At 42.4% G+C, this 121820-nt stretch overlaps 6 protein-coding genes and 2 long non-coding RNA genes across 18 annotated transcripts; 2 read left to right on the forward strand and 6 right to left on the reverse strand.

The window, feature by feature from the left end:
* Window positions 1–12893: 12893 nt before the first annotated feature.
* On the reverse strand, window positions 12894–18259 carry ap5s1 (adaptor related protein complex 5 subunit sigma 1). The gene is made up of 3 exons (XM_046413691.1): window positions 17951–18259; window positions 16015–16306; window positions 12894–14745 (listed from the first exon to the last, which is right to left on the reverse strand). The coding sequence occupies exons 1-3, from the start codon at window positions 18130–18132 to the stop codon at window positions 14617–14619; spliced, it is 603 nt and encodes a 200-aa protein (XP_046269647.1). The 5' UTR covers window positions 18133–18259; the 3' UTR covers window positions 12894–14616.
* Window positions 18260–22716: 4457 nt separating this feature from the next.
* cdc25b (cell division cycle 25B) lies at window positions 22717–29816 on the reverse strand. Its single transcript, XM_046413346.1, has 15 exons — window positions 29260–29816; window positions 29005–29087; window positions 28725–28776; window positions 27435–27476; window positions 27212–27245; window positions 26724–26858; window positions 26221–26340; window positions 25996–26133; window positions 25778–25852; window positions 25479–25667; window positions 25118–25222; window positions 24974–25036; window positions 24791–24889; window positions 24450–24695; window positions 22717–23909 (listed from the first exon to the last, which is right to left on the reverse strand). Exons 1-15 carry the CDS (start codon window positions 29472–29474, stop codon window positions 23769–23771), a joined length of 1737 nt encoding a protein of 578 aa, XP_046269302.1. The 5' UTR covers window positions 29475–29816; the 3' UTR covers window positions 22717–23768.
* A 1187-nt stretch (window positions 29817–31003) lies between these two features.
* Window positions 31004–35014, reverse strand: LOC124072382. The gene is made up of 3 exons (XR_006845492.1): window positions 34936–35014; window positions 32584–32780; window positions 31004–32488 (listed from the first exon to the last, which is right to left on the reverse strand). It is a non-coding gene; the product is annotated as an uncharacterized LOC124072382 (long non-coding RNA).
* Window positions 35015–35040: 26 nt separating this feature from the next.
* Window positions 35041–40837, reverse strand: LOC124072383. Of its 4 annotated transcripts, none has more exons than XR_006845496.1 (6): window positions 39408–40837; window positions 38038–38548; window positions 35987–36957; window positions 35593–35626; window positions 35426–35499; window positions 35041–35258 (listed from the first exon to the last, which is right to left on the reverse strand). It is a non-coding gene; the product is annotated as an uncharacterized LOC124072383 (long non-coding RNA). The 4 variants fall into 4 exon arrangements; XR_006845495.1 differs by having other exon boundaries at window positions 38038–38106; window positions 38274–40837; XR_006845493.1 differs by having other exon boundaries at window positions 35987–36155; window positions 36765–36957; window positions 38038–40837.
* Window positions 40838–47512: 6675 nt separating this feature from the next.
* On the forward strand, window positions 47513–49324 carry noto (notochord homeobox). The gene is made up of 3 exons (XM_046412388.1): window positions 47513–48252; window positions 48361–48548; window positions 48660–49324. Exons 1-3 carry the CDS (start codon window positions 47862–47864, stop codon window positions 48864–48866), a joined length of 786 nt encoding a protein of 261 aa, XP_046268344.1. The 5' UTR covers window positions 47513–47861; the 3' UTR covers window positions 48867–49324.
* An 8167-nt stretch (window positions 49325–57491) lies between these two features.
* emx1 (empty spiracles homeobox 1) lies at window positions 57492–63166 on the forward strand. Its single transcript, XM_046412389.1, has 3 exons — window positions 57492–58380; window positions 60133–60317; window positions 62999–63166. The coding sequence occupies exons 1-3, from the start codon at window positions 58032–58034 to the stop codon at window positions 63164–63166; spliced, it is 702 nt and encodes a 233-aa protein (XP_046268345.1). The 5' UTR covers window positions 57492–58031.
* Window positions 60172–83968, reverse strand: sfxn5a (sideroflexin 5a). 4 transcript variants are annotated; one of them, XR_006845356.1, is made up of 18 exons: window positions 83787–83968; window positions 81705–81773; window positions 80745–80822; window positions 80329–80355; window positions 78960–79014; window positions 78555–78580; window positions 78297–78350; window positions 77758–77814; window positions 77599–77664; window positions 76435–76525; window positions 73244–73359; window positions 72974–73059; window positions 68754–68871; window positions 67240–67380; window positions 66085–66206; window positions 65270–65455; window positions 64633–64707; window positions 60172–60306 (listed from the first exon to the last, which is right to left on the reverse strand). XR_006845356.1 is itself a non-coding variant. In XM_046412386.1 (14 exons), exons 1-14 carry the CDS (start codon window positions 83832–83834, stop codon window positions 67303–67305), a joined length of 969 nt encoding a protein of 322 aa, XP_046268342.1. In that variant the 5' UTR covers window positions 83835–83968; the 3' UTR covers window positions 66230–67302. The 4 variants fall into 4 exon arrangements, 2 of the variants coding, with proteins under 2 accessions (XP_046268342.1, XP_046268343.1); XR_006845357.1 differs by lacking the exon at window positions 60172–60306 and adding an exon at window positions 63884–64015; XM_046412386.1 differs by lacking the exons at window positions 60172–60306; window positions 64633–64707; window positions 65270–65455; window positions 66085–66206 and having other exon boundaries at window positions 66230–67380.
* A 1122-nt stretch (window positions 83969–85090) lies between these two features.
* Window positions 85091–111634, reverse strand: rab11fip5a (RAB11 family interacting protein 5a (class I)). Of its 5 annotated transcripts, XM_046412341.1 has the most exons (7): window positions 110438–110574; window positions 107325–110270; window positions 98675–99186; window positions 96355–96952; window positions 91309–93732; window positions 89436–89592; window positions 85091–88243 (listed from the first exon to the last, which is right to left on the reverse strand). In XM_046412341.1, exons 3-7 carry the CDS (start codon window positions 99087–99089, stop codon window positions 87986–87988), a joined length of 3852 nt encoding a protein of 1283 aa, XP_046268297.1. In that variant the 5' UTR covers window positions 99090–99186; window positions 107325–110270; window positions 110438–110574; the 3' UTR covers window positions 85091–87985. The 5 variants fall into 5 exon arrangements, with proteins under 5 accessions (XP_046268297.1, XP_046268295.1, XP_046268296.1 ...); XM_046412339.1 differs by lacking the exon at window positions 107325–110270 and having other exon boundaries at window positions 110438–111634; XM_046412340.1 differs by lacking the exon at window positions 107325–110270 and having other exon boundaries at window positions 91309–93459; window positions 110438–111633.
* Window positions 111635–121820: the final 10186 nt, after the last annotated feature.

Consider the following 121820-nt stretch of genomic DNA (forward strand, 5'->3'; position numbering starts at 1 on the left):
CTGGAGTGCACTTTAATCCATCTGGTTTGGGCGATGACCCCATTTAACAGCCGCGAAATCCACGGAGGACATCACAGTCCGGTTTCTCTGCAGGGCCTCTTGGCCTCTGGGACTCAGCAGTCACTTCTCCGGGTTTAAACTGTCTCGTTTAAACGGTCTCGTCCGCGTCCTGACGACCACCTTCCTGTCCAGAATCAATCCGCTTCCCACCTGCGGGCAGCACGTGCCGTCCGAGCACACATCCGGGGCAGACGTTTTGCTTGACCTTTTATCAAACCTGTCGCACCTGCGGACGCAGCGGCCATAACAACAACAACAAACGAGCCCCGCGCGCTCGCCGCAGCCAATCAGCTTCGAGAAAACCGGCCGTCACTTCATCGCGATAATTAATCACCGCACATACATGGAGTAGGAGTTTAAAAAAAAAACCCTAAAAGATTAGTAATAACTGTATAAGATAATAAAATGTACCAATTAAATGGGTTAATAAACTAAATTGTGATTTATTTTTTATCACGGGTTGCTTTCTATCTGTCAATATTGAAGTCGCATAATCTTTAATCTTCACGCAAAAGTCTGTGTTTTAAATGCTCATCGAACATCTTCGTCTGTTAAACACCCTGAAGAAAGGAGAAAATTGTTTTCAGTCTCAAAGGGAAAGAAAATCCGATTTCCACAACAGTTTTACGACTTCCTGCTACACCTGATACAAATATTAATATCCTCATCCCATAATGTCTTCCACTGTGTCATAATTTTGCTTCCAATGAAAGATTTGGTTTCTGCTCTTGCGTTTCTGACTCTGCCTCATTTGCTTTTCATCCATTTTTGGCAAGTCGATCTATTGTTTCATTCCCAACACCTACATGAGCTTTTAACCTACCTGTGAAAACTGTACACCTAATAATCTGTATAAAGAGTGCAATATTTCAAATTATATCCTGTCTACATTTTGAAGATGTATGGCTGCCACAGCTGCATTTGAGTCAGAATTTGCGGGGGTTTAAGTTCTTGTGTTCGCTGTGGAGTGAATCATATCGCCATCGTCTGAGCTCAGTACAGTCTGCTGCTATGTGATCTTTCAGCTTTCAGTCCTGGAACATAAAGTGCACAATTTGTTTTACCTTTAGCAGGATTTTAAGAGCCATCAGTAAACATATGTGTATAACGTCCATGTCTCTGCACTCTCTCAAGTCCATGAGGTTGGCACGAATGGAAGATTTAAATGCAGAGAGGCAGTGCTGGTGTGTTTCTGCTCTGGCCTCATCTCTGCTAGTGAAGATGTCCAAAGGGTGGTTTTTCACCGACACACTCTGACCTGCAGCAGGGCTTCGCTCCTCAGTCGAGGTTAAAACCCAGAGGAGATGAGGGCTTTGGAGTCAGCTCTCTTCCTTTCTTGAAACACATTATTTTAGAATTGATCTGTTTTCCTCTCTTTCCTCTGACACTAGCATTTGATATGAGCAAATAAGGAAAGTCGTGGCGCCTCATTAGGGAGGTTGGGATGGAATATATCGCTGCTGCCCAACTTGCTGATTGAAGCTGATTAGACTGGCGAGTTTTACAGGAAAACGTTCGTATGGGAAGTCCCCGTGCAAACCAAAGCATTAAACTCCCTCCCTCGTTAAAGTCCCACTCCACCGATAGAGCTACACAACACCAAACTACAGCTCACTAAATCAGATAAATGTTGAAGTTTGTTCAGACAAAATATTAAATATCTAAACATCATGCTTTTCAACATTTTCTGGGTTGGCGTGGAAGGTTGCATTACATGTTCCTGTACGTCTCAAAGACTTATTTTCTCTTTAATCTTGACATTTGACTTTTTATCCATGTAATGAAATAATTCACTGACAAAAGGTTTTCAGTGAAAGATTAATCAAAGCTCCTGTTTTTGAAATGCTGAACAAGGAACACCAGGAACCGTCTCTTTTCTAATAAAACGGTTCTTGTCTAAACACACTGAAGTCGTTGGAAGCTGCACATGAGCGGAGTGAAACCAACTTGCTGTCAGTGTTTGGAAACGTTAAAACTGGTCAGTATCGTTGAAAATGCTTTTGAATTGAAACAATAAGAGCTCTCAGGAAATCGCCTTTAATGTGGCAATCACCCAACTGCCGTTTCCCTTTGAGAGAGTTTGACAAGACATCAAACTTCAGGCAGGTGCAGCTTTGAAACCTGCTATAATGAGCTGTAACAGTTGGAAAGCTGTGGACAGAAATTTTTCTCATTAGGCCTCAAAGTAAAGCGCAATGAGCTATTAAATATGACTGTCTGCAGCAGCCAGCAAAAGATCATTTGGGGCTGATGGATATGCAGCCTCCATTGTTAACACAAATTATCATCCAGCATCATGTTGGGGAAAACTAAAGCTTATCTGGCCATCAATCCAGACGTGTCATTCAGGTTCTCAAGTTTGCATGGGATCAGAAATATTAGTCTCCTTCCTGTGGGGGCTGCTGGTCTGCTCTCCGGGATCAGGACACTGATTATCATGGGGTAATGATGTGTAATTATTCTCTCAGCAGAACCATTTATATACTGGCCTGTTTTAGCAAATTAGAGACAGATCATTACAGGTGAAAGAGGTGCATTGCAGAGAGGACGGAGTTCTGTGATGCCTGAAACAGGATTGCGGGTAATGGTGATAAATCGGGACAGACACTGGGACAAAGGTCCTGGAACTGGGTTGGGGTGGGAGCAAGTAAATCAGAACCATGCAGGAGGTGAAGAATGTTTCACTCCTGAGTTACCTTTTGCTGAGGTCTCACCCCAGCCTGAGACCGAGACTGATCAAAGAAGAGCCCCTGTAAAACCTGAACAGGATGGGGAGTAAAAGTGATGGACTGGGACAAGACCGGGATGGGAAGGGGACAAATAAAACGGGACCAGCATGCAGCGTCATCTCCCTGCCAACGACAAAAGGAGGACTCCTGTAAAACCTGAAACTCAAGACCAGGACTAGAAAGAGAGAGCGAGAGAGATGAACTTTATTGATCCCACAGCTGGGAAATTCACTTGTCATGGCAGCTCACAAGAACAGTAAAGAGTGCAAAACAGTTTCAAAAATAAAAACAGCCATAAATGAATAGTTTTAAAATAAACCCTGTACAATACACTGCTACACAGGCTGTATACATATCAGCACGGAGGTGGAAGGTGATGACTGTGGGTAAGTATAGCACAGTTCTGTAAGCATAGGGAGGAAACGAGGACCAGACTGTTGAGTTGCACTGTCCAACAGCAGTGGGAACGAGGGACCTGTGGTAGTGCTCCTTCCTACACTGAGGTCTGTGACTAAGGTCATCACACTGCGATGTGATGGGAAAAAATGATTTGGCACCAGGCAGAAGAGAAAGAACTTTCTCCTCCTGCATCACACTCCAAAGGCCAACAGACCTAAACTGATTAAAGGAGGAGCCGAGTTCTCATTTGTGCCTGCGATGACATGTTGAGATTGTTATGCTTACGTGGTTATAAATATTTTTAGTGGAAAATCCCCAGAACTAAAGCAGCTGTTGTGTTGCCTGAAACTAAACCTGGAACAAGTGGGAGTAAATCAGCATGGACGAATGTTGAACGAGTAGTTTTGCCATATTATTAGCAGGATCAAACTGCGCAATTTCTGTAAACATGTGGCCGGTGATTCCTCAGTAAATAACATGAAGACGTTTGTTTTGGAAGGCAGACATTCACGCACCGTGCTCAGGTGTTTCCCATTGGTTGAATCGTGGTGGTTTGGGTTGAAAGGAGTATAACGGGGTCTCCAGAGATCCTGCCTGGGAGACATAACTCCATAACTCCTATAAACACCCCTGCATCCATTCACATGGTTGATTTGGAATCAACTGAACGCTGAATCACAAAGGCCTGGATTCTGGCCAGTGCATCATTCAAAGGTGCAACCCATAATGTGTTCAAATAAGGTTGCAGCTCTTTTCAAAGATATTTTCAAAGCAGTTATTATCACATGGGTGACAAAAATGCATCAGCCCGCACACAGGTAATTATTAAGTTGCCATTCCAAATGAACATGGCTTCTGCTGAGTATCCTCAAATAACCAGACATCATATTTGCGACAAAAGCAGAATAAATAATGTTTGAATACTTGAAACTTCCTCACCATGTAGCGCTTCAAAACGTTGCTCGTTGCTCTGATGAGAATTCCTATCACATGAAAAGCTGGGACAGAACCCTAATCCCCTTAAATGTATGCAGTCGTTGGGCGGCATAAAACATGACAGCTGTCAGCCAGCATATTGGAGGCTCTGGCTGTGAAAGGTAATGGCCAGTAAGGAGAAAATTGGACAGGTTTCTTTTAGAGTGGATTCAACCTGCCCAAGCTGACGCGGATGACACTGGGGGCTGCTCCTGAGTGACTGCAGCTTAGTGAGAGATGACGTGACGAGCACACAGTGCTTTCTGCTGCACATCCCTGGTGTCATGAGTGACCCACTTTCCCCCACTCTAATTGTGATTCCCTCTTTAAAACTGTATTAGTTTGCACAAAGGATGATTCACTGTTCATCTGCAGTCTGCAGTGGATCACACGCACTGCGAGGGGAATAAGTCTGTTATTGTCAAAACAAGTGGAGTGTGTTTATTATGCAGAAGACGAACAAAATACATATTTGCAATGTTATTCTATGCCACATGCACTCTCTGGGCTTACATATTTGTGTCTGCATGGGGCCAGATGCCACAAATAAATTGGCCCATAAGGGGACCAGCAGCCAATTTTGGAAAACACTTTAAGTTTTCTCCTTAAATATGATGCTTAAGGCATAATTTCTCCTCAGCAACACATCACCACTTGCATCCAAATTGCATACGTTCTTGTGATATACACTATATGGACAAAAGTATTGGGATACCTGACCATCACACCAACTGGGACTTTATTGACATCACATTTGATATACACAAAGACAGCTTTGTGGGCCAGTCAAGTTCTTCCACACCAAACTCATCCAACCATGTCTTTATGGAGCTTTGCTTCGTGCACTGGGGCACAGTCATGCTGGAATAGAAAAGGGCCTTCAACAAACTGTTGCCACAAAGTTGGAAGCATAGCATTGTCCAAAATGTCTTGATGTGCTGAAGCATTAAGATTTCCCTTCACTGGAAGTCAGGGGCTGAGCCCAAACCCTGAGAAACAGCCCCATACCACACCTGAATTCAGTAATAAAGAGGTGTGTCCCGATACATTTGCCTATATAGTGTATCTCCACTTTACAATTTGATTAGGATCTCCTGAATGAAACAGCTAATCAGTGCATGACTGCTGGCGGGATGCTGGGGTATGTCCTCCAAATTGAAGCTAAAAAGGGCTGTATTGTCTGGTATTCCAGTATAGACATGCGGATCGCTAGAGGATCCAGATCCTGAATATATTTTTCTAATGGCACACTGCCGAAGAGTACTGGACAAAACAATTGTGAGGACACAGAAAAGTTGCTATTATCAAGTATGAAGAGAATGTGGAAAAACCTCCAGGACATCCTATTATTAATGTGAGCGAATGCTTCACGGCCTTTCCAGCGTCCTAACTGCAGAACTGGTAAGTGGGTGGCAGAAAGAAAACCTCAGACACTTCCTGTTTTCCTGTTGGGCCTCTCTCGCAGGGGATTCTCCACAAATGAATAATACATCTTCTCCATTTAATTTGGAAAACAGCCGTAATGAGGCACTCTTGCACAGTGTTTCCCCACTCAGGGCTCTCACATGCCGTCAGCAATGTGTGGCTGAATGTGAAGCCGTTAATGGACTGTGGCGAACTGGCAACAGGGCAAAACCCGAAGACATGCAGAATATTCATATTTTGAGGGGTTGCAAATTGACTGATTTATTTAGGCAAATTAACTCGGAGCAGCAGCAGCCTGAAGATCTGGAAAGCGATCTTGAGAACCGAAGATTTCAGGCTTGAATCCAAGAAAAGGCGGTGAAATGGTTTGGTGTTTGTTTGTCTATTTGAGTGAGTACTCTGCCTCCACTCTGAGATTTATCACTAACTCTGGAGCTCTTTCGAGATTTTAGCCAGCTTCAGCACATTGCTCCGCTTTAACAGCACGTTTATTGTACACTCCACTCTCACCACTCTCATTAACGGTATTTTCAGCATTAGCAAAGCTTTAATAAATCGACTTCTCACCACCAGCCTACAACCAAACGGCAAAATGTCACAGCTAGCGATTAGCTCAGTTCAGTGGTTCAGATAGGCCTGGATTTGTGCTCATTAGCAGATTCTACCAGTTAGATAGGCAATCGACTTACCAGAGTTCTGTAGCCTTTGCTCCAAGCAAAGGCTACAGAACTCTGGTAAACTGTTTCCATGTTTACTGAAAATAGCTACATCTACTGATTAAGTAGAGCAAAACAAAACAAACCCTCCCTCGCAACAAGAAATCAGTCAACGCCAAGGATCCAGGTCCAGGATCAAGGTAACTTATTTGTCTTTGTGCATCACTGGGTTGCAGAACAAATGGAAAGTTTGCAGGCAGACATATACACAGGTAAGAATAGAATAGGATAAAGGATTCAAGGATTATTGTCATTGTCAGGAACTTTATTGTCATACCAGCTCACATTCACATGCTTACAGATGAAAGATGATGAAAGTGACATATTTTGTCATTGGAGGGAACTCACTCCAACGAAATTCGTGCTCTGCATTTAACCCACCCAAGTGACGTGCACACACACACAGCAAACCCGGGGCAGTGGGCGACCGCGTGCAGCGCCCGGGGAGCAGTGGGGGTTAGGTACCTTGCTCAAGGGTACCTCAACCATGGACACCGGTACGGGGAATCGAACCAGCGATCCACCGATTACGGGTCCGACACCCTAACCGCTGTACGAAATTAGGACTCAGGTCCCGGGAGCAATAAGTAGAATATAAAATATAAAAGTATGAGGTAAAAAGTTGAATAAAATAGAAATATAAGCTAAATAAAAATAGAATATAAAAAGAATATAAAGGGGGTCAGGGGTGTGTGTGTGTGTGTGTATGGGTATGGGGGGGTGGGGGGGACTACAGGACATGGCAAAATTCTAAAATAAAGTAATATATACATGTATTCAGACTTACACACATGAAATAATTCTGCACATTTTTTTTAATTGGCATCTGGGTGAATGAAAGCAGCAACAAAATGGTGATCATAAAATGTTCAGTGGCTTCACATTTAATTTTCCACGTCTGGGAAGCACAAACATCACAACACTGTCCATAAAGTCTGACAGAGTTTGAGCGTCAAACATCACTGATGCAACCACAGAGTCTGCCTTGTTGTGGACATCCAGAGACAAGCTGCTGTAAAGGTGTGTAAAGGTGTGGACAAAGTGGTCTCTGAGTTTCCATTGCTTGGCGAAGCCGGAAGAGACATTGTCCTGGAGCAGTCTTAAGTCTACACTGGACTGACATGACTCCCATCCTGGATCTCTTCCCTCTTCTGCTGGGATGGCTGAACAGTAAAAAAGGTCCCATGAACAGTAATTGTCCCAAAAATCCACTGCTTCAGTGGCAATAAGTGTATTTCTCTGCAAATACACGTGAACTGATGTGAACTGATGGAGACCAAACCAGAGCTAAAAGAGAGAAACTATTGAACCAACACAACCTGAAATGAATGTCTGCCGAATGTGTCAACAGGACATTTTTTTCACTGATATAAAAAAAGACATTGAAACTAAAACATAGGTTAGGGGTGTCTGTCAGTATCTTTGTGAGTCTGCTGCCCCTAGTGGCCAAAAACATATCAATGCGCCTTTAAAGAAAACCACATAGGATTTCTCGGCCGTGCATTATCTTGCTGTGTTACGGATGTTTCTGGGCGTCAGTGACACTGAAGAAAGATGGTGGGAAGTTTCGTCTCATTACCAGGTTGTCTGTATTTGATGAACTGGAAATGAGACGTTGGAAACGTTCTGAACACAGTAAAATGATAAGAAAATACAGAAACAGACACTGCCACAAACTTCTAATGGGATATGTGTATAATTAATGGCACAATCTTGTGTTTATAGGAAAATACTTCATGATTTACCTTTAACCCTGAATGGCTGCAAACTGCAACACCAGGTAGTCCTTATGCCTGTAAATCAGCATTTATTGTAAAGCTTATGACTGATGCTTGTGACATTGTGTGTCCACCACCCACTTTAATCTTACCTCATCCTCCTGCATGGTTTTGAATGATGCAAAGAGTGAGGAGCAGGGAAGAGAAGCGAGGGAGTGTTTGTGAGATGAAGGGGTATGACCCAATAAACCCTCCAGGCCCGAGTGAAATACAGTGGCACACAGTCTGACTGCAATTTCACCATAAAAGAGTCAGCCGATTCTCAGATGTAAATTTACTGCGGAGGTTGTAACATTTTACAGCTGGTACTCTGTACAGGATATGATCACATTTGCTCAGAGCTGTTAAGATTATGATCCTGGATGATGTGTTTCACAGCCAACAAGCCGTAACCTCAGTATAAGTACTTTAATCACTCTTAAAAATTGCAATTAATAACCAATTGCAAGCAGAAGGTTTCCTGCATCACGAAAACATGAGTGTGTCTTACTAATGAGCTGGTAGTTGAAGAGGGCACTGTGTTAGAAGTAGCCTGGCAGAGTATTTTGAGGCAGAAGCACATTAAAGTATCTGCCTGTGTGTCTTTAATTTAAATAAATTATGAAAAATGACAGGAGTGCAGAGGCAGATGGGATCCTGTTTGCCTTATAATCCCCTCTGAGTCGCTATCGGAGCAGCAGGAGCATGTGGCCTTTTTCAGTCTAGACTACTTTATCACTTAGCTTATTTAAAGATCAACAAATCAATTTGTGGAGGGGGGAAAAAACAAAAAGAACCGAAAAAGAAAGCAGAAAATCGAAGACATGAAAGCGCTTGTTCTCATTTCTTTTTCCGTGAAGTCGGTTTAGCCGCAGACGGCGCTGCCTTTTCATTGATAATGAGCAACAGCAGCAAACCTGCAGAGGAATCGCACTGCAGAGGGAGCTTAATTAAGAAATAATTGACTTATATTTTCAAATAATTGAGTCGTTTGAAGTGCTGTGATAGTCTTACACTGACAAGCTATACCTTTAGACAGCAGCCGGCTCATGCAGATTGGCTGAAAAGAGGAAAAAGGCTTTTTCAGGGAGCGGGGAACTAACAAGAAATAAATGGCTTGAAATTGGAAATCTAACGCGATTTGAGATGCTAAGAGAGAACATCTCTCTTCTGATGCTTGATAGACTGGAGGGAAAAGCCAATTCTGCCTGCGCATGTGTGTGTGTTTGTGTGTGTGTGTGTGTGTGTGTGTGTGTGTGCAAAAAGGGGGAGAACTCCAGGTGCAATCTGCAGAATTATGGCAAAGAGGTACGGATATTACATCCAAGCCATTCATTCAAGCTTAGCAATGTGAACGCCTACAAACTCTACTTGAAACACATAATCTCCCTCCTATACAGGCAGCAAAGAATGCAGAAATTTACAGATCATAATGATCTGTTGTGACACCTGAAATGAGTGGCGTTTTATCGCAGAGCGTTCCTCACTCTCCACTCCAATCAAAACCACACTTGGCTTCCGCCTGTGAGGAGAGTATTTGAAATTCTACAGATGTATGCATGAAAGGGAATAGCAATGATGCCTAATGTGTGTGAATGGGATCCGTGGCGTTCAGGTATTTCACGCCGCATGCCCTGACAGAGGCTAAAGTGAATAAGTCGTCAACTCGCATTGAAATTCATACTGTAGCCCTGGCTGGAGCTCAGCTCATTTTCTCCACAGTGCTCTCGCCATGAGCCATACAATAGGCAGGCAGACATCTAATGAGGCAGGAGAAAAAAAAAATATTAAGAGGAAATCCTTAAACTCTGGAGTTGGCATATTCAATGGCCACTCTGTAAACTCAATGAGAAAATCTTTTGTTGGAGCTTCAGGCCAGTGGGAGGGAGAGAACAAAACGCAGGGAGAGGAAACGATTGAGCGAGTGACTGAGATGAGCTGTGACAGTGTCAGCTTTGGTCTGCTCGGTCCACACGAATGACGGGTGAATGTGAGGGCAGCAAGGAGAATAAAGGCAGGAGGGGAGAGCAGAGGGAGCAGGAGGTGGTGGCCCAGCGGCTGGAGGAGACCGTTCACGGGCCTCGAGGGGTTTGGGCTCGGCTCCTGACTCCCAGCGGAGGGAAACCTCAAAGCTTCAGCATACCAACACATTTTGGACAATGCTATGCTTCCAACGTCGTGGCAACCGCACAGAGCCCTGACCTCAACCCCATCCAACACCTTTGGGATGAACTGGAACGGAGATTGTGAGCCAGGCCTTTTGGTCCAACATCAGTGTGTGACCTCACAAATGCTCTACTGCATGAATGGGCACAAATTCCCACAGAAACACTCCAACATGTTGTGGAAAGCCTTCACAGAAGAGTGGAAGCTGTTAGAGCTGCAAAGCTGTCTGTGTGTTTAGAAGGAGACATCATTAAACCTCCTGCTGGCGTGATGGTCAGTTGTCCCAATACTTTTGTCTATATAGTGTATCTCAGTGTGGAAAATCCGTGCAGGAAAACCTCTCTTCACTACTTCTTAGATTTCAGATGCTCTGCAAGAACCTTCCCTCTTGACTCAGTGAGTCAGCACACCAGTTCATGTCCACAGCAGCTGCCTCTGATCCACTCGCACTGCTGCCTCATGCAGTGTGACCCGTCTGGGTCCCCCTGAGGAACTCGGCCGGCTTCCCATCTGGTTGTTTGTTTCAGCTTTGGGCAGCTGAAAAACCACTTTGCAAAGTTGGTTAACAGTACAAGACTGTTTTTGCTAGGAGAATTTTCTGTACTTCAGCTAATGGCCTCCAATTTATTCTCTGTGTAAGTGCTATTGAAGTCTGAGAGAGTTCAGGTCTTCATTTCAACTGCGCATTAAAGCAGTTGATTTCGCAGACGAGTTTGTGCCTCGTGCTGATCAGGGAGAAATCACCTGCAGTGTTTGGCTGGAATAAAACACTCGCAGAGTTTTGGGCTGCAGTAGCACTTAGCTGAGAGTCTCTTGATAACCTTAACCCGTTTAATCTTTCACCTTTGACCCCAGAATGGCCCATTTTCAAAGCGAACACACCTAAACATGCTCTTTTTTTCATTTTCCAGGCCTGTGTGCAATTTTACTGAACAACTTTTCCCACCCGGCTGACTTCCCTTCTCCCTAATCCATTTATGTTTATTTGTACATTGTGATGTGTGACGTGTCCTTATTGATAATCCTGCCCACAAACCAGGCTGCGCTGTGATGAACCGCCATTAGACTTCACAATCACAGGGGATGAAAGCGAACGTACGCGAAATCTGCAGCAAATACTGTAATTTTAATCCCCACTTGACATTAACTCATGCATTTTATCAAACAGCTGTTTGCAGGCAAAGATCAACTTCCTTATGTCTGTGCATCAGTAATTAGGTGCAATTACAAACTGATTTCACACACATGAAAACAATCTCAGCGCTGTTTGTTTGATGTCTGGGAGCTCAGTTTAAATTGTTTCAAAGCAGCAGCAGCACTCCTGATTCTGTTGCCTGGTGGATTTCTGCTCTGGTGTCACTTGTTTGTCTCTGATTACCAGCAGCAAACACTGCAGCTCTCATCATGTCTGGCTACATACTGCCCCCTAGTGGAGAAGCCCTGGTTTGTCAGACCTGACGCTGCAATCTGTTGTGGGAGTTGAATACAGTGATGTGAGTGGAGCCAAGTGGCTGGACGTGCTGAGCTTAAAGAGCAGGCATAATGAAACCAAATGTTGCCTTTCAAAATAACAGTTAATAAGTACTGGAAGTAATTTATACAAACACTATACAGCATTTGGATTTTATGAGTCTGGATTTGATTGTTTGCTGCTTACCTGCTAAAAGAGCTCATTTTAATTAAAGTTTTGAAAATCAAAAATTCCCCCTCCAGGCATACAAGACAGCTAAAAATGTTCCGGTTTAAATCACAAATTGTGTCAGTCATAAACCCGGCCAAAACTTCTCAAACTACTCATTCTTCAGTCTATGAATATGCAAGTATTTTTTCATTTCAAAAGGTAAACCAGATGCTTAACAGCTGCTTAATTAACAAGACCACGCACAGTGGAAGCTTCACGTGTCCTGAAAACATTTTGCATACTGGACCGCGATTAGCGTCCAAACCGGTTGTGCCATGGAAACGTGTTGAACTCAGATTTAAGGTGAGCGCAGAAACACCTTCCTCCCTCGGCGGACGGACGTGGGAACAGCCTTCTAGTGTCAAACTGTGCACATACATCATTCTGCACAGTGAAGGTCAAACATCCAGCTGAAGCTGCGTTGAGCAAAACACATTTTCAATGGTGGGGCACTTAAAATGTTCAGTGAAACTTCAGGGCTGTGGGCTCATTGGGGTAAAAATGGAGCTGATTTTTACATCTCAAAATTAATATCAAAACTGGGCAAATGCTTAAAAAACAGTTATAACCACAACAACAAGTGCGAGCGTCTTGGAAATGCTGCCGTTACTCCCTGCACTACACGGCCATAAATAAACAGACACCGGAACATTAAATCCATATGTGAGTGGGGAACCCACAGATGTTAACCTGCAAAAGGGCAGGCTCACAGTCTGCAGGTGAGCTTTGTGAAAAGCTGCACGAACAGCAGCAGGTGACACTTTAACGTTCAGGTGAGCGATGTAACAGCAGGTGTGCAGAAAGAGGGCAACACCGCCATAATGAAAGGGTGGAGTCATGTTGTATGTACTTCAGCTGGATTTTAAATCTGACTGTACTGACGTTAGTCATGAAATCTTGTGGTTGCGCCCATCAAAATGTCATTTATGGCAGGTGCTGATGCATGCAAGGTGCATGAAAAAAGGCCCACACAGTGTTGGATCTCTTAAGTGCAATTTACAGACAATTTTTATTGGCTAATGCTCAAACTTCTTCCGTAGGACTGTAACAGGACTACAGGATCAGCTGGATCTTGTCCTGTATCTTAACTGTATATTCTGTTAATGTAAAGTTATTTGATTTGTATTATTTATTAATATTCTTTAAATATAAGCATGGACATAATGGTTACATTATTTATCCTGTTAAATCCAAAAAGAAAGAGAATTTAATGAAAAAAAAAAAAGTCCCACACGTATTTTGTGTGGGGTAAACAGTAAAAACAGGAGTGTCCACACAGTTTTGGCCACACAGTGTATAATAAATTACAGGCTTATCTTTCAGAAAACTGCATCTTAGTTTCATTTTTTTATAAATAAAATACTTCTCATTGGTGCTTCACTGAAACTCACAGGAGCAACAGCGCCCTCTGTTGGCCGCACACCGTTAATTACAGGTTTCCTGACTCACTTGTGTTTTCATTTCGCAGGTGTTTTTTCCAGCTGATGTTCAGTTTGTGTTGTTTCTTCCCCAGGAGATGAACACAACCTCTAAAACCTTCTTGTGTGTGTGTGTTTTTTTTTAATCATTTTTAATTTTCTATCCCCGATGCCTCGTTTTTGGAAAAATGCACCGTGTGCCCTTGATTGCAGGGTACACAACTTTCAAAGAATACGCCTTGGGTAAAGCTAAAATTAGTTTCATTTTTTTCCATACAGGGGAAAAAAGGAGAAGATCAAAGCAGTTGATGTTGGCATCCAGACAGATTTCTTTTCCCCTCATCCAAAATCACCGCTCTGCTTTTGGATTAGGTTGCCAGCACAAAAACTGGGGTTTAAGAGGCTTTTATGAGGCCAAGAGGAGGAGTGGGGGAGTCTGGCTCCGGGGGGGCTGAGGGGGGGCAATCAGAGGCACAACAGATGTTCACAAGATACAGGAATACATTTGTTATATGCTGTGCCTAAATGTTGTTGCTCTTGTTTCCGCGTCCTGCATGCCAACACCTCTGCATGTATTGCTTGTCACTTCCTGTCTTTTTTTCATTGTCCTAAATGCTTCAATAATCACGACATTTTCGGTTCAAAATGACACTAACAGAGTCTGACTGCAATCTGTCTTTGCTCCATTTCAGCTGCTTGTTACTATGAGATGAATCATACTTCGTGCTGCTCAAAAACACTGACAAAGAAAAAAAAGTCCCAACCCGGTGTCATCCTGCCATTCAACAGCGAAAGGTGCAGGCAATTAAGCACTTCGAGATTCGTTTACACTCCCAGAATTCTCAGGAATGAGGTCGAGTGCGATTCCTCGAGGTCACGGCGTGGCATTTGGAGTACGGTGAATCAGATAAGCAGCTGTCTTTGATGTTGACGAGCAGCTTTCTGCTGGCCTCTTCAGCTGCACTCTTTAATCTGCCACATTTTTCTTTCCACTCTTCAATTTGACAAACAGGATTTGAACTGAAGCCTCCCACACAGTAAACAGTCAACAGTGAGCTGCAAGTGGCTGAGGGAGATATTTACCACACTGTGTGTTTACCACCTCATGCAATCTGAAACAGCAGCTGTCACTAAGTTCGTCCTTCTTCCTCCGCCACAGAAATGCCACACAAGGTAAACAACACTCAGCCTGTTGTGGTGAAAGCTAGCAGTGATTGAGCCCAGAACTGGAAGTCGGGGAGTCACAGTGAGTGGACTGCACACAGCGGCCATACGTCAAGCTGCTCTGGTTCACTTGGCCATGTAAGCTGCCACTTCCTTCTCCAGACTCTGCGCGAAGCGGTGGTTGAGGAAGAGGAGCTGGCCGTGAGGAAGCAGGCGGCTGAGCAGACCATCCACACGGTGGCTCCTCAGCAGGACCTGGAGGGGAAATTGTTGTTAGTGCAGACATTTTAATTTAATCAGCGCTTAAGTTTCGCACTTAGAATCCGTATGGCCGCAACCTTGTTTCATATTGTTTGTCTTCTTCCGTAACCTTTAATGAGTCGTCACTGTTTGACTGCAGAGGTGAACTGCTGCACTGACTTGATTTCAGTCTAACGAGGTCTTTAGTTTTTTAGTTTTATTTGAATAAGGTAGCATTAAAGCTGCACCGTGTAAAAACTTTCATTATATAAAACTACACCCCTTTTATCTGCAAATAAAGATCTAAAATGACAGAAATCATCTTTGGGTTAAATTTATTCGACATGTTCCTTGAGTTTTTATTTTGGCTCATGTCCCATCTGCTAACATGGAGGGGGAGGGGTTTGAGAGCTGTACTGCAGCCGGCCACCAGGGGGCCATCCAGAGGTTTTGGCTTCACTTTTGAGGAGCTCTCACGTCGTCCATCTTTAGATACATTCCCAGGCAACATAAACAAATGTTCTGGTCCAGGAAAAAATAGTGCATTTGTTGTGGACTATTTCCAGCAGCGGATTAATGCACATTTTCTACGGCAGGACAGTGACTGAAAATAAACTACTGTCTTTCAGTGTGAGAGTGGAGCTCTGTGGCACAGAGGAACAACACGCTGCATATCAGGCTGTCACTGCACACAGAACACTTATTAGTAAGACACATTCATTGATTGTTTCAGTCTTTTATTGGGATTTGTGGAAAATCACCAGATTTATCCACTAAGACCAATGTAAACACTGGCTCCAAAATAGCAGCGGCGGAGCTAAACTCTCCAATTATCAAATCTTTCTTTCCTCTAATCCCTGCTTCACGAGCTGGCCAACAGCAAGTCCAAGGCAGCCAGAACTGCAACTTGTTAAAATTCAAGCACAAACACTGATTTACCAAAGGGCTGAGAGACAGCAGACTGACCTGATTCTCCACCCAAAACAGACAGACCACCCAGATGTTGTTCTAATGCACCTAAAAATGAACCACAAGCTTGGTTTCTCATGGCGTGTCAGCTAGTCGAACGCCTGTCAGATCTGTGAAATACCGCAAACAGGATAACGTGCAACTTAACAGCGTTTCCTCCGTCCAGATCACACCGGACCAAGATCTCGATCAAGACCTTATGTTAATCTAGTCCAGGTTTGACTCATTACGTGATTGTGTCTGATTGTGACTGTACAATACACACTGCAGGGGGGCCCCTTCATGAAAATAAAACCATGCCTGCTTGGTGCTCACCTCGCTGCCCGGCCCCAGCATGTGCAGGTGCTCCAGGCAGTGTCGGGTCAGGCTGCGCAGGGTCCCCTCAGCCAGCAGGAGGTTCTCGTGGGGCTCACAAACCAGCGTGAAGCCCAGACTCTGGACCCCCATCCACAGAGCGCTCATCTCCTCAGAGAAGGGGTCTCCAGCTCTCAGGCGTAACACTCCGCTGTCGGCCTCCTGCAGGGCCAGCGCCTCCTCACCGGGCACCATCTCCACCAGCAGCTGACCTGAAGCCTCCCGGGACAGGCAGACGGCGCTCCGGACCTGCCTGGTCACAGAGGATCGGAGGTTTATTGAAAAACAGAGAAACGGGCGGGTAACCTGCCATCACCACATTAACATCTTCATTCTAAACCAACACCAAGTCGGATTTGAGATCAAGGTGGCAACTAAACGTAGTGTTCATTATTAGTTAAGGGTTTTGTTGTGTGTTTACTAACGCAAACTCCCGTCTTGAACCTCAACCTTAACCTTAAGTCTAAAGTGCTATAAATGAATGCCTGAAAATGGGACATTTTTGTCTGGAGAAACAACAAACAAGAAAAAAGCTTTGCATTTCGAATGAAAAGAAGCTGAGGAAATGAAGCAAATACTATACATGAAAACATGTTTCTGAGACTGGGATGAAGCTTTGCTGCTCCGTTGCCTCCCTCTGACTTTGAACAGCATTTTAACATCAATAAATCCTCTCCACATTTGTTCGGAGGCATTAGAGGGCCTTTGACAGAATGTTTAGAAGGTCTTCTTTTTTACCCCTGCATGTTGGAGGGGAAAAACATTTTGTTTTGACAGAGACAACCAGTAGTTACAGGCTGTCATGTCTGAGAAAAGGAAACTACAGAAACACTCTGGGAAAAAAAAGACTTATTTACTGAAAACAAATGAGATGAATGCAAAGACTGACAGCCTCCACTGGCATTTATGATGACTTTTACATGGTGTGCTATCAGGAAATCAGCAGGGAGCACAGAGGAGAGCTGATGCATTACAGCAGCAAAACAGGAAGGGGGTGCTCTTCTTCTTCTTCTTCTTGGATGAACAGATTCTTGGTATCAAAATGACAAAGGCAAAAAAGCAGCAGGGGACAACAGTCGCATCCTTCTGACAAACGAAGTGCTGGGGTTTATGGTGGCGAGACAAAAGAACTCCTCCACATTAAAGTGGAAGGAGGATTATCAGACCTCATTCGGATCAGCAGCATCCAGGGGCGTGCCAAGAAGGGGGGCTTGGGGTGGGACTGGCCACGCCTCAAATCTGATTGGGCCAAGTTCCAACCAATTATCCTAAAGTATGATTGGCTGTCTGTCCAGTGAGAGGCGGAACCTTAGTTTGAACAACTATTTGATGAGTATATTTCTGCATTGTTTTCTTTTGTGTCCAGCCAACTTTTGAAGGTACAATTTGTATTTGAGGACTTAGAGAATAAAGTATGGAAAGTTCATATTATATTTGATTGGTCCCACTCCATTGTGTTGACTTTATCAGCACAATTTATGTTTTAAATGCAGTTACCGTAAGTCGCCTTAAATAAAAGCATCAACTAAATAAATGCACTGTAAAATAATAAAAATCAAGCAAACGGCTGTAAGAAACTGTACAACTGTGTATTGTTAGTACATAAAATATAAGAGAAATGGTAAATTGATGCTATTTTGACGCATGTACTTCATATATCAATATATGTAGCTTCATTTAAGACAAAGAATAGATAGATACAAAGATAAAAGATATTTACAGAGAATTTTATTGGACAAAGCCGGTGCCTAAACTGCACTGTTTAAACTGTAATTTTGTATTGTGTGTGCTTTAACTGACAGTAGAGGGACTGAATCTGATCAAACACAACATTTCCATCACTGCCCACAGTCTTCATTTCATTCAGCAGTTCTCCAGCCTCGTTAAAACGACTCACCTTGCTACCACTGCTATCTTCTCCTTCTGCAGAAGCCGTCTCTCCTCAGGGCTGAGCTCCTGGTGCTGGTCGGACGAAATGCTTTCATCTGGTCCAAAAACCCGGGAGTAAAGGGTCCGACTCTCCCCGGGACCGAGAGCACCGACCGGACAGACGGTGTGGATCAGGAAACATCGGACCATGTTGCCGTATGTGGACGAAAAGCACGAAAAAGCAACTTATTTTTCACCAACAGCGCTTACTTTGCATTGAAATGTTTCTACTGATTTCTCACTTCCGCGTTGGTCAGCTGACCGCTCTCGGCCGCCGTTGCTCTGCGTTGTTTCAACCACCAGATGGCGCTGGTGTATCTAATATAATACAACATTATATTATATTATATTATATTATATTATATTATATTATATTATATTATATTATATTATATTATATTATATTATATTATATTATATTATATTATATTATATTATATTATATTATATCAAATTTGTTGATGTTATGGCATTGATGTTAAGAGAAATGTGTTTTTAACCACACAAGAAATCTTTAAATCTTAGAAATTTGAATTGACCTCAACCAGTAAGAGCTTTGCAAAAGAAATATTTAGTCAGAAATATGTGAAAAATCAGTCTTTCCAGGATTCTTTCCAAAAGTGTTTGTTTTGTACAACCAGTAAATCGAAAACCCAGCAATGATTTCTTAGAAAGATTTCTTAGAAATTAGCATTTGAGAAGCCAGTGGATTTTCCCTGTAAAAAGTTACTGGATGAAAAAGAAATGCTGGGAGGAAAGCAGACTGAGGGGCAGAAGGAGGCTGCAGAGATGCTGAGTGAGATCAGAGATCAGAGTGTGTTGAGGTCTCAGCAGACAAACAGAGGCAGCTGTTAATTCAACAGCTGCTGCTGGTCACGCTTCTTTACTCTGAGAGAGCCTGCTGTGTGTGTGTGTGTGTGTGTGCAGAAGTAGTGCAGGGAAAAGAAAGAAAGAAAACATTCACCCAGCTTTGTTAGCATTCACTCCACTGTGCTGTTAACCTCCTAACCCTCTGCACAGACCTGCAGAGACTGAAACAGGCTGTGAGAAGACCTGAACATGTGCTGGATTCAGTTGTTTGGTGGATTTCGTAGCTTTTCCTGTACGCGAGTCATTGTTACAGCTGTGAGAGGCGGATGTGAGCAGTGACACTTAGGCACTGGGTCCAATGTCTGTTTCTGCAGCACCGTCTGACGCTCGCTGGTTTTAATTTAATCTACTTTACGGGACCATTTTTGCATTTTTGTTTTTTGATTGAACCCACATTTATGATATTGTCCCCTTCTGTCCATTGTGTAATCACTTTGAGGACAGCGTTTTGCTCATCAGCGCTTTTCTTTACGCCACTGAGATTCTAACACATTTTGCTTTCTGTGATCTGTTCCAGTTCGTACGCTGCATGAACACATCCTTAAGTGAAGAATGGTTGGTTGACATTAGTCGACTTAGTCAAGAATTGAGATTTGCCTTCTATTTCAAAAAGGTAAATTGTAACTGAATTGAAATGAGTACGACATTTCCTCATGTCTGCACGCTTCATATGAAGCTACAACCAGTTAGCTTAGCTCAACATTCAAAAACAAAAAACAGGCAGGACTAGCCTGGCTCTGTCCAAAGGTAACAACATCCTCCTACCAACAACTCTAAAGCTCACTAATTACATGTCATATCTTGTTACTGGTCCAGCAGTATCCAGATAACACAATGTGGTTTTCAGGTTTATTACCTTCAGACAGAGCCAGACTAACTAGTTGGCTTGGTTTACAGGTCTTTGTACTAAGTTAACCATATATATAGCTCCCCAAATGTCCATCTATTTCTCTAAGCCAGGACAGACCAACAGTGAAATGATGCATTTCATCTGAAAAGGTGTGGAGGCGAAGCACTGCAGCGCCCACACTGTGTGTAATTATTATCCCAGAGTGGTCATTACTCTTCAGTGATAAAGGAGAGAATGAGAGGGATCACTACAGGTAACAATTAGCCAAACTCAGCGTGAAAATTCATTATGAAAGTGAAGCCTGACATTTCACGGTCACATATGAAACAGTTGGTCACATGAAGGTTCACTGCGGCACCTTTATTGTACAGGATCAGATTTTCAATGCGAACGCAGCAAGCATGAAGGATGTGCAGCCTCTCGTGTCATGAATACCACAAAAAAGTCTGAGCAAGATTCAGTTCTTTTGAACTATGAGTCACAGTTCCCTATGAAGAACCAAACCAGCTGAATAAGGACAACAACAGGATGTACAAGCCAGTTAATTATATGAACCAATGGCAGTGAGACCCGCTTGTTTGAAATAAAGGAAGCTCAGGACAACATCTGAGAGGCCACTCTTTGTCTGTTTCGTTCTCAGCAGGGGGATATGAAAGCCTCCTTAACTTATGGTGAAATCACATCAGTGTGCTGAGGATGTGCAGAGAGCAGAACCAACAGCATGTTTCTCATCTTCGACAACATTCAGAAAGGAAGTTTACCTCACAAAACCTGAACCCCCACCCTTCCTTTGAAACCACAGTGTTTTGCTATGTTGCACCACCCTCGCCAGGTTGTTAGGACCTTGTTTTACAGGCTGCTTTGTCAGTTTACTGTCAATGTCAATGGGTCAGAGCAAACAGGGGCTTTAAAGGTGACACCCAGGCTGGAGCTCCGGGTGAGGGCACCTTTGATTGGCTCTGCAGCTTCCTGCAGGACCCCGAGGTGGAGTATGAAGACAGGACAGGCTGGGGTAAAGAGACGGAGATAGGAAGGGTGGAGTAGTTTGTAAGGTATCACTGCAGGGTGCTGGTGGGGTCACAGAGAAGGCAGCTCGTGCTGTTAATGATTCTGACATTATGTTTTTAAGCTTATAGGGAGCAGCCCTCCCTGTGCTAACAAACGTCTGTATGTCTACGAGTTGTGAGCAGATTTTTCCCTTTTTAAACTGGATTATTGGAGTATTTATACACCCAGTATATCATCAGAGTAAGCAGCAGTAATAGATTCTGAGGCAGACCAACAAGCATTAGCAAACTAGCATTTGGGTCAAGTTGTGCTCCTGGCTAACTGATAGCTAACTCTCCTTTTAACAGTTTTGGTTTCCAGTAAGGTCTAGAAATATCTGACTCTTTATCTGCTAAATACTCAGTCTTTTAGCAGTTCCAGTATCTCACTGAAAAAGACAAATCGAGCAACTCAGACAGCTCATGTTGTTGAACTTGTGGACCAAAGTTCCCTTTTTCTTTGTTGAATCTCCAGCTCCTAATTGGACCTGTCCAGTTGTAAAAACCTGGCTTGGTTCTCTTTCGGGTGGGATGGGGTGGGGGACTTGCTAAGAACTCATCTACATTTTAAAACCAAGAGCTTCAGTGGAAAACGAAGCTCGAGTCTTGAGTGGCTCTTGCAAGTGTTGCATTATGTATGGCTCATGCAAAGGTGTGAGGCCCTGTAAACCTCAGCAGCTGCCCAGTAAATCACCTCGGATGAATGGAGCAGAACCATTGACAAATACGTGTAAAGATCACTGAAACAAAAATGTGTTTTTCTGAATTTCTGAAACCCCCCCCCCCTCCCCCTTCTCTCCTATCCTGCCCACACTTATTCCCAGGGTTTAGGAAAGATTCAAAGCATTGAGCTAAAATTGCACAACAGACAACCAACAGACACTTGTGTCAGCTAGGAACTGTTGGCAGTAGCTCTTCAGTCTTCAGAGCTCAGTCGGTGCAGTGCAAACAAAGGCCCGCCTGCCCTCTCTTTCCCATACCAACACAGCCGCGGGGAAACTGCCTGATTTCAAACTTTGGTAAAGTGCCAGAAGGGAGGGAGTTGTGCTTTCACAACCTTTCTAAGAGACGGGTCACGTGTTTACAGCACATGGTGGCTCCGATTTTTTCTTTTTCCCTCCTGCAGCAGTGCTGTTGAACTCCTGTCGGGACACGTCAGGGGAAGGGCTGGCCACTCCCTCTGCATGCAGGAATGTGTGCATGTATGCCTGGGCACGTGCTGCAGCACAGGCCCCTCCCAAGGCTGGCTGGAGAGGGAGAATTTGAACAAACAGGAAACTGCTCTGTGCTCCCGCCACATGCGATGTGCTATTCTTAAAGTTCAAATGTGGAAAGTCTAGTTTGCTTTGACTGCACCCAGCACACCGAGGGCCTCTTGGCACCTGGATAACAACTCTGAATGAAACCTTGAGACGCCTTAAATCTGGAGCGTTGACTGATGTGTGAAGTTGAGCTGCAAAATATTATTATGTTATTATGATTATTTGCCTTTTTTTTCTTCAATTAATGTTTAGTCTTTAAAATGGAGTCATAAAACAGTGAAAAATGCCAAGGTGACAAACTTGCTTGTTCAAAGGGTTCAGACGCTCACCCAAACATACTGCAGTTACAGGAATATGAAACTGAGCAAAGAAGAAAACCCTCACAGGAGCCTGAACTACAAAATGTTGAGCATTTTTGCTTAAGATTATTAATATTGTTGGCAATTACCTTTGTTGCATAATTAATCATTTTGTCCATGATCAATCCCTCGCTCACTATTCCCTACGTAGCCAACGCTTCATGGTTTACTCAGGTGACTGGAGTCACATTTCGTTTCACTGTGGGAATGTTTCAGGACACTTAAGAGGGATGAAGTTCTGCACACCTAAACTGACAAAACACTCTCTGGTTTTACTCAGTCAGTCGTCCAGCCAACTCAGTGAACCCATTACTGGACCAGCACAGACTACATTCACTGCACAGACATGAACACACGTCAGCTCTTTATTTCAGCAGCTCCCCCACAAGCCTGTACCAAAATACTCAAACCACAACGTTCATTAGAAACTGACATCATTCTCTCTGCAGAGGGGAAGACATCTTTTTTTTCCTCTCTCTCTCTCTCTCAATAATAAAGAAATCAAAGCAAAAAAAAAAGGAAAATGTTTTTCTTAGAGCTTAAAAAAAAAAGAAGAAATCCTCACACACTTGCTGACCTGCAGCATTAGAAAAAAATCTCACTGCAAAGTTAACAGGTAGTTGGTTTGCTTTGGTATCTTCTGACTGAGGGGAAAAAAAAGTTACGATGTATTGCAACTGATCAGGAAAGAGGAAAAAAAAAGCTCTGCATCAATCAAGCTGTCATTAAAATATCCAATTTCATTCTGAAACACCCACAAAAAGGCATATTTTGAACAGATCAGAGTGTAAATGGGGTGAAGAACAATTCAATAAAACATAACAAATGGAAAGATCAGTATAAAAAAAAAGCACCTCACCATTTCAAGGTATTTAATTTAAGTGCTTAAATAAGGTGGGACATGAGAAAAGCAAAATTAAAAACAAGAAATATCCAGCGAGGAAACGTCAGTGTGGTTTGGTTGTACTATTGCAATCTGGCAGTGATTTATTCTGCTAATGCCAGCAATAATAATAATAATTAAAAAAAAAAAAAACAACTTAAAACTGGCAGTAGGTCCAAGTGGTTTTTAAAAAAACAAAAAACAAAACAAAAAAACCACACGATCACGTTGCTTCAGACCACCTTAACACAATCTGTTCACTGCACCTCAGCGACTCATTTAGATCGAGTGTTCACTTCACGTCTGTCAATTTGCATAAATAACCAACTTTGCTATAGTTGAATGAAACGTTTAGAGAATTCACAAAATCCCCGTCTGTCGGCTCAGTCCAAAAGGCATTTCCTCGTTGGTGGGGCGAGGCCTCGGGCTCTGAGAGGAGGGTGTGCTCAGTCTGCTCGGGGGGAGGGGGGGAGGCAGGTGTGTTTTTGAGGCAGTTTAGGAGGACGAGGGAGGCGCTCACAGCTTCTTCAGGCGGCTGTACATGTCTCTCTTGCTGCGCTCACCTGCCCAGGTACGACTCTTGAGGCGGAACTTCCTCAGGTCCTCCTTGAAGGCCTCGTGGTGCATCGGCCGGTAGGACTGAGGCTCGCACTGCGACTGCGCAGGAAGAGAACGAGACGAGACGAGGTCACAATACTGAGAGCATCAGAGACTCGAGACAAACTGCTCACTCAGCGTTTGGCGATGAAAGTGATGAAGACTATTTCATTTTTATTTGTCCGTTTTTATGAGTTGGTTAAAAAGTAAAATTCATAAATCATCACCACAAACAAGTGCAAAAGTGGATAATCCACTCCAAAAAAACTGCACACTTAGCACTGAGTATCAGTTAGTGTTGCAGGTCTGCAACCTCTTTTTCACAGCCTGTTAGACGTGTGTGTGTGTGTGTGTGTGTGTGTGGCGTCGCAGTATTGAACATCAGGTGTTTCCTGTACATAAAGTGAACTGCTGCACATTAAGTGGTGGGATCAGAAAAGTCTACATGAGTCCTCCCCAACGTCACAGCCAGGAAATGTAGTTCACAAGCTCAATACGATGATTCAGTCAAGATCTGTGAACCTGCTACCACACGTGGAGCTCGTTTAAGTCCAACACCTCATCAGTATCAGCTTGAGACGAATGCAACACAACACTAACCTGGAAATGATGAAAGAAGTCTTTGTATCCGCCCTTGAGGATGTAGAGTTCGGGGTAGTGGAGTTTGGGATACTCGTTCATGGCGCGGTCTCGCTCCCTGACGAAGCGGCACATTCGAGGGCCGCGCTCCGACGAGAACTCGCAGTGGAAGATGATGACGACGCGCTTGTCCGAGCAGGACGGGATGATGGGCGTTTTGAGGAGGAAATCCTCCACCTGATCCTCCTGGTGCAGGTTCAGAGCTCCCTAAAACGACACAGACGAAACCCAACACATAATTCATAAAGGAACTGAACCAAGATGAAGCCGTTTAAATAAAATACCGGGAGATTCTCGCTCACCTTGATGTGTCCGCCCTCAAACTCGTAGGGGTAGCGGCAGTCGATGACGATAACTTGCTCCACTAGAAGATTAAACTGGTCGGACACAGCTGCCACCATCTGAGAACCACACAGAACAGTTTATTATTGCATTTGGAAAACTGAATATCGGCTGCATTTGTTCCACTGTGCACCTCCACCCACCGTGTCTGAGGTAATGTATTTGAGGTCTTGGTGTTTGCCATCCACTGTGGGAAGCACAAAAGGCTACAGGAGAAGCAAAGAAACTGATTAGTGGAGTTATTTAAAACACAGCTGAGTTATTAGTGTAACAGGCGTCACCCTCACCTTGGTGAAGTCTCCTATTAGCTCATTAGAACCGCCCTCGCCGTCCAGCAGCTTCTCAATCTCTGTCTGGCAGAAGGACTTGGACCGATGGAGCAGGGAGCAGCCCTGGAGGAAAAGGAGGGGAGAACTTCAGGAGGCAGTCGAGGAGAAAACGAGGTGGCCGAAGACTGTTGGTAAAGCTGGTGCCGACAGCCAGTCAGCCTCAGTGGATGATTTCAAAGGAGAAACACTGAAACACTAAGGCTCGACTTCTGTTACACAAGACCAGCTAGTTTCTATGACAAAAGCTGAAATAAAATGAGAGGTATTTATGACCTCGTTTCCCACAGTCCTCTAAAAATCACATTAACTCTGGGCTCACCATTCTTGGCGATTCGGGATTTTGTTCCAGGGTGGTGACCTGCGTTCCTGCCAGACTGCGTCGCCTTTTCACCCTGACAGGCGTGGTTTCGTCCGCAGGGCAGTCGGGACGCTTGACAGAGGGACGCGACACCGGATTGGGCATGGAAGGGGAGCGAAACAGGCTCCGAGGCCGGCAGCGAATCACAGGCTGAGGGAGAGAAACACCAAACTCAGAAGTCCATTTGGATCTTGTGAACTTAAGAAACCGTGTCGGAGTAACATGGTTGGATGAATACCAGCCCCTCGATTCACACTTACCGAGTCTTCCCCGGTGCTGTCGACCAGCGGGGCAGTGAGCAAGCTGGCCATTCCGCTCGGCATCCCAGAGTCATTCTGTAAGTGACAAGGGAGTGTTGGTCGACAAATATCATGTAGATAGTCCTCTTTTCTTTTCACTAGTATCTACCATCTGTAATCAAATCCATTCAACTACTTTATCCTTTCCGTGGATGTAACAGCAAGCGGCAGGGCCTCACCTCCATGTTGTCATCCAGTACATCCAGGAAGCCGTCGTCTTCGTCGTCATTTAGAGGTGAAGTGAGGGAAGAGGGTCTCAGGAACATGGGACTGGAGTCGTAAAAGTCGAGCTGCTGGACCGGAGGAGGTGAAGAAAACTAGGCAGGGGAAAGGATGCGGAGTGTTAGCATCTTTCAGGAAGCAAGTCAACATGACGCCCACTGATCCTTCACATGCGCACGTACCATGAGGGCCGGCGCTGAGTTGGGACGGCAGGCAAACGCCTCCTTCGCCTGGCCGCCGTTGAAGGAGCGCACGCGACACCGTGACACCGGCTTGGTTGGCTTCTTGAATTCAAAGCCCTCCTGGAGAAGAGGTGTTTTAAGAGTGAATCAATGCCGAATACTTTAAAGAGGCCTTTAAATGCACCAAACTGTCCAAATAGTGTTCAAGAAAATAAAATCCTCTCTTAAGTTTTCCTGCAGCACTAATTCAATGGCTGGCAAAAATGATGTTTTTCCCACAGGCTTTCATCATCTGTTTGCAACCATAACCAACATTTTTCTAACAACAAGAGACAGACATAAAAGCCATTGTAAGCCAAATGATGCAATGCCTTTGCCATGGCAACAAATCAGCTGTCTGAGCATTACTGAAGTTCTGTGGTAGCTACAGGATCCAACCAGCCAAGAATCCAGATTCTGTTGTAGGTTTGTGTTCCAGCAAAGACATAAACTGCAGCACTGACCTCCGGCATGTTCTCCTTGTTGTCGCGTTCAGAGGAGGCATCGGTTGTTTGGGTTGGTTGTTGACCGAATATTCCATAGCGGTGAGAATCTGTTTCCTGTCTCTTCAGGGATGGACTGAAGCTCTGGAGCTGGACCTGGCAGGGAGAAGGGGATGAGTCAGCAGAGGCCCAGCAACAGGCTGTCCTGTGGCTACTTTACACCCAAGGACATTTAGAACTAATTAAATATGAAAATCTGTCCTCAGGACAAAATTGTGTCAGCCAAATACAGCAGCAGGTTTATTTTATTTTGAGGCTTAAAAGTCAGCTGAGATTCTTTCAAAAACTCAAATGTTGCTGTCATCCATTCTTCTCCTTTGGGTTTCATAATTTTATTATTATTATTTTTTTTTTTTTTAAAAAACACAAAACTAAACATAATTAAAATAAGACAAAATTGTTAACAAAAACTGTAAACAAAAAAAACATGACAAATCAAATCTGCTTACTGGCAATGAGTTGATTCTTCGAATTGGCATCTTTCTATAATTGATAGAAGGGGAACAAAAAAACAACTGCAGTCAATGCAAATCAAACGAACGGGCAGACAGGCTGTTTTAATTTGAGGACATTTTAGGGCTTTCTGGAGAGCAATATTCTTCAAATAAGGAGAAACAATAACAACCAAACACCAGTTAATGATTTTAGGTTATTGACTAGAGTGCAACTTACTGGCTGACAACTCGGCTTGACTGCTGAATGGCCTTTTCAAACCTACGACAGAAAACATGACAAATCATTCAAAAGCCGTAGGAAAGACTTATACAAACAGCTTCAAACACAGCTAGTCTTCAAATGCTTGTTTTGAAATGCTTACACTGTAAAATCAAAAATTGTTGACAATTTTCTGTTGATCAACTCATCCATTTCATTCCAAAAAAAGTAACATGCCTTTAGAGTAAAATCAGTTGGAAAAAAAATGGCTGAAAGGCGCTCACTGAAAGTCACAAAACACCAAAGACAAAGAACCTGCAGCGAGATTAACGGTTGGACTAGAGGAAGCTGGATGAATGCAGAGGCAAGAGATGGTCTTTACATTGGAGTAGTGCCCACCTGTATGCTAAATGAGTGGAGTGCTCAGTGTGGGTGGGGGTAGAAGGGTGGAGGGGCAGAAGAAGGGATGCAGAGATCAGCTAATCTACCATATGCCTGCTTGAGCCAACGCCGCCAACCCCTGTTCTGCAAGAGCCCTTTGTTTGTTGACGAGAGAGCGTGTCCCATTCAATGCAGACCACAGGAGTGTGGGGGGGGGGGGGGTGCCCTCATTTCAATAACCCTGATGCAGAAGAAACTCCAGCCCCCCTTTTCCCATTGAAATAACAGTGCATAGGCAGAGTGTGCCAAAACCCAGAGGGGGTGGGCTATCATTAAACCCAAGCGCGGGTAACATCCTCCCCCAGCCTGAAAAACTCCTAGCAACCAAGCAGCTGTAAAGGAGGTGAATGAGGTCTTGAGGACCAAATGCTGCTGTAAAGGAACTCGCACATCAGACTGTGGCAGATGTCTGCAGAGACTCGCCCAACTGAGAACTGAGAAAAGGGGCCACCCAAGATTAGCAAACCATGGGTATGCTGACAAACTGGTCATGATAACCACCCTTTGTGCTGATAGGAACTGATACAAACTAGTCTTAATGTTTTAACTTCTGGATCTTCTCCAAACTGTTAAAGATCACTTTTCACTGAGAAAATAAGTTGATTCCATAACATTCCATGTCTTTTTCACTTGATAACTTAACTTTCTTTAAGCCCTCATCAGTTAATCTTCTTAGCAAAATGAGTGAAGCTGCCATCCTAAAGCTAACGGAAGAAACAATAATCCCACAGATGAGAAATGTTGCCTGGTTCAGCTGAGCCCAAGCGCAGGGTGGAGGTGGTGGGGGAGGAGGCTGGGGGTAAGCAGAGGGGCACAGCTCACAGGCTGATTGATTAGAGCAGACGTGATGAGGACAGTGCAACTTACGTGTCCTCCATTTCAACAGCGTCAATGGGGCTCGGGGGATCCATGCCGAGGCCTGAAGGAAGAGAATTTTTTTTGTCAGAGATCAATAAGAGCATCAGGTGGTGCAGCACATGGTGGGAATGAGGCACCAACAACCAGCTGATTACCAAAGCCTTATTATCACATGACCACATCTGAAGTGAAGGTGCAGGACTATGAAATAGGACTCAATACAGGGCCCTCAGCAAACAATTCTAATAGCATCAGTTAGCACAGACAATAGCTGTTTAGTGGTGCTCACCAGCATCAGAGGAGACGTCAGATGCAAAGGAGGGAACCTTCTCAAGGGGTGCATGCTTTCTCCTTTTCGGGGTATCACATTGGCTGCGTGGAAAACGAATAAAGAGGACAATTAGAAATGTGGACGGCAAACAAGGCTTTGCATGCTAAAGAAAAAAAAGAGCTGGGACTCAATTAAGGTTTTGTTCATGAGGAAAACATCAGGTCCAATTAATTGATACAAGAAGTATTTGTAACATCAAACTCATAATAATACCTTCCGAGTACAGCTAAATTGTTCATGTCCAGGGTCAAATTGGTGACAGGAGACAACACGGTCGCGGGTCCAGGGGAGAACAGGTTCCTGCAGTGCGTGTTCTTTGTGCTCAGCTCGGGCAGAGAGAGCGAAGAAAACCCGAGGAGCTCACCGGGCCTCTTTTTCAAAACGATGTTCACAGGACTGGTGCTTCCACACACGTTAAACGACTCCATCTTTAGCGGTCCAATTTGTAGAAATCCCGCAGACGCTGTGGCTTTGTGGTAGAATTACTTTGCTTTTCGGGTCGGAACGTGAGAATTAGCAAGACGGTCCAAACTTAAAGCTAACCCGGAAGCTAACCTGTCAGCTAGCAACAATTTAAGAAAACATTTCCAAACATACGATCCGAAATACCGACTGGAAGTGACTCGGCGGGTCCGTGTGGAGTAAAACTCTCATTCAGTCTTGCTAAAGTACTAAAGCGACATAGTTGTTGTGTCTGTCAGAGAGCTGCAGCACAGTGTACTCCCTCTCTGACAGTCCCCTGGCTTCTGAGAAAAAGACACTGAGTCTGCTTGTATTTATGTTCAAAATAGAAGCTCCGGAGCGGCAATCTTTCAGCCAATCAGCGCTGTTGTTACATCCAGTTGGCCAATCAAAGCGCAAAACGACTCTCCGCTGTTGTCCTCTCGCCGGATGAGGGGGGGGATAGGATGTGACACAATCCTTTAAAATTTCCATCTTTCTTCTCAGATATCTTTTGTTCTCATATATTCAACAAATACTCCAAAAAATAATACGTCAAAAAAGTGTATTCTTCACTGATAAACTTACCTGCGTTCAGGACATTTTTTAAAAAAAACATTTGTGGAAAAAAAAATTCATATGGTTGCTGATAAGATGTTAGGAAAAAATGAGCAAAACAGGACAGAGTTTTGCAAAATGTCTCTTAAATTACAAAATGGCTGCCTTGCTGCCTTGTCTGTATGTCCAATCATAAAAACACAGTATATAACTTCTGAAGTATACACATTGGAAATGAATTTAAACCGAGGTTCAAATGTTTCACACATGTAATCTGAGATCTTTATGGCATGATTCTCAAAGCAGGATATATCAGCTCCAAACTTATGTACCTGTAAGCCTATACATAATTCCACAAATTAAGATACATTAAATTATCTAAATCAATTCACACATGAAAGGGAAATGAAAGGTTATTGCATCATCTCATCATATTAAGAGGCAGATAAAAGTTTAGACAGTATGTGAACATAGATAGATACATAGATATATAGATAGATAGATAGATAGATAGATAGATAGATAGATAGACAGACAGACAGACAGACAGATAGATAGATAGATAGATAGATAGATAGATAGATAGACAGACAGACAGACAGACAGACAGACAGACAGATAGATAGATAGATAGATAGATAGATAGATAGATAGATAGACAGACAGACAGACAGACAGACAGACAGATAGATAGATAACTTTGTCCTCTTACATACTCTCTCATCTTTGCCGCATTTTGGTGGTAAAGCACATTGTGGCCTGACGGTGTAAATGCATACCAGTAACAGCAGCCAAGCACATACGCCTCCCACACAAAGTGACTCAGACAAAAGAAATTGGTTTTTCACTGATGTAATACTTAATACTTCCTTTCTGCTGTTTCTCCCATCTTCTGTGCCACCAACATGCGCATTCGTCTCCTCTCTACAATCACTCTAAAACTGCAGATTGTTTTTAATGTAATAGAATGCCTTTTATTGTCACTATACTGATGTACAATGAGATTAAAAGCCAAACTCCACAGTGCAAACAGTGTAAACATAGAATAAAGTAAGAATAAACAATAACAATATACAAATAGATAGCTGACCAACTTTATGCACTGACTACTGAAAGGTTGGTTTTGGTTCCTGAATGTGTACTGATGTGTTCGTATGTGGTTTGCATTTGTGGGCGCCTGTGCGAGTTGTTGTGCGAGCCTAGGTGTTAGAGTGAGCAGGTTATAAAGTGGTTTTAGTTACATTTTCTTACATCACACATCACTTCTTGTCGTTAATGTGAGAAAAATCGCAACTTAAGATCCAGAACCCACTTAAAACAGTTGAAAAAAAAACATTGTCACAAATGTAAAAAATAAAGCATAGAACATATGGTTATGAGGAGAAGCAATCTTATACATTTCTCAAACTGTTTTAGTTTTTAGTGTATTTGTAGGGTGAATAATGAATTGGTCTAAACAAGTTCTGGCGGCTGCATGTCCCAGCACAGACACACATGATGTCACCTACAGACGTCTTCTTCAGGACTCCATTTTGTTAGTTTAAAGTCGTACTTAATCTACAAACAAGAGTACAAACCAGATGTTTGTAAAGTCAAAAACAGACTGCTGACCAACAGGCCCACACCAGCATGAAACCAGCTCAACCAGACTGCTGAGGGAGTCTAACAGACCAGTTACCAGTGAAAACAGTATTTGGCCTGAGGTGAGTTTGTGTGAAGTTTGTGTTTGTGGTCCTGCAGCTTTTCCTTGAGTCTCCGTTTGATTAATTTCTGAACACTTCAAGCAGAACTCCATGCTGCTCATACTGAATTTACGAGGCTGAATGTGCAGTTATGTGTAATTCAGAGTCTGGTATCTTGTCAGGTAGGCAGCACCCATTTTAGCACAACAACAGTGCTTTAGTATTCCAACGAGAAGCTCTTTCATATCTTTGGTTTGCAGAAAAGCCACCGTTCGCTGGGACAGTCCTTATTCAGCTAACGTATCTGTGTGATTGGCATCTCAAATGTAAATCAAGTTTAATGAACTTCCTTAGAGAGGTACGAGCACAGGCCTGTGATGCCGAGCTCCACACCCCACATCTCAAAAGAGGAGACAAAAGGGGGGAGAGAGAGAGACTCACCCTAAATAAAAAACTTCAGTCCTCACCACACCTGCGCATAACTGACACAACACACAAATGAGAGATGGGCCAGATTAACAGAGTACTCATAAAATACACAACTATTGAAGATTACATATTCATAATCACATTACTCTTCATCCTTCACTGTGCTCATTGGTTATTTCTGCTCATGAGTCATTGGTTTGTTATTTATGAAGCTATTCTGGGCAAACTCTCTGCGGACCTGTTTCAGATATATTAACTGAATTCATGACCTCAGAGTACTGTAAAAACAGAGCTGGGGGTTGACATTAAACACTCCAGTCATGTGGAACAATCTGTAGAAAGACAGACAGAAAATTAATCAGCAACAATTTTGTTTCTCCAACAAGAGAATTTTTTTGCTTGTCTCTGCTTTAAGCTACAGACGCACCAAACCGACATCAAACAGCTCGTCTGCCTCTGTCGATGTTGTCCCAGGTTGCCTGTGTCTGGGTCAAAAAGCTGCACCTGAACACACCACAAAGACTACTGATGGCGCCGAAGTGCTTTCCTCAGTTCCATTCTTCTTCTCATGCACTGACTCGCTTAGCTGAACATCCAGTCAGAGTGATTTCTTTCACCGGTTGCCTGGAATAAAAATAATAAAAAAACTTTAAAAACTTAAAACTGTACTACAAACATTCAAAACTGTCAGCCAGAGCTCGCAAACACAGCTTTTAAAATAGTCCATTGGTTTTACCCGCCAACCCCAAGGCTAAGATGGAAGAATTAGTATACCTGGTTTTACTTTAGTAAATACTGCCATAAAAATACTCCCCGTATAAACTTTATTACTGCAGTGTTATTGTTGTTCATCTTATCTCTATTTAACTCACACAGTTATTCACTCAAACACACACACACTGTGTGGCTATCTGCAGGGATTGTGGCACCACAATTATAACTTCCGTAACCTGTAACTGGAACATTCCCCAATGGCCTCAGCACTCAACAACCTGCACTGCTTTACAAGCCTACATTTACAGCAGCTGGCGGAGGGTGTAGCTACAAAGGAGGAAGAGCTTCACACTCACAAACACAAAAACACCCAGTTGCTCAGTAAAGTTAGGTGGGAAGCACAATTCTCAAGGTGACCTTTGAGGGCAGGAACTGAGGCGCTAACTGAATTCGACTACCTTCCTGCAAGAAACAACAAGAAGTCAGAGTCTCACTCCGGTTTGATTCTAGTTGTCAGAAGACAGTGGACACTGACAGACGACCAAACAGTGCAGGGTACTGATGGGGGCGATTCAACGAGCGTTTGATTGGACACTCAATCTGAACGTTTGCATTTGTCTTATCTGGAAATGCGTTGCCGCCGCAGCATTAACATTGACACTAGTTCAAACGGGTCATTAGCACAGACTCATTGGCAGCTACACTACAGATCAGCCAGACTGTCACATGGACAGAGGACACAGGTAAATGATAACACCACACTTGGGTTAATTAACATCACAAGCTGCTCGCAAGAAAAACATCTCAGAGCTTCATTCTACAGCTGGTCTCTGCACTGCAATCACGGCTGTTAATGAGCTTCCTTCCACAAGATCTTACTTAACTTGGGCAAACAAAATCCAAAACGTCAATATCACAATTTCAATATCGAAGTTTTTCAGACATGCTTGCCAAAAAGCTGTCACATTATGTATTTTCTCACTGTAGTTCCCCTCCTGTGTAGCCCAGTATGAGCTCTGTGGTCCACAAAGTAAAAAGCACAAAGAAACTCTCTCCTGCTTCACACAACCATCAAAGTTTGGCCTAGAAATGATGCATTAGTTTAATCCCCTGACCCTTGTGGTTTTGTGTGATAATCGAGCAAAGTTGGGGGAAGTACTCAGAAAAAGGTTTTACAAAAGTACAAAAGCATTATCGATGCCAATGTTATGTTTGATAAAAATGAAGCTACAGCTAGCTGGTGAGTAGCTTAGCAGGGGCAGATCCACAAGTCGTTTTCCCCATTAGCCACCTTAATGCTAGGTGGCTAAGCTAATTGCCTAATTCCTTGTAGCTTCACATTTATCTTGCAGACATGAGAGTGGTCGGTCTTCTCATCGGACTCTAAGCAAGATGAAGCCCATTTCTCAAATTGAGAGCCATTCCTTAAAATATTTTCCCAAAGTTTTGCCTCAGCAGGCTGTTTCTGGTTTCCTGCCAGCCCACTTTTCAGATAAGAGGATTTTCAAGATAAGCTTTTGCAAACTGAGCTGTTGCAGATATGTTGCCAAAACATTGTGTTTCTAGTAAACCACAGGAGGACTTGGGCCACCACCACAAAGCTGACTGCATCCAATGTAACATGATCTTTTATAAGGTCTTCTGGTCTCGTGCTGGTTTTCATTTACTTTGCACAAGCATGCAAATGAGAAAGAGTGAGGATGATTATTGAATGACTGGGTAACTTCCTCATCTTCACCATCAAGACAGATGAAAAAACATACTTTATGAATCTGAAAACCCATACAGGACATGTTGTGGATGCTCTGAAACTGCATCAACACATCTGTGAGTTTAATATGTAACCACACAGACTTTTCCTCCTCTCCAGGACTGCAGCACGTATGCATGGAGACGGTCAGGCAGCCACTGCTTCCCCCATTCATCCACACTATTGTTCCCTCTTATTGTCTTCACTAGTGTCAATGCACAGTCTCCCTCGGGATGGGTCAGCCCTCCACCTCCACACACACGCAGTAGATAACCTAACCACCCGTGTTGTATTCTTCTCTCTCTGAAATGAAACCTCATTAGATTTCCTTGTGTGAAGATCTTCCTCCTCCTCCTCCTCCTCTAACAGGCTGGCGGAGGGGTCGGTCTCCGCTACAGGTGCTGCTGATGGCGACTCTCCAGCGAGCGTTTCCAGGATTGAATTTAGCTCCAGCAGTCTGGGGGGCAAGTGTCAGCTCTCTGTGGTCCTCCTCGGACGGAGCCGTCTCCGGCCTCGGTGCTGGGGCGAGCTCCTCAGCCTCTCTACAGAGCTCATAACTGCTCGGGCTGCTTTATCTGAATGTGTCTCCCTTCTCCACTTTCGAGAAAGCCGACTTCTAGGCCTGTCTGACCACAGACCTTTTAAATGAAAAGAAACACACATACATCCTGATATTTTTATGCATAATAACCCCGTGTAAGTATCAAATCATTTATAACCATCGTTTGTTTGTAAAAGTAATGTTGTTTGTCATGAAAAATTAAATACATTAAACACATGTGTATATTTAAATATTATCACTTACCTTCGCTGACACTAGGAAGCACATTTTCTTTATTGTTTAGATTTTCAACACGTCCGGTGCCTGGTAGAAAACACCTTTAAGAATATCACAGAATTCTATTTACTAAGAAAATAAACACAGGAAATAGTAGAAAATCACGCAGTGTGTAAGATAAATCAGCCACTCACCCTGGTAACAAGTGCTCAAAGTACCGAGGTCAAACTAGAAGAGTAGAAACGTGGTAAATAGCGGGAAAGGCGCCAGATTCACTCCGGTGTTTGAATGGTTAAAGTAACTTGTTTGCCGCTATATAATCACAAACGGGACAATGTTAAATTACGGAAGAGAGGGGTATGAGGGTGTGTGTGTGTTTATTGTGTGTCTTTTACCAAATTGGTGTCTATGAGTGGTAAATGAGTGCTATAAAATCATTATTCTTCTAAACTTTATCTCCAAAGCGTTACAAACCAAAAGAGAGCATTTGTATAAACATTCTCACAGATCTAACCTGTTATAAACACCAAATGCATAAACATTAAAACAGCCAAGCGTGTGTGTGTTATACACTACCCCCACACACACCTCAGGGCTCAGGTCGAGGAGGAAGGAGCACACATCTGCTCGTGGAGGAGGCCCGGCAGCCGACAGATGGACGACGACACAGAGGGAGAAGACTCGAGCCTCTGGCCAGGAATTCTGGAGGGAAAGACAGACAAAAGACAAGGAGGGGACGGAGACGGGAGGCTGGAGGCTGTGGTGGATGCATGCGGGGGTCAAAGAAAGGCAGAAGAAGGAAAAGGAGGAGGAGGAGGAGGAGGAGGAGGAGGAGAGGGTTTACAGAGTGCAGTGACCTGATCTTGGCAAGGCCTTTTGAAGATATTTTAATAAGATATGGTGAAGATTCAGAAGCATCGAAGCTCTACAGCCACTTTCACCAAGCTGTGTCCGAGTATCTAAATTAAATCATGATTTTGACCACTTTAATAAATGAATAAATCTAACTTGGTCTGATTTAATGAAAATGCAAATTTGTACATAAACCTCATGTTTTTATTCAATCATTACATATAAGGTTAAGAGGAATTTCTACATAGTTCTAAATAGTAAATGGTAAATTATATTGGAATAACAATGTCAACTCATTTTCTAAGAACAATAAAAACGATGAAACAGTAAAATACAGATATGAACATAAACACAGCACGACTGTATGCTGTGGACAATTTCACAGAAGCCGAAACGTGTTGAAACGTGCAGATACAAGCAGAATGGAAACCCAGAACAGGCAGATGTCACGTTAAATTTGTCTTGTGTGATTTTGGCCACATAAACAAAGCTGATCTGACTTTTATTCAGAGACCTGATCCACTCAGGAGCGACGATATCAGGGCGTCCACTCATTAAGCCCTACAGGTCGCCTCAGTGGTCGAGTCGTTGGCGAGAAGGTGTCCCCACTTCAAAGACGCCAACACCTCGTCTCTCTTCAGATGGACATGTGTATGTGGAGGTGTTGAAGGGTTGAGGAGTGTTTGTCTGTTGATTCCTGCGCCAGCCTGAGAAGGAGAAGGAAAGCCTGACCCTCGCGGTGAGAACTCGACCGTTTAGAGCCTTTAATCAGCTGATCTGAATCTGTGCAGCCTGTGTGGGCCCCAAACACTTGGTCCAGGATCACCGAACGTTCAAGTCAAACATTTCACAGAGAGGGAGACGTGTGTAATGTGATTACTTTACCATCTCGAGTTTTAATATATTTTTATGGTACATTTTTGCATAAAACAACAATCCCCACCACCCCATGTGGGTGAGAAGTTAACACCTGTAATTAAGCAGTTATGAGCAACACCTTATTATGTAACTGTAAGCAAACACAAGGGCATTTTTAAGTGTTTATGTACTTTTAAGTATTTGTTAGCAATAGTACAGTACTTAGTGAATGATGGATACCACAGTAGCCTAATTATATCTACTGCTATGTGAATGATGGAGACGGAGAAAGTGTGTGTTATAAAGCATTTGTTTGTACAAATCAGTCAGAGGCGGGTTTATAACTATTGATCACTGGCCCGTCACGCTGATGTTCATTCTGTACATTATCGTCTAACAATTTTACTTATGTTTCTGGTGTGATGTTCAACTCTATGTAAGTCAAATCTAATCTAATCTTTAATTTGAGTGGGTTAAAGTGAAAATGTTTTGGTGTAAGATAAGTTTTAATGTGCAAAGACACAGTGATGGAACAGTTTGTTTTGGCCAAAGTGACAAAAAGATGCATTTTATCTTCATACGAATTATCTAACAATTTAAGTAACTAATTACTAAAAAAATTAATTGAGAGAAACTTTTTGCCTGCTTGCCTGAAAGACAATTAAACATATATATTTCCCCCATGTAATAGTTCATGTTTGGTCTTCAGGGATGTGCTTGAACGTCTCACACTCGGATGTTGAATCGCTTTCACTCTATTAAAGGACAACCTGCCTGCTTTTCTTATGGAAATGGATTCTGTGTCTGATGAACTAATAGAAAAGACTGACTTCCTGTTCAGAAATAAGCCCCTTTGTATGACTGCCAATAAGAGTGAGGGGCACGTGTGTGTGTGTGTGTGTGTGTGTGTGTGTGTGTGTGTTACATACATCTTGAATATTGCATGGAAAGCAGTTGGCAGCAGTTGGGCTGCCCATCTGCCAGCACTGGGGCCTCAGCTGAAAGGGGATCAGACAGAGAATTATTAATCATGGATGAGGTCAGGGATTAAAAGTTAATAAGTTCAACAAGTATCAAAGGTAACGTTATTAAATGTTCATAAGCTCGACCGTTAGCAGCACTCTTTGTTAATGCTGGATTAATTGGCTGTGATGTCATTCTTTACCTGCAGGGGTTAAACATCCCGTTCAGCGGGCATTCGGGCAGGATTTTATACTCTGCAGTCAATTTGTTAAAAAAGTCCCACAGCGGAGCGTCTGAGGTCAGAGGACGTTTCCTGTGGGCCTTCAGACTGATCTCATTAACTGAATTAGTTACCATTAAAATATGGTCTCATCACTATGTATTTCACAGCAAGACCCCAGGACACCCACTGCCTCAAATACCACTTCACCTCATGGTCCTCTGAGCACCTTCAGATGAGATGGACAACTGTGATGCCTGAAGGTAAAATAATGTCAAAATCATCCTCAAACACCTTTTACTTTTTACTTATAATGTGTAACTGGTGTGCACTCAGTGCTATTAATTACAGCTGTCATTGAAAGTGAAGTTAATAAATTAATTCACACCAAAAAAATCAGTGAATTTGTGAAACAACGACATTCGCAATGCGAAGCCTGAGCACAATCCACACACGTGATAACCAGTGTGTGACAGCAGCTGCAACAGAGAGACAACTGGTTTAGTTGTAGCATAATGCCGCCTGCTGGTAATCTGTGGGACTGTGGGTTGGGTACAATGAAAGATTGGACTACAACAAATCCAGGACTACAAAAATGGTGGCAAATGCTTTTTTTTTTTTTTGTCTTCACTAAAGGGGATACAAACCCTGATCATGAACTGAAGGAAATTCTGGTGAAAGATTTAGGTTCTTTTTTCTTTTTTTTTAAAAATAATTTATTTTTATTATAAAGTTATTTGACCAGCAGTGGAGTCCCATCAGCACAAGGTGACAAAACATTACAGCAAGAGCAGTGGAATATAATGAAGTACATTTACTGAGTGCTGTCGGCCTACTTAAGTACAATTTTACCATACTTTTATCAGGTGCTACTACACTCTGCTACTTCTCAGAGATAAAAGAATAAGTTGTCTCTTTTTCATTTTGGAGTGAACAGTTCCTTTAAGGAGTGAAGTATGGCAATACGGAACTAGAAAGGTATTGTACAAACTTGATTTAGGAACGAACTGATGACACGTGGGACAAAAAAACAAACAAATTTAAAAATTGAAAGGGTGCGTCTTACTGCAGTTCTACATAGTGACCACAAGGGGGTAGTGTCGGTGCTTCTCCTACCTGTTGACACCTGGCTGCTCCTTTTCTCCTTCCCTTTTATTTCCTTTGCAATTTTTAAAACATGAAAAGGGACATACAAATATATTTTTTTTTTCAGATAATCAATACAAAATAAAAACCAGCTAAAACATCTCAGTATATCATTATGGATTAAGGTATTTAATCTTACAATTGAAACTCCTTGATTCTTGATTGATTCTTGATTTAAAACACATGAATGTATCACTAATTATAATCCAATAATACATTCAGAAATGGACCATTCTATTTAAGGAGTACTTATACCTTTAGTATGTTTTGTATACCTGAATGTGTACTTTAATGTGATTTTGAATGCAGGATCTTATTGCAGCAGACGTTGCAGGACATTTATTGCTGCTGAATGAAGATGCATTTTGAGCTCTTGCTGGTTCGGTTTGTCCCTCTCTTGTCCACCAGATGTCAGCAGATGTTCAGCAGAACTGGTGTGTGTGTGTGTGTGTGTGGTCAGTCCTGCTCTTGTGAAAGCACTAAATTAGCTGCAGTGTCCCTCACTCTTTGCATAAGTTAAAAGACAGGGAAGTGAGGTGCATCGTGCCTTTAGGTGGGCTGTCTGCGCTCATTATTGCTCCCAACGCTCAGCCTCCACGCCGCAGTCCACACATCTGTCTTTGTTTGGCGTTTCTCCACGGAAACAGAAGCTTTGATCTGCTGTAGGAGGCTCTGATTGTCTTCTGTTAGGCTCAGAGTTACACGGACCGACACAATGGACTAACGAGACGAGGTGGGACGACTGTAAAGCTGAAGCTGCATCACTGGAGCGGAGTGAACACCAAAGCACAGGCTTCGCTCTCTGGGGTGCATACAGGGAAAACATCCACTGACTGCTTACATCATTTGTTCTCTGAAACTTTTGACCACTGAAACAAACCTTCACCTCAACCAAAGAGCTTTTATGGCTCATTTTCTCTGAACATCAATCCAGGCAGCGAGTGAATCTGCTTTCTGAACAAAGTTGTTGCTGCACAGACAGGGAAGGGAAGTCAGAAAGCACTGCAACATCGTGGCAAGAAATATTCACAGTATGACCACACTAATCTTATAAAACACTGGAGGTTTTCTGTGTGAGTTTTTTTTTTTATTTTAAATTAAACTCACAAAACTCCTTTTCATTTTTCTTCTATCCCAGTCAAACCTGACTCTCGTACTAATCGTAGACGACACTGTAGACAGGACCAGAGAGAAGCCTGTTCTCACCGCCTTCAGGTGGCATCAGTAGCTCATGAGAGGGCTGACGGTGCTGCCTGAAGCCGGAGCTCACGTTTACATCATAACACATGTTACAACACACAAGCAGATTCACCTTCTGTCCTTTCCTACGAGTGCGAGAGTCCACATTCACTCCCACCGCTGACGACTGCAGATTCTTCCTCCGCCTGCAGGGGTCTTTAAAGACAACGTGAAGGACAATCACAGTGTATGAATGTAAAATGTAAATGTAAAACTTTCTGCTTTAGACTGACACTCTTTAAACTTCATTCTCCAGTTCTGGCTGAAAGCTGCCGTTTAATCGCCACCACAAACCGGGCTGAAGCTGAGAGCCACAGTCTGGTTGAATACGCAGGTTTGTCATCATTTTCCAATAAAAGGCCTGAGGGGGTGTGGTGTGTGTGGGGGGTCGAGGAAGTGTGGCAGTAATATAAGCAAACAGAGAATGTGAGGAGAGGAAATGGCCTGTCCTAATAATCACAGCCCAGGAGCAGCAGTGCATTCAGCTCGCAGCGCCGGGGTGCTCGACTGCTCTCAGCCTCCTTTCAATGCGCCAAAGCCCTGCAAGCAGCGCTTTATGGACAAGCCCTGACACCCACAGGAAGTGTAAACAGAGGTCAAGTGTTAAAGTCCAACCCGCCAATTCTCACCTCCATTAAAGAGGGGGGTCACCGCAGAGCCCTCAAAGCACCTGGGAAGGGGCCCCTTTAAAACACTGCACTGACTGGTTTCATAAAGCAGCCTTACAAATCAGCAAAGATGTGAAATGTCCTTTAGATCGAATGTATTCATCAAGAAACCGACAGCCGTGTCGTCTGCACTACAGTTTCAGTTTAACATGAGATATTTACCATGTGAGAGTGTGAAAAACTGATTAATGATTAATGAAATCACTTTTAAGTTACCAGCTGATCCGGTTTTTATTACTGACTGAGTTTTTACTTCAAGTAAAAATGCAGGATGAACAGAAGGTTTAGACCCAAAACATTAACTTGGGACAATCCTCAGCTATCCTGGTCATGGTTATCCACGTAGAGCTGAGGAAAAATCTGTGACCGAGCACAATGGCTTTTACTCAACACTACGTTCTTTCTTTTACTCAACACTACGAGGACAAGCCATTCATTTGAGACATATGCTCATAATCAGAAACGTTTTCTTTCTGCATGATTAAACGAGAGGAGAGATACAGCTCTCTTATCTGTGGGGTTAATATGAAGGTACAGCCAGCAGCTGCTTAGCTCAGCATAACACAGGAGGTTAATCCAGAGTCCACAATCAACTCAAACCTTCACACAGACTTTCTTCTTCGCATCCACAGCGTTCTGTTGGGTTTCAGCTCACGGTGGAGTCAAAGGAAACGGGCCAGCTGATAAACTGACTAAAAGAAGTGCAGGGACTGTGAGCATCCAGCGCACCTGCTGTCAGGGTTCACAAAGTGGAACGCAGATCAGAGGGTGTGGTGACGCTTTCGGCCAGTCACATCGCTCTGAAACAGCCAATCACAGTGACGTATGATGAACAGAGATCAACCAATGACAACTGAAGCAGATTCTGTTCTCTTGATGGTGTAGCTCTGAGAAGCCATTCGTATCATATAATATATTTTATCAGGCACACAAGAGTGGTGTCTAACTCCTCATCTAACTCTCAGCAAAAAGGCAAATAAGAATATTACCACAAATGCTGAACTAATCCTTTAACAGCCCACTTGGGCATTGCAGCATTTCATCACTAAACCAGCTTGTTTTTTGTTCATTCGTGTGCTTCGTACTGACGTACACGAGAATCGCACGTAAGAACAGATGTCACTTTTTTTCTTGGTTACACTGCAGTCAAAACACAGACAACAACAGACTAAAGGAACCTTTTGGTTCACTGAAATGTTAGCTCCTCTCACTAAAAGTCAACGCGCTAACATGCTGATGCTAGCTGGCCTAATCTTTACAGTGTTCACCACCTTAGATTAGCGCGGTAGCATGCTAACATTCGCTAATGAGTACTGAATGCTGAGCACAGGGTGGAGTAAGGACGGTGGGAATGTCAATGGCTTTGCAGGTATTTGGTCATGAAAAATCCATTTATTGACCTGATTACAGCACTAAATGATAAGAGATCATCAAATTAACCAAACCAAATAACTGTGAACATATTTCAGTTCGGACCAAAGTGATGCACCGTGTGACGGACCAACTTAGCCTATCAGATTACGTGTTCGGTCTCCCTGCCTGCACTACACTGATTTTACAGAATTACTCTATAAAAACTGCCAACATGACAAATAAAATTTATTATGATGGCAAAACAATCTGGCTGACTTAATTTCCTCCATAAACCAGGTCTTATTGCAGGCGTCGTGGCCTGTGTGGAGTGTCAGACAGGTCGAATACACACATCCTCCATTCCCAGGACGGGACCATCACATCAGCCAACAGAAACCGTTCAGGGAGAAGGTTAATCCCTCATTAAGTTGGTAATGACATGGACGGTCATTTCTGCAAGTGGATGGAGGACTTTCTGGCCTAAATGGCCACCATTAGCCCAGAGGAGAGCAGCTCGTACAGTAGCACTTCACAGCACTGGTGTCGATGCTAATGGTTGCTTAGCCCGGAGGACCAAGCTGCGGCGAGCGAAGGTCCTCCCTTCTGCCACACATGCAAACGAAAAACACACAGAATTTGCAAAAGAGGCCGAATCAATGGTGGAATTAGTCAGTTCATTTCACATTTAACCATTTAGCTGATTGTGTGTTAATTTAGCCTGTTTTACAGAAAGAGAGCAGGGCTGAAAGGTTTTGGTGACAGGACAGGACAGAAGACTCGGAGAGGGACACAAATTCTCTCTTAGTTTCAAGCTGGGGTCCCATAGGGTGAAATTATTCATAGCACACAAAAATCTGGTCCTACAAACTGCTTACTGTTACAGAGGAGTGAAAGCTCAGCTCTGAAAGGAGCTGCAGATTCAACCTGGATTCAAGTCAAAAATGAGGACTTTCAAGAAGTTCCAGAAGAACGTAAATGAAATGACACCAAAGCCCAGTCAGTTGTTAACTGCATTAAAAGATGTTGATCTCAGCTAAAATTAAATTAAAAGGAATGTTCATCCCAAAATCAAAGATACTATTTTTCCTCATACCTGTAGTATTATTTCTCCATTTTGACTGTTTTGTTGAGGGTTGCAAAGTTTTGGAGATATTGGCTTAAAAGGGAAGGCCCTCTTCTATTCAAACCTCGAGAGTTTGCCGTGTTTTCTCTAAAGTTTTCTTAATTTGCTTGTGTTACGTCTGTCTGCGTGTTTTCCCGAGCTGCAGTTGGCCATGGCGGTTAATAGAGAGCCTTGCTCTGACAACATAAGTCACAAGAGCATTTTCACATTTAATTTCACATCATTTATTTCTGAGATTTTTTTTAATGACTTGTGCATTTTTTAACATCCTGAGCAAAAAACTGTGAACCAAACTGGAAATATCTCACATAAATTCATATGAAGCGAGTGTTTAAAGTTGGACTTTGGCAAACGTGTGTGCGTGTTCAGACGTGTTTTTAGACGTGTTGTCTTCCTCTTGCTGTACCACGATGGGCTTTCCAGACAGGAGGATCACTGATGAGTAACTGAGGTAAATCACAGTGAGAACTGATTGCATTTCATTTCATGTATGTTTTCTTAAATGGAAAACTCCAGCTTGTTTTATTCTTGTCTAAGTCGCTAGGAAAAGATGGCTTTTATTTCAACAATCTGCATTATTAATTTATTTGATCGAGGCACCGTTTTCCCTTTGCCACGTGCTGTTTTCACCTGCACTCGAATCAAATATAAAACATCTTTGTGTGCTTTTCTTCAGAGGCTTCAGAGCAGGTGTTTCAGTTGTATCTTTACATCGTATCAGCCCACTGCAGAGCCTGAATGTGTATTGGAGCCAGACGGAGCATACCTGGCCTTTTTACTGGACTCCCATTCATAGTCAAGGTGAGGCCCGAGGCCCAGCAAGGTCCCAGCAATCAGCCCTCGGCCGTGGCAGCGAGATGGCAGAGGCAGGTCGTTCCGGGTCGTTCTGTAAATGGCTTCATAAACTCATTAGCCATGGATGTGCGTGGACAGGAAAGGCTGAGATTACAGTGCCTGTTAAATGTGTCGGGCAGGTGAGAAAACTATCCCCCTTTAACCTCAATAATAATAATGATGACAGTGTTTCTCCATGCTTTTGTTTCATTCAATCACGTGTGAACTGAGCTGACAGGTGAGACAGAACCAACTCCCAGTCGCCGCCGTTTCTGTACATCTCACTTCTCCGCCATAAGCTGGAGGAGGCAGGATTATTTGGAGCATCCATTGTTTGGAGATCCTCACTTTGATCTTTAAAACTCTTTAAAACTGCTATGTTACTTTTTTTTAGAAGGATTGAAGGAATTAAAGCTCACAACTGCTGCATTTGCTCCGGACGGTGTTTTTTATTAGCAGAAAATAAATTTGAAGACGCTTTACTTTGACATTAATCTCATGTATTTCCTGGGAAGCTTTTCCTAGAGATGATGCATAACTAACCTTTTATTTTCACTCCACTACATCGCAGAGGGGAATCACATTCGTACTACCATACTAAAAACGTAAGGTCCATCCTGCATTACGAGTACTTTTACTGTGAAACTTTAAGCACTTTTTTCTCATGATAATTAAGTAAAATCTTGTATTTTTACAGTGAACTATTGTCACTTTTACTTAAATATATTTTTAAATACTGACTGACTGCATCACACACTCCGCTAATGACAGACTGCTGATCCTGTTTTGTCTCATGCTTGCTTGTTAAAGTTATTATTGTGTATAACAGAATGACATTATTAAAGTTGAATTGTGTGCCTTTTATTTTATCTTTGCTTTAGCCAGAACTTTTAGCACGGAATAAAGTATGTGAACAGACAACTATAACTTGGTGTATTTGTACATGGTTGTGTAACTGTACTGTAAGCTGCTTCGGGTGAAGCCACGGCAGGATAAAAGGTGTGAAAATGAGCCACCTTTTTGCATGTAACCAACCACAGACAGAGAATGAATGAGCGCTGATGAGGAGTTTCAAGCTTTCGGCGGGAGCCTCGTTTGGGGAGGGCAGCCTGTAGAGCCATTAGAGAGCAGCCCTTCAGCTTCTTTCTCCTCTCAGGCCATGACTATGAAAAGAGGACAGTGTGTGACAATGGGCCGTGTATTCCTTGTCTGGCTCCAATACACAACGAGGACAGCACCACAGCAGCTCTGTCATTTCAGGACATTTCAGACATTTAAACCCTTATATCACTGGAGTAAGAAGAAGGTTCAGCCTTGGTGAATAGTGTCACCACTGATTATTGTTATTATCAGTGAACGTTAAGCCGATAATATGAGCTCAAGGTGCCTTCAAAGGTCTTTTCTCCAACCAACTTTTGTAAAAGATTTGTTTTTTCAGTTTTGACAAATTTAACCAACTGAAATCAGTGATTATTTTTGGTTGAACTCATCAAAGTAATTGTTGATTAATCTGTTAAAAAAACGGTTAATCGACTAATAGTTTCACACTACGACAGCCGTCCACAACTTTACCATTTAAGTACCATATTCAGTCTGCTTTAAAGAGATAACAAAGACCCACTCTGGTTTGATCTCATCAGACATCATCTTGAACTTTCGTTTGGAGCTGATTTGAGCTAAAAACATCTCAAATCTTGGCGTCAACTGAAAGCTTTTATGTTTAATAAGGATTTCGACATCAAATGACTTGTAAAGACAAGAGACTTTCTGCAGTGAACGCCAGCAAACAGCCGCCATGGGGTGGGTGGTCCGGTCGTGGAGGCATCAGAAGCAGCCGTCCGGAGAGTCTGTGTTTGCCCTCTTCATTAGACATTCTAGTGTCAGTGAAGGAGAATAAATAAGAAGCTCCGAGGTCAAAGGGAAGGAGCGCTTCGCCTCGGTGTTTAAATGTGTTTTAACAGTTACTTAAGGCTCTGGAGAAACTCTCCGCCACCTCCAAATGATGGAAATGAGCCTGCAAAGTTTGCAGAGCTGGCAATAATCCAAGTTGAAAGAGACGATGTCTTTGTGTAAGAAAGCAAATCACTTCCTTTAAAGGAGCCGCGGAGCGCTTCATCTCAAAGCCTCTAATGAGAAAAAACGATAAAACAAAGCAGTTGATTTCCTGTGCAGGATGCATTTCAGAATAAGGGTCTCTATCCGAAGTGAGCAGCAGTACACTCTGGGTGGATTCATGAGACCTGAGGCTGTCATTTCATTCACAAGACACGTTTGCATTAATACACAATAAAAGGCTCCACTTATGCGACTGAAGGCTTTCAGCCAGCTGCCGCTTCGGGCCTTTCCCAGCCAGGACGGGGTCGCTAAACCTGTGGATTAACGCAGAGGCTGAGATTAGCGGAGTTGCAGTTTGGTTAAACCAGCAGCACCACTCTGTCACCACGTCCGACCCGCTGAATCTGACGCCTCAATTACGCAGAGGCGTTATTCAATTTCAAGAGCGACACCGCTGCTGTTAAAAGGCACACTTTGGAAATGGAGCGCATTCGTTTTATACAGGAAAAAGATTATGGACTGTTTACACACAGGAGTGATTCTTGGTTTACGCCTGGTTGCGAAAAACACAAATCCCAGCCTTTAATATTTCTAAATTGGACAGCTGAGAAAGTGCAAAAAAGGGGGATCCGAAACAAAATCAACACAGTGGACTCTCTGTCGGTCGTACAGCTTGGAGTCGGCCTCCAATTGTGAAGCGACTTGTTACGCTGCTTAAAGCATCTGTCGGCCAGCCAGGACTTAAAAGGCTCCAAATAAGATGATTTGGTAACATCAAGGCTTTCCCAGCGGTAATGATTACATTTGGACTTAAGATCCATGCAAGAATTTGTAGGCCAGTAAATCTCCCGAGTTCCCTGCCCCCACGACTCTTCAAAAGCCTTGTCATTCAAAGGGTTAGGATGTTTGACAATCCCAGCTTGTACTACTCCACCAATTAATTGGATACGTTGTCGGGATGTTCGCTTCTCTCATCTGCTACTTAGAAAGACAAAGGATCGATGGGGGGCTGTTGACACCTCCGCGTCCGGCCGGAGTATAAATGAGGACTCTGCGGAGGAGCAGCATTCACTTCCCCGCTGCACTTGGAGCAACAACTTGTTTTCTGCAGAGACCTTCGAGATCTGACTCTTCTTTTTTTGCGTTGGCAGAATGCAGGTGCCAAACAGACCAGTCGGACTTTATGGATATTCCGTGCGTAATTACGCACCAACATCGCTGTATCCACAGCACCAAAGCGGCCAGTGCGCATCGTCGACGAAGCCTCCAAGTGGAAAATCTTTCACTATTGATGCTTTGCTCGCCAAGCCGGAGGACGCAAGCAGCTGCAGGACGAATCCTACTCAGTGCGGAGAGAAATATCAACCAGCAGCTCCAGCTCTGCCTCTCACCGGACACGTAGGCCTACCGGTAGCAACAGCACCTTACGCCTACTCACCAAACATGTTGCACTCAGCGTTCCACACACAACCCGGATACTCGGTCTACTGCTGCCCGCCTTTCGCCTACCAGCCATCGTGTCGTGGAGCGTTTTACGCACAAGGTAAATGAAGTAGTTTTCATCACCTCTGGGAATGATCAGAGCCAGATCGGTCTAAATCTCAAGTATGAAACCACAGTGACTGAATGTGTTATCTCTCTTTTCTTACAGCTTCCATGTCCAAAGTCAACGCAGGACTGCATTCGTTCAAAGCTAAAGGTGGGAAGTCCAAACGGATGCGCACCAGCTTCACCAGCGAGCAGCTCTCCCGGCTGGAGAAGGAGTTTGCACGGCAGCAGTACATGGTCGGGTCCGAGAGGTTCCTCCTGGCCTCGGCGCTGCAGCTCACAGAAGCTCAGGTGAGAAATAGATCCTGGAAAACCACAAGCGAACCATTAAAAATGTCTCCGGGAACATTCACTTTTTAACTACAGAGGTCTAATATGTCGTATCTCGTTTTGTGCCTCCAGGTCAAAGTCTGGTTCCAGAACCGACGCATCAAGTGGCGCAAACAGAGTCTGGAGCAGCAGCAGGCCAAACTGGCCAAACTGGGCCTGGCTGCTCCGCCGAAAAGTCCCGGATCCCAAGGCCACGGGGATGAAGGGGACGAGGATGAGGAGTTCTCCGACTTGGACGTGGATATTGACGTGTCTGATGACTACACTGACCACTGTTGACCGGACAGTGGAGGAGATCATCAAGTGGAAAAGACCTTTTGTACATACAGCTGAGGAAGGAGGCCTGAGACTCCGACGACGACTATTTAATAGATGTATAGTTATATATTTAATTTTCTACACTGATTGCTCTTGGATGAGTTCACTTCCTGTGTTCAGTTTTTGTATATTTGAATGAAATATTCAGAAATATATTTTATGACATTAATGGAAACCTTGTCCTGTTCATTCTTCTTCAGCCGCGAGAAGATTTCAGAAATGTTGGAGGTTGACATTTTGAGTCACAAGAAAATAAGAAATCAGCTTTTATGATTTGCACATGTGACAGGAAACACGTAACCTGAAAAAGGCCCCTGAAAACATTCTTCTTGTTAAAGCAGTTATTTCTCCTCAGGATGTTTTGCTTCTCACTCCTTTGACTCATCACAGTCCCAGTGAAGCAGATGAGCTCAGTTTGTGAGTGGTGTTGATCTCGTAATAAATTATAATTCCTAATGTTAACTTTAAGTGTGGCTTATTTAGCTGCTGTATTTAATGTCACAGATTTAAACCACATTTTCAGGGGCTTTAAATTAAAAAAAGACAAAGAAATCACAGGCTTACTTTAAATATCAGACACATTTTGTCCAGCTGATGTTTACAGCTTTCAGTCACAGTTTTGTATGTTTACATTTTAAAACAGTTTAATTATCAAATTAAGGAGAACGAACAAATGAGCTTCTTCAGTTGACGGTCCAATGAGACAACACTGATTGAAATTAAAGCAACTGACTGTTTGGCTGTTTGTGAACGTGATGGTCCGTCAGTCTGCACGTTCGTGTCAGGAACTGATTTACTTCCTCTCTAATGTGCCCCATCAAATCATGAGCCCACCCTGCGGCCCCTCCTTACCGCCCCTCTCTGTGCCCAGTTTGAAGAGGACGGAGACGTGGAGAGACATTTCCTCCCAGGTTTGATCTGAGACCGTTTCTGCTTGAAGTCTGTGGTGGACTCGAGTTCCCCTCTGATTTAAGCTAAGCAAATAAATAACCAGCTCAGGGATTAGCTGGGATATCTGTAACCCGGGGTGGTAGGGGTCAGTCTGTCTCAGGGCTGCAGAACTACGTCTCACTGTTTAATCCCTTTAAACGGTCCGTGCGCCTGTTCTCACTGCTCCTCAATGGAAGTGGCTCCCACATGGCCGCCCGCCGCCGGCAGGTGTCCCGTCTCCATTCAGAGTCGACATCTTTCCTTCCAGGTGGAAAGGGACTCGTTCTGTCCGCTGAAGCCTGCCTGGCAGACATGAGGGATAAAACGGGAGAGAAGACAGCGTGCAGAAAGGATTGGGATGCAGCAAATGAGTCCATCAGAGCAGCTAATTGAAGTGGTCGACCTGAAAGTCCTGTCCTGAGGATGACTCGCTCGAATCAGACAAAGACAGCTGATGGGAACACGTCTTTTCAGTCCCCACTGGTCAATATTTGTGTTAATTATGTATCCTCACAGCTTTCCAGGGTTTAACGGAGGAGCTAATAATGTGATGCTGTTGTAAGAACAGTACAAGCCAAAAGGATCATAAGGATTTCTTTACTTCTGTGGTCCGGTTTCCTTTGTAAAGAAGAAAAGAAAAATGAACCTGACGTCTCATACTGGCAAGCTCCGCTTAGCCACAGCGACAGGTTGATTTTGAATCTCCAAACTAAGTGATAAGCTCCGTTTATAACTCGTGAAAGTCAAAAGAAAACTGCAGAAACGCTCCGCCAACCAGCTGCAAAATTAAACTTTTAATAAATCACATAATCTTTGTGCTGTCCTGCTAACCACACTTAGTTTGAAGGATTCTGCTGCTTAAAATGAAGCAAAATCTACCTGAGAAAGAATCTGTTCACAAAGACTGTGGAAAAGTCATACTTTTTGTGACTTATCAGACCTAAGATAAGTCTGATAAGTCACAAAAAGTATGAACCCTTTGGTATATTTTACAAAAACTATTATGATATCAAAACATGTGCAGTAACACAATAACCAGCAACAGAACAGAAACTAATCAATGCTGGACTTCAAACAAAACAGAAACTGAGATCAGCGCAGCGAACGAGCCCCATTAACGATCAGACTAACAAGCCAAAAAACTTCAAACTTCATACCTGTTTTCCTAATTTCTGTATTGGCTGCTCTCAGTACACAGAGACCTCACATACCACAGATTAGCGCATTTATTAAATGTTTAGTAAACTCACACAGAATGGCTCAATTCTCTTTCACTGTGTTGCTTTTTCTCCACCCAAACACAATCAACAATTCAATCATTTCCTGTGCAGAAAGGTATTTCAGAATACGGGTCTGTTTTCCATGTGCAACATTTGAGTGCAAGAAAGGAAATTTACTCAGATAAGAAGCTGAGCAGAGAGATGAAATACAAGCTGGGGAGCATAAAGTTTCCAGACCACATGGACTTTGACTTCTGTTCTGCATTGCGGTTGTTTGTCGGGACGTTTGCAGGCCCGTTCTGCTGGGGCACATCAAAGACACGACGATCCTCTTACTGACCAAACTGTGAAAAAGAAGACCCACAGACTGAAGCTGCAGGCCGCACAGGCGCTGTGAGCGGAAGAAGACGGCTGGTAACCGTATCCAAGAGAGAAGTTTAATAAACAGTAACAGAGCTGATCTCCTTCTCCTGTCCGCCACCCCCTGCCTGCTCTCTCCGGTTGTCCCTGCTCGGTCTGATTAGGCCTGAAGCGCCGCTGAGGGAGCAGAATTTGTGTAAAAACCCCAGAGAGCCGTTTCTGATGTGATCAGCCGGGAATGGAAGCTCCCCCCTCCCTCTCCTCTGTCCACAGCCCAACGTAATCCCATTGAGGGGAAGAAAGAAGCAGTCAGAAGCCTGGGAAAACCTGGAGAGGCCCGGGGAGGTGAGGGGCGGGGGTCACCGGGCTCGTCGTCCCAATTAGCACAGGGCACCTTAACGGCTGGAAACATGCCAACGCTGGCTGGGCTTCTTAAGACTCTCTGCAGGGTCTGAACTGAAGCTCCTCATGAAAGGCAACATCTTCATTTGCTCTTATTCTGTTCTGCACTTTACACACTTTGTGCGGGTGGCAGAGACGAGAGGTTTTGTTTTTTGCTTTAAATCAATCCCAACTGTATTTTCTAGAGCTGAAACAACTAGCAGATAAGTCAGAGATTAATCAGCAGTCACTTCGATGACTCGATTAATCGTCTAATTAAGTGAAAATGTTTGTTTTAGCCTCTCAAATGTAAGGATCGACAGTTTTTCTTTGTCATGTATGACAGAAATTCAAAGACTGGGATTACTACTGTGGTGACTGGCACAGATCACAGAAGTCTGCAGGTATACTGGCAATAAAAATTTCTTTGGTTCTTCAAATGTCCTTTCTCTAAATAGAAAACGTTTACTGTGGGCAGAATCATGTGGCTCACAGACTGTAACACTAAAACAAAGGAAGCTGAGATTTTATTTTCATGTTCGCTAATCTGCCACCTATTTTTACGATTAATCAATTAATCGTGACTGATGCCAAATATAATTTCCCTGAACTTAAAGCTGCATGTTCCGACCGCTTGTTTTGTCCAAAGATCAGCATTCAGCTTTTTAAAACAGCAAATCTTAAATGACTCGTTTCAGTTCTGTTCTAAAATAGATTTTATAAATGAAAAACCTCCTTTTTCAATACTAAGGTTTGAATTTCCATCAAACAAATGCACTTAAATAATAATATAATAATATATTATATATAATAATAATAATATATATGGTAATATTTTTTCCCTGTTTTTTAAAACATTTCATCAGCTCAAAGACTTGATTTTTCTCCTCCCTGAATTTAAAAGCGGTCGGTCACATGACTCATCTCAGATGCATAATGCAGCGCTGAGAAGGTGTGAAAGTTCTCATGGAGAGCAATAACCTCCACCTCCAACAGGACGGTGCACACACATTTGACCAGCGCGGGTTTTAGGGCAGGCGGTCGTAAAAAATAAAAGAAGAAGAAAAAAAATCCTGCTTTGCATTTTATTTGCAAAGACGAGGGCTCCTCTACTCCATCTAATAGTCATTAGCTTTCATTACAAGCGTTTGAAGTAGGAGCCGCCCTTTGTCTCGCCCTGAAAAGGCCGCATTTGAGGTGCACAATGACTTCAGACACGGGCGCAGACCAGACGAGCTCGCCTCAAGTGGAGCGCTGATGTTTGGGGAGCGGACTCCCTTTTTTCTGCTTCCTCCCAGGAAACAGCAGTTCCTTTTCCCATCGTGTGTCCGGCGACGGAAAACCCCGTGAGGCAAGTCAGGACCCAAACACACAGGAGAAGCCCGGGAGGAATAAGTAAATAAATAATATGCGTAATTTATCCAACGTGCGTCTTTTACGCACAGCGGATAAAAAGCGGAATCAGTCATCTCTCTATAAAAGTTGGAACCAGGACTCGACTCGACCGGGACTGTGACACCCAGCAGCAGATATAAACGTATCATCACGTCATCAGAAAGTTTAATGTTTAAACTATGCGGTCTCATCGTCGAAATGCTCACACGGCAAACTGCAGTGGCTTTAAAAACTTAAGTTTTAAAAGGTTTTTTATTAAAGGCTCTTCTTCACGCCATTGAATTTTCGGAATGAAAAACATCGCAGATAAATCTCACTACACACTGAGATAAACACCTCCTGTTGATATGATTTTCCTCCAGGCCGAAGGGGTGTTTGTTTATGTTTGGAGGGGGGGCTGGTTGGGACGGGGGGGTGTTGGAGCCCCGTACAGGTGGACAAACGACCGCACTTCTCACGCAGGTGGCACAACCGCAGCGACGTGCTACTTTTCCCATCTCGTTACACTGGGGTGAAATTTTCCAAGTATTTAAGTGGAATAGATTAGCTGAGCACACAACGCTAATGCGAAACAAAATGGCCAATTAGTTTATTAATGAAGGCGGGAGGTGACAGGGAGACCCCGAGCTTCTGCTGGCCTCCGCAGTCTGGTCTGAGCTGACGGCTTTAATCAACACCAGGAAGAAAGAACGGAAGAAAACCGGACCGGAATTATATCTACAAGCCATTTAAAAGAACATAAAACCAAGCCAGCATTTAAGACTGACGTCTGAGCACACGTCAGCCAAATCCAAACGATTAAGTAGGCTCTGTTAAAAAGCGATCGCTTCATGGTTAAACAGATTTGTGCGCTTCTCAATCAATGAAAACGAAGTTGGATTATTGTGGTTTACGCAGAAACGAAACGACACGTCGTTATGGTCGAGAAAAGATCACGTACTGCTTTTGTCACACCAAACACGACTCGTATGCCTTCAACCTGTCCGAGTCCGAGTTTCTGTCAGTGACCTGGTGATGAGATCCACAGCTGAGGACGCGGTCGACCACCGAAACCGAAAGTCACACTGAAATGACAGGATGAATGTCGTCATAATTCCAGTTTACGCACAAAGCTCACAGCAGTGAACAGCTCGCCACAGGTGACTGACTGCATGTTAAATTTGTACAGTTTGTTATGTACGGGGTATAACAACAACACCAGCAACTGCAGTCAAAAACTCCGACTGGCCTCTATAAGGTACAACATGTCCTGCTTCAACTGAGCCACTGGGTGGCAGCATTGCCCTTAAAAACACAAACAATATCACCAACGAACAGGGAGCTTTGGGTTTGATCGATTTACCTCCAGCTGATTGAATGATTTACTGAGTGAACAGCAACTGACGTAATGTTTCTGTAAACGTTTTTCCCCTGAAAGTAAGGTCTCTAACAGTGGAAATAATGTTTGCTGAAGGTTCTTGCATTACCAGCTTTTACAATAATTTCCAGACGGTTATAAAGTGCGTTTTCTGACGTCATCATCATCATAAATAACTTTGGAGGTGCAGCAATTCATGATGGAGATCGAAACAGTCTCTGTGGATGGTATTTTGATTTAAGAGGTTTAAATTTGTCATTAAGTAATCACACTGATGTAATGTTGTTAATTACCACCTGCAGAAATCCCGTTTCCCTCCATCATCAGTCATCAGTTGTGACACCACAACACTGTGACCGCTAGAGGGCAGCACTGAATCTGTCCTCTGGTCTCCTCGTCTCTCTTTTTCCTGTGAATATTTGACACTGAAAGATTATTTAACAGAATGTCTGTGAAACTGCACATTTTTACTGTGTGAGAAAAATTTGGACAGTGGCGTGACTGACGGATGACCAGTCAATGATCAGAAAAAAAAAATCAGGTTAACAGGAAGTGACGGTGAGCTCGTGTCAAATCTTACAGAAGAATTTTACATTTTCTTAAACTGTTGGCAGAAAAATCTCGGTAGCAAATCTACTTTTTGATCTACTCTGTTTTCTAATTGTCTTACTATTTTGCTTGTTTTTAGACACACACCCAGGAGGTCAGTAGTGACACTGATTAAATAAAGTCTTTCTTTTTTTTCTTTTACTCAAAATTAAACTGTTTACATGGCACCAACGGCCAAGAATCAACTGTACCGCAACAATTTTAATTTTTACATTAAGCTGCGAAGTGACACAAGCTGTGCAGTGTAATAATAACAACAACAATAATAATAAAGTCTTATTTTTCACATTCTTCACTGAATAAATCAGACGTGCTGCTTCTTTGTGTTTCTTTCTCCCTGAATGACTGCAGAAAACGTGCCACAGTTGATAAAAAGTTAGACACATGATGAAAGTGTGCTGTGGAGAACTCAGATCTGCTCTTTGCCGTCTTTTGTGCTGCCTTTCTTCCCTCTCTGATTTGATTTGGTCAATGTGTAACACGCCACAGCTGTCCTCCCCCGCTCCTATAACTAATACATAATCTGAATACGTTATGTTATCCAGTGTGAACCATAAAACCACAACAAATATCAGCATTACGTGTTTTCATATGCACATTATGGTCACCACATGCTACCTAAAAATTATATTAAAGTAGAAAAAGATGTTTCCAGGTCGTGCTGCTCGGGTTGTGAGTTGAAGATCACTTTGGTCAGACTCTCACCTGAGGGGGGGTATAACCGCAGGTACGGAACAACGGCAGACTGCGCTGCTTGTTTCTGTTAATGCAGGGCGGTTTGGACATCTATTAACCAGCAGCGATCAGGGTCAGTGCGTAAAGGCCCACAGGGTTTCATCATTAAACCGGCTCGGTCAGCCCTCAAGTTCCTGCCGCCGCCGCACTGTGGGTGAGACGTGGGACTACGTGACCGAGTCCTGAGAAGGTGCAGCGCTTTGCGTTTGTCACCCAAAAGAAAAGGCGTCGAATCTTCATTAACCTGACTTTGTCATGATTTTATATTCTCAATCACGGCGTGGTCACTATTTATAAAAACATAATAATTCCCTTAGACAAAAGGCCTGCAGATTAAATGAAAAGATTTGTGCGCTGATGAGAAATGCCTCCGCTGAGCTGCATTCAAGCTCTTATTCTGGTAATCGTTTCAGTTCGACGACCGTAAGCGACACAAACAGGCAAATAAACAGGAGGGAAATGATTCATGGGCCTGTTATATTCTCATGACTCATACAGCAGAGGAAACATAAATCCAGGGAAACGGTATCAGCTCATCTAGAAAATAAATGTAGACTTTTAAACCGTATGATGAGTGTTGTATTAAAATAAGAATAATAATAAAATCACACTGAGGAGGAAAAACTGAGATTGTTGGACCCCGACCCATTCACGGAACCCTGTGCCGTCTTTAGGAGCCTTTAGCTCTAAACGCCTAATCAACAAGTTGTTTTACCTCATAATTTCCATCGGTAATGATTTTCTAATGCAGCCTCGACCCAAACAAGCGTATTAAGAAGATAATTATTAACGTGGAGCACCGGCGGAATCCGAGCGCGCAGGGATAAAAACGGCCGTCCAGCCACAATTAGCTGCTGCTCCCTGCTGCAGGACTGCAGGCTGGGAAAGTGTCCCTCACAGAGGACAAACTCATGTGTCCCGACGTGCTTCGTTTAGTCGCTTTTCCAAGATGTTCGTGCATGAAGCTCATTTAAAAACAAGTCATTTTAATTGACGCATTTGAGAAGCCTCAAGGAAGTTCTGATACACAGCACTGCAAACGTAGCCCGTAAAGGCCGCTTTAGGCTGTTATCATCATCATCATCATCATCATTATTATTATTATTGTTGTTGTTGTTGTTATGCTGCAGATGTCATGTATAACACAAAGTATTTGTTAGGCAAGCTACGAATAGCGACAGAAAATCTTTTTTAAAAAACAAAGTTCAACATGTTTCGCGCAAACACACACTAAGAAATAAAATTACAAATTAAAAATATCAGTAAAGGTCACCGCTTACACTTCATGAAGTTTGGTTGGTGGACGAAAGAAGTTTGTTTGTTTTAATCTTTGCTGTGCTCATTTACCTGAACATAAATGTGATGCAGTGGAGAAAATGATTTGTTAAAACACCTCAGGTCGTTTTCGAACATCTTAAGTGAAAAATGTGTGCAAATTCAAACTGGAAGAAGGTGTGACGGTGGAGAAAAGCCGGCACGCAGGGTCCCGCTTCAGCGCTCACACTTCGGACAAAACACGTCCTGACCGTGTCAGAGCCACACCTGGCACCGCACTGTGAAAGAAGTGAAACCTCCACTCGTGTCACTGAGACACTTTCTCGTCACTCCCACGACTTCTGGAGAAGTCCTGGATGACTGAGCCTGCAGTGGAACAAGTTCCGCACCCCCTCCAGCGGCAGATTGTTTCCCCTCAGAAAAACGCGATATTAAGGCACGCAATGAGCCATTAACTGAAGCTGGCGTTTCCTCAGCGTGCCTCTGAAACCAAGCCGCTCGGCCTTGTGTGATCTATGAAGCAGGTACTTGAGGGGACCTATTGGCAGGTGCTTTGGTCCAATCAGCTCTCTCCCTGCGCAGCGTCAAGCCACACTGAAGGTTGGAGGCGCTTTTAGTTGGTGCGCACTTGTGCACAGAAACGCTGCGAGTGCGCATTGACTCCATGGATCAGGACAATTTGCAGCACTGTTGAGTTTTGTAGCAGCATCTCCACTGGACAAGCTTGTGAAGGCGAACCCCCCTCGGCAGCCCTCCATTTTTGGTCATGACTCATCTCTGAGAGGGAGCTTATTTGTTTTTCCAGCGAGAGGAAGGAAAGACTGATCACTTTGTTCTGGTGTCGGACTCTGTTTCTGCAAAGAGATGATGTTTTCGTCTGCAGGAAAGCGCTGCTTCACCATAGAGTCTCTGGTCGCCAAAGAGAACCCCCTGAGCGCTGAGGATCCCATCCGTCCGACGGCTTTGAGTTACTCCAACCCGACGACAGATGCCTTAATGAACAGTTACCAGGCTCCGCCGGCCAGGTCCCTCTATCAGACCCCGGACCTGGTGTTCCCAGAGACGGTAAACCACCCGTCCCTCACCGTGGCTCCTCACCAGCTCGGAGGCTCCCACCTACAGCATCCGCACTTCTTCGGGACGCAACACCGAGACCCGCTCAACTTCTACCCCTGGGTGCTACGGAACAGGTTTTTTGGACACAGATTTCAAGGTACGTCAAGTGGGGGCGTTGCAAAGGGGGAAAAGGGTCACACGGGGCATTAAAATACGACCCGGTAACTGATTTGTATTTCACCAAACATCAACGTTTTGTCGCAATTATGTACGAATGAACGACGAGCCCACAAATGAAAACATTTTGGGTTTTTCACCGCGTGGCAAAATTTCTAAAGTGTTTGCACGATCAAAATATTTAATAGAAGCTAAAATGCTTCACTTTTGGCTTTGAGAAGTTAATTTCACTGAGGTGAGGGACACTTGCACATGAGGTCTGAACACGATTTGACCCGTCGAGACTGGAATCGGTGAACCGCAGCCAGCGAGCCTGCAGCCGGCAGCGACTCTCACAGAGCCACAGCCAGGAGAAGACTGGCCCCCCTTCTGTGTTTTCCATTTCAGCCTTACATCTGACACAACAGCCAGGCTGTCGACAGCAAACAGATCAAATCAGGGATAATAATTTCAGCGTAATGGGAACAGAAAGGCAAATCAGAAGGAAATCCTGCCCAGGCAGTAAAGGATTTAAAGTCAGCCTGCAGTGAGCTGCATCTCCACGACCCAATATGGCACGACTGCATGGGACAAACAGCTCTTTCAGTTTTTCATATTGATTATTATTGAATTCCTAAAAGCCTGGAGAGAAAAATTCATTTATAGTAAAGATAAAATTATGCAAATCCATAAAATATAAAACAAAATGTTCATCACTGGTAATCTATTTATCTATTTATCTATCTGACGCGTCCTAGTTCATTAACCAGAGGACAAAAACAGGAAAAGTTAAATAATTGGTGTATAATTAAAAAAAAAACAACTTGAAAAAGAGTAAGAAAATTAGTTTGTTATAATCAAAAATAGAGGGATGATATTAAGTCTTTAAGGATGACTTAATATCAAACACCTCGTTTTGTCAGAATATTTTGGTTTCACCTTCCTGACAAAAGACAGGCCTAATTAACTGGTTACTTAACCAGTATTTACTGTAAAATAAATAAATAAATAAAATAAACTGTATTTGTCTGTATTATCTGTATTTTGGATAAAAAATGCAATTAATATAAGCGAATTGTTTATTCTACTCAAGTTGATATTTAAGCATTTGATGTCCATTTTCTCCATTTGTCCATGGAGGTCATTTTTGCTCGGTTAATTAATGTGTGGATTAGTTCAACTTCAATCAGCGTAACAGATCAGGGTAATAAAAAATGTTGTTTTTAATATCTCGCTTGTTGTTTATGTTCAAGGAAACTATTTGTAAAGGTTGTCTGTCTCCATGTGCAGTTTGCAGTTGGATTTTGATTGGGTTATTAAAAATGCACACAAGTTACAAAGAAAATCAGCAGACAAGTAACCTTAATATGTTGGTCAAGCTGGTTTTTCACAGTTTCTCACAGTCTATTATACATTTACCAGCAAATATATTTAATCTCTGGTAAAGATTATTATTATTATGATTATTATTGTTGCTGTTGTAAAGAAGAAGACGAATGGACGCTTGTGCATTTTTTTGCCCTGTGTTTCCCATCACAGTGATAATGACATCTACAGCATAATTTGCTCGCACTTTGGAGAGTCGGTCCATTAACACCGTTCACACCGTTTCTGATTAGCTGGTGATAATGCAGGTTCAACACACTTGACAGCCAACCTGCACTGTCCAGTCCAAATGAGGTGTTACGCTAACAACGTTACCTTTGCCAGCCACAACTGACGGCCCTTGTTCTTGCTTTAATTCCGGCGTCAGGTAACGACGTGCCCCAGGACAGCCTGCTTCTCCACGGTCCTTTTGCCAGAAAACCCAAACGCATCCGGACAGCCTTCTCTCCCTCCCAGCTCCTCCGTCTGGAAAGAGCCTTCGAGAAGAACCACTACGTCGTAGGAGCCGAGAGGAAGCAGCTGGCGAACAGCTTGAGTTTATCTGAAACACAGGTAAGCTAATGTTAAGCTAGCGATGTTTGTTTGTTTGTTGTTGTCTGGTTTTGGATTCCACAAGAGAAAATGTAGATAACTCTTAACTGTAAGTTGTGCAAAAAATTAAAAAAAAAAAAAATATAATAATAATAAAAAAAAAATCAAAAAAATCAGTTAACTGTTGCTCATTGTGGGCCATTTCCACTTTCAACGCTATTTATTTAGTTTAGTTTAGTGAGGGCAGCAAATGTCGCGATAAGTCGGAAAAAACGTGAATATTCGCACAATAAAACCAAAATGGCCGTGATATTTCTAGTATGAGAAGGTTAGCTAAAATATTCTGCATTTTGTGCATGACAAATGTACTGAGTCGAAATGCGGGTGGAAATGTGGAAATGTATTTTTGGGATAATTCAACTTTGTAAAAAGACATAACTGGCTTAGAATAAATATATAAATAAATTATAAATAAATGAACAGTAACATTATTCACAAAATAGGTAACTGTTAGGGTTAGACGGAAATGTCTAAAAATTAGATTCAGTTAATAGACTGACTGAGGTTACCTCCTAATAATAATAATAATAATAATAATAATAATAATAATAATAATAATTTAGATTTTTCTGCGTTTTTCAATGTTGTCAGTATTCTTGATATATGTAGCGTCTTTTTTAAATTGTTTAATTAGGTGTTTACACAGACTACGTTGGTTTCAAATAGTTTATTGAATAAAGGCTGTCATGTTAAAAATATTATTAACACAGTCTACCACGTTGTTAATTATAATGTTAATTAAAAATAGTGTGAAATCTTTTTTTTTTGCATTGGCTATAATTAGAGCCATCGTCGTATCACATAACGTTTATATCACATGCACAGTCTGAAACACAGGATTAAGAATAGCTGTTAATATTGCTGCAATGACACCTTTCACTTTTCAACTTTTTTTTTTTTTGAGTTTTAGATACACAGTTCAGCGCGCTCTAATTTAAATAATTCCCCTCCCTTTTCCATTCAATTTAAATGCCTCTTAACGGTTGTTTAATTCATGCGCGCTTTAGGATAAAGGAGTGCAAATATTATCGACGGTTATGTTTAATGAGTCCACAGTATCTGGGTGTCCATTAAGCCTAATAGGCAATATAAAGAGAGTTTTCCTGAGTCAGCCTTATGGATAAATGCTGCTTCTAAGTTTAGGTTATGTGTTAACGGGAGTTTCAATGGGAGTTGGGCAGTTGGGCATCAATAGCAATATGTAAATTATAAAGGCAGTGAAGTGAATATTAATTGATGCACACAAGGTTTCTTTGGTCTTGGGTTAAAGTGAACACTGTAATAGCATAAAAACAAAAGCTGCACCGAGGACAGGGACAGTAACTTGTTTCATTCAGCTGAAATAATAACATGGTTGATCTGACAAATGTGATGCTGATGATGAACTGCTTCATTCAGGCCAGATAAAGATGAAGGAGTGGTCCAATTGTGACAGAATCACAGAAGTAAATTGCTCCAGCCGGTCTGTGGCTGGTAACTTAGTCCTTGATTCCTTGCCATCATTTCAGTTTTGTTCTTCTGATGTGCCGCCACTCGAGACACATGAACAAAAACACTAGCATCCAACCCTAGTGAGATATATTGTGGTTCCTGGAGAGTTTGGACTTTTTGCAGTTTTTACCACACAGAATTATCTGGAAGCCCAATAAGAATCAAGAAGTAAGAGAGGAGGAAACAAATATGATTTCAAGAAGTGCACCCATTTAAAAAAATGTGTCCTGACCACATGTACGTTAGTCAGCCAAGCTCGTTTTCCAAGGTCATGCCAGCAGCACTAGTCAGCCAGGAAGCTATTGAACATTAATACCATTTAATACCATCCTCACTTATGAACACCAGAGGCGAGAAGTTGCTGTTTAAACCAGAATACCTTTAAATGAGCATTCTGCAAAAGAGGATGCTGAGGTGAGGCACGAGGAGAAAAAGTATAAGCCTGCAGGGGATCGGTCAGAATGGGAAAAGCAGTTTATTCATTCATTCATTTATTTATATATTTATTTTTGTGATTGGTGGATTAAGAAAAAAAAAACGAAAAAAACAAAAAAAAAAGAAAACAATTTTTTCCCCAATTTTTTAAACAGATTTGAAACTGTGGCATGGAGTGGGAGTCTTTTTTCATTTTACTTAGAAGCTATTAATTAAATAATTTTTCCAAGCAAAAACTCAAAACATTTTATTGTTTCAGCTTTTCAAATATTAAGATTTATGGATTTTTTTTTGCTCTGTAATATCGTGAACTGAACATTTTTGGGTTTTGGACAGTTGGTCAAAGAGAGAGCGAACATTTAAAAACATCACGTTTGGGAAACTGCATTTTGTCCTGACATTTTATAGATTTGCAATTGACTGATTTATTAAGAAAATATTCAGCTGATTAAAGGATAATGACAACAATCGACAGCTTCAGCCTCAATCATTGGTAATATCCATGAGCTGTGGTAACATGTACAACAGCAGGGCACCAGGACAAACAAAGACTGTTATTAGTTACACCTGTGTCGGACAAGTCAAAATGTCCTCCTTGAGAAACGTCTACTTTAAATGACTGAGACCACTTTGAGCCTCTCTGAAGTCACACTGCAGTCTGCCTAACGATGTGCATCATCCTCACCATCACTGAACCTGTTTATCCTTCTGACCAGGTGAAGGTGTGGTTCCAGAACAGGCGGACCAAGTACAAGCGACAGAAGCTGGAGGAGGAGGGACCGGAGAGCCAGCAGAAGAAGAAGGGGAACCACCACATCAACAGATGGCGCATCGCCACCAAGCAGGCCAACTCTGAGGACATAGACGTGACCTCAGAGGACTAAAACCGCGGCCAAACCTCCGACAACGCTGCCCTAAAACCTGCGTCGCCTTCTGACGCATCAGAGGACCAACACTATTTATTATGTAATATTATTAAGTATAATTAGACACATTAGAGGAAGACACAAGGACTTAATATGTGATCACCGCGCATCTCTTCATCAAGGGGGGGGAAAAAAACATCTTATTTAAAGACATCCGTCCTGAATGTCTCTGGACAAGAAGAGGTCCGTCCATCATTTATACTTTGGTGTGTGAAGACCAAAGATGAAGAGAAACAACGTCAACCTCTGTCATAGTGTTTGTTTTTTTTGTTGTTGTTTTTTTTTTATTATTGTATATAGGCTACTTATGAAGCTTGTTTTTGAAAGAGGCTATTTGTTTCATTAAAGCTGTTTTTACCACCTGCTTAGGTCATTAACACCTCATCGATCACCCCACCCACTCTGGCACCTGTGAGCCACGCTAATTTAAATTTGCTCCTCAACGATGAGAACATGTTGTCGCACACTTTCAATCAACGCTGCGAGTCGGAGAACAGTCTGGTGACTGGCCAGAAGAACAAAGCAGGAAATGAACCATGTGTCAGAGAAAACCCAGATTTGTCACCGGACGAGTGATTTAATTTTCCATAGCGTCTTGAGAGCCATTCCAGCGCTGAAGATCCTCCACAGAGAGGCGATTCACGGCCAGCTGTGCACGACTGTGGGACGGATGAGAAGCTGCAGAGACCTCTGGTGTTGGGGGCCAGTTGTGCCACATGATAACAGCAAGTTCACAGCTCTGCGCTTCTTCTGCTGTGCCACTTTTGTCAGCGTGGGGTGACAGGTGACATCTCATTTGTTGAATGCCTGCACATTTCATTAAGCGCCGTGTGTAGTGTAAAACAAATATAAGAACAAACTTTTCAAGCCGAACATGTAATTACAAAAAGATGTTTTAGAAATAAAAACAAAAGCTATTTCTGATGAGAAATGGGTTTTTTTTTTGTGTGTAATTCAGGTGCTCACTTTGTACATCCTGTCAACCAGACTGGAGATTCAACCAGACTGCAAGATTTCTTGATTAAAAAAAAAAAAGCCATTACAGCAGCAGATTTCACTCATTAGTTCCTCTTCTCCCGTTAACTGCATGTGTAAATCAGTGTGAAACATGCTGCTGCAGTGTCTGATTGGAATGAAAACCTGCAGACGCTCGGGACTCTGGCACAGGATGTGAAGAACAGTCCAACCACATAAGAATTTTTCAGGTTTTATGTTTTAAAATACAGCTAATAAATGTCCCTCCCCACAAAAAGGTAAAATTAGAGAATAGTTAGGGAACCTTTTAATGGTGCACGTATGTTTGATGAAACCTCAAAAAATATCTAACAACCCCTTAGGAGGGCTCTCTTAGGCTGGTAACATCAGATTGAGACTGAGGTGACAGGAATGTTGCAGGACCGTTGCACAGGTGTCAGGTGTGTTACCTATCGGCCGGTATTTCCTCCAAATTCCAGCAGTAGGGGGATGCAGAAATAATTCCCATCCAGTGTGGGCAACCTCTGGAAAAAAAAAGAGGGAAAGTATTTACTATTGTGCAGTGGCCCTTTCACCAAAGCGCCTCAGCAATCTCCTGTCAAAAGAAACGGAAGGAATCTCCTCCTAATGACCTCAAGGTTTTTAGAGGTTTTTAGAGATGAGCCCTGACGTCTGACCCTGATGTCTTGTTTTGTAAGCTAAGAAACAGAGGGACAGCAGAGGAATGGAGGGGTGGGTGAGGTGGGAAAGTAAAATACACAGCAGTAGCTTTCACAAAGGCACACAATTCGTCAGACATCTGGAGTTGCAAAAGGGGCCACATGCCTTGTTTTGAGTTTCCAGGATATCCTATACTCACTGCAGGTGCAAATACATGTTAAAAGAGATTCATCATCCCTTATTGTGAAAATAAACACCATCAAAAGGTGTGATTTAACCACTACGCTCACGCTCACTCGAGCCGAGGCTCAAAGCGCCTGTGGTTAAGACCAATCACATCTTTGTTAGGTAAAAGGTCAGCACGATCAACGCGAGCTGCGCCTCTCATTTTGTCTGTTAGGAAAACAATTAAGGGGAAAATCACACCCGTCTCCCTAAACGCTGCGTCTCCTGTCGACTGAGTCAGCAGAGAGGAGAGTTCAGGACAAGAGCAGGAATCCACCGTGAAAAACAAGAGTCTCTGCAGAGGAGCAGAGGGCTGCCAGGTGGGGGAAGGAGCAGCCAGATCCCCGCTGCTGCTGCCGCCGCCGCCGCCGCCACCAAGGTGTCTGTCTGAAACACAACCAGGTTAATCATCATCGTTTGATTTCTTGTTGTCTGTGTGAAGCCTTCTGTTTTCTCACCTAACCCTAGCACGTGTTCTAATGTTGCTTATAAAATTGCATCCTGAGCGATAAATCATGCGGCGCAGTCACAGTTGTCACATTGCATCAGTCTGAGTCGACTAGCAGTGAATTACAAATCACAACAACTAATTACCGAAAAAGAGAAGATTATAGGTCCAAATAATTTTCAGAATCACTAACCAAACAGTTCTGATTGTGACTGAAACTACTAATATTAACTGATATTTGCATAGAATTCTGAAACTGGCAGTTAGTTAGAGAGCCAATGACATTTTAACTCCTAAAATTAAACAGATGTATTAAAAATGCACTCACTAAAAGATTGTTATTTGAAATTATAAGCACAGCTGTTGAATTATAACCCAAGGAAATGGCCATCAGGTAACCCAATTAAACCAAATGAAAATCTAATATATGGTTACATGAAATACAACAATAAATACCCGAATAACAAGACATATTGTTAACAAATATCAATAACAAAAAAGAAATCTGCAGTATTTCTCTGTGGTGCCGCATGTTTAATGAATGGGCTTTTGTTTTTGTTTGTCTCACCTGGGTTGTGTGCCACAGTTTCCACCCAGCATCCTCCACCGAATCCTGCATGTGGCTTCTTGTCGAATTGCATCGCATCGCAGCCTACCGTGCTGCGTTCCCTCGGCAACCGTGCAAACATACTAATCACATAGATCGTGACACAAGATAATACTTAAAGACACAAAGTTTATATAAATCAAGTGCAAATACATACAAAAAGACAGTATTTTTAACAATAATGCTTCAGGAAAAAAAATTCTAGACTAAAAATCTAATAAAAATCATATTTTGCATGGATTGTTCTATCTGTATTTATGCAGTATTTACAGCATAATCAAAAATCATTTTGCTTTACATTAAAAACCAGCTGCAGTTGAGAGTGTAACACAGTAAGAGCAAACACTGGGATTTAAAGTTTGCTGATAGTAAGTAAATACAGTTCACAGCTGAGTTTAAAAGGAATTTTCACTTTTTCAGGCACTTCGACAAAATCACATTTGAAACGGGGGCAGAGTTTTCGGTCTTTTCTCTAATCTTTGCTTCTTTCTGGTCCAATGTTGTAGTTTTATCATTTTAGGCCTCTAATAATTATTGTTATGAAACTGAGAGGAGAAAATCACACTTTGATTGAACAGCAGAAGGTTGAGAACCTCTTTTTTAAAATCATAAACATAGAAAAAAAAACCAATCTGTGTTGACAAAAAAGACATCCGTCATTGATCCTGATTTCACTTAACAGTATTCAATCCAGACAACAATTACAATCATGTAGATACATCCTGCTCTTGTCTTCATCCCCCCGTTTTATTGCTCATGTTCATTAAAATTAATCTTTCGTTAATTGCCTGCTGATTGTGAAAAAGCGAGTCAGCCAGTCTGAGCAGGGTGTTACCCTCTCGCTGCTGAGGATGGAGCAGGCAAAGTCCAAAATAAACCGTTCTGAGTGCCTCAGTCGTTTGGTAAATTGTCCTTTGGTAGGTGTCCATGTTATAACAGCGATAATACTCTCTGAGGTGTCCTCGTGTATATTTTCCGCCATCACAATATGTCATCATGTGTTACTGCTTATTTAACAATCACTGTCCTGGCATAAACAACACGTATTCTCACTATCAGCTGCCTCGCTCTGTAAACATATGCTAACTGCTCGCTGGATAACGCGGCCAAGTTTACCACAATTCATTCCCTGGCAGCTTCAGGGCGTCCCGTCTTCGTGCGTCGGGCAGTAGAGGTCACTCACAGGCCTTTATTGTATGTCACGATCTTACAATCTGTTGCCATGGCGATCTCGGGCTCTAGCTGATTCACACTGATCTGCGGGGAATCGGAGCAGGACAAAAAGGTCATTAGTGAGAATCGGAAACACTTGGCACAGGCCATGAGATGTAACATGTTTACATCCTGTGTGTGCACGTCGTACGTGCATTTAGAATCGTCTACATTAGCCGCTACTTAAAGATTTGAAACCGTTTCATTTGTAAGTAAATAATTCTTAAAAGCTTTAAATGTTCTGTATTTACTGCTAATGTGCAAAAAGAGCCAATTTGGCAGATTAAAGTCTAATTTGAGGCTTGCATCGCCTAATATTTGAATGAGAGACAGATGGCTGTTGGAGTTGGAGGCAGAATCCTAATCAGACATCTTGGTAGGTGTGAAATGGGGAAGTGGGACAAATTGAGCAGGCGGGGGGTCCAGGGGAACAGGGCATTCATGTTGCTTTTTGGGGAGTTCCTATTTTTTTTCTTGCAAAAGTGCAAAAAAGGACTTGTGAGAGAAAAACAGGCCCCTCTGCAGAACGGGAGACAGCTTTTTCACAGGACTGTTGGCGGCACATATGTCTGAAGTTTTTTGCCATATGGCTGTCTGAGCTATTTCCAGTGGTAATTAAATCCTAAACATTTTAAAGCCAGAACCGGTTGGCTTGTGTCAGCAAGTCATTTGGCAGAGAGAAGACAAAGAGGGAGACGAAAAATCGTGTTGTAGCCATTTAATGAGCAGAATGACACATACTGAGGTATTAAGGCTAAAGTTAGACCTCAGCCCGCTAGCCTCCATGGCATCAATGAATGAAGGCAATAGAGGCTCTGGGCAGATCATAACAGAGCAGGTCAAGTCTCAGAGGGCTACGCCTCATTAGGACAGAGCCTCTGGAAAGCTCAATGGGGAACACTGAAGAGGTCAGAAGACTCTGGTCATCACCATCAGTCATGGCAGACTTCAGGATGTGAAGAAGTAAACACAAGGAGCGCTGGGACTTTGATTCTGGTTTTTACTGTTGAATAATCATTTTAACTGATGGATTTTTCTCTGAGCAATACCAACAGCCACGCTTGAAACAATTCGTGCTGCACTTGTTTTTAAATGACACGGCACAGCTATATGACACACTGGTCAAACCTAACGCCAGGTCATGATTGTCTGGAAAATGATTCAAACAAAAACAAACAGGAACAGCTCTTTCAAGACGGACTCGGTAGTTCACGCATGCAGAGTGGCAGCTGAACAGAAGAAGAAATGAGTGCCACCAATAGAAACTTCACCTTCAACAACAAAAAGCTCTGGTTTGATCGACGCTTCACTGCTGCCGTGCAGAAAAACACCAAAGCAAAGATACAATGCGAACCAAAGATGGAAACGAAAAACAAATATAGCAAGAGAAGAGAGGTTTTTATTTTAGCCGGATGTACCTGGGACATCTGTGGGAAGAGACTGATGGCGAGAGGCAGAGCCAGTCCAAAGGCGGCGAGACACACCAGACTGTGGACAGGCAGGACGAGTCCCCAGCGTCTCTGCAGGAGCGGCAGCCTGGAGGGACACAGAAACGCCTCTCAATGACCTCAAACAAATTCAGTGGCTTTTCTGCACTGAAATATCTTGTTCATTATCATCCAACATACATGTTGACATGTCTGTGATAAGCTAATATTGGCTGATTTATCCACAGTCTGGACAGTAAACCACCACACAGTTAATATACAGCAGGGCTCCAGTTAACGATTATTTTCACAATTAACTGATTAATCATTTAGTCTATAAGATATCCTAAAAAAAAAAAAAAAGCGAAAAATTCTCAACATAAGCACCCAAAGTGACCTCTTCAAACTGCTTCTCTTTGTAAATAACAAAGAAAAGCAGTAAATCCTGACATTCAACAAGCTGGAATCAGCAAACGTTTGACTTTTTGGCTTCAAAAATGACTAAATAATTAAATTTAAAAATTTAAATTTTAAATAAGTGCATTTTTAAATAGAAATAAAAAGGGAGTGAACCTTGGCCATTGATCCCACTTGCCAAAACCCAGCAGAACCTGCAGGATTTCACACAGACAAACCGACCTGATGTAACAGTCACATGACCTAACGTATGTAACACACACACACAACCCATAATGCTTTTACTCGCTTAGGAGCAAAGACGGTACATTTCCAGTGGATCAGCAGGTGAACCAAGTTTTTTATTAGAAATTAACTTGAGAAACTTAAAAAACAAACACAGAATGGGTGTTTAACTACAATCAGTGGCACCTCTGCAGGAACATTTGGCTCGAAGAACAGGAACAGGAAATCCACCACCATTACACTGTAGTTTGACCCAACAACCACTAGCTGATTGAGAGATGTAAGGCTACTGAAGTCCATCTGATTGTTGCTCACAGTTCAGTCTTACATGGTGGCCTGTGTTCACTTGAGCTCTTATGTGTACAATCCCTCACAAACGTATCATAACAGCTTCAAAAGCGCAGTGCCATGAATTGCAGAAGTTGCACTTTCTGTATCTGAACCAAACAGATTTAGATGCTCCATCTCCAGAAATACATTTTCTTGTCTCGGGCCATATTTTTCCTCGCTCCTCGCTGCCCTCCGTAGGATAATCCCCTCTTCGGCGTGTGGGACAGCGAACTCAGCAGGAGCTTGAGAAAGAGCCGCTCCAACTCTCCTCCACCAGCGACGCCTCTCCCCCTAACGAGGAGAGCTACTGCCTAATGAGGGAGCTCATTAACACGTATGGCTGCCATGGTTTAATTAGGCTACACACACACACACACACACACACGAACGTGCAGATACACATCTTGGAACTGGATTACAAAGAGGAAAGTCAATGGGAGAAAAGTTGTGAGGTACGTGCGATGTCTACGAAAGCCTCTGAATCAGGTGAAAAACTTGATATGATCCAAAATTAATGACGCGGTTTCATGCTGTACTGACTGCGTTCACGTGCGCTGAATAACCTGGCTAGTGGCCACGTGTCGGATTGAGGTCTTACCAGGATTGACTGTTTACATGGACCTCTGACACCCCGACGGAGCCTCCCTGTCGCCATGACAAGACCAATTAATAGAATCGTGTCAGATACGCCACCGAATGACTATGACAGAACACTTCATTTCTAGTAGAAGGGTTTACTTCCACCTGCCTACCTGCTAACCAAAAAGAAAAAAAACACACAACATGATAATGATATATAAAGTATAGTCACAACAAATTAATGCGCTGAAAATAGAACCCAAATTCTTGCAAAGTCTTGTTCAGTTATTTTCCATTCCCGCAGTGCACTGCGAAAGGCTGCAATGCGGAAGGATTAAACTGTGAAACATCCTTCTAATTTGAGCACTAAACAAACACCTCATGACGGAGGTGGGGGTGTTTATGAACGTACAATGAAAGCCAGAAGGCGTTTCTTTGTCAGCGGCAGAGGAGGCTATTGTTTCAATACTGTCGCTCTTTTACAGGTTTATGTTTTTCTAAAACATAAAAAGTTTTTAGTGTTTAGTACATTTCACATTATTTGCACCTGTAACATTAAAAGAGATGCCCCCGGCCACTAACAGCGCTATGGAGGAATGTCGTACAAGTGGGTTCTGTTTCTGTTGCACGTCCTGCACAGCGTAGAGGACAGATGACTGTGAACGCATCGGCAAAAGTAAGGACGAGCAACAGTGCATGTGACCAAACACGAAAGTGTGAAGAGGGATAGACGGGCTACCACCGCGTGGATCCTCAGATCCTCATTTTTCTGATGATCGGTATCTGTGGGGACTTTTTTGGTCTGATCGTCAACAAAATAATTTTGAAATAACTGTTTGTAATAGCAAACTTATATTTTGTATTATTAATCTGAATTTGAAAAGCTACTAGAAACTAAAGTTATCAAATAAATAGCAATTTAAGATGTGTAACACGGTTTTTTTTATGGTGTAATGATGATGATAAATATAGATGACAAGAACCATCATCACCATCAGAAGTTGCCACGTTTCCAACACACTGATAGTTATTCCTTTGTCATTAGTCTGCTTTGTCAGGTGATTGTTTAACAGTTTCTCTATTAAATTTCTCCCAACTACATAAATACATACATACAATATATGCACAAATATGAAATAACATACCTACCTACACCTATTTTTTAATATCTGAAACGGAGATCCGGTTTGATGCACTCTATCTGAAGCCATTACATTACAGCACGAGCTCGGCCCCAAATCCACTGAGCTGAATATTTGGGCAGGCAGATGAAGAATTAAGATGCTGTGAACACACTCAGCTACTGAAGCACATGAAGGACAGAACCTTCTGTCACTGCCATAAATCTGCTCTCAGCAGTGTAATCCATCATGGAGGGGCCGCCCAGGGACCCGTCTCTGTCCCCCCTGTTCTCGCTCCATTGAGAGCCAGTGAAGGCGAGCTGACACAGAGGACAGCTGAGCACCACTCACCACAGTCCCCCTCAGAGCCCTCTGCTCACTCCTCTCTCATTCAGTCATCCAGCTGCCAGGAATCCCAAACACACCTGGGCAGCCTGCTCACAGCAGTCGGGACAAGTGCCGTCAAGGATTTACAAAGATGGCTGCATTCCTTGGCACGCCGCAGGTACGGTTGGGCCGTCGATGACAGGACGTCCGTGTAAACACGTTGCATCATTAAGACATAATTACAGTCACATCACACAACACTGAAATCTCAGCTTTGGAAAAGGTTCATTGACTACAACAGCAGCTCTGACAACAAAGCAAAATGAGACTTTATGGCAGTTTTATAATTCATCTATGAATTGTCACTTAATTAAGGGTCATTTGGTTTTTTAATGAATCAAACTTGTATTATACCAGACAGCTAAAAGCTCCACCACTTTCATAAGTGCATTAAAGTTACTTTTCTCATTAAGAAAATGCTCTTGTCCAACACGTGGACAGTTTGTCCAAACACAGACTGATACAAGCAACGATTCAACATGCACAGACTATCGGCCTCTTGTCTCTCCTTGTGAAGAACACTTTTCCTCACATGAAGTGATGCACTTACTGCGTGAAGCAGCAGCAGCAACATCAGCATTTCAAACAGGCACAAAGAGAAGTTAGCCTGAGAAGGAGGTCACAAAGATAAGTGCACCACCTGCAGAAACTCCACCTGGAGAAGACTAACAGGTTAAGGAAGACTGCGTCCATGTCTTCTGCTCTGTCTTTTTGTTGTTCATTATCAAAAAGTGACACCACATAAAGTCAACAAGGATCTTAATGATTATTATATCAAATTAAAAGTTTGGTGATACTCTATATTTTTCTTCTCCCAAACTAAAAGTAGTGTCAGCGTAGCCAAAGCCTGATATAGACTGTTTTTTCGGCGCCATAGAGTCACATGTTCTTCATTACCGTGAGAACAGCAACTGTAGTTTATTTTGAGTTAATCCTACGTACACCATCCCGCTGCCATAAATACTCAGCACACCAAGTGTGTATTCGTCACATCTGAAATTACATCTTCAGCAGGAACAAATGGGCTTAGGGCTGAGAGCCGCAGTGAAGTAAAAGTAATCGTAATTCTTTATACCCAGGCTGCATATCAGAGTGAGCTTTGCTTCATTAAGTCTGGGTAAGCTGACCAATTTAAACAGTGCAGTTTCTTACTTCTCCAGTACGGCCATGATCATGGGAGGGAGCACCAGGATGGGCATGGGCAGGACCACTCTGGTCAGAGCTGTTTCTAAAAGTGCCTGTCACAAAAATAAAGCAAACAGATGTTTAAAAGGTAAGAAAAATCAATTATTTGAATTATGTTCACACTGGGAGGTAAACTCAAAACCTCATCATTTGCACTGATCACTACCTGACGTCGATAAATAAACCACTACTAAACCCTAAGTGAAGAGTATAAAAGGTCAGGGCTGAGCAACATACATGCCTGGCAGCCACTTTCGACGTTCCCACCACGTTCCCGTTGTCGTCGAGCACACTGATGCCGTCCGACAGCTCGGATTGTCTCATGAGCACCACGTTGCAGACGTTTGCGCTCGCTGTAGGGAGGAGAGGCGGGTTTTTAAACATCCAAGTGAAGCATCTCATGCTGGAATTGGACTCATTTTATTTTTTCCCCCCACAGACTTCATTCTTCATTCATCTTTTCAAATTCTGCCTGGGGTTTAGGGTCCACCTGCCTGTGGCGCTGGAACAGGAAGGACTTCAGGTGCTCGCTCAAAGGCACTGAGGCAGGTACTCTAAAGATGAGGAATCACAACCTGAATGACTGAACTGGAATTTAACTGAAGACCTGAGGGGATGCACGGGTAATTTTTGCAGAATTTCTTGATATCAGCATCACAAGTTCGGCATTTCCGGCATTAATTAATTAAATAAGACCGTGACAAGATGTTCTGGCTATATTTTGTATTATATTTTTTTTTAATAATTAAATGGCATTTAAAGCTTCAAGAATTCATCACGTTCACGATCACAAAGGAACATGACGATCCGTTTTCTCAGAGTGCTTTACGTATGAATGCCCTCCTGAGGTTGAAGTGTGATAACTTTGGTGATCCTTTCACTTTTAATCTCACACCATCTTCAGGTCAAACTTTTTATTTGTCCAACACATCAGTCACACCTGTCAAGGTAAGACAGGTACACGGACATACCCTGGAACCAATCAGAGAGCTACAATAAGCAGCTACCTTGTGATGTACCGTACTAATGAGTGAACAAGGTTGGTTGACAGCACTTTGTGCTCAGGCTTTGATGTTGCTAAGAATGAAATAAAAACCAGTAGCAGCCAGAGGTTTAACGTAGTCATCTAAACTCCTGCAGGTCTGGACCCGGGGGGACTCGGGGGCTGCCATGCACGGTGTATTATCGTCAGGAGGAAACACAATGTTTGAGAAGTCACCTTTGCTCATATCCTCTCCTGATTTCTTTAGAACACTAAATGGAATGATTTTTAAGGCAAATAAGCCATAATAAAGCCACTAATATGAAATTAATTGAAAGAATTCACACTGTGATGAAAATACTGCGCTTAGTGTCACTTGTATAACATTACAGCCACTTCACTTGTGTCATAACGCACAATCCTGAACGCCTTGCCTCGTGTGTGACTGTGACTCGGGCGACAGTCAAATCAGCGGCGGACGGCGTAACCAAGGTGACTGATCGGTCGACAAACAGCAGTGTTGCTGCCCGCTGATTTATTCACGAGAGCCAAAATGAACACAAATGTATGTTAATATAGATGGACCTTTCTCCTTGACTCTAATAGGAATAAGAAAAACTCATTTTAGAGAGTTTAGTGGTGCCGCCGGGAGCCTTTTTAATTTAAGACAACAGCGTTCAGATTTATCTTCACTAAGAGCTGCAGGGCTGGCAGGTCTGCTTTGTGAGGGGAATTCAATTGACTGAGCAAAATAGCTCTTTTTACCTACAAGGGATTTTTTTTTTTTAATCCAGACCAATTAACAGAGAGACAGACAGCAGCAACGACCACAGCAAACAGATCAAATTTTCAAAAAAAAAAAAAAACTGACTGAAATAATCAGTTGAATTTTATAATTACTCTGATTCTTTCATTAATTTAATTCTACATCTGTGCAGCTCAGTGCTGAAATATCTGGCTGTAATTTGTTTAATATCTGAAATAATTACATTTATGTACATTCTAATTGTCATCTAATAACTACTGGCACACCCATGGAAATGCATCCAGAGAAGAACTTTTCACGTGATTACTCCCTAAATATCACAAATAATGACAAATATTTTCAAAACACAACAAATGAATTATCCCCCATAAATTTGTGGCGGTACGTCTTTCCCCCCAGTGAAGATCCTCATAATCTAATTGAATGACAGGCCGCTGCTTGATTAGGTTATTACAAATAAATCTAGCCTTAAGTAAGCAAACACAATCAAGCGGGTGAAAATTCAAACAGCACTTTGCTTTCGCTCGCTTCAATTAGCCATTTTAATTACCTTTTATATGGGCCTTCCAAAACAACAGCAGCAACCACAATGAATAAACAGAAATCAGGTAAATGAGGCCTTGACATAGACGCCACTTTGGGGGTAATTATCCAATTTGTTTGCGGCAGCAGAGGTCTAACAAGCAGCCAATTACCAGGCAAAGGTTGCGCTGTAGAAACCTGTTGATTTAATTGAAAGAACTGCCTTGGTGAAAGAGTGGAAGCGGCGGAGGAGGAGGAGGAGGAGGAGGGGGCAGGCAAACAATTTAATTATGAGCCAGCTGCCCGGGGCATTCTGGGACACGGGTCTATACCCCTGGGTGCGACTGTGTGTTTGAGGGAGAGTGGCATGAAAACCAGCTTTGTGGCTCCACACACGTCTGACAAAGCGAGCTCACAACACGTCTGCAGGCCTGCAGAGGAAAACGTACCGAGGAACAGAATGACACAAATCGCTCAGCTGTTGGCTCGTTAATGATCACAGAGCAGCCCTGCCAGGCCCACAACATGTTTATCAACGCTGACGATAACAACCAGTTTATACTGGATTTAAATTACTTGTCTGTACATCATGGACATGGAACACACAGCGAGGAAAACGGCGAAAATCCTCAAACGCTTGTTTATCACTACTTGATCCTTAAAAACTGGATGCATCCCCCCTGCACAGTTGATGGTCCTCAGAGGTTAAACCCTTAACACCTTTGATGATTCCTTTACTTTTTACGTATGCACACCAACACTTCCCCGACACCTTAGTTCATGACAAGTTTATGCTGCATTGTTTCTACAGTAGCCCAGAATGGACAAAGCAAACACTGGCTCCTGTTGCGTTTGTATGCAGCAGTGCTGTCGAAGGCGGTGAGACGAGATCCATCGCCCCACAAAAACTCTGGATTATTTTGTTGCATGTATGAAATGTTTTTTGTGCTATCAGGCTACACATGAGCTTCTCCAAATGCTAACATTAGCTTGTGAACATACTGCCATGCTAAAAGTTACATGCCAAATGTCATCATGCCATAATTTTTGTTAACAAAAGTCTATAAATTAATTTAATTCAAGAGGCCATTTTAGCAGAGGACTGGGCTTCATTCCTGTCTGTCCCATGAAGTGTTCTGCCCAGCCTTTTGAACTCACCCACTGCTGGGAAGGGGATGAACCTCTGCACCAAAAGCCTGGTAGTTGGACTGAAGCGGCTGGCTTTCTGGATTAACACGTTCAACCCGACCTGCACGTGATACAGACAGTCAGCCGCCGACAGCGATACACACACACACACACACACACACACACGGAACATTTTGAATGAATATATGACTAAGCTGGTTTTTGGCCTTCAGCTCAGAAAAGCCCTGACATAAAAAAAAAAAAAAAAAACTTCTGAAGTGTCAGAAATGGTATGACTGGGAAAAAAAGGACACTAATTTATGCATCTGTGCATTAAAAAAAATAAATTTAAAAAATCATCATCATCATACTGTAATTTAAAACACTAGAGGGCTGCAGTCAAAAGGCTATGTGCTCTCAGATAACACACCGCCAGGCCACTTCAGCCTCCGGCTCTGCACAGCCTGGCGGGGGGTCGTCACCGGAGCAGACGTTTAATTGGAGACCTCCATCCCCCCTCCCCGCCCGTCGCTCCACCCTCCAGGCACCCCATGATTTTTTTTTTCCTGTGCTTGTTGCTGCTGTCAAGCCTGAGGGCAGCAGCTGGATGAGCGCCCAGCAGGAACAGTAATTGGCTTGAGCCCTACGTCCACACCAAGGGCTGCATCAGGCAGGTGTGTGAACGTGTATTATACTCTTTTGACATTTGAATCTTTGATGACATAGAGGTAAGAAAAAGGTTCAGCTGATGAAGAGCTTTATGAAGGATGGTGTTCAAAGGATTCTGCTGATACTCTTTGAATTTGGCCATTTTCCTGTCAAAACGATTTGGTGTTTGGCCTAAAGAAATCAGGATGGAAAAGCACCTCAAAACACAGCTCAACCTTTTTCTGCACTGAAGCCCAGAATAATGACATTTATTGTATACGTATTGGGTTTGCAGGGTGATTGGGGGGACCTTTGGCATATATGACAGCTTGACAAACAAGACTACAGAATTTGATTGCAGGCTTTACAGAGTTTTTTATGTAAGGAGAAACCTCCAGTTCTATTTGCAGATTTTATGCTTGTGCATTACGTTGCCCCTGGTTTGAAAGACAAAACGGATCTTTAGGTGACTCAGCTGTCGCTGTGCGATGATGATATGAGTCACACGGCCCGTTCACTCGGAGCAGAGGCATGATGGGAACTCACAGCAATGGAGACTGCGCTGGTCACTGCTCCAACATATCCCTGGATGAATTTGGAAGCTGGAGCTGGCTGGAAAGTAAAAAGCGAAACATAAATGTGCTTACAAAACGGAAATGTTTCACATGTGTCTAAACACAGATCACTTCAGTGGTGACACTGTACCTTAGAGGCGTTGCGGTTGCTGTAGTTAACACAGGCATTGTGACTCTGATTTAACCACTAAAAAGAAGAGGAGCTGGTTAGTACATGTGCTGATACACCTGATGTATTGCTATATGATATATGATATTTTTCCCCATCCCTCCCACAACAAGTCACCCAGCCACCCCTCCATGTCCCAGTCCATATGTGTGGATCAAATATTTTAAGCTCAGACTTCACTGGATAGATTTTCCTCGAGCTTTTAACTGGATCTCAATTATCTTGAGTGAAATGAGCTGCCAAAACACCTGGAAAAAGCTTGTAGCTGATCCTTGAGTTCAAGGAAATGAGATGATGATTTAGAAAATGGCAGCTTTGGTCACGCATAAGCAGCCTTTATATTAGCTTTGTTCAATGAAAAACAGATTTTCTGTTTGACACCTTATTGTGTTCAGAATTTTCTTCTCATCTTTATAAAGTAATTGATAAACTACAGGAAACTTAAAAGAGGTCTTGATATTATTCTGTTAATCTGAGCTTTACAAGATGTTGCTATTTACCTGCCAGAAGACAGTTGACACCAACGTTTGATTTGGGAGTAGGAGGCCAACAACCTGCACAAAGATGATATTCTTTAGACTACAAATCAATGATCAAAAAAATAAAAAACAAGGCCTAAATCATTTACTGGGGACAATTTGTATTTAAAATAACATATTCATTCCAGCATATCATAAATACACATATGCAGAGAAACAAATTCCAAAAAAATCTGACAACCAGCTTTGCATTACTGAAACGTATGGAAAAGGTCTTACCACTGGTGTGCCAAATGGGATAAAACCTGTTAAAAAAAACAACCCAATCTGTATTAATACTGTTTAATGTTCTTTAATATCAATCCGAACATTAATCACTGCTATCTCTTTCTCCTCCTTCATTTGTTCTCTCTCTCTCCAACTTCAAAGTCTCCTTACAATAAAGGTGCTTGGAGACTTGACCAAAATACTTGTGTTTTCTTCTTCAGTGGCCTCGAGAACTTCCCCGTCACCGTGGGAGAGAGGTTTTAATCAGCGCCCAGCTGAGTGTGACCTTTTCCAGACAACCTGAAGAACCCCGTTGTGCCATGACAGTTCCCAGGGTGAACGACGCCTCCATGTTGGACCACATAACAAGCCCCGAGATCCCACTTCCCCCAAGGCTTCCACACCAAACTACTGTACCTGACATCCGAAAGGGCATGAAGATCTTCTCCCCCGAGTCCGGGTGGATGATGGCCTGTAATAAGAGCATAATTATTAGAATCAGATGATAATGAGTACTGAATGATTTGGGGCAGGTCAGTTCAATTGAGTTTTGCAGTGGGATTAAAGAAGATGAAGGCAATACAGTGAAGCCACTAAAAACAAGTTGTCAGACGTGCACTAAGAGAACAGATAAGTGGAGCAACTGAAGATTCAAACATATATGGCATTTCTGCATTAAAATGTCTAAAAACCACTAGATTTTGTTATATATTCAGTTGTGTCACATACTTACACGATCCAAAGCGCTTCGAGCAATGTTCACACCTGGAGAAATCTGTAATTTTATTCAACCTAACAGAGGTTTTCATTTGGTTGCCTGTCGCTATACCTGCTTTCAACTGTTTAACCGTTTTAAATGCATTAAAATGCTTTCAGTCCTTTGACAAATGATACCTGTGGTTGAGGGTCATGTTTCCTTGATGGGAGTCAACTCACTGATGTGGGCTGAAGGCAGCATGTGTCTGTGCACTTGTGCACTGCCTTTTTGTTAAGTATTATGGCATCTCTAAAAGCACTGATGAAGGTCAGAGCGGCTGAAGGCTTCGGCACTGACGTATTACCGCACCTCACTTTGTGAACTTGTGCAGAACTGCGGCTACATCACATTTCTCCCTGTATTTTTGTGCGGGTGAGCGTCGCATACGCACACACCAAAGACAAAAGACAGCGTTCTGTTAGTGCAGCATCCTCTCTGCCATAAGATAAGGCAGATGGAAATCTCCTTCCCCTGCTGGCTCAACGGTGAGGAGATCTGCTGATTGGAGAGGAACGGAAGGCATCTTGCTTCTTCCTGACGCTCACAGAAACAGACTCAAACTGGAGGACCGAGCATGAGGGCACCATCACGTCTGAATACGGGACGTTTGCCCCATATGACACACCATGTTCTGTAACTGGGCTTCATATTACTGGTCCCATACATACACGGTCCAAGACAACTCAGATCACAACGCTGCATGTTTTCTAAACAACGGGCATCAAATCGCAGTGCATCCCGGGTGTGATGTGCGTTTGGTTGTAATCAGGTCACCCAAGAGTTCAGTATGAACACAACACTGAGATTTTGGCAAATTCAATGCGGTCACCTCGCAATTAGAGCCTTTAATGTTGCCTCCATTTTTGTCCACTCTGTTGCTTGTTTGCTGTGTAAATATGTAAGTGTTGAGCTGAACTGTAAAGTTCTGACACCATTCCACAACAAGCAGAGACGATAAGAGATAGCAATCCTAGTTTGTCTGTGTGTGTGCGTGTGGGTGTAAAAGTGATTGAGACAGAAACATCTTACCTGCTTTATTTTTTGAGCTTTCCAAAGCTGTAGAGAAAATAACAAACACCTTCAATGAGAAAACTTCATTCTACAAGTCGGTATATCAAATCTGTAATTCAAACTCAAGTCCTTCTTCATTTACTGGTCTTTTTATCAGCGACAGTACAGCTCTGGATAAATACTGTATGATTTGTCAGTTAAATGTCCACACAGGAGATATTTGGCCATTTTTACACACATTGCCATAACTGCCATCTCGCTTCTTAATGCTTTACAAACATCTTGTTCAGAGTCGTTGTCCAAAAGCCACACACCAATACAGAAAGATACAAGCTGGAGCATTCACACCACTTCAAAAGTAAAAACTACCGCTCAGAAGAAGCATTTACTCAATCCTAAATGAGTGTGTCATCTGAGGTTCTTTGAGTGTTTACCTGAGCATCAGTCACTCCTGGAGGCAGAGTTCCCTGTTTGAAACGGTCGAGCAGCTCCACGCTCTCCCGCAGCCGTTTCTGATTTGATAAAACACATATAAAATGGGTGAAATGTAAAGTTGAGTCAGGGTACTGTTGCCAAGAAGAGTCTGTTCTTTCTCTTCCACCATGTAAGCCACATGGTTCAATGTGCGATAATTGTGTTTCGCACAAAACTTTCATGCTGATTTTCAGTTGACAAATGATTTTCCTAAAAGGTAATGAGCAGATTTCTGTGGTGTGATCGATGTCTAATGCTGCCCAAAATACGAGGTCATGTGGTCCAATCTGTTCTAATGAGCTTGCCATCTGTGTGTGTGTGTGTGTGTGTGTGTGTGAGCTTTTACTCCATTTGTTTGAGATGGTGCACTTTCGTCCGTGTGCACAAGAGGTTTTGTGTGTGTTCCACTCCTGTTATTAGGGGCAAGTTGAGGCTATGCCTGACCCAGCAGGATACAAGGTGTGTGTGTGTGTGTGTGTGTGTGTGTGTGTGTGCATATGCATGCGTACACACTCTCCACCCATCACAGCTGCCCCACATGTCCACACCTCATCGCATCCCAGGAGCTACTGCTGCTATTACTGTCACCAAAGAGCTCGCTAACAGCTTCATTACCCAGAGCACCGGAGCGCTGATCACCGGATGAACAAAATTACCACAACACAACCAAGAGCTGAGCAAATGTTACGATGGGCAGACCAGCCCACCCAAAAGGTGGACTTTAGGTGAATTGTGCTTTTTTTTCTGGCATGTTAGAGTAACAATCCTGACAGTCTCTCTGAAATGCAAAACAAAAGACAGCCCGCCAGACGCTCAGTCCCTGTCCTCGCATCATGTAATATCCTAACACAGATTAAAAGACGGTTCAGTTAAACTTTCATCATCCCACACTCAAGCAATGAATCATTAAGTCCGCGTACCTCCGTAACCAAGAGTGTGCTGGGGTCGATCACATCCAGGAAGTGTCTGAACCGACCAAAAAATGTGCTCTAAGAAAAAAAGAAAAGACATCATACAAACATTACCTTAAACTTCACATTCACTGAAAACTTAACAGTGAGACAAAAAAGTAACTTGTGATCTTTTAAAGTTAAAACACTGGAATACCTGAGTCAGGATGATTAAATTCAGAAAACCTATTATACGGGGAAAATAAATCTAATTTCTGCTAAAATGTAGGCAGCAAAATCTGGATTCTGGATTGTTTCTTTTAGCAGAGAAAGGAAGAGAGATTCCAGATGCCTCCCAGTAAACAGATATTACAGCATGCCAGCTGTTTTAACACACCAGGTGGAGTCTGCTCATTAATACCTCTTACAAACTGTTTCCTATCTGTATCTTTTAGGGACTCAAATCACACCATTTGCAATTACTTTCTGTAATGACTGAGCCAGAAATACCTTTCAATCATTTATTTCTAAGCGAGCATAAGGAATCATTTCGGAGATATGGCAACACACCACGCAGCCTTGAGAGCCACCCATCCCTCCCTAACTTGAGATTAATTACGCTAACTGCTAATTTGGATGAAAATCTGGTATCTGATTCAGTGCTGCGCCTTGTGACTTCCTGAACATATGGATGGTTGGTGAAAACACGCCATGAGGGAACAGTTTTTCTAAATCTTTTAAGTTCAATTATACATCCAGACTCGTCTCACGCGTACTTCCAGGCTAACAGCAGCTTCACCAGTGTTACACCACCACACACTGTGGCCTGTCATCCTGCCCTCGGAAATATTTTAACGGAGTCTTTGATGGCATAAACTTCATATTTACACGTACTGCACTTCAGAGGTGACACTGACATTATCAGGCTTTTAGTGCTGAAGGTGTTTTTCACATTTTCAAATCACTCTAGGCTTTTCATTATTACTTTAGGATTGTATGTAGTTATTTATATTGAAGAGGTGCTCAACAGAGTGATTATTGCACTTTCTTAATGTTGAGAGACTGACGAGACAGAAGTGCAAATTAAAGATGCAGAGTCCAAGTTATCCTAACTTTTATTTAATCCCTTGAATAGGTTAACCACCAAGTTATTATAATAACTTGGCCATCTTCTTGTGTTTTAAGAAGAACTCAAAACTTATTGTTTGCTCTGCCAGATTATTTGGCTGTGTTCACCATCCCCATGTGTCTCCATTTGATTCACCATGAATTTATAATCAAATGCAGCAGCCTGTGAAAGACAAAGACAGCAAAAAGTACCGACAAAGTCTGTCACCCGCAAACAACTGGATAACCATTCCATGGGATGTGGATGATCCAGGTATTAGTCGAACTCTCAGGTGTTTGTCCTTTTGATGAGCTTTAAATTTTAGCTGCAAAACGAAAATATAAATTAACGATCTTTATTTTTTTTATTCCCCTTTTATTCAAGTGACCACGGTGTAAGTCGGACGGTTCAGGCCTCCATGACGTCCATTAAATCCTGATAATGGACACCTCGTCGGACATTATCCCTAACCACACTTCATATAAAGTTAATGTTATTTACACGACTTACTGTATGACAGATAGAAGCAGAATCGCAGCTTGAGCCGTTGGTCAGACATGAAGAAATGAGAGGTGAACGTAAGGATTTGTTATATGATTTTAGCCTAAAATCACCTAATAATTTTAGGTCTCTACGTAACAGGTCAAAGGTCAAATTACGTAAACTTTAACCCTGTTCACTGGGGAAACGTTCAGGTTACATTTGACCAAGCAGGTTAAATACAGACAAAATGACAAAATTGTTATAATCATAATCCCACTTTAATTTTTTAAAAATGAATATTACCTTTTCTCACAACTATTTATGCTAATGTTGACATGCCGACATAGTTAGTGCAGTGGGCACAATACAACCGAAACAACGCAGCTAAATGTTCACACGGAAAGGCCTGTTAATATGACAAATATGAACTTTAACGGGTCACATGGCTACAGCTGCCTGGTGCTTGAAGAGCACATACGAAGTTCCTGTGGAAGACTTGGTCGACTGAAAACTAAAAGTACCTGGTCGAAACGAGACTTGCCATGCTGGAATGCCGGATATTCAGACATGCTGCAGCAAATGCATACAAACCAACGCCAGACTTCTCCTTCCTAACGAAAATAAAGCTGCATTCAACGCCAGACTTCAGCTGCAGGTCTGCAGCGCGCTCAACGTTCAGCTGTGTAATGCCCCGGTTGCATTGAGGGTAATGGAGTTTTTTCCGAGCTGTATTGCTCGGTTGAGCCTCACGACAGCTGACTACACTTCCCAGGAGAACCTGGTTTGTTTTCGGTCTGAAAACGGGAAGTTAGCGGGTAAAAATGTGATGCTTCAGTTTGGCGCAAAGCGAGACGTTTTGCGTTAAAATGTTCGTGGAAGCACTGAAGGAAGGCGTTTGAGTTTAGAGGGTATAACATAGCCCCCTGGTGGTGGGTTTGAATTAAAGGCTGGACAAAACAACGTGAACCTCTAATATTCATAACAAAACAATTTACAGCCTGGAGTATGAATTAACGCCCCAGGGAAAGTTGTGTGACATTTCAATGTACATGCGCATTAACTGCATATGCTTGTGTTATTCTGCACATCTCCTGTGGGAAACAGCACGTGCAGTGTTATGACTCGTGAGCAAGGCTGCAGCTGTCACTGAAGACACTAAGATGATGTCCTTATGTTATGTCCTTATGTATGCACAGTGCGTCCAGGACCTTTAGACTTGTTATATTTAGCCTTATTTTCATGCGTGCAAAATTCACATTTTGGCAGATTTTTTTAGATATTTTTAGGGTTTTTCATATCAATCCATGAAGAATGTAATAAAATAAGGATTCAGTGCTGCATTCGTGCAGCAGAATATGAATCATGACTGCGAGGTGAGGGCCTTTAAACAGTACAGTGATATATAAAAGAATTAGGGGCACGTGGGCTCATGACCTCAGGGCGTCCTGGGTACGGACCTGCTTGCAAGATGGTAACGAAGATTCAGATTTGGCTTTATCACTCAGTTTCTTTCATACTATCATATGAAAAAAATCTGCTACAGAACTGAATAAGCATTAAGAATTTTGATGGCATTTTATCAAATCTGGTCCAAACCTTCTTTTAAATTTCTTTTAAGATGTAGTAGACAAATTTAAGGAATAAAGTAAATAACATTTGAGACCTAAATTCCAAAGGCCGACATAAAAATTATAATTAGTTATATGATTAATTATAATTAATAAGTATCAGAAACAAACCATGTAAGCAAACATGAAAACCCCTCCGTGAACAAAGAAATTACCACAATCAGACCTGAAGCAAAAGAAAGATTTAAAACCAAACATAGGGTGAGCAAGAAACACAAAATATTCTTTATTAAATATACAAAATTTGTGAAACAGAATTGCATCACGAATTGTAAACTTTCCAATCTTACATACTACCTTAATCACACTCCACCAGCTACACAATCAAGGACAAAATACAATCAGTTTAAACTTAAATTAAAAAAAACAAACAAAAAAAAAAAAACCTTGAAAATGGAAGACATGGAGGAGGACGTTTATTCTTGCGCTTCATAAGTGTCGAGTCACATTTAATGTCTCTACGGTCATCTATGCACTTGACATTGAGATCTCACGGCAAAACTGAGATGACGAGACAGTTTTTTTCTTGATGTTTTCATATGCTTCAAGCTCACTGGAAAATCATCGCTGTGGTGTCAAAGTAGGCCAAGTGCTTAAATCACAGAGCGATTCGAAAGTGCAGTACGGTGTAAAGTAGACCTAACTATACCGATATCTACAGACAGGTACAGTAGAGTTATGTTCTGACGATTAAGTAGTGCAAGAACATCCACAAATGCTTTTAAAAGTGGCATCATATCAGAATACTTCATGGTGTATCAATTACGTTTCAAGGCTTTTTTTGGCATTTCACAGGAATCACTGTTACTGCTCATTTTCTATTGGTATGCATACACTTATTGTTGTGCAGTGAGCTAAACAACATAACAAAGCATGAACAGAAGTTTAAAAAAAAACTTTCAGTGAACAAACGGCTTTTCTTTTCCAAAACCCGCTCCGAGCCCCGAAGAGTAAAATGAAGTGCTAGATTCTTTATGAACGTCGGAACAAAAAAGAAATAAAATAAAATAAGGCAGCATTTGGCATTTCAATACGGCATATATGCTGTAAAATGCGGTATATATCCCTTTGTAACACCTGAAAGCAGTAGCGATACGCGTGCTCGGGCTGAAGCAGATGTGACACGCAGACATCGGGGGTGGGAGACAAGTACCAGCATGTCGCAAGCATTTTCTCAACAGTGGAGTCGTGTTGATAACGCACACGTGGGAAGGCAGAAGCATGAGATCAGAGAAGCTGTGATGGCTGATTTTGATACTGAGTGATACTGTCTTCACCTGATAACACCGTGACCCATACAAGAATCAGTTAGCTTATTAGGCTGAGCATTATGGGTAATTTCAAGACATGCCCATTGAACAGAAACAAAGGAGAGGAAAACAGGTAGGAGCAAGCAAAAGATAAACAGCACTCCTCGTGCGTAGAAGAAAAAAACCATTCACTTGCTGGCTAAGAACACTTTTTGAACATTCATGAGCTACGATCAGTTCCCAGTAACGTGACAAGGCTGAACTCACACACCGCTCATTTGGTTTGTCATTTCAAAAACTGGTCGGAGCACTTGATGTTACCATCAGAACTGGGGAACTTCTGCAGAGTGTCAATCCAAAACAACATGTACATCATCTCACACAAGTCTTTATAGGCGTACGTTACTCCACATGACACACTGGTGGTTTTGCATGATTTCACCTCATCAAGTGAAGTCTACTTAAGCCAGGAGGTGATTAGCTTAGCTTAGCATTAAGACTGGGAAAAAGAAAACAGTTAACACGGCTCTGTCCAAAGTTAAAAAATATGCAAACTATGAAGCACTAACTTGTATTTTTATGGGGACTTTTTGGTGAACAGCTTCCTGGAGTTCTTGCACTTCAGGATGTTGCTGCATCCACCTTGCAACACTATTCCTTTAAGCATGAAATCACCTGCAGAAACTTGAAACATACTCAAGATCCACTTTAGTAAACGTTCTGTTGCCTTTATTTATAGTATCAAGTGTAATGCAGTAGTTTTGAGCTAGGCCTGTTCTGAAAACCAAAAATGGTATTACTTTAACACTACAAAATCCAAAGCCTGACTGTCCATTGCCGCTTTCAGAGACAACCATATTTACAGCTGTCTTTTTTTGGATTTTTGGGCAACATATTCAAGTTGAAACAATTAGTCAACTGTTATGACAATCTATTGTTTGCTTAAACCAGTTTCCAAAAGGCCAGACATTTGTCCATCAGTCCATTAATCAGGGAAAATAATTACCAGATTAACTGAAAATGAAAATAATCATTAGCTACACACCTGCAACACAGCTTGTAAGCACAATGCTTTCTGGCAACTCTGTTTTTTTGGACTGTTGTGACTGCTGTGCTGCCTACTTTTCACTGCAACTATGAACTGAAATCTTGTGCAGATTTCAGACTGATTTTCATGCTGCACTAAAATGAAATAAAACCAAAGGTTGCCTTGAGGTTATAAAATCAATTTAAACCTTATGGTACGATACAGAAAGGGACAATGGCAAAAATTGATTTTAAAGATATATAATTTATAGCTAAAATATGCAAAACCACCAGAGTGACGCTTAAAGTTGTTAGCTCTCCTCCCCCTACAGATCTGTGAAACCTTTGAAAAAGTACATATATTTTAATTTTAATTTAATAAACTGTCTGAGCAGTCGGTTGGATGTACTGTGTTAAGGACTGAAACTCTGCCATTTCTCTCTTTTGTGATAAGGTGATAGAAGTGAAGTGAAAATGAGGAATCCATGTTTCTACAATCAGGACCCCAAAATGGAAGCATCTGGCTTTTGAACCCGGTGGGCTCACTCCCCTGTGAACATAAAACTAACCGGCTGTGTGAACCTGAAAACAACCTGAGGACCCGCTACATTCTGGACCGGCCGAACCAAACCCCTTCAAATGAGGCCACGTTTCAGCACAGTAAAGCATGCCGTCTGGAAAACATCGCCTGGACATCTTTCAGTGCCTAGATATTTGTATCAAAAAGGACAGCATAGCAGTGAAAAGACTAAAGAGCTGTTGTGGAGGTTACAGTGAACAGATGGGGACTGAACTGGAAACCCTTTGCCCCCTTCGTCACTTTAACTTGGATCGCACTTGCAGGAGAGTGGGCTTCTGCTCCATGATGCGCACCAGCAGTGTGTCAATGTAGTCCTCCAGATCTCTGACCTGCGGCTTCAGCTTCTTCAGCTCCACCTCCCGCTTAGCCAGCAAACATTTCTGACGCTCAAACTCCTCCTTCTGCCTCTCCAGCTCTGCCTCCCGCTGCACCAGCAGGGCGACAAGTTCACTGTGGTTCAGGTGGTAGTACGAGCCCGCTCCTTCTGTCATGGACTGAAGAATGAGAGAGAGAGAGGGAGAGAGAGAGAGAGAGAGAGAGAGAGAGAGAGAGAGAGAGAGAGACAGGCGGCGAGAAAGAAAAAGAGTGACAAAGGTTAAAATGGTGATGTCTTTTCATTGAATTACTTCATGAATATACAAAGAGAACTGGAGATAAAGAAAACAGAGAACCGGAGTCTCAGCTGAGTGATGAGTTCAGTCAGAGGCTGAACTGAAACACACAGACACACACAGACAACCTCAGTTTCCCAGCACTCACTGGCTTACGGCTAATGTACAGTTAAATATTAGGCTGTCTGGGGCAAATAAACACTTGCACGTGTAATGACGTCAACATTCACTTTGCTCTCTGTGTCAACCAAGTGTAAACCTCACCCATCAATTTGTGGACTACCTCAAGTCTGGCACTATAGCTGTCACCATCTTGGTTTCTGGGAGCCAAAGATGACCATATCTGAATGATACAGTGGAGCTGGGGAGGATACACATTGCTACACCTCTGCCTTGATTAGATTTGATTAAGAATCCAAGAAATATTTCTGGTAGTAATGTAGCAACCACGCTATAGCGTCAATCACAAGGTAGCCACGCACTAAATCATATCCTGCTTTAGTGTTTCTTTCACACCAAATGAGACCATAATTTACCAAATGACATGGACAATGTGGTCTTGAAGAAGACTTGAAACTAGTGACTGAGACATAATATCATTAGGGAACTGTTTACAGAGGTAATAAATCAAGTATGAAGGAGGGTGATTTTACAGAGAATGTAAGTAAGTTAAGTAAAAAAAAATTATGTAATTTTACCTGAGATGAAGAATTTTATTCTTTCCTCTTGTTTTCTAAGTCACCTGCTAGGTTTGCCTTTTTGTTTTCGATTCCTGAAAACTTCATAATCTTTACATGACTTCACTAATAAAGCAATTTGAGAAATATCTGTTACCTTTACTGCTGTGTAAGTGAGATCTCATCATTATTATTGTTGTGCAGGAGTTGTGAAAGTAGAGAAAATTAAAAATGTATCCTAACTTCAGAAGTGTTCACAGATGTATTTGCAGGTTTAAAACCCAATTCCTGACCACTGAACCAATAAAAAAACGACAACAACAAAACAAATACTTGCTGTTGTTTGCCTCTGAAGTATTGCAGTACTTTCATATCATTATTGTAACATCATACGATACCTTCTTCCTGTCCGTCTCCTGCTCGCTGAGCTGGCTGCTCCTCCCCGGGTGGATGGTGGACTTGAGCTTCTCCAGTCCGGTGGCCAGCACTGACCGGCCCTCAGTCCGCTTCTCCTCAGCCAGCATGGCAGTGGTCAGGGGCTTCACTGGGTGGGGGCTGGACGGGATAACATGAGCAGCACAAACATACGTCAAACGACAACACCTCTGTGGTTTTTCAGCTTAATACAGAAGACTTTCATGTGATGGAAGGACTCCATCTGGCTGCCATACTGGGGGTCCATCGCTCACTCAAAGCCACAGCCTAAAAAGCTGGTTACCTTCCAGCTTCTACCATACAGACATATCAGTCTGTCAGAAATTATTTCATTTTTGTATGATTCATTTCAGTAAGAGGACTTGGATTTATGTCTGTTTTTCCTTTCTCTGTTTTTGTTCTAAAAGTACCAAAGGGGAAGTCAGGGGATGGTTTGCGCAATGTGTGATTTTCAGAGTAAAATCCTTTATATAATCCTTAATATGATTAAACATTGTTGTGGTTGTGGGTGGGATGAAATCAAGGGATGAAGAAACATATGTTTCTGCTACGCAAAATTATGTTAACCTATGTTAACCTTTTCTGACTTTTCTCAAATGCTTTGTTTTTGTTTGGGGTTTTTTCGCTCACTTCATCAGGCCTAAAGATCCATCAAAGGAAACAGTGTGTGATGGAGCAGAGTGAGTCATGATGTTCACACTGAAGCCGCATCTTGTAGTGAGGGGGCACAGGTAAACATTATTTTACAGGAGTTACACGCTAAAAACATTAGCTGAAATGGGCTTTTATTCTGAAAATCACTCACATCACAACTGTAGTTTTGTTGAGGAAACTGATTTGAAGACAGAAAAAATAGCATTAAAAAATTCTCGTTTCAACAAATTGTTTTGTTTCTTACACAAGTGACTAGCTCTTTGTTTTAATTAAATCAATTTGCTCGCTGAGCCAATTGGCTGACAAACCAGAAATGAGTTCTTTAAGGAAAACTTGAAAGGTTTGCTCATGCTACAACTCAACAATAGCACAGGAAAGACAGTTTCCTGTGTCAGTGACCTACATTTACAAGGAAATATATCCTTTCAGTCCACTCACTCACTGCAGAGACTTGCCACAATCTCTGTCATATACAGCTTTCTTTAGGCCAGCACTTGAACTGGACCTCCAGGATGACACCAGACATGGATGCTGAAGATGAACCTCTGAAAAGTCTTAATTTTCGTGATCAAGAGAAAAGAAGGTTAGACTTTTAGAAGAAATTAATTGAGTTAACTGCATGCGCAATCAAACATGTAGAAATGTGTTAAATGTATTATTTACCCCGAGGTGTGAAGCAAATGCTATCAGTGACAACTTTTTTCTCATATAAAGCCTGGTTTCTGGTTGAGATTTTGGCAAATGAGTGTAGTTGTGTGAGAACACTAGCTCGGAAGGGGGTGGTGTGTGTGTGTGTTTGTGGTGGGAGGAGGGGGTGTGTGGTAGGATTCAGGGCAAAATAATAACTGCTAATTGGCCTGAGGCTCTGTTTCCTCTCCTGTTACCACAGAGCCAGGACACACACAATACACCTGCACAGGAGTCCTGTTAACACTAGTATGTGTGTATGTGTGTGTGTGTGTGTGTGTGTGTGTGTGTGTGTGTGTGTGTGTAACAAAGTGATGAAAAAGAGAAGGTCACACCACAAAGGAGAAATCCCTTGAGAGTCGGTGGCACAGAAGAAGAAAAGCAGGCGGAAGCAGAGCGGCAGACTGAAGAGACGACAGGATAGAAATTTTTGGAAGTGGGAAAAAGTGTTTCCTCTCCACCTTCTCACCGACCACTGAGCATGTGCAACCTCACCTGTTCTGCTGATTGGCTGCCTGCTGCTGCCGGGTCTCCTGAGGCACTGGTTTTGGCGCCGCAGCTTGTGCCACGCTGGGTGGTGACCTCGCCATAGCATTGGCAAGGGGAGAGAGGGAACAGAGCGCTATAGGGGAGCTACTACTGTCAAGAGTTAGAGAAGGAGCAGAGGAGGTCAGGGAGGGGAGGTCAGGGCCAGGCTGAGCCAAAGAAGACTCCTTCTGTATAGCACCAGGATCGCTCCCAAAGGAGGGCAGGAGGAGCTCGTTAAAGGCAGGCGTCAGTGTGCCCTCCGACTGGGAGCGGTGTAGCGTTTGTGACTGAGGGAATTTCAAGAACATGTCGTCTAAGAAGACATGCTGATTTTCCACATCTCCCTCGGTGAGCCCCCTTGGATTAGAGTTCACGAAAGTATCTGTCGATGCCGCAAGGAGGACTTCCAAACCAAAGTCATCCTCTGTCATGACTCTTGGCTCAGCAGCTGTAATGTTGTCCTCAGCTCTACAGAGAGGTAATTCACTTTGGTCAGTTTGTTTGGTTTCTTCACTGGATGGTTTGCATGCATGGGTGGAATCTTCTTGGCCCAAAGCAGAGCCAGCGGTGCTCTGAATCTCGCTTAGCTCACCACAGAGTGTTGAATTCGCAGAGTGCAGCGTCTCGTTTGGTTCCGAGCATTTGGAGGATGGGTGAGACTCACAGGTTTGGTAACCCTGCGAGTCAGTGCTCACATAAAGGCTGGTGCTCTGATCGAATACCTGAGGGTGCAACAGTGTGTTGTCAAAGCCTTGGCTGGGACTGATGTGACTGGTGTTAAGAAAATCACCAACAAGCCCGAATGATATTGGAGATCTCCAACTTGCATCCTGCTCTCCTATGGTAGTTCTCTCAATAAGCAAGTCCGACAAACTCTGCCTCATGTTAGGGGAGGAGGTTATGATGGGTAATGATGGGTGAATGGAGCAGAGTTCATCATCTGGAGTCGCTGTAGCCGTTGCATGTGTAGTGTTACTTACAGATTCAGAGGAAACGTTTAACACTTTAGAAAAATCCTCATTGGATTTTGTCTGTAGATCTGAGAGTTGTGGTGCCCGAGTCTCTTGTGCAGTGATCACAGGGTGCTGATGTGTGAGCACTGGGGACTGCAGTGCCAATGACCCCTCCAAAACATTTATATCTATCTTTTCATCACCTTCCCTGTGCTGAATAACAGTGTGCTGGTCTAGATCAACTACAGACAGATCATTTGATCCGACAGTAATGTCATCTTCAGACTCTGAGGGCTTTAAGCTTTTCACCACAGCCAACTCAGAGGATTTCTCAAAGCTGAGGATGTTGCTTTCAAAGTTCTGTGCCTCAGCTTCTTCGGAGGAGGATGCAGAGAATTTATCTGAATACGAAGAGACACAGGAGAGGAAATCCTCTTCTGCTGAACTCCCGAGACCTGAAGAACCAGGATCTGGGGAGCTGCTGTTGAGCTTCACAGCCGAAGTGTGATGGGGGGCTTGAGGCATATTAGTGTCAGTTAAATCATTTTTGTAAGTAGTACTGTTAGCTTGGTTAGTTTCAATGGAAGCAGCCAGGTCTGATGAGTTATCGGGTGTATTTAAAGTTATGCTATCACTCTCAAAACTTGTGTGCTCTGGGATTGGCTCAAGAAATTGTGTAAATGTGTCACAGTGATACATGTTAGCACCAGTCACCTGGCTGTTGGGTTTATGCAATTCAAATCCTAATAGTGTGCAAGGTTGAAGATGTGGTGAGTCATTCATTTTTGTGTTTTGATCAGCATCCGTTAGGGGTAGAAATGCCTTTTTATTATTGCAGTGTTCCAGTGGATGGTCACTGGGTGTGTTTTGCTGTGTTTTGCAATCTGTGGTCAGATCCTCAGGAGACTGCAGCCTGCCAGCTGCAAACGCTTCAAAGGATTCATCCCACTCTGCTTCCTGTTCCAGCCCCCCAGCAGATGTAAAAGGATTGGATGGCCTCTTGCTCGAAGGTGTCCCCCCTTCCGTGGCAGTCGGAGGAAGAGCTCGTTTCTCAACTTTGGCATCTATACCAGCGATGGAGTACTGTGTGGTTGGGTTGTCGTGAGTCAAAGTCAGGTTAGTATTACACGCCGGGGGAAAGAGATGAGCTATCGGGGGCCGGGAACTGGAGAGATAGGGCAGAGGAGGCAGCGAAGGTTTTAGGGGCTGAGCAGCTAGCATGTCTTCATAGAAAGGGTTGTGTTGGAGGAGAGAGAAGAAAGGGTTGCCGGGGGATAAGAGAGGTGGTGTGCTCTGTGAGTGGCAGAAGGGGTTAGTGTGATGCAGTGGGGAAACCAGAGAAGCAGGATCTACAGAGGGACCCGAGGAGTGGTGACTAGGTGGGAGGGGTGGGTGGTGAGGGTGAGGACTGGGCTCTAGTTTAGGGGGCACCACCAGGCTGTGAAAGGAAGGGCACACAGTCCTCTTGATTAGTGAGGATTGTTCAGACAGCTGAACTGCAGACCTGCACTAGGTTTTCTGTCTCAAAGCACATCTTAATCATGCATTCTTACAGACTGGCTTTTGTACAACCTGTTTTTTTTCGAAATGTACTGTTGCCTTAAACTCTGCTTTACTTCAGACACGGCAGTTTTGTTGCTTAGCTGTTGTAACAGATGTTTTCCTCATTGTTGCTTCACTGCCTGGAAAAACCTTTAAACCTGCAGTAACTGAATTTTCTGGCAACTTGGGGGCAGCGCAACAAGCTGGAAACACAGCAGTGACATTTTATAACCTTTGATAACGAACATGATAGCAAAGGGATCCCAGTTTACTCAACCAGCAGACATATATAAAGATGGCCGACGTGTCTCCACTTTCTCACGATACAAAGGTGAAACCAAAATATCCCAGCTACTAGTGCTGCCATCTTGTTCTGGTGACATTATTTGAGTCTGTGCAGTAATGATGGGGCGGTGGAGCAGTATCAAGTTCTCACCCAATCAAGAGCAGCGCTCAGCTGTCTATCACGACATTTCACACATTTTTATAGTGTCAAAAGAATAAATAAAACCAAACTTCCATCTGCTCACATGGAGGGCCGAGGGGTTTGTGACCAATACTGCAGCCAGCCACCAGGGGGGCATCCAGATGCTTTGGCTTCACTTTTGAGAAAATGTCATGTCATCCATCTTTATATATTGTCAATGGTCTGAGCTTTGTTGCTTTAGCTGCCAGTCACTACCTCAGTCTGTATTTGGTGTGAAACAGGTAGTGTCCAGGGGGTTTTGGAGAAAACAGCTGACTGTTGTTGATGAGAGTCAGCCTTGATGAGAGAAATGACACTGAACCAAAGCAGTAAAGCTGCAAGCAGGAAAACCAAAACAATTAGCTAAATGACAGTAACATGCATTCATCACTAGTAGCGACCCCTTTCACTTGTAATCCACCATGCCCATTGACAATATAAACATTGAGAATATGAAACATTCATTAGTGCAGCTTTAAAGTCCCTATGGATAGAACTGCTTTGATTTTGGCAGACTGCAAGTACGCTGCTACCACCAGACACGCAACTGAAACTTACCAAGAAGAATGGGCTGAAATCGATACCACAACTGTGGTAATTTTTTTTTCAACAAACTAAATTTTGCAGGAAGAATAACTGGAAAAATCTTCTAATCCTGTGAAAATCTACCCGTGGAGGCTTTAACTGCAACTGCTATGCAAATAGCATCAATCAAAAATTGAATAGAAATCATTGAAATCAATCATACGTGTTTTCGAATCTTTAAAAACATCCATCTCTGTGGCTCTTCTGTGTTTTCATTGGCACATGATGGAAAGTTGATGCAGCTGGGTGTAGTGATTACTTTGTGCTACTGGTGCCAACTTGGCGCTTTTCCACATGGATGTAAGAGCATGTGGGTGCGTAGCCTGTGAAAATGTATAGTTACAGAGCTGGCAGAAAGGTACTGAGCGTACTATGGTCCAGAATAGCTGACCTCGCGTGAATCAGCAGGTGCTTAACAGGCCAATATTTTGTTTACGCTCAGTATACAGGAATATTACAATTTGTAGCTTGTTTTTAAGGTTCCTTCTAGACCTGAATTAAAGGCTAATGTTATGTCAATTCAAACTGTGGAAGCAGTGCATTCCTTACAGCAGTGGGCAGTACCAAAGAAAGTACAGAACAGCAGGTAGCTCACCCTCAAAATAAATTACCCACTTAAGAATGCGCTTGTGTTAGAAGTGGAAATGAAATTAGATAGGGGTTTTCTTCCCTCCGTTATCTCTGCCCCCACACACGCACACACACACACACACAAATTACAAATGCATATACAAAACCGATGCCCACACACACACACACACAAACCCACACAACCCTACATATACACAAAACCTGTCGGGGAGCAGGGAAACTCCGGCTCACATCAGTGATGATTCTCACTGAACCATATTACAGCGTGCACAAGGCTTCAGCTTGATAAAGGTAATTTCACAAGAGCAGCTCCCTCCTCCATCTGCATTGCAGATACCTGCTGTAACCAGAGACTGAGACCAGGAGCTGAGGACGGACGTGTACAGAGCTGGAAGCAAATCCTGGCAGCCATGCTGGTACACAGGAAGTGAAAAGTAAACAACTACTCTAATAGCTATTGAACGTAATGCTACTTCTCTGAGTGTGGATTTTTAAGTTTAACCCTACATTTGAAGCGTTTACTCCAGACAAGGCTTCTGTGAGTTCTATCTGAAGAAAACAGGTACACAAAAGATATGCATTACTTTACTTCCAAACAGTTACGGATTATTGAACAAATGAATTAGCAGTATGGTAAAATATTAACCTTTAAAGGAATGTTGCAACATTTTGGGGAATAGGCCTGTTTTTTGTTAGTAAAATGAGAAAATCTATTCTACCTGGAGGGGATTAGCAATAAGGTGAGCAGTTTTTTTGGCCCTCTTCATTCTATCCATATTCATGCTAAAATGATAATTCGTCATCTGTTTGTTGTTGTGACAAATGAACCTGTCAGTGTGTGATTAGTCATCTCTGTGATCACAGCGAGTGTCTCACCTGGGTTTGCTGTGCGAGTCCTTAGATCCGAACCATCCCTTGTGTTTCTCCTCAGTGGCAGCTGGGGCTTGTTCAGACTCATCCTTGGACTGACTCTGCCCTTTCCCCGCTGACTCACTCCTGCCATAAGAGAACAAGTTCCTCTTTTGCTTTTTCCCCTGGCTTTCCGACTCCACTGCAGAGGAGGCAGCTTTGGGAAGAGCGGGCTGTCCCAACCGCACTACTTCTTCTTCGTCTGCACCCAGCATGGGGCCGCTTTGCTGCAGGGCCGCCGCTATGGCTGCCTTCTCCTCCTCGCCGGGCTTGTCGAAAGACCAGCGACGCCCATCTCCTACAGGGCCTTTAGGGAGGTCTGTGGAAGCCCGCAGGCTGAGGTTCTGTAGAGACATTGAGAGAGGCAAAGACTTCTGCAACAGTCCCAGGCCTAAAGAATTTGGAGGTTTTCCTGAGCCCGGGTCCAGGTGCTGGACTTTGTAAGCATGGCTTCCATTAACGCACACAGTGGGCTGAGGCACTGCGATGGTGATCTCTCCGGCCTCATCACCAAACTCACATTTGAGAGAGGACGACGACTTAGGCGACAAGTTTGCCGTGTGCTCTGCAAAAACGAGGCAAGAGGAGGAGACGAGAAGAGGTGGAGAGGAGGGACACAAAAAGGAAAAATGAGAAAAGATGGACACAGGAAATCAATGACTTTAGTGAATAAAATCTACAGGCAGCTTTTACCTCAGAATTTAGATAGTGTGAACTGTTGCTCTGAGCTTCAGAATGCAACTTCAGAGTGCAAGCAGGTGCTAAACAATGTAGATGGCACTCAGAGGAGCGCAAGCCTCCATAAAGTCTATACAGCTGTCAAAATATAGCAGTTCCACTTGTGGGATTTTCACTTGAAGTTAATTAATTCTTCACAGGCACATTATCAACTTGCTTCACAACAAGAGACGTTCACATTTCATGACTTTACATTAACCCTTTTGGTATTTAGCTGATTACACAACACTGTGGCGTTAGAGCAGAATGATTTAGTGTTTTCACTATACTAATGTTATGATATTAAAAATTCCATGATGAAAAGTGGAACTTGTGCAAACTGATAAATACATTTTGGGAAGAAATCTGGAGAGCCACAAAATCTCCATGTGAATATTTTGTCACAACATGATTATATGGATAATTAACACTAATACCAGACTGTCTCTAAGCCCTGCGTGATGTTAAGACTATACAGGTTTGGAAATAGGGGCTCCATTATTTTTTTCTTTGTTTGTTTTTATTGAGCTAGTGGTCTCTTCTTCTGCGAAGGGTTCATTATAATGTCTCATCAAATGAGGGGGATCCTCATTTGAGCCTTTAAGGAAGGGTTCAACATTTTGCAAAATAAACCGCTTTTTTGCAAAACTTAGAGGACATAGCTACTGTTCTTATATCTGTATGTTAGACGATGGCAGCAGACGATTAGTTTAGCTTAGCATTAAGGCTGGAAAAGAAAAAACTATGAAGAGTTTTTATTTTTTTTTATATATCTATTTTATACTGAAAACATCTTAAGCATGTACAAACTGAAAAGTTTCAGCTTGACAATCATCCATCCATCCATTTCATCTGTAATGGAGCTTCCTTTTTAGGCCTGATAGCAGCTTCATAAACAAGAAGAAAAACAAAACCTCTCAAAGCCCTTCTGCAAGTCAGAGGTGTCAGCTGGTGTGCAAGACATTTGAGGAAGTGGTTTGTTTTGGATTATTCCACACATTTCACATTAATCACCATGATGATTACACTATCCTGCAAGTTATGCAATAAAAATTTATAGTGGTGGTACCAGAGCTGAAACTATTAATCAATCAAGAGAGAAATAGTCAACAATTACTTTGAAAGTGGATTACATTTTTCAAGCAAAAATAAATAAATAAAAAGCCTAAAGATCCTCTGATCCAGGCTTTCCTCACATCAGACCATTTGCACCTTTTTCTTACCACAATTCATAAACTGGATATCTTAAAGACAACTTTTAAAACAAGACATCTTAAGATGTCACTTTGAACATTTTAAAAACTCAGAACTGACTAATTAATCAAAAGATTATAGTCAGATTCATCAACAATAAAAGCAATTGTTGGATGCAATCCTGGTTTAGTTGATAGGTTTTTTTTGTTGTTGTAAATCATAGCAGGATTGTCCCACAAGGTGGAAACCTGAACCTATCCATGATGATTAGAAAGAAAAGGATGACTGTGAAACTGAAAATGATCTAAATATGAATTCTAACAGTTAGATGTTCTTCCCTAAATCATGAGACGGCGTCTTCACTGGTCTTTCTCACCTGGGCTGTTATCAACTGTCAGGTTGCTGCTGTTACTGGGGGAGTTGGAGAGGTCAGAGACCACCACGCTGATGCCAGCCGTGGGACTGAGACTCCCACCCCGAGATGAAGACTCGCTGCTCTCTGAGCCGAGTGATGTGCTGGAACGAGTGTCCGATGACTTCCTCAGCTTCCCTCTCAGGAAAAAGGTCCTCATCTTGCTGCGCCGGACCTCGCCCCCCTCGTCATCCTCGTAATCCTCCTCCCCGCCTCCATCACTCGGCAGGCGATGTCGCATCCGACAAACGGATCCGTAACCACCTGGTAGGACGGCTGATGAGGAGTCCTCATCACTGGATCTCCTCTTGGCCCTCATGCGCTCTTTCAGTTTGCTGAAGGTGGAGGAGGTCTTGTCCTTCATGACGAGGTCGTACATGCTGGCCGTCAAGTTGTTCCAGGTGAACTGGACGGTGACTTGAATGTCTCCTCGTTCCTTCTCCTTCTTCCCTGTCTTCGAGTTGAGCCTGTACCACCTACAGCACAGAAAAAGCCATTCAAATGAGATTTAAAGACACACTGCGTATGTCATTTAGCAGTGAAACAATTAGTTAGTTTGTCATTTATCAAGCAAAAATGCAGAACAATTGTCGGCTCCACTTTCTCAAACACGACGATTTGTTACTTTTCTGTTTTACAGCATTATATATCTTGTCTTTGTCTAATGTCTTCGTGTTATGAACTGTTAGATCAGTGTGTCAATGCCAAGTAACACAGGGGCAATCAAAAGAAATATTAAATGGGAATATATTTAACTCCATTGTGATTTAAAAAATGATAATAAAGAAAACACATAATAAATAATTAAATATAACCGAACAGATGTCAAAGTAAGATTTTGGAAACATGGCAGTATGCTCAGTTGAGTTGGAGAGTGGAAAAAAATATTAAATCCAAATCACACGCACACATAAAAGAATTTATTACAAGGTGTACTAACAAATTACCACCTTAACACTTGTCTGAGTCACTAATCAGTTCAGCACTGAGTGAAATAATGTGAACGACTGTACTGGTATTACAAATGGGGTTAATCTGTCCTCACACATGGTAAGAGTGTGTATCCCACTAATGCCACAAGGCCAAGACAATACCTATACCTTGGGCAGGCCTCTTGTTTTTGGTAAGAAAGAACAATGAAGTAAAATGAGTGTCCTACATAAATACAACAAGCAATGACTGAAAAACAAACTGTAAATTCCTTCACTGGACGAGAACAGAGGAGCAGTTCTTAGAAATGCTGCCTACCCTTGGGTGTAACAGCGCCAACAAGTTCGCCACACCATGACTCATGGGAAAGTCTCATCTGGTCTGCTGTGATCGATTTTTAAAAAAAGTATGACTAAGAAAAAATCCCCCAGGTAACACATGTTTCTGACACTTGGTGCTGCCAAAGGTAAGTTATCAGCACAGGGAGGAAGACTGAATACCAAGAGCTGCTTTTATTTTTTCACTTCCTGTGCTGCTGAGCTATTTTCACCACACACCTCTACCGCAGTGGCTTTCTCTGTTGTTCATTGTATTACTGAAAAACTATTTAGGAAACACATTAAAAGTCATAGAAAAAGACCAAAGGCAAAACACCAAATTCATGCTATATTAGATCCCACTAAAATCTGATAAATGTGCAAATGCAGGCATGTTTGCCAGACCCAAATAGTCGAAATAGAGTTAAAATGAAAACTTTAAACAAATGAACAAAATTAACTGCAGTTACATGTAGATAACTCTGTAATCATTTTATGTGACTGTGACAGTCTAAAAAGAAGAATTTCTAGCATAATGAATTCAGTCAGATTCACAAATATAAAACAGGATGTCAGACTGGAATAAGGGGTTGATAAAATAACCCAAATGCTGCTTCTTGAACAACTAAAATGTCCCTGGTCTGTTGAGTCAACAAGAAAATCTAAATGTCATGCTCTGGAAAGTCAAATGTGCAGCCAAACAAAGTTGCAAGAATGGAGGTTTAGACATCAAAAGTGAAATATGAAAGAAAAGCGAGACTACAGCAAACCCACTGATGTGTGATCTGAAGGAGGAACCTTTACTGTTATCTTAGAAACCAGACATACCAAACACACATTATGACAATGCAAAAACTCAGTGAGGCACAAAACTTGGCAGTCAGTTCCATTATCATAGTGTAGCAGCTTGTGAGAACAGTATTTGGACAGTCATGGGAGAATGTCACACAAAAGCAAAAAAGTATTTAAATCCTTGTACCTTTGAAGGTTTGAAATCAATCCACCAATCCCAATGATTCACTGGCAGAGAAATATTAGCTTTCAGCTGAAAAACACAGAAAGTAGTATGCCCAGAATTAACCTGCCTGTTAACAGCTATTCGTATTTAACATCTGTGTTAGCAAGCTATGCAACATTACCCAGTCCTTCTTTTGGTTACAAATGTATGTAAATCAGCACCAATCTGCTGTTAGCATTAGTTATACTGACGTTAGCGGGTAGCCTGTTAGCTAGCAAGTGAAAAACTTATGCATTGATTTGAACTGCCAAAATTTTCAACAATGTGGGAAAACATGTTTTCATAAATGTAAAAAAAGATCCACATACAATAATAAAACTGATTTCAAAAGTATGAACTATGCATTAGACCAATAATGTCGAACAACAACTTTTTCAGCTTGCTCAGTCATTATTGTTATAATATTAAGTTTAGAACAATAAGATGACAGGATCATCTAAATAAAATGTATGATAATAGCGATTTTCTGCTAAGCCCTACATTAGTTAGCATTAGCATGTTATGATACATAGCCTACAGTTTGCATCAAATGTTTGGCTTGACAATACATGCTAACATTCCAGCATGGTAACACGTTACTGTTAGCATGCTGCTAACATCATAATGTTAGCATGCTAAACTTGAAAAACTGTTGATGGTCCTGGATGAAAATTCAGAAGTCAGCCAAAGTATTTAAGATGTATCCTGTGGGGATAACCTTCTAAATTTTATCATTCAAAATGTCAAGGCTGCTAGCATGACTAAAAACACTGGCCTAGTACAAATTTAAAATGAACGAAAGAAGTATAACAAAAATTACTGAAACACTAAATATTTTAAACTAATTGTGGTCTGGCTGTCAGATATTTAATAAAAGGCCTTACAATAATCTAAACCCAGTGCCCTTATTTCCAGGTCATGTTCAGTTCCAACATGAAGCTCTTTGATTACAGGAAAGTTCCCTGCTCCAGCAAAACACTGGTGTAATTGTAGGCTGGAGAAAGCAAAAAAAAAAACAAACCCACAAGGCTTGTTATGTATTCATCATCATCCTGCCACTGACCTCAAGTTCAGCCCTGAAAAACGTGGTAACACCCAAGAAGAATGCCAGTCACAACAATTACCTAACAGAAAAACTCCTTCCAGTACAACTCTAAGAATCACAAATAACAAGCAGAAGAGAGAGGAATGCTGCTGCTTTTTATAGCACCACGAGAACAACAAACATCACATCTCACATAAACAGAAAACAGTGGAAACCTGCCATATGAAGCAGACACAGGAAATGTAAGATGTTTTCGTTAAATAATCCAATTATCATCCACAGACATTAAAAAGATGTAGGTACAAGTGACACTCCCTTCAGAGGGTATAGAAGGTATTTACTTTGCATTTCTTTCAATCAAATTCTGTTATCAGATTATCAGACAACATATAAACAAAGAAAATTCCTGAGCTCTGAACCTGCCTGTCTGCTTTTATATATATGGAGGCCTCAACAAAACACAAAAATTTTTGAGTAGGCTCTTGCTCATGTGTCTAAAACTGTATAACAGTGCTGTTACGTCAAATGCCTGTTAGGTGTGGACTCAAGTTTCACATCGATCCTCCAACAATAGTATCGGTCCTCCAGATTGGACAGCCAACTCCCTGTAGCCAAGGTGGGGTTCACATTCCAAACGCAGGACCAGGGAGCTATGAGGGTTTTATTTTGCAAATCTACAACTACTACTACCGTAATCAACCATCAGCCATGCAAGGATTGTGATTTATTCATGGACAAAGTTGCCCTCCTAGCCACTGCTTTTTATGTTTGGGGTAGATCGTGGAGCAAAAACTTGTAAATTTGTGACTTATTTACATTTATGTGAGAAGATTTTGGTATTTAGTTGACTTGGGCAGACTGAATTACAATACAACAGTAAAATACCTTCTGCTGACCACAAACATGTTAAAAGCTATTTTAGTGACATACAAATCATCTTGTGTTTTTGAACACAATGCAAAAAAGCTAATGGTCTATTTATGTGGATGCACCTGCACTGGTTCACCATGTGACTTACGAAAAAGCCCTGACAACAACAAATCTACACATAAGTAAAAGGACATGAGATTTAAATACAGAAACTGCAACACAGACAAAAAGAGCAGCCTACATTTTGAAGCCCACATCCTCAGGCAGGGCACACTCTGTTCCTGAAGAGGACTCATTTTCCCAAAAGCATCAACCCACACAGACGCCTGTGTAGTTCAGTAAGGCCACTGTGCTGATGTTATGAAGAATTTTTGGTTACAGTCTTCATAACTAAATGTTCTGCATTTTTTTTGGAATCCGTGGGAGTCTACACAAATTTCATTTTTTATAACAGTCTCATTCCTGAGCTGCAGAGCATAACTGCATATCTGCTTCCCCATCTTGCAAAAACAGGAAATCACAACACTCCACCCCATCCCAGCATGACACCATCTCCTCATCTTCCTCTCTCTAATCCACTGAGGAGTAGATAGGAAATTTTCTCTTGCAGGAGCTACCATCTTATTCCAGGCCTCAGCTTACATTGTCTTCCATGGAACAAGTCAATTCCGAGAAACCACCCTTCACGGCAGGACAGGGCTGAAATTACAAGACAAGTAGGCTATCAACCTATTTTATCCCACATGCACTCAGTCTCAGTGGGGCACTGTGAGCCTCGGTGGTATCAGAGCCAGACAGAAGAGACTCTGAAATAAAACTGATGCCAAGGGCACAGGATCTGTGTCAACTGTGGAACTTAGCATATTGGTATTTAAGGTCGTATTGCTCAGAGGAACCTCTTGTTGTGAGGCTCAAAGTTGTTGTTTCAGAGAACAATCTCTCACCAACAGCGTTTGCTGCAAATAGGGTTGGCAAACTGACAATTTTAAAATGTGTCTGATCTTGAAGGGGTCCACAATCCATTCTTCTTCTTCGCAGAGATCATGGGATTTAATGTCCTCTTATTTCTGTTTTTTAACTTCACATTGACTAGCAGTTTTGTGCTACATGAACAAACCAACAGAATGAGGTACCCAACTACACAGCTATGCTGATTAAAGGAATTATTTCACGTGGCTGTTCCTCGGGTGATGTATTGTAAATAATGCGACTAGAGTTGTAGCTATCAGCATGAGGAGCCTGTGAACTCTTTAAGTCAATGTTGTGTTTTAATTATGCCAGTGGAGAAATTCATAGGCTATTTCAAGTCTAGAGTCTACAGGGCATTTCAAAATTACAAAAAACCCCACCAAAATTTAGATTGTGATTCAGTAGACTGTGACATTATTTGTTTGACCGAATTTCCCACCCCAAAAGTAGCAGGCAGGCCGCGAGACTCGGACCACATTCCACATCTGGATGCGATGAGCTCTTACCTCACCACCAGCTTCCCTACATACTTCAACACAACTGAGTATTGTATTCTCAAACCGTAACTCTTGACGGTCCACATTAGGAATGTGATAGAAAAACAAGAAAATGGTTTGAAAAGCAAGCAGATGATTTCTTGAGCTTACCAAATAATTATGTCACAGAGACATGAACAGACCAAGCTTGTTAGCCGGGATCATAAAACAAATTCAGTCTCAAGAAAGCACCACATGAAAAATAAATACTTGCATACATGAAAATCAAAATATTAAGTAACAGTGAAAATGAGCCAGTAAGCAAAAGTAGATCACAGCATGCAAACAAGAGGAGTCCCATCTGCCTGCTTACAAAGGCTGCAGCAAATAATACAACTTTCAAATAAGTTCTACCACAGTGTGCTGTTAGGTCATCTTGTGTGAAGTTTAAGGACAATTCCTGCATTACAAGGGATTCCAGATAACGTGGAGTTCAGATGCTACCTTCTAACTATATGTGAGACTGTATGCACTGTGGGTTGGCTCTACGTGAGCAGACATTACTCCTTTGAATAATGTGTACGGTCTTTAGGCGATTTATGTCCAACAACCAATGCTAAATCTCTTAAATAACAACTAACAGTTTAAGGAAATATTTATGATGTTTGAAGTGAGAGCTTCAATGGAGGCCTTGAGCTATTGGGCTGCTAGTGGCATTTTTCTTAATGTACAACTTCACCCTCTCAACACAATTCAAGACACTTAATCTTGATGCCGATATTGAATGGAGACTGGTCAATTCATCACTGATACTTAACTAGCAAACAAGCTGGCATTTTATAAACTCAAACGTCCTTACTTTCTCTAACACTATCAAGATGAATTTGCCCATTTAATCAAGTCCAGTGGTTAAAAACAGCACAGCTTCATATATAAGATTTTTGAAGAAGAGATTTCTTCTGTGACTGATGGATTCACCACTGAGATTTTTTTATACCCTTGAGCATGACTTACGTAGTTATCACTCATTTATTTTATGCTTTAAAAGCAAAGACAACAAGAAAATGGCGGTTTGAGATTATGATTCATTTTAGAAATAAAATTAGCATTAAAAATTGAGGCATTAAGGAGTTGAAGTGTCAAAAACTAATCCTATAAGGTACATAATTTTAAGTGGGTTTGGAATTAACTAAAGAAAGATGAATCGTTATTTTGCAGCATTAACAGTCAGATAAAATGTTTATTTTATTAGCTAAAACTCATTGTCCTGCACACACTTTGGCAGGTTTGCTTACATTAGCATGCTGCCAAATTACCTCGCAAAGAGTGCTGTGTGAAACGAGTACCAACAGGAACTAAAGAGAAGACCATTTAGGCTGCTGCGTCACAATGACCTAGATCTGGAAACAACTCTGCCTCTTCTCGCTCTTCTCTGCTAATAACATTGATAAAATGTACTTTATATTTCATGCATCCTCTTGTCTGTACCTCCATGATGATGATGCCAGACAGGCTCACAGGAGGATGTGTGATGCAGCTACACAGAAATATGAATAAAATGCAGGTTGCTGCCTATAGGATGTTTTTCAAGTTAATCTGATAAATCACCACACAAATGTTTTCTACTAGCTGAGGCACATTTATCGAGGATGACTTGTCACACTGTTATGTAACTGTAATGTCCATTAGATGACAGTAAACTCTCTCTCTCGGCAGCAGAGGATTTTTCTGGATGTTCATCACACACACACTCACATATAAAGACTTTCTGCTTCACTCAGCAGATGGATGTTCAGTTCTCAGGCCTATGCTAACACTCAGGTCTGAAACAGCATCAGAGCTTTGCCTTCTGCAGATACAAAACATGACAGGGTGTGAAACTGAGACTGCAGTAGATTGGAAAGAAGTGGTTGGAAAGCGGCAAATTATTTCACATCTAAATCACATGTCAGCGCAGCATGATGTGATGAAAAATATCTGGTGTGCAGAAAAGTAGAGTTGAAATTTTAAATTCCCCTCTTGGGAAGAAACATGATTATTAGGGGAAAGTGTGTCTGACAAGCTCAATGTTCTGCAAAAGCATCACAAATTAGATTTTTGCTAATATTGCAGGCTACATGCTAGATGTTGCCCATAGGGTGTTGATCGGGCAGTGTTTTTGTGACTTCCTCCTGACAGACCCTGCAGGGGAATTCACCCAACGCCCACCTTTCCAAGAATCTGCTCAACGCCTACAGCTCAACATGCAAGTACATCACAGCCACTGCATACTCCCATGCTGCCCATTGGAGGCCAGCTGTTCTGCCTGTTCTGGTTATTGAGCTGCTCTCGTTACCAGACTAAACTGTACTCTAATATATACTTAAAACATTGGTTATTTAGCTTTTCTCTCTGTTCTAGTAACAAAAAGGTAGCTAGAGAGAATCCAGAAAACTGGTTGGTGTTTAATACTGGATTTTGTGCCTCACTGTAGGACTGTAACTTGTTTAGTAGGTAAAATGTCAGTTATTTTAACTTTTTTGAAAGCTAAAATAGTAAATTTACAGCCAGCGACCATCTTTCTTGTGAGTTGAAATGGCAACTGATACTAGCATTTTTCATTAGCTGTAGCTAGCTAGCTATTTAAGCTAATGGTATTTCAAGCTCACTTGTTTTGAAAGAAATTTTTGTTAAAGCGGTCTTAAATATGCCACATAGATACACAAGTGCATACACAATATCTTGCTAAAAACTGAGGCTAACCTAAAATGTCCAGTGCAAAAAAAAAATAGTAACATGGAAACAGTGGGTAACAGTATTGTTTTTGTATGGCAGCACATCACTAATTAGCTTGAACGAAACAGGTAAGAATAAAGAAAGACCTGACTTTTATTATGTTCTAACATAACCCTGTTAGCTTCCAGGTTGTGTATTTTCAAAGAGTATGCTTTCACTTTTATCACCTTCAGGATGAGGACTAAAAGCGCATGGCAGAAGTAAAGCTATCACAGGTAACAATGCTAGGGTCTACCTGTCTCCACTTGTTTCTTCATCACCTGGTCATCCCAGAATAACCTCTCCAACATAACTCCTCCTAAAATTAAACTTCATCCTTCACTTCCACTGACTGTGACTGGAACACAATGATTCAGAAGCACACTCTATGGAAACTGGTGAAACCTAGAGGGAATAAAACAAGTCAGAGGTTCAGGAGAAGAGAGCCATTTTGACCTGCTGTATCTCCATTTGCTGTAATGTACGACCACGAGCATTACATCACTGTGAAGCCCTCACCTGCTCTAAAGGGCTTCATAAATATTACAAACTGTAATGTGAAGGAGTCTTGGCACATTCCTCAGTCCTCCGCAATACTAAACATGAAACTGAAATCACTGGAACAAAGGTGCATTTTTTATGTTTTGAAATAAAATATCATGTGGCCATCAGTCCATAACATGACTTTTGCTGTTGGTTTGTTTGTGTTGAGCTGAACTGGTTTTAAAAGTGTCTTCCATCTCACCCGAGCAGTTTACTTATCGCAAGTATTTATTCTAGACCGCTAGACTTGACCGCCGCCATTGATCACCATGCAAATAAAGCTCACCTTTAAAAAAAAAAGACAACTTTGAATGAACCCATGATTACTCTATCATGAGAACCTGAAGATAGCACCACTTTGCTTTTAAGGGTGTTCCCTCGGAACAGCACAGAAATTACAAACTATCCTGAGGGGAAAACATACATGTGTACAGTAACACTGCAAAACTGTGCAGTCATGTGCTGTTGTGAGTCAGTCTACATCTAACCATGTAAAGAGATAAGTCAATCATGATAAATCAGTCCTTAATATATTTCCAGTTCCAGTTACTGTCAAATATTTCTTGATATAAATCAGAATTTTGTTAATTTTACATTTGATTTAGGCAAAGTTCACGGACAGCTGTTTGTACACCGTGCTAGTAATGGTACACAAACTCAGGTGTCAAAGCCTTAACAAGTTCAGCTTAGTGACAACAATGCAATAAGAGCATTCTTAAGTTTATACAGTGTTGAACTTGAAGGGGAACTGAAGCAATTTTACACATCAAAGTCTGTTTACAGTCGTCAGGTGAACTAATGCATATGCTTGAAAAAGTTGTTTAAAGCCTCTTGTGGCTCCCGAAGCAACTGTCTTAACTCTAATAAACTGCCTCAAGTGATGTCACCTCAGTCAGCTTTGGTTGGTCCAAGGCCTCAGGAAGTGCGCTGGGCTTCAAAGCCGATTTGACACTGTGGCTAAACCGTGTAATACAACAGAACACGATGCATGAAGGCCCAAAAACACTTTTTCATCGCAAGTCCCACAAAATGACTCATTTCACTGTCAGAATTTGATCGATTTGATCCAATAACATTTGGAAAGTCTGGAACAGCCACACAGGTAAATCATTTTATCCCCATTCAAGTTAGAGGGAGGCTAAACAGGAAGTTAGCAGCTCAACTGGCAGAAGTCTCAAGAGGCTCTACAGACCCTTTTGCGCATTGGCTATGCAGAATGTGTATCTGTGCAACTTTATACCCAGGAGGCCTAACATTTTTTGGCGTGCAGGAGCCTTCATCTTTAATATTTTATGCTGTATCGTATAGCACAATAACAACCATTTCCGCTAAAACTTGTCTCATGTTTTGATAGATGTTTTGGGGGAGTTTCTCATACGGCTGACACACGCCAGCAGTGTTGACTGAGGGATGTGCTGCTATTGACCAGCCCAGATTTAGTGAATACCACACAGAGACATTGAATGTACCAAGACACCAAACTGCTGACATTTCAAAATCACAGGCTGACTTTAACCTTCAAGCGACCAGCTCCAACACGGTCAACAGGAGGAGTACTGGTTCCCCTTTCGTCTCATATTCACACGTCTGTCTGAGGAAAAGCAGCATCAGGTCGGCTGGTAATCATTTTAATCACACTGCCATCAAAGAAACTAAAGAGGAACATTTGTGTTCATCATTGGCTCAGTCGACAGGGTGTCAGATGGGAGGGGGACATCCTAAATCATAACGGACTGGTGTTAAGTAAAAGGAAAATCCAAAGACAAATCCTTTTTTCAGGTCACCACAAGTAACTAAGCTATGTCATGTCATTATGGTTTGGTGGCAGGTATAGGTTTGGTAGCACCATATACAATAAAACTGAGAAATCAGACATGGAAGAAGCAGGAAGTCCAGTTTCTCCACTGACAGCATGGCCTCAGTTGATTATAAAGCATCACTGTCAAAGGAAATGTTAACAGTGCTCCTCATTTCCGTGCTAACGCTATCTATCAAACCAAAAGCTGAATTCAGCAAGTTCAGGCGTTTTCTCCCGGAGTGTTAATGGGGAGTGTAGGACATTGGACTCATATAAAACATGAAGGTTAAGAGAAAGTTGTTCCACCATGACATGTCCTTCACAACTAAACAACTCCGTCAAGATGACATATTGATTATAAATAAGATTTATCTGAGGGCGTGAATTTACTCGAAGATTTGTCCAATGTTTACACTGTTTAATTTATGCAACCTCCAACTATGCCTCACTTCTTTACATCCATGCCTGCGCTCCACTGGGTGGGCTTTTGTAAAACAACATGTTATGCTAAAAATACCTTGGAGCTTTCAGATCATGACTCTGTTAGATAATCCCTTGAAACTGGGACAGGCATTAATCCCCCTAGCTCTACGTCATGCCTCAGCTATTGGGAAACAACATGTCAGAGCCCATCAAAAGAAGACAAACATGCACCTAATGTGGACACTGTGAAGTTTCTAGAAGGTCTGGTTTTGGGGAAGCCTTCAGCCTCAGTGAGGTGTGAAGGGGTCAGATGTGCTCAGAGTTAGTTTGGTGTCTGTGGGAGGAGGGAGGGTGTGTCTGCAGGGCCCTGATGCAGCACCAGAGACTTGACAGCTGTGTTTATATCTGAGTACAAACTGTGCAGCAGGACAAAGAGGACTGAAAAGAAAAGAAACACCCTGATGAGTTCAATGACCATGGGAAAACAGATAAAGTGATGGCAGATTAAGCATAAGCACGCAGCTTTCGGTCGCATAGTCCCCTCATCTGCATGCTGAGACAGACAAACACACACACCTATGACATGTAGAGACAGTTGAACTTACTCGTTTTTCACGCATCTACTCTCATGAAAGACCTTATCAAGCGGGATCACCGCCTGTCCGAGGAACACGTCCAGCCCCATGAGCGCCCGGTGCATCACGGTGAGGACTAGCTCTTTGCTCCCGGCCGAGGAGCTGCTCCGTCCGCCGCTCTCCAACACGCCGGGCTGCAGCTCGAAGGTGCACTCCTCCCTCCACTCCGGCTCAGTGGTCTTCTCCGCCACGCCGGTCGAGTATTTCTCCTTCCCCAGCTGGATGATGGTGTACACGTCGCTGGTGCCGTGCTTGCCCTTGCCCCGTAAGCCTCTGCCTCTCAGCACCGTCACCTGGACGTGTGTCGGTATCCATTTCTGGTCCTCCTCTACGGTTAGCGAGGACATGTCCCTCACCAGACAGACAGACGGACCGACCGACCTGCCGCGCACACCGTGACGAGGCGAGGCAACCGGGGAAAGGTGTTGTTGGTGTCCGCCGCTTCCTCCCTGCTGTGGGTGTGGACAGTCACATCAGCTCCGGGGTCGGCGGGCGGTGCCGCATTATGGCCGTCTGTCGTCTCTGCTAAGTTTCCGCGGTTGCCGGTTGTTTTGAGCCCTGGTTGCTCCCGTGTTTCGCAGCAGTGTGCTCTGCCGCAGCAGCAGCGTCCGTCCCTGCCTCTCTCGTCCTGCCGTGCGGGCCTCTCTGCGGGCAGCGACGTCACGCCTCTATCCTCCTTCTTCTGCAGGACGAGGAAGTTGAGCTCCGACACAACATGTGCACACACTACAACATAAGCCTGTGCTGGGGGCTGTGATGACTCTTCACGGTACGAAGACCCTGGTGGAGGCCCCTGTGCTGCAGGAAACGAGATACTTTTGAAAACTACGTGAAAGCCAAACGAGGCTGCTTTCCATGTAAACACATGAACACGTGTAAATTCAAATAACAACACACGACACTTAAAAAGTTATTCAGCATCTGATGGAGAGGCTGCAAAGTAGTTATTTATTCTTTACTATTTAACAGTTATTTCTAAAAATGCTTATTACAGTTCCCTGTAGCTCAAGGGCAGAAAGGGCAGTAATTATAATTACCACCGTATTCAAATATGCCCACAATGCCCCCCAATACACTGACATTAAAGTAAAAATTTAAAATAGTGCAGGACAATCTTAAATAGTCATGAGCAAATGCAATCTCCGTGTGGTTTGTCCTAGTGGTGTTCCTGTACCCTGCTGCTCTACTCCTGTGGGTACAAAGTAAGACAACGTACTGTCGCTGTATATTTACTGTAAAACGTACCAAAAAGTGGAAGACGGAGTGTTATATCACTGTTGTTATGAAAATGATAACACCCCTGCCATGTTGACAGCCTTGGTTTCAGTCCCAAAGATATTCATTGGTATTTCTGCTTGAAAATAAAAACCTAAATGATCATATGATTATCAAAATAGCTGTAGATTAATAATGGATTAATTATATAATTGCTATAATTTACAAGACAGCGCATGAATTTAGATATGCTTACATGTTTTCATAAAACTAGAGTAAACTACATTTTTGTTTTGTAAGGAAATGGTCCAAATCGTGGCGGTTTCATCTCTGAAAACAACTCCAACTCAAAGTCCAGAGCTGTCAGTCACATCTCATCTTTATCAGTCGATGGAGTTTACTCAGTTGCCCTTGAAATGGATCTGTTCAATATGCACACTCAGTTGTGATTTCATCCAGCGCTTTTGGACTTCTCCTTAGAGTGAAGCATGAATGTTCATTTTTGACCATGCAGCCACAACTGAAGGTCCACCTACCAGATTTTAGTTCATATTACTAGGATCACTTGCTCTGTTCAGAGTGTACTGACATTTAAACTACGATCCAACACTCCTGTTCCTGTTCTGTGGAGGTTCAGTGTAATAACTGGCAGCCATTTTTGAAGTCTTGTTTTGGCTTGGCTGAGTTTAGTCTTCCCTGTCTGAGAGCAAAGACAGTCTGCACATGATGATCAGCTAGCAAGTACACATAGAGCTTTGCTTAAAGGCTCTTTGGCAAGGGAGGCACCAGCCATTGAGACTGTAGTCCTCATCAGCACTGTGCAGGATTTCCCAAATCAAAGCACCAAAGGTCATGACATTAAGTGAACCACACTTGAGATTCGGTGTTACCCCGCTGATATTTTTGGTGCATCCTGTTAGTGTTTTGATATGATGGTTTCCAAAATGTGAAAGCAAGCAAGATGAGAGAAGAGTTTTGCATATTGCAGGGTTTCTCCAAAAAGTCCCTCCGGTGTGGAGTTAAGTCAGCTTTGCCGTACTCAAGCATATGAGCAGAAACTGACTTCCTTGCCAGTGTCTGTCACATGTTTTAACTGGTTATCACAGTACATGTCCTTATAGTTGCTCATGCCATTTGTCAAGCTGTTTGCTGTGTTTAACTCTGTACTAGTTAAGTCTAACAGAGCTCCAGTTCTATTTTATTTTTTGCTCACTTTTACTTTTCTTATGACTCCCTTTTGTATTCGTCGTTGACACCATGTTTGCGTCCACAAGCTGTCGCTGTGAATAAGAATTTGTTCCCAGTTGATTTGCCTGCTTCAGTCTGTCTGATCTTACTTGAAGGCCTCGTTTGACCCCGGGGGCGTCTGAGGTTATGTCTGCCTGAGAGTGACTGATGGGAGGACTGGGCTGGTTAATGTTGCTGCTGGCGTTGGTGATGTAGTGCTGAACTGTGCACAGCTTACGCGTGAGAAAATCAATAAAGTGTGAAGAATTCGTCACTGCATGCCCTGAGGAAAGTGGACGGCATTGCATCATGTTCCAGTCTATTTATTGACAAACAGGTTAGAGATCATTAATTTTAGGTTAAAAGTATGTGGTTGGTTAATTTACAGCCATAATGACATATGTGTCCTCTCTACAGCACATGTGAATATACATCATCTCACAGGCAGACCACAGAACTAAGAAGCAGTAAGAAGACAGTATATATTTATATTTATACCTTGCACACCGGTAAGTCATTGCTATTCTTTATAATTTTGCCGCAACTGTCACTCTGTTTTTATTGTTTTTATATTGACACTGTGTTTTTATGTTCTATTTTTATTTACACATTCATTGGTTATACTGTGTTTATAGGTTGTACTGGAGAGAAGCCACACAGAACGTCATTGAACTTTTAGTATAATGACAATAATAATGACAATATTCTGATTCTGATTCTCAGTGCGGGTTGGGAAGTAAAACGGAAGCTCAAGTCAAACAATCTTGCCCACAAAGACAGATACTTTTCAAGTAATTCAAAGTTAAAATATGAAAGTAATTCATACTAAAATACTGATAATTCCTTCGAAAAAACAGAAAAAAAAATCCATAGCACTACAACAAACTAAGCACTGCTAACAAAAGCAATGGGAAGAATGAAAAGCACAAAAATAAAATAGAAAAGAATACACTATACTAAAATAAAATGAAATAAAGCAGATAAGACATATTAGAGATGGAAAGCTAAAACTTATGGCCAAAATTGATTTTAAGATAAGTTTTGAGAAGTGATTTGAGACATGATCAGGGCCAGTTGCATCAACTCTTCACCTGTTCAAACTGTTCAAACTTAGCTTTAACTGTAGCATAACTGTTTACTACATTAAATGAAGATTTACATAGACTATATCTAAATTAAAAGATGTTGTATGACACAAACTAGTAATTAGGAGAGAGCATTTGTTGCTATCTACTTACACCCACTGACTTCCAGCTAACTGAACAAGCTAGCTGAACTGTAAAAACATTAGCTTGCTCACATATGATCCTTTTAGCTTGAACAGTAAAAGAGTTAATGTGGTTTACATGTCTGTCCTGACGTCTGATTGAAATGCTGTTGGACAATTATTTAAACTGGGAAAACTGTGTATTAAAATTAACCAAAATAAAATAATAATTTTTTTAAGTTCTTGTTGCCTTTCTGTTGCAGGCAGTGACCAGTTAGCTTAGCTTAGCACAAAGTATGGAAACAGCTAGCCTGGCTCTGTCTGAAGGCAACAAAATCCACCTACCAACACCTCTGAAGCTCACCAATCAACACACTTTATCCCATTTGTTGAATCCATACAAAAAGTGAAAGAAAGGAAAATTTGCCAACGCTGAACTGGGACACACTTGATTCCAGTACTTCGTTTCTACAGGAATGAACTGCAAAACAAGCTGAAACTGCCTCTCATTCCTCTGATGGATTCCACTTACTGCTATTTTTACTAATATCTGTGAATGTTTCAGTCGGTGATTGCGTGATGACTGCTTTGACTGAATTTTCCCGTGATGTTTCATTTACATTATCTGTTCTCAGATCTGTTTTGCAAATAAGACTTCCTGAATAGATAAAAACTTAAATGCAGCTACAGCAAAAAGTTTCCGATCTAACGGCTTCATAAAAGCAGCTTCCAAGCGCTCTCCTCAAATGCATAACAACAGCCATTAAAGGTGTAAAAAGCACCACTTATTTCCTATTTCTTTCTTCCAGTCAGAATCCAACTTATTTCCATCCTTTGGTCCCCTGCCGCCCACATATGAAATATCACCTTATGGACCAATCTGTGCTGACAGGAAGAGGATTTTCATCCTTTGAGGGTATTTTGACAGAAGCACTTGAGATTTTCCACTCAGGTAAAGACCAAGTAAACACACTCTGGCACTGAAGTGGTGACCAAGGAGAGGGAGGCAACTTGGGCCACTTAACGAATCTTTTTATCCATGAAATTTGAAGAGCAGGGAGATTTTTTAGTCAACAGCTGAGAACGTGGGTGATTATCTAAGTTTTTAACTAAAACTCCTCCCTTACACTCCTTTCCCTGACATTTCTTTCTGTTGACAAACCTCCACAAATTCTGACTTTATTCTCCCCGTCCTGTCGTTGGCATATTTCTACCTCTAACAACTAATTAATATCTGCTGCACAAAGATGGAGATTGCTAAATAAAACCGTAAAAGAAGATGCTCTGACTCCCACACGTCTCGTTAATCACCTCCCTCCAAACTTTATTTGTTCACTGTGGTCACATTATCTTAGATACCAGGAATCCGTCCATATATACTTTATAGGAAGTTAATTTTACTGGAGACAGTAATGAGATTGGAAAATAAATTAGTTTTGAGGGAGTTAGGAATGCAGGTGTCAAAGCAAAGGTTGTGATTTCTCTGGACTGAAAAATAGAAACCAACCCAATGAAATCAAACGTGGAGGGAAAACGACTAAACGGTGGAATCTGAGTTTTGTGGAATTCATGTGAGTTGGAAGATGCTGCAGAAATATTTTCATGGCTGCCAAAATGAGGTTTTGGCTGAGGAGAGATGTGATTTTGGCGATGAAGCAGGTTGGTTGGTAGAAGTCCAGATATGTGTTACTGTATCATACAGGCAGCGAGGGCAGCAGGCGGGCTCCAGCACTGTTACGTCCCGACTTGCACCAAACAGCATCAGCAAATAAACCATTAATGACTGTCGACTACATTTAGCATATTAAGGAAAAAATCACAAAGAATTTGTGGGAGCACAAGATTTGCAGTGGAAGCTGCTCCACTTTTTTTGGATTTGCTTTTAAAAACACAAAAATGACATTTAACAGTCATTTGAATATTAAGAAAAACTTCTGCTGAAGTGCTGTAATGGAAATGATAAAATTCTTCTGTGGACAGGAATGGGTTGTTTTGTGTTTTTACTTTACTTGGCCTGCCAGAAGTTTGCTACCGAAGAATATAATATAAAGTTAAGAGGCCTGTTTGAATGAATGAATAAAAGCTTGAAAAAAAAACTGTTTGACCTCAGTGTGACCTCATTTACATGGGATGAGTTCTTCTACTTTACCCATGCAAATCAAAACTCGGTGAACGTGCTGGGATGGCTGACAGGCTTTGCATGAATTATGAAGGCCTGCTCAGGTTTTAACCACACAACCAAGAGTTTTGATGGATGCTTAGAAATAACAACCAAATTACACCAGCAACTGAAATATTATTTTAAGGGCCAATTTGTGCTGATGTGGAGAGAATTTTCTTTCCTTGGGAAGATTTTCTTTCAGACTATATTGACCAAAGTGTTTTATTCTTTCATTCAGCTTTCATCTCTGTAAACACAAGGTGTCCAGTGTGCAGTCACAGACAGTGAACACGGCCTGCACAAGCACCAGCTGGGGCACTTAGCGCCCTCTGTTGGCCATCTCCGACAACAACAGTGAGACTCCAGCTCATCTGCACATCATTGGACATAATCAATCAGCAAGTTCTCCTCCACACATTTTGTTTCTGACGCATATCATTCCGCATGTCCAAGTGAAGTAGTACAACACATTTTTGAGTCTGCATAGACTCAAATCATTTTCAAAGTGCTGTCAATGAACTGAATCCTTGAAATGTTAGAAAGTTTTCCAGAACCTGAAAGTGATCTTTCCAGATTATTTGTTTTGTGTGATCAGAAACCCAAACATTCAGTTTACCGTCTCATCGCTCTGTCATTATCGCAGGCCACAAAACATTCCCCACAGTCGTCAGGCCGTGTGTGTGTGTGTGTGTGTGTGTGTGTGTGTGTGTGTGTGAAGGGGGTGTGGCAGTGGGAGTGGCCTGTTACAAACAAAGGTGCAAACTTCTACTTGGATTCACGTAAAAAGACCAAAATTTGTAGAAAAACACACACAGGAAGCTGAAGCAACAAAATAATTTTTTTTGCCTGATTTGCCTGATTTTTGCCTGATAAGAGCTTAAAAATGAATTGAATATCCAAACTGTTGATTTTCTGCGTAACTCTCAGCACCAGTCATGAAACGTTTCTCGCTGAACTGGTTTGTCTGTTCTGTCTCAAAGATCAAGAATGAACATTTGATCATTTGAGCTTTCAATGCTGAGAAAAACTGAAATCTTTAAAAGATTGTGACACAGAAGAGCCACTAAGGGAGCTCGTTTTCCATGGGGCCAAAGTGGCTTTTATTCCCGCGCTGCTCCACAGAACAATATGAGATGTTAGGCTGCCTAACATCCCTCGACGTCCTCTAATCACACACAAAACAAAACCTATTTGAGAGCCCTAAAGGCATCTAACAGGCTCTAAATGAGGGCCTGAAATGTTTAGCAATATTTTTTAACAAACTAATCTGTCTAATTAAGATATTATCCACGCCAATCATGAAGACGACAGGGAGATTTCTACAGAAAGCCCCGTGAAGAGATCAAGTGGGAGCTTAGGGCCCCATCAAAGAGAGATTTCCTCCACTATTCTGGGAGTCGAGCTGTCGATCATCCGCTCATCAGGCGTTCAGATTCGTATCAGAGTCCGACACCAACAGCTGTTACATAACCACAGCTAATCCACATGTAACGTCCACACACACATGCAAACACACTCTGTGGGAGACAATAAGGGCCAGCAGCTGCCACACACACACACACACACACACACACACACACACACACACACACTCACACTGTCTGTGGAGCCAAGAGAAACAGAGAGACGAAGGCCCGAGATGGACCCAGTTCAAGCACCGCAGTGCAAATGGCCTACTTAGAGTTTAAACTGGGTAATTAGAAACCTAATCAGGGCTCACTCTCTCAGCCCACATGAGCGTAATGAAACGCTCCTGTCCTCGTATACGTGACGCTCAGAGTGACACAGCAGCTGTGACTGCCTGTAAACGCACCTCACAGCACAAACAGAAAGAGCTGGTTAGTTTATTAAAAGACAGGAAGTCCTGAAGATGGATGAGACATTTTTCGTTGGACACTTTAGGTTATAGGGTGGCGTCTCTTTTGCATTAGTTTATCATCAATATGAGTTACCACTGATACTAATTTACAGCATACGACTAATGAAATGTTGATTGATTGAGCGAATAAAAGTACAAACTTGATAACACGGCCCTGAATTTAAAGTAGACAGTAGATACAGTTGACTATATGAAACTGCGGGAGAGATACTTTTTTTTTTGTGTAGTACTGGAGTATCTGTGGAGTACAGTACCGGGACACAGAACTGAAGTTTGGGAATTATCAGCACTGATTTAATGCAGAGCCTGTGAAGTAATACGTGTGGTGCCACCAGCAAAGGGCAAAAGCATTTGCTTTTATTGTACTCTAAACCATCAGCTGATTGGCTCAATGAGCGTTTAAGCCAGGATTGATATTATTATCAAATGAGTCGTTGTTTTCTTATTTTCTGTTGTAAAACCGCCCTTCAAATATGCAGGATTCTTAATGATTTTTGATAACCTGCCAAAGGATCTTGGGATCCCAGTATAATTTGTATGTTAGCAGTACAATCAACAGGTGTTTGCTTTTGGCACGCAGCTCAAAATAAAAGTTAAGTGTTGGCCCTGCAAGGAAAAAAGTGTTAGGCAGCCCTGACCTGCTGTGGTGCTCCATAAAGGAGTTCCTCATTCAATATAATAACAATAAAACTAATGCAGTCTAACACAGTGCTGTAAGGTTATAATGCACAGTTTTTCCCTCTCTGATATGAATGTGGTGGACAAACTGATAAGAGACCCTCGTCAGTATGACACAGTATGACTGCATACCCTCCTGTCTGTCACATTAAACTGAGCAGCAGCTGTTGGTGGGCACTGAGCACCGCTGATACTGGTGTTACTGGGCTTTATATGAATCCAAATATTTAGACTGCGTGGAGGAGATCAGGTGTCTGCTGGACCTGAGGCTCCGTAATGAGTTTTTATCTGGACTGGACAGGAGATGGCGGATCCAGACTGACAGACATGGCGAGAGGACACACAAACCCAAACTAAACCAAAGTCCCCTGAAGTGGTCAGTCAGCTGACGTTTCATCTGAAGAGAGAGCACAGAGTGAATGCAGCAGGCTTATTTATGATGCTAAGGTTTATTAAACAGTGTGACGCTGTTCAGATCTCTTAATCCAGCAACCCAAACATGTGAAAATTCTCACTCAGGCTTCAATGATGCCACAGGTTTTCTGTGATAATAATGTTCAGCTCCCGATCAATTATTTGAGAAATTTAAGATCTGTTGTACCAACAAGGGACGTGGATTTTAGCTGTCAGAATCAGAGAGATGATCACTGACTTGCTGATGGATCTAAAATAACACTTTGCGTTTAAACAGAGAAAAATCAGTGCTTGGTCTTCACGGCCCGAGCAAGCTGCGTTCAGGTGCAGTCAGTCCATTTAAAAGCTTCCAAAATGAGGTTTAGCAAGGTTATGACTTTGCTAACCTTTAGGCCACCGCTGCCCCAACATCAGCTGATCAACATGTTGTCAATAAAAACAAAACAAAAAAGGGATATTTTTGAGTCTCGTGTCTGTCACCTGTGTGCTACTGTATGCTCCTCAGAACACTTAGCACACTTTTTCTGTAAAATCCAACCTGTCAACAAGTTGTTTATAACAGAGGCAGCAATGCAAGAAAGACACACTTTCATTACACTGTTAAAGTTACTGCATGAAGCTTTCTGACATTTAGAAGTTGTTACATGTTTTAACAATTAAACCCAGATAAGACTGTAACATTTCCCGCAGCCCCTGAACGCAGCATGCCTCCCCGCGGCCTGTGGCGGGTTTCCGCGGACACTTCAACAACACTTGCGGTGAACAGCTGGCGGAGAGCGGCGTGTTTTCCTCTGCGGGCTCAATAATACGGTGTCGGTTTACCAGCTCTGGGGATGTGGGCCCTCCCTTTGTAACGCTTAACCGGGGACTTAGTGGTCTTTGTCCGATTTATATTTTAATTATCTGCTAAACTGCGGCTGAGGGCCATGTGGGAAAGAGCCGAGGACTGACCTGAGCAGCTGTCAGTCAGCCGACAACGAGGAGGACTTTAAACAGCGTTTAAAATGTACGGAAACGCAACATTTAATCAGGTCTTACAGGCGTTTGCTCGGTTCGTCTCATTTGAAAAGCAGACAGAAGATCCTCAACAACACTGAGTGGAAAACATTTCAGGTTTCTATAGCAGCTTCCACTAGTAAGATCAGCCTAAATAACTTTGGATTTGGCGCCATCTGTTGGTCATGAAATACACCTCTGCAGGGAAAAGACTCGGGATTAATGTTGTCTTTTCCCACCTCTCAAATGTTAAGAAATGTCAGGAAGCAACCTCACTGTTAAGTTTATTTCTCTTTTCCTGCTTTTCAAATTTCACTTCAGCTGTCTTATTCTGATTTTTTTTCTGTCTTTCCCCCTCATGTCTTCATGTGTTTTCTCCCCTCCAAAACATCTCAACATTCAGCACCAAAGGAAGGAAAATAAACCTGAACATACATTTTATATGCAGTTAAAACGCTGCACGAGTCTTTATAAATTCCACCACCTTCTTCTCTTTTGCTGTCTGCCTCCACAGAGGACCAGCAGTCTTCTCAGTAGCAGCTAATGGAGATCAAAATGGGGAGGGGGGGACAAAGACAAGTCTCCAGCTCAGAGGAAGCCCTCTCCTGCTGTCTGCTTGTCTGTGGTGAATATTAAGTGATTATCATTTGTCCTTGTGTTTGTCCTCCTCTGATACTTCCTCTCCGGGCGTCACATCCCCCATGAAGAGGCTAATCTGCTCCCAGCGGGGGGGCTCCTCCCAATGAAGAGCTGAGAGAACAAACACTCATTGTCCCCGAGTCAATACGAGTCAGCAGCGAGGAGCCTCAGTTCTCACAGTGTTAAAATCATTTGGCTCTTGGGCTGATATTGTGTGCAAGTTTGGCGAGATTTCTTCATCTGTGTGGAGCAAATTCCAGGTGGGAAAACCAGTGAAGGACATCGTACAGCACGTGGAGACGTGTTGCCAGATTTGACCGTTTCATGCAAAGAGAGAAAATTTGCCCGCAGTCGAACTGCAGGAGAAACAGAAACTAAAACCCACACCAAAAACATCCTCAGTCATCAACAGAAAAACTCTAAACTTGTGTGTTTTATTCTTTTATTCCAGTATAGTTTTTAATTTTTTAAATATATTTTATTTTTTTATACTTCTTCATACTGTATATTTCAGTATTTTATACTTTAAATACATTACTGCATACTGATCTTCTGTTTTGTGGTGTTTATTTTAAAGTTATTGCTGGTAACTGAGAAACACTTCGGCACCTCAGCTGAATTGTGTGTTTCCTGATACGCACGAGCGACAAAAGAAGGTCTTGTTCCCCAAAGAACTTATTTTCACGTCTGAATTTATTCTGTGGTCACCAACAAGCCCGAGAAGATTCTTCAAAGATCTTTAGAGACACGGCGAGACAGAAAGACCGAGCGGCGTCCCCGCAGCCTTCAGGGGTTTGATCTAATGCAGTGGAACAAAAGAGAGGAGCGGATCTGAAGTGGGGCGAGCAGGGCGAGTTTAACTGAGCCCGTCCGACCGTTTGATGTCCCCGGGGATCGCAGAAATCATGTAAGCCCCCTGTAATTTACTGTTTGGGGT

The sequence above is a fragment of the Scatophagus argus genome, chromosome 15 (assembly GCF_020382885.2).
Source record: "Scatophagus argus isolate fScaArg1 chromosome 15, fScaArg1.pri, whole genome shotgun sequence".
Classification (NCBI taxonomy): domain Eukaryota; kingdom Metazoa; phylum Chordata; class Actinopteri; family Scatophagidae; genus Scatophagus; species Scatophagus argus.

What these genes read in the sequence shown, in the direction of transcription:
- ap5s1 (XM_046413691.1), bottom strand. Translation starts at nt 18,132, where the DNA reads ATGGTCCGATGTTTCCTGATCCACACCGTCTGTCCGGTCGGTGCTCTC. An exon ending in AAGATAGCAGTGGTAGCAAG is followed by an intron (nt 16,307 to 17,950) that starts GTGAGTCGTTTT and finishes CTCTGTGACCAG; the next exon opens with GCAGGTCCGGAGCGCCGTCT. An exon ending in TGCTGGGGCCGGGCAGCGAG is followed by an intron (nt 14,746 to 16,014) that starts GTGAGCACCAAG and finishes TTTCCCCTCCAG; the next exon opens with GTCCTGCTGAGGAGCCACCG.
- cdc25b (XM_046413346.1), bottom strand. Translation starts at nt 29,474, where the DNA reads ATGGAGTCGTTTAACGTGTGTGGAAGCACCAGTCCTGTGAACATCGTT. An exon ending in ACTCAGCGCCGGCCCTCATG is followed by an intron (nt 26,134 to 26,220) that starts GTACGTGCGCAT and finishes TCCCCTGCCTAG; the next exon opens with TTTTCTTCACCTCCTCCGGT. An exon ending in ACTTCTTTCATCATTTCCAG is followed by an intron (nt 23,910 to 24,449) that starts GTTAGTGTTGTG and finishes CTTCCTGCGCAG; the next exon opens with TCGCAGTGCGAGCCTCAGTC.
- noto (XM_046412388.1), top strand. Translation starts at nt 47,862, where the DNA reads ATGCAGGTGCCAAACAGACCAGTCGGACTTTATGGATATTCCGTGCGT. An exon ending in TGGAGCGTTTTACGCACAAG is followed by an intron (nt 48,253 to 48,360) that starts GTAAATGAAGTA and finishes CTTTTCTTACAG; the next exon opens with CTTCCATGTCCAAAGTCAAC. An exon ending in TGCAGCTCACAGAAGCTCAG is followed by an intron (nt 48,549 to 48,659) that starts GTGAGAAATAGA and finishes TTGTGCCTCCAG; the next exon opens with GTCAAAGTCTGGTTCCAGAA.
- emx1 (XM_046412389.1), top strand. Translation starts at nt 58,032, where the DNA reads ATGATGTTTTCGTCTGCAGGAAAGCGCTGCTTCACCATAGAGTCTCTG. An exon ending in TTTTGGACACAGATTTCAAG is followed by an intron (nt 58,381 to 60,132) that starts GTACGTCAAGTG and finishes TTCCGGCGTCAG; the next exon opens with GTAACGACGTGCCCCAGGAC. An exon ending in TGAGTTTATCTGAAACACAG is followed by an intron (nt 60,318 to 62,998) that starts GTAAGCTAATGT and finishes CCTTCTGACCAG; the next exon opens with GTGAAGGTGTGGTTCCAGAA.
- sfxn5a (XM_046412386.1), bottom strand. Translation starts at nt 83,834, where the DNA reads ATGTCTGAATATCCGGCATTCCAGCATGGCAAGTCTCGTTTCGACCAG. An exon ending in GCACACTCTTGGTTACGGAG is followed by an intron (nt 80,823 to 81,704) that starts GTACGCGGACTT and finishes TTATCAAATCAG; the next exon opens with AAACGGCTGCGGGAGAGCGT. An exon ending in TGTCAACTGTCTTCTGGCAG is followed by an intron (nt 77,815 to 78,296) that starts GTAAATAGCAAC and finishes TCTTCTTTTTAG; the next exon opens with TGGTTAAATCAGAGTCACAA.
- rab11fip5a (XM_046412339.1), bottom strand. Translation starts at nt 110,814, where the DNA reads ATGTCCTCGCTAACCGTAGAGGAGGACCAGAAATGGATACCGACACAC. An exon ending in GACTCGCACAGCAAACCCAG is followed by an intron (nt 93,733 to 96,354) that starts GTGAGACACTCG and finishes TTCCTTTCACAG; the next exon opens with CCTGGTGGTGCCCCCTAAAC. An exon ending in AGGAGACGGACAGGAAGAAG is followed by an intron (nt 88,244 to 89,435) that starts GTATCGTATGAT and finishes CTCATTCTTCAG; the next exon opens with TCCATGACAGAAGGAGCGGG.